Below are 140,465 nucleotides of genomic sequence, written 5' to 3'. Positions count from 1 at the left end.
GTTATCTTTTCAATGCTTTTCCCGACCGATTATAGGCAACGACTATGCAATGACAAATGATGTGTTTAAGTTTGACTCAATGTTCGAGATATTGCTCATGTAAAAAATATCGAAGGTCGAAGTTTGACACTAACATACATTCTTTTAATACTATCCACCAAGTAACCAACAAAATTTATGTAAGCACAGTTGAATTTTCGATTTGAGGAAAATTACATGCTTGAAGTCTATAACATTCTTATTGAAAAGAAAAAGGCATATACGTTTGTGAAAGCGAAAGGAACAAATAATTTTGTTGTTAGACTTTTATTATAAATCAGTATTTAGCTGAAAAGTTCCTGCTGTGTTAAAAAAGTACATACAATTTCGGTTGACATAGTCGTTCGGAGGATGAAAGTAAGACTAATGTGCGTTGATTTGCGATTTAAAATTCTCATACGGGTATTTGATAAATTAGCCGTTTTTTTTAATGTTTCGATATTAAAGACTAATAATCTTCTATATTTCTAAATAGGTTAACTTCGAGAATTTTAACTAGTATATCATAGGAAATATTCGTCTAAAAAATGTCACAAATTTATTAATATGCATGGTCGGAAACTCGAAGAAATTCATTGATAGCTATGCCGGAAACTTTTTTATATATATTCCGAACAACATATTTGAGAAAAAGTGTTGGCTCTTTTCTTATCTATTGATAAGTGAGTTGCCAAGAAATTCTTGTATTGTTTGTTAGTTTTGTAAGTTTACTGTCCGGTCGAGTATATCAACTGAAAGACATAGTCAAAGTCAAGCACCTATATAAAGGGTTTTGTTATGAATATAGAGTTTAGGGATAAAGCTCTTGTTATTCTTATTGGTTAATCCCGAGGTTACATGCATATCTATAGTAGAATACAAGGCTAAAGTTTAAACCGACATAAGGAAGTAATGGCCGAGTAAGGCTTCAGCTCATGGGCCGAAGGTGTGCGGACTGAGTATGGCCGATGGACCGAGACTCCATGGATAATATACGGGCCGATCTATAGAGTCCACTAAGTGTTTCACAACACTCTCCCTTGGACGAGATGACCGTGCCTATGTTGGAATGAGATCGATGCAATGTGCTTGGGGGTGCTGCCTCATTAAAACCTTACCAGGAAAACCCATTGGGACAAAACCTTGGTGAAGGAAAAAGAGTACAGCACACATTGCTCCCCCTGTTCCAAACATCACTCTAAGTTCCTAAGTCTCCGCATCCCAATCTGGTGCGCGAGCTTCTTGAAAGTTGTTGTCGGTAGCGATTTGGTGAAGAGATCGGCTGAGTTGTCGCATGACTGAACTTGCACCACTTGAACTTCTCCGGCCTTTTGTAGTTCATGTGTAAAGAAGAATTTTGGTAATATGTGCTTCGTCCGATCTCCCTTGATGTAACCTTCCTTCTGTGCGATGCAGGCTGTGTTATCTTCATAAATTACGGTTGCTTCTTTGCTGTCTTCCAATCCACTGTCTGTCCGAATATGCTGAGTCATGGACCGCAACCAAACACACTCACGGCTGGCCTCATGTATTGCTAGTATCTCTGCGTGATTTGATGATGTGGCTACAAGGGTTTGCTTCATAGAACGCCAAGAGATTGCTGTACCACCGTGTTTGAACACATAGCCTGTCTGTGACTTACCATTGTGTGGATCGGATAGATAACCTGCATCAGCAAAACCAACTAAACCATCTTTGTTATAGTTAGTGTAATATAGACCAAAGTCTGTCGTACCCTGTAGGTATCACAGAACGTGTTTAATACCATTCCAGTGCCTTATGGTCGGACAAGAACTATATCTTGCTAGGAGGTTCACGACAAAGCATATGTCTGGTTTAGTGTGGCTAGCCAAGAACATTAACGCTCCTATAGCACTAGGTAAGGCATTTCAGGTCCGAGAACTTCTTCATTGGCCTTCGCAAATGGATCTTTATCAACATTTGTGCTTCTCACAACCATGGGGCTATTCAATGGGTGAGCTTGCTCCATATTAAACCTCTTGAGTACCTTTTCTGTATATGCCTTTTGATGCACAAGGATACCATTGTTTCTATACTCAAGCTGCAATTCCAAACAGAATTTTGTCTTGCCTAGGTCTTTTATCTCAAATTCTTTCTTGAGGTATTCTACAGTTTGGGCGATTTCTCCAGAGATTCCAAGGATGTTCAAATCATCCACATAGACTGCTATTATCACAAATCTTTTGTTTGCAAACTTCTTTATAAATATACATGGACTGATGGGGTCATTCCTATAGCCTTTCTTTGCCAAAAAATCGCTAAGTCTATTATACCACTCTGTTTCAGTCCATAAAGCGATTTGTCTAGCCTTATGTAGTATTGTTCTCGAGAACCACTCTTATCTTTGAGTTCTATTCCCTCTGGTAATCTCATATAGATTTCATTATCCATTGGACCATATAATTAAGCAATTACAACATCCATTAACCGCAAATCCAGTTTTTCTCTTACAGCCAGACTTATTAGATATCTAAAAGTCGTTGCATCCATCACAGGGGAGTATGTCTCCTCATAGTCTATTCCTGGTCTTTGAGAGTATCCTTGTGCTACAAGCCGTGCTTTATATCTCACGATTTCATTCTTCTCATTTCTCTTTCTTACAAAGACCCACTTATGTCCAACTGGTTTAATTTCAGGTGTTATCCTTAAGATCGGACCAAACACACTTCTCTTCTTCAAAGAGTTTAACTCCACATCAATAGCTTATTGCCATTTAGGCCATTCTTTGCTTTGAGTACACTCTAATATAGATGTGCAGTGGCGGACCCAGGATTAAAATTTAGGGAGGTCAATTAAAAGAAAAAAAATATTAATATGACATATTAGGGGTTCGAACTCAGGTTTGGGGAGGTCAGCAGTACAAAAATTACCATCTGTGCTACTGAAATTTTACAATAATATGTGTAAAAACCAACTATTTTATTACTTACCCAGGTCAGGTGACCTACCATCCTCCTGAGTGGGTCCGCCGTTGTAGATGTGGGTTCTAGATCCTCAATTATCTCAAGTGCTACCTTGTATGCGAATATATCATCAATATTGACATCTTTTCTTTTCCATTTAATTCCAGACATGATATAATTTATTGAAATCTCATTATTATCAATATTCTCAGGACCTAGAGGTTCAGCGTCCTGAACCCCATCCGGCTCCTTATCATTTGCCGCGGCCATGTCTGTACTTTCAGTAATTCCCTGAACCTCGGTCTGTTTTGCACCCTTAGACTTTCGAGGATTTTTATCTTTGGAACCTAATGGTCTACCTCGTTTCAAACGGGTTTTAGACTCTGTAGCAACTTGAATACTGTGTTCCTTCTGAACATCAATTCGTACTGGTGCATTGCAAGCTGGTATGTACGATTTTGTTACTCTCTTTGGGTCAGCAAAGGAATCTGGCAATTGATTAGCTAGCTGCTGTAAATGTATAATCTTTTGAACCTCTGCATCACATGCTAGAGTTCGAGGATCTTGCCAATTTAAGGATGTTTGATTCCATGTTAATTCCTTGACCAGCTTGCTAGTCTCACCACCTAACATAGGGAATTCGGACTCAATGAATTGACAGTCCGCGTATCTGGCCTTGAATAAATCTCCTGTTAATGGCTCAAGATACTTTATAATGGTGGGAGACTTATATCCAATATAGATTCCCATCCTCCTCTGAGGTTCCATCTTAGTTCTCTGTGGTGGAGCAATCGATACATAAACGGCACAACCGAATGTTTTGAGATGGGATATGTCTGGCTCATGACCCGTTAATAGTTGGGATGGTGAATATTTGTGTTCACTAGATGGCCTGATGCGTATGAGTTATACCGCATGTAATACTGCGTGTCCCCAAGCCGACACAGGGAGCTTCGATCTCATTAACAATGGTCGAGCTATCATTTGTATTCGTTTAATGAAGGACTCAGCTAGTCCTTTTTGTGTATGGACATGTGCCATATGATGATCCACACTCACCCCCATGGACATACAGTAATCATTAAACGCTTGGGATGTGAATTCACCAGCATTATCTAGACGTATAGTCTTAAGTGCAAAGTCTGGAAAGTGTGCTCTTAGCCTTATAATCTGAGCCAACATCTTTGCAAATGCTAGATTTCTTGTGGATAACAAGCAAACGTGCGACCATCTGGTTGATGCATCTATCATCACCATAAAATATCTAAATGTCCCACTAAATGGGTGTATTGGTCCACATATATTACCTTGTATCCTTTCCAGAAAGTTTAAAGTCTATCTTGTGACTTTTACTGGTGAAGGCCTTATAACAAGTTTCCCTTGTGCACATGCTACACACGTGAGATGTTTAGGGATAACTTTCCTTTCACTTAGGTTGTGCCCATTCGAACTCTTAATCAGTTTACGCATCATGTTCAAACCCGGGTGGCCTAGCCGGTCATGCCATAGAGTGAACTGTTCATTGAACATTCTGTGCTTAGCCAAGTTAGCCTCTATCATGTTAATCTTAGCATGGTATAAACCAGTGGCTAGTGCAGGTATAGTCTCTAGGACCTTCTTTTGTCCTTTTACAATTTCTGTAATATATAGGAACTCTCTAGTTCCTTCACCCTTGGTTTCCACATGATAACCATTTAATCTTATATCTTTAAAGCTCAATAAGTTTCTCTTAGAGCTGGGTGAATATAAGGCATCAATTAATTCAATGTGTGTGCCATTAGGCAACAAAATGTGAGCCTGGCCGTAGCCCTCTATCAAATTAGCTATACCCGCAATTGTACTAACATTGGCATTTTTCATGGTGAGGTTTATAAAATATCTTTTATCTCTTAAAATAGTGTGGCTTGATCCACTGTCCACCACTAGTTCACTCATATCCTCAGCCATTTTCTATATAAAACAACATTTGTGTTTTAATTTAATAAGGCAAATAATTTATAAAATAAATCCTTGAATTTAAACCAAATCAATTATCCAATACATCAAAGCATGAAAGCATAGTTTTAAACCAAAATAAAACCGAAAATTCATTCATCCTCTTTAAGGAGATCGGAAGTCTCTAGGGAGTCATCATTCTCATGATCGAAGTCTCCTTCATCATCGAGATGCACCAAGTTGGCTTCTGGGTTTTTCTTCAAGATTTCTTGCTCGTACAAGCAAGAGAAGAGACTTGCAAATGTCTGAAAATTCCTTTCACGAATTCGCTGCTGGAGCAGTTTGTCATTAGTGTGAAAGGTTGAGAGTGTCTTCTCTATCAAGTCCTCATCAGTAACCTTGAGACCACATAACTTCAACTTTGATGCTATCGTGAATAGCTCTAAGTGGTACTCGTCCAAGGATTTGAAATCCTGGATCCTTAGGGTTCTCCAATCCTCTTGAGCCTTTGGTAGGAGTACAATCTGTTTGTACCCATATCTGTCTTTCAACTCTGTCCAAAGTTCAAGAGGATCTTCAATAGTAAGGTACTGCTCTTTTAGGCTTATATCCATATGATGACGTATATAAAAACACGCCTTACACTTGTCCTCTTCGGAACACTTATTGTCACTCTCAATGCATTCGTATAGACCTTTTGCTCTCAGGCTGATCTTGGTGTCCAATGCCCAAGTCAAGTAGTTTTCACCAAAAGCACTTAGGCTAGCATAGTCTAGGCTCTTAAGGCTTGCCATCTGCGCACAACAGAAATAGACATCCGAATATTAGCATGCGATATTTGAGATCGAACCATGCATTCAATCAATAGGACATGCGGTATTTGAGACCGAACCATGCCTTAGGCCATGCGATATTTAAGATCGAACCATGCCTTCAATCAATAGGACATGCGGTATTTGAGACCGAACCATGCCTTAGGCCATGCGATATTTAAGATCGAACCATGCCTTGCCAAATTTGGTTTATGGTTTAAATTCATGCATGCAACAAAAGCAAATAGTTTAGGCATGCAACAATTTTAGATAGGATTTCCTTTTTCTTAAGTTTTCTATTTAGTCTAGGATTTAATCTTTTAAGACTTTGGATAATTGCTAAATTAATTTAGGAACTTATCCTAATATTTTTAATTCCGAAAATATATGTTTTCATGATTATGGAAAATTAACAAAATTTTCTTTTGATCGGATTCAATCCTAGATCACAAAACTAGTTCATGCAGCCAATTAATTCAACCTTTAAGCAATTTCGATTTCAATATTATGCATGAATCAATCCAAGTTTATCATCCTAGAACAGCTTGATCAAATTCTATCTTATGATCCTAACAATATAGTTCTAGGTTCTTATGCAACATAACAATTCAAGCAACTTTAAACAATCAATTCCGATTTTAAGCTTGACAAAGTTTGGTGCAATTATCAATCAATCTAACAACCTAACAATCCGATTTTAAGTCTTAGGATTTAGGGAATTTAAACTTTGTTAGATTGTGTACTTGGATGTTTTAGGGTCCGATAGTTTTAAGGTTCAATTCGGTCATAGGGTTTTGAGAGGGTTCGATATTGTTTACCTTAACACCACAAGGATTCTGACCGGATATGATCTGGGAGCTAAAGACCTCAGATATATCACAAACCTCAAACCTCGAACAGCTTCCACGAACGAACTGCTTCCCGCGAACTCGAACTGCTTCCCGCGAACAAGAACTGCTTCCCGCGAACAGCTCCTTGCGCGCGAACTCACCCCCGAACCAAGTAACCACAAACCTCGATAAGGTTTTGAGAAGATCTCGATCACGAGCTAAGGATGCTCGTGTATCAACAGAAAGAACTTCGAGACCAAGAGAAGATCTCGAAGGAGATGAAGAACAAGAGGCAGTTTAGGGTTTTAGGGAAGAAGAAGAGATCGGCGGCTGCCTTAGGGTTTTTAGGGTTTGAGCCTATCGTGCTGATAACGTGTTATGAATATAGAGTTTAGGGATAAAGCTCTTGTTATTCTTATTGATTAATCCCGAGGTTACATGCATATATATAGTAGAATACAAGGCTAAAGCTTAAACCGACATAAAGAAGTAATGGCCGAGTAAGGCTTCGGCTCATGGACCGAAGGTGTGCGGACTGAGTATGGCCGATGGACCGAGACTCCATGGATAATATACGGGCCGGTCTATAGAGTCCACTAAGTGTTTCACAACAGGTTTCCAATTATCCGAACATATTTTAAATTGTAGTTAGCGTGACATCTAGTTTTCCCTGATCATATATATATCATTAAATTTGACTACTGAGGTTAATAAAATGTTATGCGCAAGAAAAATGAAGTTACGCGTACCTTACCTAACTAGAGATCATAATAGATTTGTAAAAGTCAATTTTAAAATGTAAGAAAAATCAACCTTACCTTAATGGTTTGAATACTGACGCCAGATCGTGCAACTTTCATTCTATCTAAAATTGATTAGAAATATGTAACAATTGAATATTCAACATTACAATTTAGGATAAATAACGAGTGAGGGCCGAGACCGTTTCTATTTTGCTACCGAAAACACAAGAGTATAGAATGAACCAAGATAAGGCATTGGCCGTGAAGGGCACAGCTCCACCGCAGCATCAAGTGTTCGTAAGTTTCCGAGGCAGCGACGTTCACCATAACTTCTTCAGCTTTCTCAAAGATGCATTGATAAAGAATGGTATCAACGTGGTAACGGACGAGGACGCACCTAGGGGAAAACCCATCGACGAGAATCTTTTGAAGCTTATAAGAAACTCTAGGATCGCTGTTGTGATCTTCTCGGAGAACTATCCGGAATGGACATGGTGCTTGGACGAGTTGGTGGAGATCGAGAAACAAATGGATCTTAAGATGCTTGATTGTTGTCCTATCTTTTTCGAGGTTGAGACTTCTCACGTCAAACCTCAGGCACAACGAAGTATTTTCGACTACAATCTACTACGGTTGGAGCACAAAGAACGGAAAAAGGCTAGGCAGATTAGTAAGAAGGCATAGGAGGATGCAGAGGAAAGATTCAATGGATGGAGGAGAGCTTTGATTTCGGTCGCTTCCCGCTTGGGCTTGACATATAAAAAGGAGAGGTTTGATTAATTTAAGTAGACAATGTGTTTTAAACTTATTATATAGCCTTTAGGTATTGGAATCTATTTATAAAGTATATATATATATATATATTTAACAGCTTACACTAAATAAATTATATAAAATTACATATAAAATATCTTCCGGGGTCTGCATTACGGGTTAAATCTTGTACCTCTTAGAAAAATGGTCATGCAGACTCTTGTTTATCCACGGACCTCATTGCACATATATATACGCAAACGCAATGCAAATCAGTTTGACATTTTTTGTTGAATAGAGTTTCATACCATATAAACACACAAAAATCTGGTTTTACTAATTAAATTTAAGAGTTTTCATTTTCCTAGTTATATTTTTAACACACTCAAAATGCGAAAGCTTGATTAATGTTCTAAATAGTTAAAAATGAACGAGAACCGTACTGATCACCCCAATCACCATATTTCTTTCTCAAAGACTCAAACCTAATTAAATATGGATGTAGTGATTTATGTTTTTTTTCGATAATTAAGATTACATCTTTTAATTTTTTAATGCGAGATTCCTAATATGTGGAAATTTAAAGTCGTATAGCTGTCTTACACACGCAAAAATGACGTTATTTAGCAATAGTTTCTTCCATTGCAATTTGCAACATCGTTATTATACTTAATGACTTTATTCTTGTTTGCTTTGGAAGCAACCAAGCAACCTTCGTTAATGAAATCGTCGAGAAGGTTAACGCAATGCTGGAAAACGTTTCCTCATCACTTGTACGTAATCCTTTCAAATCAAACTTTCTTTTTCTTTTTCAAAAAAAAAAAAGTGTATAAAAAGAAAACATGTATGTTATTTGATTCTATTTCTTCAATCTCTTAGGTCTTCAGCACTTGATTAGGTTAAGATTTACAAAAGCTAAAATGTTCCATTCGCTTATTTATTTAATTGAGTATATAAATTTAGTGCGTGGCTAATGGTTGTAATTAACGCTCTAGATTGTGCCGCAACATCAAGTGAACATAAGTTTCATGAGTCCAGAGCTCCGCAACAAGTTCTCCAGCTTTCTTAGAGCCGCTTTACGAAGGAGTGGGATCAACGTCTTTCTAGATGATGAAAACATTACTAGAATAGAATCAGGAGACGAAGTTGATAGACTTTTTTGTCAAGGCTCGAGAGTTAATGATCGCACTTGTGATTACTGATTATGAACATAAAGTGCAAGAGCTTAGTGATGGGATTTGACGCAGACAGTTTCTTTTACTCTACCCTTGACTTTTATATGATTTATACAAAGAGATACCATACAAGATATATACTAACGGTATCGCTAAATTTTTGTATGCGTCATCTAATACTAAGATCCAGGAATCTAATACTAATATCACGTCTATCTATCAATTACTACAAATCACATCTATCTACTTTTGTTTTCATTTCGTATGAATTTCGATGTTTGTTCAAAAAAAAAAAAATACTAAGGTATGTAGTTCGATACTTCGATATACATTTTCTTTCTCGCAAAATTTATCAAAAACCATATAAACATATCTAGATTAAAATGTGATGTTTAAATCTACAAAATAAGAACTTTTTCAAATTTATCGTAGAATAATATTAAAATTAGTTTGAATGATTGATATAAGTTTGTTGTTCTGTAGGTGCATGATTGAGATATAGTACACTATTACAACAATTGTAACTTGTCGGGTAGAAACAAATAAATAAGATCAATAATTGGTTGGAAGTCTTGGAACATAGTATAAAGTAAGGCGCCTGAGGGTGTAGACAAATTAAATAAAAAACAGAAATAATATGAGATCCATCCAAAAGTCTCTCCACTAAGGACTGTCAATAAATCAACAAACAAATCAGAAATTAAGAGAGATGGAATCTGCAATAAATGGGAGACCTCCACCAAAGCTTAAAGTGTTCATCAGTTTCCGTGGCAGCGACGTTCGCGACAGCTTCTTAGGTATTCTCAAAGAGAGGTTAATCAAGAACGAAGTCAATGTGGAAACGGACGATAACGCAGAGAGAGGGAAACCAATTAGTGAGAATCTGTTGAAGCTAATAAGAGAATCGAGTATCGCAATGGTGTTTGGACGAGTTGGTGGAGATCAAGAAACAAATGGATCTGAGGAAGCTTGATCCTCTTCCCATCTTCTTTGCTGTAAATGCCTCCCACGTCAAACTTTATGGAGCAAGTCGTTTCAAGGAGAATCTCAAGTGGTTGGAAGATGAAGAACGCCAAAAGGCAAGAAAGGTTAGTACACAAGCCTTGGAGGATGCGGAGAGGAGGTTCCTTAGCTGGAGGGAAGCTTTGGAATCTGTCACGAAGTGCATGGGATTGACCTATAAACCGGAGCCGTTCTACTCCTTGAAGGGAGTTTTGGTATCTTTTGCCATTTGCCTCGGCTTGCCCATTAACAGCTGGTTTGCTTCTTATAACTTAACACACTAAATCCTATATTTAAGTAAGATGGTAGCTTGAATTAAGGAAAAATATCAAATCTTGAGGATTCCAAATCCGTTTTAAAGTTCTTTCTCATTGTTTTCTAGTCGATTTTCGCAGTCTAACACAGAAGGGGCCTAAAAGTATATATGACATGGACCACATAAATTAGACTAGTAGGACTTACACATATTAAAACTTGATTATAGATGTTTGTTTTTTATAACTCTAAACCAATAATTTTTACTTATTTTTCTTGAAATCTACAATGAGTCATCAAAACCTATTAAAAAAGTGCATTGATAACTTAAAAATAGCATCTTTTTGAAACAATTTTTTTCTTCTAGAAATATGATTAATGAGGAACGGATGGAGTAATAATTACACTAGGACAACACCACCATATTGGTGGACTGTAGAACTTTGGCACTAGACCAAACCATACTATTAGGTTTGCAATGTTAAACTATTTGAGACAATACAACTGATATCATTCATTTGTTTTTTTTTTCTTTGAAGCGGCCAAAGAGCCCAAGACGTCCTTGTTGATAAAATCGTTGAGAGTGTGAAAGAAATGCTATACAAGGTACGTAATGTTAAATTTGGGCTTATCTTGGGTTTCTAACTAAAAACCAATTGGCAATTAGTAGATTGACCCTAACCCTTTATATATTAATGATATTCTCTCTAAACTTCAGATGTGGGACTTAGTTTGTATCCCAACAATCTCCCCTTCAAACCAAGGACCACATGTGGGATATTAACACGCCTCCTCGAGATGATAACTCCATCTCGAACCGATCCCACTTGGACCGATAATAAACCCCTTCTTGGGCTCCCATAACTTGGGTTAACAAGAGGCATGTCCGTATCCACTTTTCTAGGCCCACCAGAATTTTAACATTGGACTCTGATACCATGTTAAATTTGGGCTTATCTTGGGTTTCTAACTAAAAACCAATTGGCAATTAGTAGATTGACCCTAACCCTAACCCTTTATATATTAATGATATTCTCTCTAAACTTCAGATGTGGGACTTGGTTTGTATCCCAACACGTAAAACCCTATCACTACAACTACAATGAGACTTTTGTGTGTATATTATAGAGTTTTGGTATTTTCAAGCATTTTGAATGTAGTGATTGATCCATCTAACTAAATTATCTCTAGATTATGCCGCAATATCCAGTGTTCCTTAGTTTCCGAGGTCTAGATATCTACTACAAATTCGCTAGCTCTCTCAAAGCTGCCATGAAAGAGAGTCACACCAACGTCTTGGTTGAAAAAGAACACAGTGGAAAAGAATCCTTAGTTGGTAAGTTTAAGGAGATTGAACAGTCTAGGATTTTTTTTTTGTATGAATGTTAAATTATATTCACCAAAAAACCGTTCTACAGAATTCTTTAAAACTGTAATTGAAAAGAAACTGAGAAAATCAAAAAATCAAAAAGATGAACTATTTAGACAGGATGGGTATGAAACCAGTACTGCAGACCACTCTCGTAACCGGGGGAGACTGTTAACGTGAGTAGTCGATTCCGGACCGTCTTAACGATGAAGCGGCACAAGTTGGAGGTTGAGGTGGGGGCTTCGCCATGACGTTGAGCATTGCGTTCCCTCCAGATACTATGAATCGTAGCCTGAAACACGTATCGCAGAACGAACAAATGGGGCCGAGGTGTGGACGAGTCAAGGAGCAGAGTAGCCAACGAGTCCCAGGTCGTGGTAAACCGGACACCAAGCAAGCCACTAGCCAAGGTCGACCAAACATGTGAGGAATAGGAGCAAGAGAAAAATAGATGGTTTCTAGTTTCCACATGTCCTTGGCAGAGAACACAAGCACCGTTTGCTCCTGGATTCCATTGAAGTAGTTTGTCTCCTGTTGAGAGCCTGTTATAAAAAGCAAGCCAGGTGACAAATGAGAACTTAGGGGTGGAGTGAGTGAACCAAACACCTTTAGACCAATCCCAAGGAGGGTGATGTTGCCTAATCAGATGCCAGGTATCCAGAGAGGAGAACTTGCTCTTGAAAGAGCCATTACGCTGTTTCCAAAGAGGACGATCATCACCTTGTTGTTGCACTGAACCACAAATAGAATGAAGCTCCGTTTCAAGATTGTTTAAAAGAACAGTCTAGGATTGCAGTTGTGATCTTCACTAAGACTTACACGAGGTCGCGATGTTGCTTGGATGAGCTAACGGAGATTAGAAAATGCGTGGACAAGAACGTGATGCGACTCATTCCTATCTTCTACGAGGTGGACCCAATGGACATGATTCTCGATGACCAGCTAGTAGAGAACTGGACTAGATATGAAGACAAAATCAACCAATGGAAGAGCTCTTTAGAGTTTGTTGCTACCACTAAAGATAAAATTTTATATCCACGAACTAAGTAATTACTTTTCCTATTTTAATTTGCACATAAGTTTCATTTAGTGTGTACATATACATAATACATACCATATTGACCAAAGCGTCTCATAGAGTTTATCCTTTCACTCTTTTGACAGACTAGAGGTTGATTTTATTGAAGAAATCGTCCAAGAAGTTAAGAATGTGTTAGTCAACACTTTAATCAAGGAGTCAGTTTCTTCTTCTGCAATGTCTTCCAAATCTTTCTGATCTTCTTTTTGAATGTTTATTTTCAGCTGTAATGTATACTTCTTAGTTATTACAAAATTAAAGTTAAAGTTGTAAAGTAGTCCAAGTCTACATCAAACTTAAGCTTAATGGGATCAAGAACTTTGGCATCAAACTCTGTATCCAAGATTTTTAAGCTGCAAATGAGTAAAAATATGTTGCAAGGATTCTTATACAACAATGTCGTGCATTGCAAGATAGCTTTTCTAACTAATGGAAAAGCTTTAAACAACGAAAAACATGAGATGTAGCAGAAACAGAGTTTAAACGGTGTCTAAGGTAACCTCATAAAAGAATGGACATAACTAGTAAATTTTGCTCAATTTCAGAGTATGATATTTGCATGCCTTCTTGAATTCTATTTTAAATGGTAGGATGAACTTCACAGATTCGAGCCATACTAGCTCTTTTATCTATTCTTCAGTGGAAGCCGGGTCTTCAAAATCGAAACTGAAATGCTTGGAACAAACAGGCTCATCGTTAAGGTCGTGAAGAGCTGACAAGTAAGGATGACACAATGCTTCCTCAACTGCAAGATTTAGAGTATAATCCATGGTTAAAAAAATAAGAACTCATCACTCATATATCAATCTCGGTATGTAACAGTTTCCAAAATCGTACCCGTGATATGTTTATCTGGACCAAACACAAGCATTTTCTCTAGTAGATCAATAGCTGTAGAATTCATACTAGGAAACCTAGTAGAAAAGTTCTGCCTTGGGAACTTTGGTAGTTCCTTAACTTATTTTCTCGCTTTCTCGCTTCTTAAAAACTCTAGGCTCGCTCCATCAGGTGATCCTATCAACTATTTAAACCACATGAAACAACTCATAAACACATTGCAAACATAGCTAGAAGTTTCAAGCAATAACAGAACATACCTCAGTTATAAGTTTAAGCTGATGAACGTAATCTTTCCCCGGGAATAGAGGCTCCCTTGTCATAATCTCAACAAATATACAACCAACAGACCGGACATCAATAGCAGAAGCGTACTCAGAACTATTAAGAAGCAGCTCTGGTGCACGGTACCATCGAGTAACAACATACTCTGTCATTAACTGGCATTTAAAAAAATTGAGAAAAAGAAAACTGTTTTTTTTCTTACTATTTGTCGATAAGTGAGTTACCAAGAAATTCTAGTATTGCTTGTTTTATGAATTTACTGTGTTTATTTATATCCGATCAAGTATATATCATAGAAAGACATAGTCAAAGTCAAGCACCTACAAGGGTTTCCAATTAACCGAACATGTATTATACCAAATTTTTAAATTGTTGTTAGCGTAACTAATATATCTTATATAATACGAGAAGGTTTTCTCCTAACTTTGCATAACACAACGACATTTGGCAGCGTATATTTTTGACATCTGTCTTCACTTCTTAGTTATTAAATTCTTTTAATTTATTTTTTTCAAAATTACATACATTATTCATATTAACTAAATTTAAATAATATTTTTGTACTAAAAAATATATTGACATTTATATATGCAATGTCCTTTAAGTAATTATATATAGATATCACTTACAATATTTTATATAATTACCATAACATTATAATTTCACATAGGTATCATTTATCAATATTTTATATAGTTATCATAACATTATAATTTTGAAAATAAAATAATTAAAAGAATTTCATAATTAAGAAGTGAAGACAGGTGTCGAAAATATACGCTGTCAAATGTCATCGTATTAAATATTATAATTTTGGAAATAAGAAAGACTTAAATGTTAATATTAAAATTTTGGAAAAAATAAATTTCCAACAATCAAAGATTTAAATATTAATATCATAATTTTGGAAAAAATATAATGTGATGGTTATTAAATTCTTTACTAATTTTAAGCTACAAAAATATAATAATATTATAATAATTATTTGTTGACAAAAAATCATAATATTTGTTTCACAGTTTTTGTGCAAAAAGATCAAATCAATTTATTATAAAATAATTTAAAAATATAAAACAATATGATAATTTATTTTCCTTTAATAGTAATCATTAACGCAATTTATTGCATATTAGTTCTTTAAAATGTAACTCCCATGATGTTTGAAAAAAAAATAAAAACAAATCTTTCATCATATGAATACACTTTAATGTATTACCTGCAATACAATTTGTGTTTTACAAAAAAAAAAAAAAAAAAGCAATGACAAAATCTATGGTATATATATTCTTTGAAATGTAACCATAACTCCCATGATCGTTGACCAAAAAAAAACTGAAAACCATTTCATACTACTACAAATTTATCTACAAATTGATGAAGACTTTGGAGCATATATAGAAGTGGACATGTGAAATGTGATTATTCTTTAGAAAGAATTAGATGAAGAAGGTCTTAGGCACATAACACATTCTTACTTGTAAAATGTTGGTAAATGTTATTTCAAATGCCTATTTTGTATATTAATATTGTAATTTGTTTTCCTTTTGATCCATTTGATAAATTTTTAATATAAAAATTTTAGTTTTAGATCATAATTCACAAACCCTAATAGATTTTATATCTTAGTCACAGTATTTATGGTATTTATTGTCCATGCTATATTTTATACAAGTGTTTGTATGTATTACCCATTAAAATGAGTTTAAACAAATATTAACTGTTTCGAATACTATTAATTTAAATTTGTTCCTTAACGTTACAACTGTATTTGTTAACTTTCTTTTCGATAACCATTTTCATGGTCCTTTATTTTATTTATAGGTTATGACTTCTGATGAGAAAAGTTTTGCGATGGTTTAGGATTTAGGGTCGAGGAAGATTTGGATTTTAAGTGATATATATCTCATGATATGGGTTTCCAAAGCCATGTGATTCTTCCAAATTCAGTTTTTATTTTCTTACACAATTTAGTCTTAATTATTTTCTTAAAATATTATTAACATCTAATTTCTTTTCGCAAAATTATTGTTTGGGTTATACTATGTATGCACTTATTTTCTCTTCTCATATTTTCCATTATTTTTCCTAGCCATGATCGATTGTTGATGATATTTCTTACCCGCAAGCAGAGCAAAGCAATGGGATTTCAGCATGTGTATCCAAAGATCACTTTAAGCTAATCCCACTTGCATTTTAGAGAGAGAGAGACAATGTCTTGGAGAAGTAGGAAGATTTTAGTTTAGAAATAAAAACATAGAAGAAAAAAAAAGATTATCTGGTGAACAATTATTTTATGTTCTCTTAGGTTATGCAGTTAACACTAAAAAAAGTAATTCGATAATACGATGGTATGTTTTTAGTCTTTTTCGTTGGTCTTTTTGAGTATGATACAACATATATATATATATATATATTTTTAAACAGAAAGTAATACAAAAAATAATTTTTATTTGATATAATAATATATCGATATATATTAATAATATTTTTTTACTCAATTCTAAAATAAAATTCAGTTTACATTTAGTATGTCTGATAGATATAAAGTACGTGATAAAAATATAGAAATATCTAACAGAGAACTTTCTTTTCCAAATGCAATTAATCAAGAAACACAAAAAATTCTACTACTAGAACACAAATGCATTTGAAGTCATTTGTATAATTCATTAAGATTCAAATATTTTATTGCTAAAACATTCATATTATAATAATAAAACTTTTAAGCATGTGTGAAGCATGTTGGTAATATATAAATATCACAATTATTTATGTTACCTTTAATTATCTAATTAATGAAATTAATTACATAGAGAATGAAAGAAGAGCATGAGTTTCGGCTCATAAAGAGATTATTCGAGAAATTCAAGCTACTGTCTCGTCCTTCTTGGAGTATCTGGTTTTAAAAGATATTGATGTTTTATAGATTATGTTAAAAGCGGACAAACTAACACATAATGTCCATGCTCAGCCGCATTTTATTTTATATGTAATCAGTGTTGTTTTTCTCAACGTAAAAAATGTTTGTACGTCTTGATTGTGCATCAAAACATGAAGAGCTCTATATATTATGGGATATTGACTATATATTTTAAAATAACCTTTCATATTAACAAAAAATTCAGTTTAATGTTTAACTAATCAATAGTCATCCATTTTGAATGACTAAGAATACTTATTTTTTTTTTAAATAACAATCTAAAATAATTTATCGAAACACAAAATATAAAATTTTAATTGTTTTATTAAATTTAAAATATGTTAAATTATTATAAAGTTATTTCGCGCATAGCGCGAGTGTACTTCTAGTATATATATAAGTTTCCCTGATCACATCATTAATATTTGACTATTAAGGTTAATCAAATGTAATGTTATGCGTAAGAAAATCCAATTACGCGTACCTTACCTAACTAGAGATCATAATAGCTTTGTAAATTTTATTTTTAAAATGTAAGAAAAACCGACCTTTCCTTATTGGTTTACTGATGTAAGATCGTTCAAGAAACATGATTGGTGATAGTTTTTTCGTGCAACTTTCATTCTAGCCAATATTAAAAATTGATGAATAATTGTGGCATTTGAATCTTCAACATAACTAATTATAAATAAGGGTCAAGACCATTTCTATTGTGATGAAAACACAAGGGTAAAGAATGAATAAAGAGAAGTTATTGGCCGTGAACGGCACAGCTCCACCGCAGCATCAAGTGTTCGTAAGTTTCCGAGGCAGCGACGTTCGCCATAACTTCTTCAGCTTTCTTAAAGATGCATTGATAAAGAATGGTATCAACGTGGTAACAGATGAGGACGCACCTAGGGGAAAGCCCATCGATGAGAATCTTTTGAAGCTTATAAGAAAGTCTAGGATCGCTGTTGTGATCTTCTCCGAGAACTATCCGGAGTCGACTTGGTGCTTGGACGAGTTGGTGGAGATCGAGAAACAAATAGATCTAAAGAAGCTTGATTCTTTTCCTATCTTCTTTGATATTGAGACTTGCCATGTTAAACTTCAGGAAGCGAAAAGTAGTTTCGACTACAATCTACTGCGGTTGGAGCACCGAGAACGGAAAAAAGCTAGGCAGATAAATAAGAAAGCTTGGGAGGATGCAGAGGAGAGATTCGATGGATGGAGGAGAGCTTTGGTTTCAGTCGCGTCTCGCTTGGGCTTGACATATAAAAAAAATAGGTTTGATTTATATAGCTAAACACCATATATGTTCTTAGCTTAAAGGTACTGGATTAATATATTGCCTATGATGTGACAATATATATAGGCATATAAACATAATATTAGCCAGCTTATAATGGTCTAGTATGCTGAGAGTTTGAGTTCCTCCGTTACGAGTTAGTCATAGTTGTTTAATTTAACCTAAGTAGTCTAAACCAACGAAATGACCGAAGATGGTGAATACACACACACACAAAACTAGGACAATAAAAAATCTTATATAATAAGAGAAGTTTTTTCCTAACTTCTTCTTAAAACATGACATCTGGCTTATTATATAACTGACACATGTCTTTTTTTATTCTTAAATGCCATTGTTTTTATATTTTCAAATTAGGCCTAACAAAATAAAACTAAGTACAGACCCAATAAATATAATCAACAGCACTTACACCTATCAGGAGGATATGAACCAAACGATGTCAAATTCACCTGTACTCACCTTCTCACAACCATCGTTCCCAGCAGCTACCACCTCTGATGTACCTTCACAAAAATCTCCTAATCCTTGGGTTTCTTTGGTTTAATTTTCCTACTCCGCCACCAAATTCTAAATCATTTCCGGTTTAATGTCTATGTCAAGATCCCAAACAGCTATTTGAAGTTCCGAATTGTATGTAATATTAATCCTGTCCAAAATCGTTTTCAAATTGCTTGGTATCAAATTTAGAAATATTAAGAAAGGGGTTTAGATCTTCACTACCAATTAGAATCATATAAACCATTATTATGACGTTATTTGTATTATTTATTACAATCTTTAAGGTAATTAAAGAATTCCATTGAAGTATATCCTTCATTTTCATCTTTACGTTTACCACCCAATTATAACGTAATGAAAATAATACTAAACACCTCTGATTTCATGGTCATTAACATTTCATTCCAATCCCTGATTACTCTCTCTCAACCATTGCATTAAGTTTGTTTTTTAAATAACAACCTTTGACGACACTCACCTTCTCTCTCACACACCATGGGTAAAACTAAAACAATAGCACCCTATTCTACCCTTGATTCAACTTCCAACGAAACACACAACACTGGTATCAATAGGATTGTTGTTTGGGTCATCCATATTTGGGAAGTTTGAGATTTTCGAAAAAAACAATATGTTACTTATTGATCCTGATGAAAATGTCTCCTTCCTGATGAAAATGTATATTATCTCTATTATTGTTCCTCTTGACCCCTGATTTACTTCCAATTTAACACATTCATTTCGCCTTTGTTTCAGGATTGTGCTATACAAGCTTCAGTTGTTCCTAATCGTGTGTCTAAGTTTCAAGATCAATTGGTTAAAAGCCAGTTGTACAGCATCAATGATTTTGATGTTGTTGCATCCTCCAACCGTTATCGTCGCACCAACCACAAGTGGAGAATTGTTTTCACGGAGAAAACGTCTTTGGAGACTGTTAAAAAACGACAATGCTCTATTGGTTTTGATTATTTTAGGTTCACTACTTTTTCAGACTTGCTTGATCTGGTAAACAAGGGTGAGGAGCTTCCAAGTAACAACCTTTTTTGCACTGTTCGTATTTCTGGTCTCTTAGCTTCCACTTTGTTCTTCAGTATATGATTTATATCTACATTTACCCACTCACCAGATGTTGTTGGCCAAATATCCTCGTCTCGAACATTTGAAAACAAAGATCAGAACCACCCTTCAAAGACAACTTTCAATTTAATACTGACTTGCATTTTAGAAAGGTATTGGTTTTTTTTTTTTTTTCAGATTCGTTCTACTCTTTGTAAGTTTGTAACTGTGCAACATTTATGGTGTTTGTTGTAGTGGTGACAACATATACATATCTCTTTGGAGAGAACTTGCGGTCGATGCCCATGCCAAACTTTTAACCCTAAAAGATGAAATAGTCGTTGTCATTGCAACCCATGTAAACCCACAAAAAGTTAGGCGCAAGTGTTTTGTTTTTAACGCCCTACTTTCTATTAAATATTAATTGGTTCAACTTTTTAGTGTTCTAAAACTTAAGACCAATGTATGTGGACCTATGAATGAATATAATTCTAACAATGGGCCATATGTATTCTTGGCAATTTCAAAATTAGAGCATGGCTTGACAATTTCAAAATTAGAGCATGGCTTGACAATTTCAAAATTAGAGCATGGTTAATTATGTTTAAGATTTGATGTTCTTCATCGTCAATTCAATAAACCGTGGAAAGCTAAATATTGTTTTAGTAACGTCCCATTATCACCTTTAAATCCCAATAAATTAGCTTACATTTATATCAAAAAAATCAGTTTCAATGTTTAGTCCTAAATTTATATTCCAATCTCTTATTTCTCTTCATCTAAAATTCTATATTTTCTCATTAATTTTAAATGGCCAAATTCTGCTACTATAATAGCTGCTGGCTGGTCCCTTAAAATGTATATTTCATGTGATTGTATTCTATTTCGTACTCAAATTATTGTTATGATTCGAGGAATATTCTAATGTCTCTGAAGCATTTCTCCTTTAGATCACGTAAATGACTTGCTCATTGCATAGTTCATTTTTAAATCCCATTATCGCCTTTAAAATCCCAATAAATTAGCTTACATTTATATAAAAAAATCAATTTCAATGTTAAGTCATAAATTTATATTCCAATCTCTTATTTCTCTTTATCTAAAGTTATATATTGTCCCATTAATTTTAAACGGCCAAATTCTGCTACTATAATGGCTGACTGGCTGGTTCCTTAATATGTATACTAGGTAACAACCCGCACATAGTGCGGTATAAAATAATTACTTAATGTTTTTACTGTAATTTTCATTTACAAAATCTATTATATTTATGGGTAATAAAAATATTTAAAATTCGATTGTGTAGTATATATCTATAAAAAAATTGTATAATAATTAAAATTTAACCCGTTAGAGTTATTATAATATCAATCTTATATTATTATATCATATGAACAAAGAGTTTTTAAAATTTATTTTAAAGACTTTATGAAAATATAATTAAAGGATATAATTAAGTTAGAAAGATAATATAAAAAATTAATTTTGAGTGTTAATTGTATTTTTGGAAAAATACAATGGTAAATAAGTGTAAATATTTTTAAATGATGATGACAAAGAAAGGAAAGAGTGTTCTGAGCTCTGTAATGCTGACACCTCAGCTTTTTTGCCAAAATGTTCCTCTATTAATATATAGATGATTTCATGTGATTGTATTCTATTTTGTACTCAAATTATTGTTATGATTCGAGGAAAGTTCTAATGTCTTTGAAGCATTTTTTCTTTAGATCACGTAAATGATTTTCTCATTGCACAGTTAATTTTTAAATCCCATTATCACCTTTAAAATCTCAATAAATTAGCTTACATTTATATCAAAAAATCAAATTCAATGCTTAGTCATAAATTTATACATTCCAATCTCTTATTTCTCTTCGACTAAAATTATATATTGTCCTAATATTAAACGGCCAAATTCTGCTACTATAATGGTTGATTGGCTGGTTTCTTAATATGTATATTTCATGTGATTGTATTCTATTTCACACTCAAATTATTGTTATGATTCGAGGAAAGTTCTAATGTCTCTGAAGCATTTTTCCTTTAGATCATGTAAATGATTTGCTCATTGCACAATTCATTTTTAAAGGAAAATGAAGGATTTAAGATCTCAGAAAAGAACTAAAGTTTATGCAAGCATGTAAAGTAGTAGTGGACTGGTGGTTAGGTGGAGGAGAAAACTTTTACGGAATGACCAAACAATCAAATAAAAAATTTAGTTACTTTTATTTTCTCCTTTAAGCTTTTTCTATTGCCATATTTAGTAAGGTTTTCTATTAAGTTATGGAGACACCATGAGCCTACGTGCACGTACACTACGACATATTCATAAAGTTAAAACAATGCAGCTTAGCCTAAGATATATATCACACAACGGTATAATTGTGTTATAAAATGATTTTTTGAGTTTAAAATTTAATTATACATTCTTTTATTTATATATTATTCTAACTTGGATATTTGTTAAGATTACTATGGATAGGGAGACCTAAAGCTTAAAATAGATGATCAGATCTCTATTATATATATATCGCAGGAATACATTAGAAGAAACAACGTTGGACGAGGTGATTTGTAATTGATTTCAGTTAACTTGTGATATGGGACTTCAATTTCAACTTTCGCTTATGTCTTTACGTAACAACAAAATAAAGATGATGAGGATTTGCCTTAATCAATGTCGAAGTGAATAAAATCACCAAAAGGTGATCTTTATTTTATTTTATTTTTGGTTTAAAGCCACTGAATAGGCTTTGAAGTTTGAAGGATTTGTATCATTTTCCATCTTGTGTTGACAGGACAAAAAATGTGCTTTTGATGTTAGGGGTTACCAACAGTTAAAAGAGAAATAAATTACACATTATCTGAATTTGAGGATGAAAAATGTGGAATATTAAGAAATATAATTATTTAATATCTCTAAACTTTACCATATTTAATAAAAGATTACTCATGGGATATATTCAAAACTCAACAATGATGGTAGATCTCGGCTATTTCTGTATGGCCACAGCGGAAACAACATCCAAACAAGTTATTGTCGTAGTTTGAAAGTGACATGTATTAATATGACTATATGAGTCTATAATCTTTAGTTGATAAATTACGTCTTGACCCAACAAAAAATACAAAGACGATGATCATTTGCCCATACAGCTTACATCAAGCATGTTAGTATTCTCGAAGTTGTTTAAATATTGATTGACCATTTTAATGTTAAATATCATTTCAATGTTTACAAATACATTACATAAATCATCTATATTGTGATCACAAAATTCGCCTTAAGTGTACTGCAAAATGATTATATCGCAAAACAACATCTCCTAAAAGAGAATCAGTCTAAGCTTTTAAATATTTTGTTATTCAAAATAGTAAACATGATTAATAAAATCCATTATACATGAGAGTGTAGTTTAATTACTTAAGATACATACTCTTCCCCCAAAAATTTATATCATTTTTATCAATTAAAAAAAATTCAATTAAAAAAGCAAAATACAGAAAGATGAAAATCTAACAGTTAAAAAAATTACCAATGAAAATCAAAAATCTAATTAACAATGAAAGTTTAGTGATTTATGCTCTTTTATGACGAAATTACTTAATATGTGGAATTTAAAATCTTATCGGTTACAAAAATCTTAATTAGATCCACACAGCAAATGATGTTATTAAATTAGCATATATAATTTTTACCGTTGCAACATTGTTATCATTCTAAATGATCTTTTTGTCTTGTGTTGGAAGCAATCAAGCAAATTTTGTTAATGAAATCGTCGAGAAGGTTAAAGCAATGCTGGACAACGTTTCCTCATCAGATGTACGTAATCCTGAATTAAAATCTGAATTTCAAAGTTGGTAGATCTAGAGAAAGCTAGTGAAATATATATAAAAAGAACATGTCTACTAGATCTGATTTCTTCTCTCTCTTAGAACTTCACTACTTCCCTAGCTAGACATTAACAAATTACAATTGCTTAAAAGAGTCCTCATATAGTCATATTTATATTTGAGTTCATAGATGCAGCTTATACCCTGCGACTAATTTCTCTCTATCTACTATTCTACTGTAATTAACATAAATAGATTGTGCCACAACATCAAGTATATATATGTTACCGGGGTCAAGAGATGCGGAGCAAGTTTTCCAGCTTTCTTAGAGCCGCTTTGCAAAAGAGTGGGATCAATGTCTTAGCAGATGATGAGGAGGATATTACTAGAATAGAGTCAAAGGACGAACTCGATAATTTCTTTGTCAAGATTCGAGAATCGAGGATCGTACTTATGATTATTACCAAGAATCATACAAGCTCGGCGTGGTTCTTGGAGGAGATGCTGCTGGAAATGAATAAACGCGCGGAAATGAAAATGCTTCGAGTCATACACCTATCTTCTACGAGATGAATCCAAATGACATGATACCACATGACAAGCTGATGGAGCTATTCGGTAGTACTGAGGATGGTATCAAGGGATATGAGGAATACAAGGACGCTGTGGTTGCTTTAACTAGCTTTATATCTACACAACACAAGTAATGCATCATCCATTGTTTCAGATTACAGCTTTTATGTTTACATCTACATAAGATATTATTTTTTTGGTTTTCCTTGTTTTTTATTTATTTAAATGGGTTTTCTTTTTGGGCAGATCAGATGCAGAATTCGTTGAGCATATTCTAGAGTGGACTAAAAAAAATGTTAGCTTGGTTTTTCCTCTGCCCACCCTCTGTGATCATTATTCCTTAGTTAACGCTCCTTCTTGTGTAAAAGTACTAGTCATTATAGTGTTAACTATTTTTGTTGATTCAAAATATTACGTACATTCATCGATCTATATAAATCCACCCTATCCATTGTAAACATGTTTTTTTTTTCCCGTTCGAACATGTTTTATTTTTGTGATCTCATTCAAAGAAAAATACAACATTAAATGTGTGTTTAACTTTAACCCTTTTCAAAAAAAAAAAAAAAAAAAAAAAAAAGGATAAAATTGTGTGGTTGCATCCATTTTGATACATGTATTTGTGACCTCATTTTACGAACCTCTAATAGAAAGATGTATTAAGCAGTCAAAATCGACCGGACGCCAAATTGGAGCAAGGAAATTTCGGTCAACGTCGTGTAGTTTTTGGCTGAGGCAAATAAACAAAACTCGATAAAATATAGAATTTACCACTCCTAGAAAAATATGAGCACAGACCACAAATCATGAAATCAATAACGGTTTCCGCGTTAGGATCAGAGTGGATCAAATGAGTAAGAAAAAGTGAAAAATAAACATATCTTGGGTTACAAGGACAATCCTCATACAACATTTTCTTGTGTTTCAAGATAGCTTATTAAACAATGAAAGAAAAAGGCTAAAACATCAGAGCTTAAACGCTATATGAGGCAACCGTACAAATAAGAATGGACATAACTAAGCAATTTTGTTCAACCTCTGACTAGAATATTTTAAATAATGGTTTAGATGGTCGGATGAGGGTTGAACTTCACAGATTCGAGCCATACTAGCTCCTTAATCTCTTCTTCAGTGGAAGCCGGGTCCTCAAAATCGAAACTGAAATGCTTGGAACAAACAGGCTCATCGTTAAGATCGTGAAGAGCTGACAAGTAAGGATGACACAGTGCTTCCTCAACTGCAAGATAAAGAGCATGATCCATGATTAAACATAATAAGAAATCATCACTCATATGCCAATCTCGGTATGTAACAGTTTTCAAACCATACCCGTGATACGTTTCTCTGGATCAAACACAAGCATTTTCTCTAGCAGATCAATAGCTGTAGAATTCATACTAGGAAACCTAGTAGAAAAGTTCTGCCTCGGGAACTTTGGTAGTTCCTTAACATATTTTCTCGCGTTCTCGCTTCTTAGAAACTCTAGGCTCGCTCCATCAGGTGATCCTATCAACTATTCAAACAACACGAAACAACTCATTATAAACATGGCAACTTGTACAGATCTTTCCTGAAACAGAACATACCTCAGTTATAAGTTTAAGCTGATGAACGTAGTCTTTCCCCGGGAATAGAGGCTCCCTTGTCATAATCTCAGCAAATATACAACCAACAGACCAAACATCAATCGCATATGTGTACTCAGAACTATTAAGAAGCAGCTCTGGTGCTCGATACCATCGAGTAACAACATACTCTGTCATTAACTCTGTTTCAGATGTCGTCCTTGCTAAACCAAAATCCGTAATCTTAAGATCACAATTCGAATTCAGAAGCAAATTACTCGGTTTAAGGTCACGATGCAAGACATTAGCTGAATGAATATATTTGAGTCCACGAAGAATCTGATACAAGAAGTACTGCACAAGAAGAAAAGAGTATATTGAAACCATATAGCCGAGTTAAAAAAAAAACCGTAAAAGATAAGGAGTTACGAACCTGACAATGATCATCATTTAAAGATTGGTCTGATCGAATAATCTGATGAAGATCAGTATCCATTAACTCAAAAACTATATAAACATCTACGAAATCTTCCTTCTTTGCTGGTCTGATGATATCTTTTATAACAACAACCTGTAGAAGTAAAGACCAAACCACCTTTAGCTAATCGTTTGAAGAGCTTCTGCGAAAGATAAGACTAGGAAACTTTACGTTCTCATGTTCCAAATGACGAAGCAGCTTAATCTCTCTCAATGTCCGCTTAGCATCTACTTTGTTGTCAAAGGCTTTCCCTATCTTCTTGATTGCAATTTCTTCGTGTGTTTCTGAATCTACTGCAGCACTAAAGACAATACCAAATAATCTCATGAATCAGTTTGCCAAAAATGAACCAAAGCAAATCAAGATTGCTCGCTTATACACCTAATTGTATCTTCCTCATTCAAAGACTCATAGCATTGCACAATCAAAGTAGCAAGAGCATGTTTCACTTTATACAAACACATAAAATACCAAATAAGATAACTCCACAAGCACAAGCATAGAATACAAACAGATCAATAGGGACATGATCACTAATCATCAATTAACAAAAAAAAAAAAAAAAAAAAAATCGAATTTTTCAAACAGCCCTGATTCAAAAACCTATGAAATCAATTAGAAAAAAATAGGATTCATCGTACCAGACAAAACCGTAAGCTCCTCGACCAATAGGTCGAATAGGAGGAACATACTTGTTAGAGACTTCGAACAAGTTTCCATAGACATTGTACTGAAAATATCTTCCTCCATGAACAAGAACTCCTTTGATGTTAGTATCACCTGGATCTGTCGCTGATTCAATTTCATTCGCCATTTTTTTTTCTCAAATCGAGAGAAAAAAAAAACCCCAAGAATCAAGGTTTTTGAAGATGAGATCGATGATCGTCTCTGCAAACAGTAAAATAATAATTTTGTTGAAAGTTCGAAGCTTTGAAAATCTCAGGAGAGAGAGAGAGAAAGAGAAGTCACAAAGGGACAACGACTCTTTTCATTAGTTTTTTCGAAGTTTGAAATTTTTTGAATTGGTCAAAGAGATTCATTTACTTGTCCATCCGCCACGTGTTCTTCGTAATAAATCCTGCCACCTGAATTGGCCAAAAAATGGATGAGAAGTATTTGGGCCTGGCCCAATAATTTTCTTTTTCCTTATATGCTTTGGTTTGTATTATGATTTATGAGCCTACAAACAGATATTGTATATTATACTATTATAGGACTTAGGAGTAAATTAAGAGTGTAACCAAGGCAGTAACTAATCATAGTTCGAAATTAGTCATATCATTTTTTTTTTTTTTTGCAAGTTAGGTTTGACAGTTAAGCAAATCTTATACTCCTTACCAAAAAAAATATAGTATCTTTCCTAATGTCGCATATCCGATGAATTGCTTAGTCAAAATTCTAATCTTGAGCAAACATTCCCTAAACTATTAGTCGTCGTTTTAAACCTCATTAGCTGCGTCAGTTCTAACTGTCAACCACTTGAGTCAACTTTTTTACTACCAGTTTTTTATCGTTATGTTTTCCTTGTAATATACGATCATATATAACCACCATCAAACATAACATATCGGCACATTAAAACATCAAATATGAGTATATGATTAAACCAATACCATATAATATATATCTCCAATAGTTGAGTGTTATTTAACTGGTACGACATTCTCCGACAACGATACCAACTACATTATCACCTGATGACTTTCTTCTCTTTTAGTCCATTCATGCTAAAAAGTGATAGTAGCAGATCCGATACACTTTTATTTTTTTGATCTTCTCCACTGCTTCGCTTTATTCGATGTGGCAATCAGTCCTCTTGTCGGTAGTGGCTCGTCGGTAGCATTCAGGCACGGGTCAATGCTTGAGACTACGAGCTCGAGTCATCGAGCACACTTACCAAACCAAAAAAGAAAGAAAAAAAAAAAAAAAAAAAAAAAAAAAAAAAAGACAAACTGTGAATACATTATCTATCGGGAAGGACGATTCGATCTCTCCGGTCAAGTGTTATATATGTAAAGGTTGGAGTTGGAGATGTGGTAAACTCTCCTCTCTAGGCAGTCTAGCTAGGGGTTTAAATCTAATAAAGGATGTTCAATAATAATGTTTTATGTACGTCAACCATGTATAACATATCCTTCACATTGAGAAATTAACATTAGAAAATCTTTTGTGTGTATATATATTTGCTTTAAATCGTTTTTGAGTATCGGATTTTAGAATTTAAATCCTAACAATAAGAGAGTACATATATGTGGGATCAATAATCGTTTTTTCTGCGACGACATTATAGTACACAATTACGTTTTTTCGTCATGTCGTCTCTTCTCCATCATTGTTTTTATTTCTTCCTCATCTCCATAATTGTTTTGCCTTAGTTAAACTAAATATCCCGCCTAAAAGCTATATAAGAATTCACTTTTCAATTTCTTATAATTTATCCACTAAGTTAACTATAATCTAAACTTTTTACTATTCACTTTTATACGCATTAGGAAATCAATCTAAACTATCGGATTCTCAATTTTGATTTAATAATTTACTCAAAGTTGATATGTGGTGATTGGTGAACTCTTCAGTGTGAAACTTTTTCGCTCTATTATTGGTACGCTCTATTATTAGTCTGCGTTATTATTATGTGTGAAAGTATGACACAAGGGAACATCCAATAAATATCTTGTACATTTTCTAAATGGATTTTGCGGGAAACAAAAATCTAAGAGATGAGGTATGAGTGGTTTTAAAGGTATATATGGATGTATCATCTTTGTCCGGTTGAAAAAGATGGTAAATTTTCTGTTCATAATAACATGGTTAAGGAATTAAAAGTGGAAATTAGTACGTTAAACATTTTTTTCTTTTGCTTTTGGTTGCAACATTGACGTAATACCATCTCTAATGTATATTTCTATTTTTATTCTAAAATAGAGTATTGTTTTTCTCTAATGTATTACTCTATTTTTAACTCTAAAATAGAGTTCGTGTAAAAAATTACTCTAAATATATAACAATCTTATCATTTACTCTATTTTAGAATAAAATATAAAGGTTGGAGCAAATTTTATTCTAAAATAGAGTTTTGACTTTAAAATAGAATGGGGTTAGAGATGTCCTAAAAGACTTCCGCAAACATAGACATAAGAAATTACTCAAAAAATTTAAAGACATGTAAATCGTGGTAAACGCGCAGTCGTAGTGGTTGAGAAGGCCACGGTCACAACCACTAGAGACTAGTGACGATCATCACTAGCTGTCTCTCAAATTCTACATAATTATTAGTCATAATTCTCATAATATGTTTTATGTGTATGCCTCTTTCCCATCCAACTTCGAAAACTATACTATGACCCAAAAGATCATTATTTCTACTTCGTTACATTTACATTTTATTGCACAAACAATAAGTAAAATTAAAAGAAAGGTTGTTTCTTGTTTTCATCTTCATTTTTGTTGGTGTTAAAAGTTTTAGCGGCTGTGTATTAATGGTTATGACGATCAATAAAATAAAAATACAATGCGTTTCTCTCCAGGTGATGACACTTCAACTTTTGTATTGAAGCAAAAACTAACACATCAGTAAAAATAGGTAACCAATCAAATTATAACAATAATACAGATCAGCTTTTTTTTAGGTGGACAAATAATTATCTTCTATTCAATGCTCGATTGTCAAATATAATATTCTGAAACCCAAAAAGAAAATCATGATATCTTCTTCTTTTTTTTCCCATCTTTTCTAAAATTAAAAAACAAAGACCAAGATCGATTTTGCTTTTCCCATATGTTGATTCGACTGCTTTACCTCCAATGCAGGTTTGGGAATCTAATTGAAATCTTTTTTTTTTTTTGAGATTTCCATAATCGATTACTCTATGTGAGTTTTTTGCAGGTAAAGATGACAACTCGAGCAGTGAAAACCGGTTTGTTCGCTGGATTGACAAAGGACATGTCGTCACCAGACATGAGCTAGCTCCTCGTCCCAATTCTCGGAAAGGGGTATTAATCTAACTCCCTTTGAATTACAAAGTTGATTACTCTTTCGATATTGCTTTTGTGGGTTTATGTTTTGAGCTGGGATGTGTGGTAGTTACAGAGATAAGCTTAGAGATGGGTCACATACCTTGAATTGAAAAGACTTTCTTTTTTCCTCTTACGAAAAAATCAATGTCTTGAGAAGACTATATACGTTCGTTCGGTTTTGTGAATATTAATATATTCGCTTTTGGACAGTGAAGGAGATGAATTTGGTAAGAGAACTGGAAAAAGATTTGAAGATTGCAAATGTTATCTGCAAGGTGTCGGTTTCATATTCTTAACCTAAATTTACATAAACGATAGAGTGGATTAGTTTTCTATCTTATTTGTTACTGGTTTGAACTTAGTTTTGCCCCTTTTTGTCCTTGTGTGTTTCTTGCTGGAATGGAAGATGAAATTTGGCTTCTTTTATGAATGAGGCTTCAAGAGATTTTATTGTACACACTCATTCCAAAAAAAAACAAGCTCTTCTGGTAGAATTCTCTATGATATATTTTAGACACTTAAATTCTGCTGGTCTGGTCTTTAGTTTAATCGATTTTCTTGAAAAAAATTCATGTGTTATATAGTTTCCTTATGAACTCCCATCAATATATTCAGAGGCTTGTGTAGAATATTACTCTGTAGTCTGTATTATCACCTAATAGAAAGTGGCCAAGTATCTGGTTTGTTCTAATCTCTAAAGAACTCTTCATAAGTTGGATTCACTATTGTTGGGCGTTTGCTATTAGTTCAAAGAAGACAGTTATGTAATGGTTAGTATCTCTATAGATTTCATGAAAGTTCAACAAGTGCGGTGTTTTAAGAGATGACATCACTTATTGTTAGAATGTAAAGATAGTTACAGTTTGTTTTACACGTTTTGGTTTATCTTGTAATCATTCAGATGCAATTTTTGTCATATGCGATAATGCTTTTTTACTTATGATAATTACTGACTACAGATTTTTGATCCATTCTCTGTATATGTTTGTTTTTGTAGGATAAGAGTGATGCCACCCATGGTTTTTATTTCTCTTATATTTATGTTGTTCCTTAAAAAATATAAAAAAAATCTTCGATACCCCCGGCAAGTTATACAAAAAAAACAAAATGTTGTTTGTCTATGGTTTGATGATTAGAGTAATTTAAAAAATTGATGCAACAAATCATAACGAAAATAAAAAAAATACCATTGAACACATCAAAACTTTATTAATTATGATAGATCTTTAAAATATCACAATTCAAGTTATTTTTTCTAAAAACACAATTATTAATTTATTTTTCAAAAAATATCACAAAAATTTATTTTTTCTAAAAATACTATAAACACAAAAATTGATTTTTAAGGTGTAAAAAGGTTTGGGTAGATCGTAGATTTTGTGTATAGTTTTTAAGGTATAGGATTTAATAGTATTTAGGATTTAAGGTTTAGTTTTGAATATTAAAACGTTAATTTTAATTTTGTGGTATTTTGAAAAATACATTTTAATTTTATTTTTAGAAAATAAAACTAAGAATTGTATTTTTAGAAAAATATATATTTTAATAGTATTTATGAGAAATTGACCATATTTTATTCTAAACAATATTTAAAATAACTATTTCAAAAAGTATAAAACATAAAAAGTTTTAAAAAATAATAAAAAATGATTTGGTTATGGCTTGACGAGTCGAGATGATTTGGTTAGAGAAGAGAGAGGTATGTTTTGTGCTTTCAGAATGATGCATCAGCTCAAATACGTTACTTAAATTATAAGTAGTATTTTTTCCTATACAAAATGGATATTATATATCATAGGAGATGACAAGCTCTGGACAAATGCCCATTGTGTGGAACATTAAGTTTACTTTTCTTCTTGGACTGTTAAAACATAAGCCATTTTCAAGATTTTAAGTGACAAAATCATTTAGTAGTTTATTATTAGAGTTGAAAACTTTGAAGGTTCAAAGTCCAAGTGCCACTTTAATTTTTTTTAAAGGAGATTTTCTCTAAAAAGAAATGGATAAGCAGAATTAAGAATAAAAAAGCTTTTTTTTTTCTTAATCTTCTCACTTCTTCCTGGCTGACATTGTAAAGCAAAGACATTTGGGTCAAAAAATTAGAATTGAGTGATTAATGTATGATATATGATTATACACTAATCTTGTAGACTTTTTTTTTTAAAGAGAAGCATGTTTAATGGAGCATGACTTTAGAGTTCAGATTATATATGATCAACTTTTTTAAAATGAAATTCTTTTAATTTAAATTGGAATTCAAACACAATTATATTTTTCAGTAATTCAATATATTTTAAAATAGTTATAAAATGTATCCCGCGGCGTAGCGCGGGTCTAACCTAATATTTCTAACATTCTGAAATCGGCGGCTAATGTTATGCACCTGTTTCCGCCATGATTATATCTAAATTACCAGTAAAAGATCCCAAATTGTTCAATTTAGAGTTTTTGATTGTTATACATATATATTAACGATTCATAAAGTGTTATTCCCGACCGCTTGAACCAATGACAACAGTCACAGGCTGGGTTTCATACACAACACTCATAAATTATTGGTATTTTCCTACAAAACAAATTTAAGATTTTTTCTTTTCAAGAACTGCTTCCTTTTTTTTATTTTTATTTTTGCGTTCGAGCATGACAAATGATCTCTATGATTGTAACTACCAATCTTGAGGGGCCGTTTCAGGCTCCGTAACAGCCTTATATGTATAGTCCTTGTCGACACCAAGACCATTATTTTTACCTATGAACTCATAAGCAGTTCGATTTTGCCTCCTCCAAAACCATAACTTAATTTTCTTTATGAAAATTGATCACATATTTATCAGACAAAGTGACTAATTCTCATGTCACAAGCATTTTTAATCCTTCCACTTCCCAACCAGCGTCGATAACGCCCAAAAACTCCCTCCACAAACAAGAAAAAAACATGAATGAGTTTATAGATCTCCACCATATCCTTTCTAAGAACACAAAAAATTAATGAATATGTTATTTCATTTTAGGTTATCTAGATAGTCACACGCCATTTTCTTTAGGCATATAATATGGTTAATACTCACCCAACAAATACCATCATTATCTTGAAATATCATCAGAATTATAATAGATGAGGCCCGCATGTAGGAAAAAATAAAAAAAAAATCTTCTTCTCTACAAAAACTTTTAAATTATCATAGGTCAATAACTCGACTGGACAGATATAATGGAGTAAGAAACCCATGGAGTAATCCAAAAGATCACATGACCGAGTGGCAGGTGCGGATAAGACTATACCGACTACCGAGTATATATAAGGGGATGTACGCAGAGCCTCTTAGATAAAAAAAAAAAAAAAAGGACAAAAAATTCAAATTTGGATTAACCATCTTCGATACTTAATGGAAGCCATCAATATATTTTCCAAAGTATCATATGCATGCAAAGGTTAGGAGAAATTAACTTCTCTCGTACAAAAAGGTCAAAACTGCACGTTTTAATAATGTATACATTGCTCGCTAAACGGTAAAAGAACAAAATGCCAAAACATACCTATCTTTAAATATTTTGACAGTAAAATTTCAAACATTGCCAAACGGTACTGTACTCTGTTTTGAGCTAAAAAATCGTTAGTAGCAAAAGGATAATTCCATTTAAACCTAAAAAAATCCATGTAACCTATTTCACTCTCTAATCGCTTTGATAACGATCGTTTTTCTTATTCTCCAAATTCAGAATCGCTCATCACTATCGTCTATGACAAGAATTTTTTGGCAAAACGGAAATCATTCATCAGTGGACTCAAAGAAATGTCCATACATATTATACAAACTCCAAACATTGACCCCAATACAAATGCAAGATATATAACAAAACCAAACCAAACCAGTCGACTACATTATTTTTTCCATCAAAGTCGAATAAAGTTGTTGGCTCACTCGATCCGATCCCTTGCATACCATACACTTAGTTTATATTATTAAGCGATGGAGCTTTTTTCGGTAGATAACGAGCTCTTGAGAGGGTATGAAGCGCGCATCGCAATGCCACATAAGCCTCTTGGATTGACAATGTTGCGAGCCATCTTCATGTAGCCAGCTTCCCCCCACGTGTTCCCCCTCGAGTTTTTCACGAGCCAGTAGTCACGACCGTTCTCAGTTCCATACCCGATCACAACAACACCATGGTTTAGATTTGTTCCGCATGTTCCGTCGAATACTCCCTTTAAAGGTTAAAAAAATATATATAATGAAAATGTGTTTTTCAACTAAAGAACAAAAATCTAAAGAAAATTTATTTTTTACCGATTCATAAAGCTGAAACTCTCGGCTGCTGGAATCGACAACGGCAGTCACAGGTTGGTGAGCAACCGCTTTCATGAGAGCAGATTCATCGTTTGCAGGCAAATTCTCATATCCATCAATCATGACATTATTGTTGTTTCCCTACACAAATATTTTTAAAACATTATTCTTTCTTTTTACTGTGTTGTTATAGACATTAGAAACTATATATATATATACTAACTATACACATACCTTGAGGCGGCCATCACATACTCCGTTAACAGCTTTGTAAGGATACTCGTTGTCGGTACCAAGACCGCCGTTGTTCATAATGAACTCATAGGCAGCCTCGACTTTGCCTCCTCCGCAACCATTGTTTTCTTTGTTACAATTGATCAAATCTTGCTCAGACAAAGTGACCAACTCGTCCGTCACAATCTTGTTTAAGCCTTCCACGGCTCCCACAGTGGAGAAAGCCCAACAACTCCCTTCACACCAGAACAAAACATGCATGAATTGTATATTATTTATCAATACGTACAAAACGATATTGCTACTAACTTTAGTTAGTGCCCATTCTTGGTTTTAACGAACAATTTACTAATACATAAGTTGTATACTATGAAACATACATCTAAGCTAACCTTTTTTTATTTTAATAAGAAGGTTGTTTTAAGGTTTACATTAAAATGATTGCCAAATTTTAATAGTCATATTATTTTACTCTAAATAATATATATAAAAATAGTTAGACCAGATGGACCGGAATTAAAATCAGTATACTTACTGCAATGGCCTTGATCTTTGACTTCAGTCACTGCACCTTCGTTTCTCCAGTCAACGGACTTAGGAAGCACATCACCAGCACTAGTCTTGTATCGGTTGCTAGTAGTCATGAAGACATGGTTCCTAGTAGGTCTTGCATCAGCCCCGTGGCAAATCTGCCCGTACTCATGGAGAGATAAATCCGCAAACCGGTTCAAACCTAGCCGGTAACTGAGATTCTCAGCGTTCCGGTTAGTGATAAAACGGAGGTTGTCCTCAAAAATTGTTAAACGCCGTTCCTTCTCTGCAACAGACTCGTACACTTTCCCATGTTTGATCATCCATGACTCGAACATCAAGGTGGCCTCAGCGTCGAAGGCACCCTGGCGATGGCCTGGACCGGCTGTCAGGTGGTGGTTATCGTCATAGGAAACGACGGACATGTCAATGTCCATGGACGTGGCACAAGAGGCGATAGCCGTTGCTAGTAGGAGGATCAGCATGGCTGCTTGAGCACAACCCATTTTTTTGCTGGGCTTAAAAAATTAACTAAACTTTTATTTGTGTTTCTAAAAATTATTAAAGAAGAGAAGATTTGTGCTGTGTACCATTGGCTAAGACATGACAATATTTATAGTACTCAGCGCTTAGATATATGACAATATTCTATTGGAAAACTAAATCTTATAACGTGCCCAATGGACTGAACAAGTGGGCAAACCTACTGTTGCAATTTTGGGTGCAAGTGTGCTAATAATGTTTTTACCAAATATTATTATATGAGAATCTTTTCAAAAATATTTATTGTATAATATTTACACCCAAAATGAAAAACAAAATGTTTTATCTTAAAATTCTTTTTCTCTGGTCATTCCATAGAAATGTTAATTAGGGTTTGGTAATCTATTCGAACACGACGAAGGCGGTTACAATAGTAACAAAACTGTTATTATGCACATTAACCATTCGGAGCTTAGATATAAAAACATGCCCAAGTTTGCTTGCCTACCTTGAATGCGAGTAAAAAGAAGGTATGGAAATTTTTTCGGGTTCACCTCTATTTTATTAGCCAATCAAAATTTGCTAGATAATATTATATTTAAAGATAAATCAAATTTAAAATTAGAAAATAGAAGTAGTTTTAAAAGTAATTTAAAACTATACAGTAATTTTAATTATATAAATAATCAAATCAACTATCTTAATTTTTATATATGCTAATATGCACCACTATCTTAAAAAATCTGTCTGTTACAAATACGCTTGATCACTTTCGTCTTGTTTCTAATTAGAATCGCTCAATATCTTGTTTCTCAGAAGTGTTAATGTTTTTGGCATTTATCCGTTATCCCTAAACGAAAAGCATTCATCATTAGAACGAAAAATCCATAAATATTATACAAACTCTCCAAACATTGACCCCCATACAAGTCGAATATATATTACAAAACCAAACCCATCGATTACATTATTTTTCTTTCAAAATCGCATAGGTTGTTCGCTCAGTGGATCCCTTGCATAATATTACATATAGTTCATTTTATTAGGCGATATAGCTTTTATAGGCAGAAAACGAGTTCTTGAGAGGGTATGAAGCTCGCATAGCAATGCCGCATAAGCCTCTTGGATTGGCAATGTTGCGAGCCATCTTCATGTAGCCAGCTTCTCCCCATGTATTTCCCCTTGAATTTTTGACGAGCCAGTAGTCACGACCGTTCTCGGTTCCGTACCCGACCACAACAACTCCATGGTTTAGGTTTGTTCCGCACGTGCCATCAAACACTCCCTATGACATAAAAACAAAAATATTCATGAAATATTTTTCTAAATTAAAGAAGGTTTTCTAAACGAAAATCTTAAAATGTCTTTTTCTTCACCGATTCATAAAGCTGAAACTCTCGGCTGCTGGAATCGATAACGGCAGTCACAGGCTGGTGAGCAACCACTTTCATTAGAGCAAATTCGTCGTTGGCAGGCAAATTCTCATACCCATCAATCATAACATTCTTGTTGTTTTCCTACACAAATATTTTAAAAGAATAAGTTCAAAATGGAATCTTTCATCTACATTATTTACATATATGATCCTAATTATACTGACCTTGAGCCGGCCATCGCAGACTCCGTTAACAGCTTTGTAAGGATAATCTTTGTCGGTACCAAGACCACCGTTGTTCATGATGAACTCATAGGCCGTCTCCACTTTGCCTCCTCCGCAACCATTATTTTCTTTGTTACAATTGATCAAATCTTGCTCAGACAAAGTGACTAACTCTCCCGTCACAATCTTGTTTAAGCCTTCCACTGCTCCCACCGTCGAGAAAGCCCAGCAACTCCCTTCACACAAGAACAAAACAAACATATATTGTTTGTAGAGTTTTGGATAAAACTAGAATGATAGTGGTAATTACTAGTTAGTGTCATTTTTAATTTTTAATTTTAGAATTGACCCTTATTAGTGACCACTATCATTTTCTGATATTTTGGTTTGAACTTTGAACTAACAATAATGTTTGACATACTATGGTCCACAAATATTTTGTGGCTAGTGTTAATTTGTATAAAATAAGAAAGAAAATATATTTGCAAACGATTAGAAATTATGATGAATTAAAAATATACTTACTAGCATTAATAAGTGATTTCTAATTAAAGCGAATTTAAATGTAACTTTGTATAATTATACCTTTACTATATAACTTGTTTTTCTTTTACTACGATTACTATTAGGTTTTATTTTACCCTAAATATATAAAAACTCGGATTTACAATCTGTACACTTACTGCAATGGCCTTGATCTTTCACTTCAGTAACTGCGCCTTCGTTTCTCCAGTCAACAGACTTAGGAAGCACATCACCAGCACTAGTCTTGTATCTATCGCTGCTAGTCATGAAGACGTGGTTCCTACGAGGTCTTGGATCAGCCCCGTGGCAAACTTCTTCATACTCATGAAGAGATAAATCCGCAAACCGGGTTAAACCCAGCCGATAACTAAGATTCTCAGCGTTCCGGTTATTGATAAAACGGATGTTGTCCTCGAAAATGGTCCGACGCCGTTTCTTTTTCAGCTACGGACTCGTACACTTTCCCATGTTTGACCATCCATGACTCAAATATTAACGATGCTTCAGTGTCAAAAACACGACCAGAACTGGCGGTCATGTGGTTGTTTTCATCGTAGGAAACGACGGACATGTCCATGGCCGTGGCACAAGATGCGATGACCGTTGCTACTAAGAGGATCAGCATGGCTGTTTTAGCACTACCCATTTTTTGGCGTAAAAGGAATTAAACTTTGAATTGTGTTTGTTTCTGATAGTTATAAAAGAAGAACAATGGATTGTGTGTTGTGTTATTATGGCTAACATATGATAGCTTTTATAGTACTCAGAGCACAGATAGGTAGCATATGTCCATTGCAGTGAACAAGTGCATGCAGTGATGCAGATCTACCGTTGCAAGTGTTGGTGCGATTGTCCTTGTCAATCTTTTACCAAAGATTTTCAAATGAGACGATAAGTTTTAAAATTTTGTGGGTTCTATTGAAACTTTTTTTAGTCTATTTAGATTTCACGATTTGGGGATTAGGTGTAGGAAAAAGTGACTATTCAAATGAGAAGATTTCTATACGGCGAACCAGTGGCGGACCCAAGATTAAAAATTAGGTGGTCAATATGTTATAGGGGAGAATCGAACACGGGTTAGGGAGGTCAATTTAGGGGAACAAACCAACTTAGATACTGAGACTTCAATAATTTACATGCAAAAACAACTATTTATCTATTTTAGGCAGGTCAGTTGACCCACCTTCCTTCTACATAGGTCCACCATTGTGGCGAACACGTTACAATTCGTGTAGGTCTAAGTTATGAAAAAATGTGAACTTATTGTAGGTTTTTTTATGTTAATGAAAACATTTCCTATTAATTGAACGTACGAAAATAATGTACAGTATGTTATGGAAAGAATGATCTAAAGGTTTTAGAAATTTGTAATTCTCTGAGATGTTTTACATTAATTGAAGAACTTGTAAAAGTTTCCAAGAAAATAGATCGACTCTCACAAGTTTTGGTTATTAAAAATGTTTTCAGTAATTAGTAATATATATCACTGTGTCACTGTTAATATATATATATTTTCTTTTTTAGTAATATATATCACTGTGTCACTATTAATATATGTTCCTCAGCTAATGTAAAAAAAAAGTTTGTATATAATCCCTAAATCGTAAAATGTATATCATAATCATAAAAAATCATAAAACCTAAATATATTGTACGATTCTAAGTCTGAATCGTTCCACGAATCATCTCACCGATTTTTCACGATTCTCCTGTGTAAGAACTTAGAAAAAAGAACACCAAGATTTTACGACTTTAGGCCCAAATCGAAACCCTACGTCTCGCCAGAGGAATCTCTCCGGAATCCACTAAACACAAGTTTGTTACTCTCTCTCTACAAGATCTCTCTCTTCTCAGCACTGGAGTCGGTTTCTCTCTTTTATTAGCTTTGTTTTTTTCTTTATCGGCTCATCCATCTCTTTTTCTTCCAGCGGCATCAGATCTAGTTTTTCAGATCTAGTTTTTTAAAGCTTAACACTATAAGAAAACAGCTTAGATCTGACAGGCATATCTGTCAGATAGCCGTCGGAAACACGCATTACCGACCAAAAACCGACAGAAACGTCCATTGGATCTAGATTGTCGGAAAATTATTCTGTCAGAAATCCGTCAGAAATTACTGACGGATTTCCGACAGACGTTTAACCGACGGATTTCTGACAGAAATTCTACCAACGGATTTCTGATAGTCGTTTACTGACGAATTTCTGACGGCTAACGATTCGTAAATTTCTCATTATACCGACGGAATTACCAACAGATTATATATATAATATTAAAAAAAATTAAAATTTTAGAAAAATAAAATTAGCATAATTATACAATTTTAATTAAATACTAAAAATAATTATTATCTAAATGCTTAAATATTTAAATTCAGAAGTTTAAAACTTTTAGAAAATATATTCTAAAAACCCAAAACAAGAAATTGTTAAAAAACACTAAAAATTGTTCCAAAAAATAACAATATATACTTAACAATATTAAAAATTCATAATATACAATATACTTAACTGAAAATAAATAAAAGCAAAATTAATAAAATGTATAAAATAAATACTAACAATATTAGAAACCATTGTAAAAAAACAAACAAAATATATCAAAAATTATAAAATGTATAAAAATCTTATACCCATCCCTAAAAAAACTAAACAAATTCATCAAATCCAATTAATCAAAACCAAATCATCAAATCCAATAAAACCCAATTCTAACAAATCTAACACACATCTCTTACAAACCAATTCATCAAATCAATAACACCCAAATAGAACAAACTATCAAACCTAACAAATCTATCTTCTTCCTAAGAAATCTAAGAGAACTAAGCAAAAATTTTAAACAGATAAAAAGAGAACTTATCTTATAAGAAGTTGGAGAGAGTGGTAGGAGAGACTAGCCATATTGGAAGGAAGTAATCTATGGAGGTCAGCCATGGAGAGAGGATTTGAGAAAGATTTTCGGAAAAATAAAAACAATATGGGGAGAAGAAGATGAAGTGCTTTGGTAATATCGACGGTACTGACGGAATAACTGACGGAAGTCTTAATTTTTTCATTTCCCGCGTCTCGAAAATTTGACTTTATTTAGTTCGCGGGCAAAAAATTTGATATCCGTCGGTTTTCCGTCAATTATTCCAACAGATTACCGACAGATACCAAAATTTTGTCAATATTATATTTGTCGGATTACTGACGGATTACTGACGGATTTAAGATTAAAACTCTTAATTTCATAATTTTTATTGACAAATATGTATATAATATGTATTATATACGAACCATGAAATCATTTGTGAAAATAAACATCTATATGATTAAATTAGAGAGAAAAAATAATTTCAAAGACAAATGGCAAATACTTACCCATAATCCCCATAATATGTAATACCACACCATAAGTCTTTTAAGTAAACAACTTATTTTTCTATAAAAACACAAATTTTGATGAATGTTGTTTAAAACAAGATTAGTTAGGCATTGAAAACTCATCTTTTATACATTGCTTATAACATAATGCATTATCGAGCTAAGTTAGAAAGATTTTACACTATCCACATATAAACCGTCACTTATCCGTCGGTTATTACTGACGGATTACCGACGGATCAAAAAAAAACAGACCAAATTTTGACACACCCGACGAAAAGTTAATATCCGTCAGTTTTTCGTCGGTTATTTCTGACAGATTACCGACAGATCAAAAATCACCGACCCAAATTTGACACACGCGAAGAAAATTATATATCCGTCAGTAATCCGTCAGAAAAACTAACGGATTACCGACGGATTTTGTCCGTAAGTAAATTTCTGACGAAGAACCGACAAACTAATCTCCTGTCAGATATTCGTCGGTAAACCGTCGGTAATTACCGACAGATTAATGCTGTCAGTAATTTCCATCAGTAATCGTCTTGTTTTCTTGTAGTGTAAATCTTCTCATCCTCAGCTTTATTGTTTGGTTCTTGTCTTTTAGTCAAGCACATATACAGATATGGTCGTTCCTTCCATAACAGAGACAGTTTTCAACCGATTTTTTTCACTGTCTCAGATGAAGAAATCTCACCATTGTAGATCTAGATCTCCTTCCTTTCTTCTTGAAGAGTCTTTAGGATTTAAGGTGTCTCACCACCTCCGTAGTTCCACGCCGGTGAAACAAAAAGAGGGTCGCACAACACTTCAATCTGGGTCAAGTATTGTTGTAAAGGAGGTTATGGTATTTTAATCTGTTTGTGTGATTTTTCTTGTCTTAGATCTGTTCTAATTTTCAAAGAAGGTTTAAGTTTTAATTGTCTTTTTTGGATCTCTAGATCTTGATCCGGATTGTAATCTAATGGATATAATAATATTTTAAGTTTGTTTGAGTTTTTTCCCCTTGCCTCCGAAAGTGTTTTGTGCTTGCCGAGTTCTGCCTCTTGAAGGATTGATATCCTTGCCAGCTCTTGTACTTCACATTGTAACCTACCTTATGATTTTTATTTACGAAGAAAAAGATAAAAACAACTTAGTAAATTCAAATTAGTATAATTTATTATTGTTTAATTCTGGTTGTTAAATTACATATTGTAAAGATAAAAAACTATATATCATTTAAAATTAATATAATTTATTATAATATTTACAATATTTTCTCTAAAATTAAATTACATATTAATATATATTGTTTTTTTGTTTTTTTTTTTAACCTTTTAAACCGTTTTTCAAGTTTTTTTTTTTTTCTAACATATATATATAAACCGTTTGATCTGCATGCATGTTTTCAGTATGATCTACTACATAAGTTTGAATGATATGCATATTATTCACATAATACGCTTATCCGTTTCACCGTTTGATACGTTCTTTTCATTCGAAGCTAAATTAATAGTGGTTCGTAAGCACTTTATATATACACAATCGTTGGTCGTCGTCACTACCTGGCTGAGGTCTAGGTTTTGAACGTTTTTCATGCTTATAGCATCTGTGTCTCTCTCCAGTCTCCATGTATATTATATATATATATATTATATTCACAATTACATAAGTAATGATGTCAGACTCAGACAGTGTACGATAAATTATTAGAGCAGTTTAGGTTTTCAACGTTTTTCATGCTTATGATGCTTATAACATTATGTTTATGGAGTGGCCTTGTCAGACATGTAACGTCACTCTAATTTCTTTTCAGATTTTGTTGTTGTATGATTTGGCTTTAATTATTATATCAAACAAATGTGATTCTACCACCAACTCTTAATAATTTTTATTTTTCTCCTACGTACTCATAATTTATTATTTTTTATATCTATGAGAATGAAATCATATATTATATACATAGCAAAATAATACTATGAGATTACTTCAAGAAACTGGTATTCTTATTTCACTAAAACTTAATATGATAACTAAAAATTATATAGCAAATCTATGCGCAATTATAAAAAAAACAATTCACTTTTTAAGTAAAAGTTTTTAAGGCTTTGATTGGTAAACTATTATTTTTGGCTGTAAAGACTTTGACTTTAAAATTTTACCTGTAGAGAATTTGGTAGTATATGTTTTGGTTGTAAAAATTTAAACTATTAAAATCTGACTGGTAACGAACAATTTTTAAAGCTGTAATGTTTATTTTCATTATTATTTTATATTAATAGTAAATATAGTTATGTCAGAAATGAATATGGTGACAAAAATAAATTCTATTAATGATAAAATAAAATTTTAAAATTTTATTTTCATCATCATCATTAATGATTGAAATTACTGACTTACATTTTTATTATGAAATTTCATAAACTCGTTTATACCATCATTGATGATGATGATGAAAAGAAAGATAATATAATTATATAATTATTGAAATAGATCTAAAAAGGGGGGAAATGAGAATAATTAATGAGAATTTGTTATAAATACCCTTTTTGAGATATCCTTTTTCAAAAATACCTTTTTGAATATTTTCATTTTTACCCTATTTTACACAATTACAATATGTTAAATTAATTTTTAGAAAAATAAAATATGTAAAAGATATATATAAACTTGTGGAGAACTTTTAAATATAATGGATAGAGAAAAATTAATGCTTTATAATTATTTTAATTTTAAAGTATGGTTTTTGATACGTAAAAAAAATGAGGAAGCAAAGAAGAGAAAAAAATGGTTTTTAAAGCTTTAACAAAAAAAAGAATGTGATTGACAAATAAATGACTGTTATGGCTTTAAACATTTTTAAAATCTTTAAAGCCAGTTACTAATCAGGGCTAAAACACGATCAAATCTATGAGTAGAGGGATTGATCGAAACAGAGTGATTATTGTGGGGTTGATACAAGTGGTATGGATTAGTGTAACATCCCCCCTACAATCAGGGATGGGGTGTTATATTAGTAGTCAAAATTTGGTTTTGATGAAGTTGTATAATCAAATGCGTCTCGGTCTTAAAACTTATCTTCATAAAAGTCATCAAGAATACGACGTGAAGCCAAAACAAGAGTTGCAAATGAATATTACAAAACCAACGTTTTAAAACCTTTAGATAAAACTTGAAAGATATTTATTCCCGGAAATAAATTAAATCCCAAGCCTTGACTCGTACTCCACTAAACCTTAACCTTTTTTATCAGTGTATCTAATGGAATCAATATTCAGACGGATCACTATCAAACCACGTACAAATGACAATAAACGTACGTATATCTCCGCAACTAAATGAAATAATAAGGAGAAAACAATGTATATAATCTCGTTCGCACTCTTACATCTCCCACCCCATTACATCTACGTACACATCACATATATATATATATATATATATATATATATTATAAATAAACACATTCCATTACCACTTCACGTATAATTAATTACGACTTCACATATAATTATTAATTACGATACCACATCAAACATTATTTGCTTAATGTTTTCTTAATTTCTATTTGCTCATTCTCATCAACAGTTCATCACCATCAACATGCATAATATACTCGAATCAACCACAAATACAATACACACAGAGAAACCACGCAACAATCATCATGGAAAAGTTCAAATCAATTACGACCACTCGACAAAATAGACCCAAACAAACCCCACACATTCCTATAAATAAAGCAGAGATCAACCTCTCAAAAAAATCTTTGGCCACTTGAGAATTTTAAAAACGATTTTCAAAATTTGAAGTGTTTATAGATTTGGCCATTTGGCCAATAGATGATAAAAGTATATGTATGGTCCACTACTCTATTATTTTTTGTCACTGCCTGGTTGAGGTCGATGGTACAAAACAATCACGAGAGCTTGAGATTTCTCTGCATGTATACAAATGATAAATCTGAGGTGGGACATGTAACGTTCGTCGGCATGACCAACTCTTATTTGTATTCATTTTATTTGGACCAATTAAGAAACTAAGTATATAAGATATTCTAAATCTAATTCACGATGAATTGGTCTTACGAAATCGCTCAATTGAAGAACTGACGCAAACTACAATTTTCGTTCAAAAAGTTTGTAATTAAAATTACCTACAATATATATTTCTGGAATATTAATTGACATTTTGAAATAATAATCGTAAACGTAGCAATGAAAATATCTGTCAATCGTTTTTTTTTTTTGTCGTCTATAAACTATACTAGATAATAACCCGTGCTGTTGCACGGGTGAAATTTTTGTTTGAGATATTACATTTGTAAATATATTTATTTAGTATAACATTTATAATACAAACTTATATTGGTTTGAATTCATCAAGTTTATGAAAGTTTAAAATATTAATCGTTTCACCATAAATTTTAGATTGACAAGAGGGCAGATCTGGATCGAATGTAAACCGAATTAGTGATCGGTTAGATTTTTTATCAAAATCTTGAACTATCAAATCAGATAAAAACCACAAAAAACTAAAATTTCATGAACTAAATGATTTAAATAAAATGGTTAAACCGGTCAAACCTGTCCGCTAAGTCATCGCGTAACAGGTTTAAATAGAGCCGCAAAATGTCTTTGTAACTGTCCCGCTTGAATTCGTGAGATCCGTGGGTAATCCATATGCATTTCAATAAATTATTTTGTCTACTATATAAAATATATTTAAAATTTAAACTTAATTTATAGTAATAAAGTTATGTGATAAAGTTTTTAAGAATAACACATTTGTTTTTTTTTGTTAAAAACACAATGTCATTTAGCTGTAAATAATAAATCAAAATGAGGCTAAATAACTAAATTTGTCTCAGCTATTGGTATAATATTATTATTTTTTCATTTTTATTGGACTGAATTTTCTAAATTTTAAGATTTCTGTAAAAATACTATACATATTAATATATAATATTTAACTACATAGTTATCCAAATTAAAATATATATATTCATGTCATTTCAATTGGTGATCATACGTTTTTTTCCGGCAAATATAGATATTGTTTTTAGCAAAAAAAAAAAACGTTGAGCCAGTTTCAAATGATTTTCGATTCTTTCACCATTAGAGATTTATAAAATTATTAGAAAGGTAACATTATTTATATTTCTGAAGATATGATTTTAAATATATATTTTTTACATCTCATAATATAGTTATATTATTATAGTACAATAATTAGTGAAATTAATTTAATTTTGAAAATATGTAGGAGATAATATTTATCATTTTTTGAATAATATTTACCAATTTTAAAATTTATAGAAGCAAAATATTGTCTATATAAATAAATTGAATAACAGTGGCAGTTTTATGTAATTTTTTTTTGGCAATTTAAAATATATTGATTTCAGAAAGTGTTTACAAGATATATCATCAATTCATAACAATCGTTTATGCAAATATAGGAAATTATTACAATTTCAATGAAAGAGTGGAGAGTAATCATGCTATTTTTAGACTTATAGGCTAACTGATAGAATATATTATGTCCCTCTTTCACACACTTTTTATTGGCTAAAATCATATAGCTGAGACTCCTGCAGTTTTATGCGCCAGATTTAAATCAACAACAATGTTTTTCGTTAAGCTAATTTTATCCGCCAGAGAAGTGTATGGATACCTTTCTCTAGTTGATTAATATGAGACTGAGTGAAGGAAATCATATATATCTAAGTTCTATATATATCCTAATTAATAAATCACAAACAAGCAAACAGAAAGTTTTCTATAAGTTTTAGTAATTACGGTAAGCATGTAAAAGCAATCTTTACACTTCGATTCTCAAACTCGCTTTATTTTCCAATGCAAAATGTTATATCGAACTGATCCAAGATCAGGAACGTAGACTAGAGGCTACATGCGTCAAGTGCACTCGGTTACTCATGCTTATGACAGTTTTCATAAAATGTACTCATGCTTAGGAGTTAGGAATCAAAATTGTTGTTATTCTCTTCTCGTTCTCTACGATGGGCCAGACAGCGAAGAGTTTTATGTATAGGCTACAAAGACCCGACGCGTAGTTAGTTATGTGGCTAATGTTATCGAGTCATGGATCTATATACAATATTCATCATAGTCCAGTACTAAGAAACAGCCCATTAACTTAGAAGATTCTAAATATATGAACGTATTTAACAATGGTGCATAATTTCACTATTCAGTCAACTTAAGTGTGCGTGAGAGAGAGTGTGGTTGAGGTCCCAATCAAAAACTTAGTAGAAAATAACCTTTTTCAAAATTTTCTCTCTATCTTTTTCATTACATATAGGGGAAAACAACAGAACATAGGGGAATATGTTCCTAGTAATTTAGAGGAGAAGACTATTTCTTTCCTCAGTTTAGAATATTAACAAGAAAAGTAAAACCCAAATAAAATATAGTTAACTTTGTAACTATCAACAAGTATCTTTCAAAGAGTTTACATTTTATACAAAGAGGTGGGTTGGTAATCGGATTGAATTACATGTAAACCGAAAACGTAAGTATTTCTTATGGAGAATAATATATCAAAAACAGATTTTATTTCTAAAAAATGTATGGATCTAAGTCTTTCAGATTTACAAAAACAAATAAAAACTTACCAATAGTAGAAAACTAGAAATGGTAAATCCATCACCATGCTTTGTCGTTATTGTATTTTAGAAGAAAAAAAAATCATACTGAAACAATAAATTCCAACGAGACGCGTTTAAATCTCTCTCTCTCTCAGATTCATATTTGTGGCTGTCAAATGATGGCAAATCAGAAAAATAGATAAAGGTATTTTTAAAAAAATTATTAAATTCTTTCGTTCGCTTTTGTTAGTTAAATTGCTTTTCCAACAATGATACTTCGCTGATGATAAATAAAGAAACTATTCGTACTTCTCAACTTTTAAGATATGATATTAATTCATACGCGTTAATTTGGGAAATTATAAGAATACGGTTAAAGCTCAATCATGAGTTTTTTTTCTTTCTTTCTATTTATAATAAGAGAGAAGCTATAGATTCCATGTGGCTTTCTCATAATACATACACTCACTTTATAAAAAAATAACTAAAAATAAAGACATGGACCGACCATATGATATGGATATAATGTTATAACCGTTTTTGGTATTCTTTTCTAACAGTCATCAACTGTAAACTTTAACTGACCATTTTAGAATAAACTACCATAACTAATGATCCTTATTTCACGCAAGAGTAGATGGAGAAAACGTTCCATACTAATCAGTAATAAAATAACCAAAAAAAAGAGAAAGTTATGAATTATTGTTTCATATTTCTTTAAATCTATAAATAAATAATTATATATTGCATGCTTATTTTTGTTACAACGTTTTAGAGCATTCTCATGTCACATACTGTAGGATGAGTATCAGAAAATAATAATAATAAAAAATAAAAAGAAGGAGAGAAAAGATTAAACCTTCACATAAAATATTTCGGCAGAGACACTCAGAGATCCAGGTGTGAGAAAAACTTTCCAACTATCTTATTTTTATTGGTCATAGACAATAAATTTAATTAAATAATAAAATAATATATATATATTAAAAAAAAAACTTTGAGACCTCAAATTGAGGATAACCGATAATTGTGGTCTTAGGGGGTGTTATTGGAAGAAGTATTTTAATGGATTTCACTTATTAGTGGATTTTAGAATTCTATAGCTTTTTAATGCATTTAACGTGGATTTGTTGTCATTACTTGTGGATTTGAATGACATTACTAATGGATTTGAAAGTCATTACTAGTAGATTTTATTATTTTTGAAGTTAAAAAAAAAGATTTGAAGAGGTCGTGTTTATAAAAACACTCATGTACCTTAATTACTTTTCTGATAAGCACTTGCAGCCTGGGGAACCAAAATTCTCATCCGTCACAAATGGAAAAGTAATATTTAAGTTTCGACACCACAGAGTTCTCAAACTAAAATGAGCAAATAAAATAAACCTGCAAATTAGTAGCTGCGTTGGAAGCTTGTTTGATAAGGGTATTTTCCTCTACAGTAATATGGTTGTATACACTTTTTTTTTTTTTGAAAACCGTTAATTATATTAAGATAAACTCAAACTCCAATGAAGGAGGAGACGTAACAAGAAACAACAGTAGACTGCAGTACAAGATGAAAGGAAAATGTGAGAAACTTGGTCTTTTGAAACCCGATAACCACAATGATACCGTCGACTTCATTGCTTGGCCATCGACATTGAGAAGAAGGATGAATTCTTTGCAATCCGAATAACAGGCCAACCTTAATACACCCGACGCTAAAGCCACGCTGATCGCCGCCTTCAAAGCAGTGCCTCTGCTACTAGAACAGAGGAAACAAAGGGTCTTGAAAATGATTCTTTCTTGATTGTTGCCTTAAGTGGATCCTTTATGATCCACCCAGAATTGCAACCAATACTTGTAGCCATGTCCACTCGATGAGCTTCTATCTTCTGTGGTGGTAGCTGGATTGATTGGGTCTTTTTGACACAGAAGTTATCTTCCGTCAAGCCTACACCTCCACCCAACCTGTTTACAACACAAGAAGCACCAACGCTAATACTCAGGACTAAGCCCTTAGCCGCAGAAACAGTTAAAACAAAGCTAACAATAACCTCAACACAAGGCAAAACGGACTCACCATTAAGGTGATCCGAGATATAAGCTGAGCCGTTCAAATCCACACCAAAGCCAGGAACATTAGAATCCACAGACTGTCTAACAGGAGACAATACACCCATTTTAATAAAGCTTTGATCAAACTTGATAAAACGAACATCCTCATAATGAGGTAAACAAACTTTGCGAGCCCTCATAATGAGGTAATAGGGAACTAACAGAAGGCAGTATCTAGACCATTGCATCACAAGCAAGTGGGTCACAAAGAACATACCTTCCGACGTCATATTAGGGGAGAAGGGAGACCGTGAAAACCGAAGCTGCCATTTGATAAGAGAGTAGATCTGGGACCTTGTACAAGCTGAAGTCTTGACGAAACCGGACCATAATCTGCGTACAGCATGAGAGGAGGCCCATGGGAAGGCTACAAACGTATCACTGTTGGACCCGATAGGCTGAACCAAACCCAACCATCCCAACGAGTTCACGACGAGAGCAAGCAGGCCGAAGTCTTCTAAGGAGTCACTCACCCTTACGCCTAGATGAAGATACGCGGCGGAGGCAGAAGCGGAGAAAACCTCAGAGAGGGCTAGAGATGGTGGCTTGGCCGGTAGAGGTGCAGTGTAAGTAGCTTGTTTGATAAGAGTATTTCCCTCTGCAGTAATATGGTTGTATACACATTCAACATAAGTAATAAAACTAAAAAGATTTGTGAAATCCTCTAATTCCTAAGTATGATGCAGTGCAAGAACCTATAACACATATACGAAATATAAAAGAGCAATAGCTAGAAGAGAAAAATTGAAAAATCTCATATGTATCACAACCTTTTTCTTGGTTGAACATCAAATCATGTAAGTCAGAGGGACATAGTTTATATTTAAAACAGAGCATAGACAGAGCATGGCATATGTCAAGGCCGAGACTGAAACCAGACGAGGAGGGCGTCATCCAGTTTCGTTGATCCAGCTTGGCTTAGGGATAAAATACGATGTCTGACCGTACGGTCAATCTGAGTTATAAGCTGAGTATGAGATAGAGGGAGCTCACCTTGACGCGTCTATTTCTTTCCTTCCAAATAAAGCAGACAGAGGCCTGGAGAGTATAACGGAGGAGGAAAAGTGTAGAGCCCTGGTAAGTGAAACTGGAGGCCAGCGAAATAATCTCCGTGAAGCAAGTCGAAAAATGTGGATGGATGAGCTTCTGAGTCAGCCCTTCCCAAACTTGTGTGGAGAAACTGCAGTCAAAGAACAAATGCGATAGATTATTTCTTCAAGTACAGGAAACATAGCTTCTTCTGCATCTAAAGACATGCACTTTGTTTCATCCATATTCCATATGTTCCAATCAAATTCAGCAGCTCTTTTAGAGTCCTCTGTCTCGCGTAATCACAGTCCATTGGTAATTTTAAAAAAAAAAACATGAAGAAACAAACTGATGAAACAGGAAAGAGATAAACCTGAAGAAAGTCTCTTGATCAATATAACGATGATGACGATGACGATGACGAGACGACGACAACGACAATGACAATGACAATGACGAACGACGACGCCGACGCCGACGCCGACGACAATAAAGACGAAGACGACGATGACTATCGATTTTTATCGGGAGAGATACTCATAAGAAGTATGAGAGAGATGAAATACTTCAAAAATTGTTAGGATTGTGTTTGTTCATGTTTTGGATGTAAAATACATTAAAATCTGAAGTGAACAAAATCCATTAAAAATGGAATAACGGCGATTTTACAAATGCTTTAAAATCATCTAACAAATGTTTAATCCAATAACAGCAGATTTTATTGTATTTTCTAAAATACCTAATTGAATAACGCTGGATTTTGAAATCCATCAAACTCCATTAAAATACAAGGTTGAATAACATCCCCTTAGATAGTTCACGGGAAAATTATTTCTACTACTAGTGAATTGTGCATATTAATACTTTTTGTTACATGCATATCAATTCATACTAACTGTTTAAACTATAAAACGGAATTTATGGGAACCATGGAAGAGTTCAAAAGCGCACAGAAGCCAAGAGATGTGCGTGAGACTCAGTCAAAGCGTTCTCTCTTCTCCTTGTCACTATTTTTGGCTTTTGCTTTCTCATAATGTATTTAATATTTTTGTTATTCAAATCATATCTTATCTTTTTGCTTCTGACAACGATGATATATTCAACCTGATGGAGACTTTCCAGAAGAGGTTCAGTTTTTCAGAAGAAACGGTCGGTCTGATTCTTTTCTTTACACATTTTTGTGCAACGTAACTCCTCAATTCGGTGGATAACAAAAGAAAAAATATCTCCCGTAAAAAGTATCTGAACATATTGATAAGGCCTCTTCTGATATTTAATACAGCGGTCAAACTAAATCCCTATTTTGTCATAAGAGGAATTATAGTTGGAAAACAAAAGTTAGAAGATTTCTACATGAAAAGGATTGTATTTAGCTTATTTTAATGTAATTAAGCTACTTTCCAAGTAAAAAAATAGTGTAGGTTCCATTTTCTCAAACAATTTGAAGTAGGGGACTTGCTCTATATTCATTTCGTAGAGAAAATATTAATTTTCGAAAAAGATAGACATTTACTTAAGCTATAAATAACTGTGTGTAAGTATTAGGATATATGATATTTTTATAATATTTTACACAGAGATATTTATACTTTCTCCAGTTTTATGCTTATGTGTCCATGTCCTTTTTACATTTTTGTCCTCAGAGAAATAGAAGGTTAGTGGACAAAGGAAAGAGAAAGGAATGTATATTGCTATATTCTTTTTTTGAATTAGTAGGTTATAATTATATTTTTTCTACATCCAAGTGTATTCACCAAACTATGACCACATGGATATATATGATCAAGATGTTCAAGTTAAAAGGAAATTATTGGACTATGCATTTAAACCCTAAATCCTAAACATTTAAACCCTAAATCCTAAACTATGACCGTATGGATTGCTTATCATGGATTTGGTAATATGATTTTACTATTGTTTGCATCAAAAAAAAAATATATATATATATATATATATATATATATATGTATATATATTTTATAAACATCCAAGTATATCCACAAAACTATGACCACATGGATATATATGATCAAGGTGTTCAAGTTAAAAGGAAATTATTGGGCTATGCATTTAAACCCTAAATCCTAAACTAAGACCGCATGGATTGCTTATCATGGATTCGGTAATATGATTTTACTATTGTTTGCATCAAAAAAAAATATATATGATTTTACTATTGTTTGCATCAAAAAAAAAAGTATATATATATATATATATATATATATATATATATATATATTATGAACATCCAAGTGTATCCACAAAACTATGACCACATGGATACATATGATCAAGGTGTTCAAGTTAAAAGGAAATTATTAGGCTATTCATTTAAACTCTAAATCCTAAACATTTAAACTCTAAATGTTAAACTATGACCACATGGATTGCTTATCATGGATTCGGTAATATAGTTTTACTATTGTTTGCATCAAAATATTTTTGTTTTTATTTTTTTTATGAACATCTAAGCATATCCACCAAACTATGACCACATAGATATATATATATGATCAAGGTGTTCAAATTAAAAGGAAATTATTGGGTTTATGCATTTAAACCCTAAATCCTAAACTATATTGTTCAAATCAAACATCAATTTAATTATAGTTTGAAGATGAGAGATAAAGAGAGGATGGATAAGAAGATTGAAAAATGAAAGTGTATGAGATAAAAGAGAGACAAGAGGATGGAGAAGAAATGGTTGAGTTTGGTAATGAGAGAAAGAAAGAGATAGAGACAATTAGAGAAGCCAGGGAAGGAGAAGAAGTTATATGTCAGAAAGAGGAAAGAGTGAATCTGGCTATTGGTGTTTTGATAGAGTGGACGAAGGAGAGAGAAAATATTAGAGAGATGGAGATAATAGAGGAAGAGAGATGAATTGTAAAATAGTAGTTAGATGTATTGTTGTCCCTGTTTTAAAAATCCCCGCCTAACACCGATTACGCCCCGCAAAATCGCTAGGCCCACCTTTTCCGCCTCGATTAATGACTAATCCCCGCCTAGCATTGATTATCCGATTATGCATGTCTAGTCCGATTATTTTCCACTTAGTTCCGCTTAATTTTGTGTATACCAATTTTTTTTTAGAACCAAAGAAAAATCAAACATAAATATTTTTGTTATTTAGGCATTTAAATTAAGAGATTATGATGTTTTACAATAACTAATGTATAACTTTTAACAAAAATCATAAAATTTTCTTTTAAAATGATGTTTTTATGTGTTTATCATAATTTTAAAGACAATACTATAGTTTTATATTTTATTTGATATTTTCCTTTAAACATAAATAGAATTATACATATATTTAGTACAATATATTTTTATTTTATTGTTAATTTAATAAAATAACCCTAAAACTAGTCTCCGATTAATTCCTGTTAAATCTCCGATTTTCTTGCTAGGCGCTAGGCCCACCTCGACCGCCCGACTAGCGCCTAGCAATTTCTAAAACAGGGATTGTTGTTAATAAAGTTTAAGTTAGAGGATAGTAAACATATAAAAAGTATAGCAATAGCTAGAAGTGGGTGTAGATGATATTACTTTGTAGAAAAGTGGGTGTAGATGGAAAATTCCTTCTTCTTAAACTAGGTTAGATGGTCCCAAGCCTTCATGGAACTCCCTTGACCACTCAATTAGGAGTGTTAGCCCAGTGCCACCGGTACGTTGATGATCAACATCCCCTAACGGTACTGTTTATATTTTTACGATTAAGTACAGTGGACTGGATAACTGATGGAGACTAGCTAACATATAAGAAGATATAATAGTGTAAAGTACTATATGTGGTTAAATATAATATATTACATATATATATATATATATATATATTGGTGAACAGCAGATTGTGGTTTAATTTTACAAACAACAGATTAAATTCTATAAATATAAGATTTAAAAAAAAAAAAAAAATTCTATAGATATGAGATTTAATAACACTATATTTTGAAGCATGATTTAAAATGATTAATTATTTGAATAATAGTGAATTATAGTTTATTAAAATCTGTAGTTGCATAAATGTGTTACGAATTTTAAATAATAACTTATCTAAGTATTTTATACGTAGCAAGATTTTTGAATAATGATTATTTTTCTATGCAAAAAATATTATTAAAATTTTTGTTTTAGTGGATAAAAAGTAGAAAAATACTTTTGTATGTATTAAAAATTATAAATAGTAGAATTTTTTTTTTTAAAGTTGAAAAATACTTTTGTATATATTTACTATTTAGACAAGTTACAGTTTTGCATTTAAATCAAGTTTTCTTGATACATCAAATCGAAAGATATAATAGCACTTAACAGTGTAGTAAAAAAAAAACAATTACTTGACCAAAAAGAAAAAGAAAAAAAAAAGAGAGAGAGAGAAGAACAAGTCTCTGCTCTTTGGTCTAGCTACCAGACAAAAACTCTTCTCCCATATAATAACTCTCTGTTCTCTGGTCAATCAATAATAATCTCAAAATACAATAAAACACCCTTTTCTTGCTTTATCAAGATTCTCTCCTTCTTCCCCCACAAATCTTGTTTGTAATCTCGCCGGTTTTAATGGCACCGGTGACAGAGCATCAGAGTTCTTTCCTAGGTCGACTCAGCCGTCGCAATCAAGTCGTTTCCATGGACGTTAACCACGAACAAGAGCTCGAAGAACTCGAAGATTTCCAAAAACACGTAGCTGAGCGTTTCGCCGAGTTACTACCACAACCATCACCATCACCACCTTCTGACTCGCCAGAAACTCACCCGGTTCTATCGATCCAGTGGCTAAAGAAGCTTCTTGATGTTTTCATGTCCTGTGAATCAGAGTTCCACTCTGTTTTGACATCGAACCCGTCTCAGATCTCTAAACCACCGTTGGATAAGCTTGTACCGGAGATGCTTGACCGGATTGTTAAGGCTCTTGATATCTGTACCGCCGTGGTCAACGGCGTTGACTCAGTCAGACAAATCCAGCGTCTTGCGGAGATCGCTGTTACGGCGTTGAAACAAACGCCGTTGAGTGACGGAAGCGTTAGGAGAGCTAAACGAGCTCTAGGAAGCCTCCTCGCCGCTTTGAACGCTGATAAAAACAGCGGCGGAGGAAGTGGTAGGAGGTCAACGTCGGAACAGTGGTCTTCCTTTGGTAGGCGTAGCGGCGGAAGCGGAGGAGGAGGAGGGTGTGTGAGCAAGAACTGGTCGGCGGCGAAACAGATTCAAGCAATGACGGCGAACCTCGTAGCGCCACGTGGTGGAGAGGCGTCGCCGATTTACATAATGAGTAGTGTGATGGTAATGGTGATGTGGACGTTAGTTGCGGCGGTTCCTTGTCAGACAAGTAACGGCTTATTAGTTCATTTGCCGTTGCCTAAGCATCAGATTTGGGCTAGCGCCGCCGTGAGCATCTCGGAGAGAATCGGTGAAGAGATGAAAAAGAAGGAGACGCGTTGCGGTGGATTGATGGAGGAGATGCAGAGGATGGAGAGGTTAGGGTTGAAGCTGATGGAGTTTAGTGAAGGGTTTAGGTTTAATGGGGAGGAGGATGTGAAGGCGGAAGTGGTGGAGATGGAGGAGATATGCCGGAAAATGGAAGAGGGGCTTGAAGGGTTACAAAGACGAGTTAGGGAAGTGTTTCATAGGTTGGTTAAAAGCAGAAGTGAGATTCTTGAAGTGACTGATCACTGATTAGTAATCTTTAACTTTGTTGTGAAAAAGAGAAAAAATAAAATTTATAGGTCTTGATTGTTTTATTTTATTTATGAATGATAATGTTTGATGTATATAAATTACAGTTTGTAATTTAAAGATATGTATACACCATGTTTCTTCTCAAATTTATAAATTTTGGTCTTTGTTTTTTCACATTGAGGTTTTATGTGGTACTCTAAGAGATTGTTGCTTGGACTATGTATCTTCTAAAGACTGGTAAGTTAAATGTAGTCTTCACATCTTTAAGTTCTTACAAATACAGTTTACACTTGTCTGTAGCTTATCAATGGTAAATTTGAGAAAAGAAACAAAAACACTGATGAACCCATCCAAATTACAGGTAATTTGGTTACAAGTGGGACAATGGGCTTTTTATAAGCCCAATTTAGTTATTAGTCCACCGTTGAGGTTGCCATTTTAAATCATGGCCTACTTACAATAGTTAAAAGAAAAACTGAGATTGTTTATTTTTATTGTTTGACATAAATATTAAGATATTTGAAAATAAACTAGTTATCAAATATAAATAAAAAGTTTGTAACCTTTTTCAATTTTCATCCTTTCCATTCATATTTTCAAACCATTTTATATATAACCAATAAGAAAAAATTTGGTCATAACTTGTTTCTTTCTTGATTTAATACTTCGTCTAGTTGATCTTAAATTAAATATTTTTTCTTCAAATATTTTATCTCAAGATTACTTATAAGCACCATATATCAAAATTGGCTTTTCTTTTACAGGTAGCTTTATTCGTCAAATCTAGTCACTTCATAAAACGGGTTAATCAATTTATATTTTCTAAAGATTGTGATCAACAAACAGAAAACAAGATTAAAGAAGGAAAAATGATCGTCAGCTATTTGAAGTATACACTAACACATAGCCACACATACAAACAATATAAATGTCTTGTTAACTATGTGAACTATTGTCATCACATAAGGACATCCATAAACAAGCATATGTTATGTCAACAACACCATAAACATTCGAGGTTAGTCGGAATCCGGCGTTGACCGGTATTGACCGACGTTGACCAATATTTAGCGGCGTTGACCGGTGTTGACCGCTGTTGACCAGAAAAAAATATTCAAAAAAAATATTTTTTTTCCTAATAATAATAATTTTTGTTTTTATGTATTTTTGAAAATACAAAATTAAAAATGATATTTAAATAGAAAGAGTATAAATTTGTAATTGTTTATGAAAAAATATACTATACATCAAATTTTGGTGGTATAGTTTTATTATATTATTTTTGGTATATTTTATGTATTAAGAAACAGACAATTCGTGGGTTCACCCTTACGGGCGAACCTCTCTTATTCATCACCTTTAAATTAAGGAAACAAATCTTAATTAAAGAAACAAAATATGTTGATCAATCAATTTTAAAATTGTTAATTTTAATATTATATTACAGTTTTTAATTATCACATATAAAACCCTAACCATTTATTATAAACTCAAACCGACATATAATTTTGTTTAATTGTAAAATCTAAACCCTAAACACTCTTTTATAAATTCAAACAGGCATATAATTTTATTTAATAGGAAAATCTAAAACCTAACCACTCTTTTGTAAACCCAAACCGACATATTATTTCGTTTAACTGTAAAATATATACCCTAACCACTCTTTTGTAAACCCAAACTGACATAATTTTATTAATAAAATATATTTTTTTAAAAATATGATATGACATGCCATATTATTATATTCTGATTTGTTAATTAAGAGAGATGAATGAGAGTTGTTCACCCCTAGGCTTAACAAAATTAGTTACTCTATATACCACAAATTTTGTTTTTCATATTATTTTTATTTTTATTTTGTTAAATAATTTTCTTGTATTTTCTTGTTGTTATATGTTGTTTTTGTAAATTATACAAATCATTTATCTTTTTAATTTATTTATCAAAAATACATAAAAACAAAATCATTATTATTTTTAGAAAAAAAAATATTTTTTTGAATATTTTTTTTTGGTCAACGCCGGTCAATACTGGTCAACGCCGGTCAACTCTGGTCAACGCTGGGTTCCAGCAGACCTCGAATGTTTATGGTGTTGTACACATAACCTATGTTTGTTTATGGATGTCCTTATGTGATAACAATAGTTCACGTAGTTAGCAAGACATTTATATTGTTTGTATGTGTGGCTATGTGTTGGCGTATACTTCAAGTAGCTGGCAATCATTTTTCCATTAAAGAAAGCTAATTATCACCATTTTCTGTTATATTATTATACACTAAAATTTTCTAAAGTTTATCTATTTTAAAAGAAAGCTAATGCATCTGAAAAAACATATATTATTCAGAAAGGCAAAAGCAAGTTTTTATTGAAAAATAAATGGATAGAAGATTAAAGATTGAGTACAATTATTTCACAAACGTGAATATTATTCGAGAAATCACATTTCCACCACATACATACATGCCACGAAGTTGTAAACACCCAAAAAGTCGACAAAAAACACGAAAATTAACGATATTAGAAAAAAAAAAAATCAAAAAACAAAAAGTAATAACATTTTTAATTAACAAATGCACATGTTCTTCGGATCTCTCCAGCTGACCCGGTTTTGACACCAATCCTTCCCATTTTCTCCATAGACTTCGAGAACTCACTAAAGAAATCTTGCTCCGATCCTCCGGCAAAACGTCTGACCTGAGCCAGTGCCGCGGGATTCATAGTTAATGCAGCGTCAGACTCGAAAAGTCCACGACGTTTCAGGACAAGCTTGAAGTAGCTAAGATCGAAGGTGTTTCTACTACCGGGATCCATTTCGACCTTTGTTGTATTGTCAGCAAGAGATAAACATCTCCGTGACTTGAGATTGTCGGCGTATTCGCTGTCGAGTGATGGGTCTTGGTCCCCAACACCGGTGAAATTGAAGAGACGGTTTGAGAAGGATGAGCAATGAGACACTCCAATCGTGTGCGCACCTAAAACGTTTAATTTGACACTGTTTTTAAATACCATACACTAAAACGAAGACATTTTAAATAAACCATTTAAGTCAACACGTAACGTTTTTATTTTATTTTATGACGTTAGCTCTCAAGCCTCAACCAAACCCAAGAAAATAGACAATTTGGAGTTGAATTTTACCGGATAACAAGACGAGGTCTTTAACATCAAGGCCTTGGTTTGCAAAGAGGGTTATAAGAGTCGTGAAGTTTCCGAAAGGAGGAGGAATATTGTCTCTAGCCTCGGCAAAGTTAGAGATACGTCCGTCTCTACGTCCAGTTGGAACATTCCATGTTGGTCCACCCTAAGCCAAAATTAATCAAAACCAGTTAGCTCTTGTATCGGGTGTAGAGTTTAGATCAAACGAGGTAACTAGGTAATTTAGCATATATATACTCACAATAGCAACAATAGAGTCTCTAGTTGCGAGGGTGATGATATCGGCGCATGAGACGATTCCAGGGCATTTTGATTCTAGAGCAGACTTTACTTTATCGATGAAGTCAAAACCTCTAACAGTTAGATTCGGAGGAGCAAGCTTCTCGACTTGTTGGTTGCTCGATGTCGCGTTGATCAAGATGGAACCATCACAACCCTGTCAACACCAATACGTACGTATTTATATATCATACCTATATGAAATAACGTTTTTGCATATATTATATGGTAAACGCATGCCTTATAAAAATTTCCAAAGTAATTCTTATGATACCAACACACAATTATACATATATATATATATGTATACTGCGATAAAATTATAGTACTTAATAAAATTTATGAATTAATTAAGAATACCAGAACGAAGCAATCGTGGAAATGCATCCTAATAAGGCCAGCAGCCAAAGATGGTGCATTGTTGATATGTTGGTTGACAACATCTTGAACAATCTTCTCTGCGTTAGGGCAAGTTTTGTCGTAGAATCCCATCTTCAATTGAGCTTCTGAAAAGCTCACAGATCCTAGAATCGCAAGAATCATTACAAGAGCCAACCCGAATCTTGCCATTTTATTTTATGTGACACTTGAAAATTTTGATTTGACAATGTTTAATGGAGAATAAGAATTCCCAAGTTAGGATTATATATGGTGTTGGTCGTGAGAGGATAAAGCAACGAGGAGAAGCGAACAAGAAGAAAGAAGCTAACTAGCATGTTCTATTTATTCCTGTTTGATTTGAATTATCATCACTAAAATAAGATTGCCTTGTCTTTTCTTATTGTTATTACTTATTAATGTTTTTTAAATTTTTTTATATATAATTTAAAGATTAGTGTATATATACAGTTTTATCGATAAATGAATTTTTTTGTCAAACCAGAAATTTCATTGAAATCAATTGATACAGACCGGGTTGGACAATAAAACCGATTTAGCTAACGAATCGGCTTTTTGATTGTTCTCGCGTTTGATAAAGTTAAAGCAACAAGAGTCAAAACCTAGAGAAAGACGAAGAATGTCATGGTGAATCCCGTAGAGTTCCTTGGAGAGGGGCTCTGAATGGAGTGCTTTGATTAGCTGTTGCGAATCTGAAGCAAAGATGATGTTTTTGATGCCTTGATCGAGGGCCTGATGAATGGCAAGAGGAAGAGCCGAAGCTTCAGCCAGAAGGGGGGTGCTCACGTTCTGGAGAAAACCTGTGCCTTGGGTCTCCGACATCAGAGGGTAGTCAGAGAAGATCCATCCCAAGCCGGCTTCACGCGAATCAGCTCTCCACGCGGCATCAGAGAAACACCGGATCGAGTCTGATCGAGATAATAGATCCGAGGGATTTTGGTGAGATTTAGGGCTCTGTGGTGGCAGATCTTGGGCTGTAATCCACTCTCTCGCTTGATGTATGGCTGTAGAGACAATATCCGGGCCATTTGGAGATTTCTTCTCAAAGATCTTCTTGTTCCTGGTGGTCCAAAGCGCCCAGAGGATCCACGGCGACAAGGTTCCTTGGCAAATACCAGTTGGGGGTAAGCAGGATAATTTGTTGGTTACTTCAATCCCCTGTCGAACACTGGTGATCATCTCCAGATTTGGTTTTTGTTTGAAAGGAGCTAGGTTCCATACTTGCTTGGCCATAGGGCAGTGGAAGAAAAGGTGGAGGCTCGATTCCTGCTCATTACAGTGGGGGCAAACCGCATCCGGGTTGATATTCCTTTCCTGCAAGTGTCTTCCTGTTGGGAGAGCATTGTTTAGTGCTTTCCAAAGGAGGAACTTCACTTTGGGCGAGCACCGGAAGTTCCACACTTCTTTGAGCCAGTTGAAATCTCTCAGCGTCTCATTTTGATGCTTCTGGTGATTACTTTCTTTTGACGCCTCATGGTAGCCAGATTTTGCTGTATAGACTCCTGACTTGGTGGGGAGCCAGAGGTAGCGATCCGGGGCATTCAGCTTACTCGGTCTGAGGAGGAGGATTTCCTCCTCATGATGAGGTAAAATCTCTCGTATCTTCTCTCTATTCTAGGTCTTAGAGTTAGGACAGATTAGATCATTCACACACAGGTGTTGATACTCTTTTGGTGGTGGTCCTACAGGTAATACGGGAAAGGTCAGGGAGATCCAGGGATCATACCAGACAGAAGAATCAGTTCCGGAACCAATAGCCTTTCCCAGTTGAGATTTCAACAAATCTCTCCCAATGCATATTCCCCGCCAGCCATGTGAGGTTGTTGATGAGGCAAAACATGTGAGGAAAGATTCTGTCTTGCAGTATTTGCCTAGGAGAAGTCTTGCTAGCAGTGATTCTGGTCTGTTGAGGATTCGCCAGCTCACTTTCGCAAGGAGGGCGTCATTGAAATTGGTAATATCTCTAAAGCCTAACCCCCCATCCCTCTTAGATTTTGTCATCTTGGTCCAGGCTAACCAAGTCATTTTCTTTTTCTCCTCGGAGGAGTCCCACCAAAACCGCGTGAGAGCGGATTGAATCCTTTTGCATAATGACTTGGGGATCTTAAAACATGACATAGTGTAAGTGGGCATTGCCGAGAGGACTGATTTAAGCATAGTTGTCTTATCCGCGGGAGAGAGGAACCTGGAGGAGTAGCTTCGGGATCGTTGTCTTATTCGGTCTATTATCTAGTTGAAAAGGTCTCTTTTCTTCCTGCCAAACATCTCAGGTAATCCCATATATTTGCCTAGACCTCCCACCTTTTGGATTCCTAGTAGGCGTTGTGCCTCAGTTTTTGTGTCCTCAGATGTTTTGGATGAGAAAGTAACTGCTGATTTAGCTTTATTGATCATTTGTCCTGATGCATTCTCGTATTTCTTCAGGATGGTGAGGAGCGTTGAACAGCTTTGGCCATCAGAGCGACAAAAAAACATTGTGTCGTCTCCAAAGAGAAGATGGTTTACTCGAGGACAGCCTAGAGCAAGTTTTTAATTAAATGTTAATAAAAATGAAATTAATATAATTTAACAAATAAAACAAAATTATTTTGAAAATATTAATTTAAATCACTTTGATATTTTACTGACAATTTGTACATGCATCATTCTAACGATAGACAATTTCATCCCTAACTTTCCATATCAGTATAAACGGCTCTGCATGTAGCACTTTTGAACTTCTGATTAATCTTACACCCTTAATCTAAGAAAATGTATTTTGTAAGGATGGTATTGTTGGGTACAAACCAACGTCTCACATCGGAAGATTAGAAAAGAAGTTTCTAATATGTAAGTCAAGTCCGAACCTACTTAGTATGAGGCCTTTTGGGAAGGAGCCTAATAAGAAATCCGTGCTGGTTTTGCCATCTCGGTACAAAGCGGACAATATCATACTAATAGAGACTTGACTTGAGCTTAGAAAACCTAACAATTGGTATCAGAGCCTAGGTTGAAATAAATAGACCTAAGAAGTGGGTATGGGCTTAATGATTAATGTGGGAGAAGCCCCTCAATGTGACATGATAAGAAGGGTACCTTGCGAATAAGGAAGCACCGAGTTAATGGTGACAAGATTTCGCTGAAGGGGAGACCTAAGGTTCGTAGTCCTTGGTTTGAGGGGGAGTATTGTTGGGTACAAACCAACGTTCCACATCGCAAGATTAGAAAAGAAGTTTCTAATATATAAGTCAAGTCCAAATCTATTTAGTATGAGGTCTTTTGGGAAGGAGTCCAATAAAAAATCCGTGCGGGCTTTGCCATCTTGACTAAAGCAAACAATATCATACTAATAGAAACTTGACTTGGACTTAGAAAATCCAACTGATGGAACCCCAAACTTAATCTAAAAGCTTTTAAATTAAAACCGTAATGATCATCAGACGAAAACACTTTGACATAGATTCTTTTATGCTATAACGATTATATATATATATATATATATATGACTTAATGGTTAGTGGAATAATAAACCCAATAATTTGTGCTAATTATATTTTATTTACCGTGCTCGTAATTTATTCAACTTGCCATGCAAGGACACTAAGTACAAACATTCCAAGCTAGTTTTTGTGTGTGTGTGTGTGTGGCTTGATGATACGTATGATAGCTCTCTTGGAAATAAAGGTTACATTTACATAGATAAGACATTCGATAAATCTTTTTACTTTGTCGAGAAAGTAGGTAAGTTCATTAATTGTATTTGGTAGACAGATCACTGCATTTGTAGAAACCAATTTTTTAAATAACGGTTGTTGATTAACAACCCAATTAACAAACAACAACTAACATATATTGACGAATGTTCTTTACGGGGGAAAAAAATCATATAATATTAACCAGTTTCGTTTGTTTATTATTAACTAAATTTACCTTCTAAAAAAACATTTATAAATAATCTACATTTTTTCTTTGGTTAATATAATAATCTACCATTTTCTTTATTTAATTATTCAACCTGTAAAATTAATTAATATTAACATAATAACACGTATTTCATGCTAAAATAGAGAACTCTATATGGTTTTTACGTCAACGAATGTAAACACTTATGTATGTTGTAATAAAAGGACTAGACTAGATATTAGGGAAAAATAGCATGGCGAATTTCATTTTCATTTATACGAGATTATTTTAATTTTTGTTGGGTCATAATTGCAAATCTAATTCGATTCTTTTTTTTTTTTGGGTATGAAAATCTTACTATTTATTAACTAATTCATAGACTTTTTCGTTGAACTTGTATATGCGAATAGCTAGGTAGAGTCATGTGTGGATTTTGTACTTTATATACACCATGCAATTAAATATAATGCTTACGAAAAACTTTTCAATATTTAATAAACGATCCTTAAACTCAACCTGTCGAATGGTATTATTGTATGTTACCCGGGAACCTGCTCCCACCATTGTTAGCCGCCATGGGCCTGGCCAGGATGGTCCACGTTACTGAGATTTTCAAACCTTATTAATATATATAGTTTACTTGACAAAAAATAATAATTTATCTATATCATATATATATTCTAAACAAATTCAAGAACATAACGACATTAGTATTAGTTATCAATTTATATATATCCAAATGTTAATCCATTATTGTATGTGGATCAGTAACGCAGACACTACTTTCTCTATAATAAAAAATACTTAGCTCCGCTTTTATCACCTCTTCTATTCTCAACTAATCAGAATCTTTTATCTAATATTTTATTTAAAAAATAAACTAAAATTAAATTTAAAACACACAACAAATTAAGGATATAAATTATGTATATTTTTAATTAAGAAAAGTTAAATATTGTCTTGGTCTAGATTTTACAATTAAACAAAGTTATATATCGGTTTGTATTTATAAATGAAAATTGAGAATTAGGATTTAGATTTTACAATTAGAACAAAATTATATGTCGGTTTGGGTTTACAAATGAGGTAACTAGAGTTTAGATTTTACAATTAAAACGGAAATATATGTCTTGAAGTGACATTAGTGCAATAGCCAAAGGTAAGTCCTTAAAGCACAAGACACCATCACACCCGGAATCGAGTCTCGTTCCCTACGAATGTATGGATTAGGCTAATGGGCCGGCCTGTTGTGGCCCAATGGTTGAAAAAAAACGGAATTATATATCGGTTTGTGTTTACAAATAAGGTGGTTAAAGTTTAAATTTTACCATTAGAATGAAATTATATGTCGGTTTGAATTTATAAATGAAGTGGTTAAAATTTAGATTTTACAATTAGAACAAAATTATATGTCGGTTTGAGTTTACAAATAAGGTGGTTAGGGTTTAGATTTTACAATAAGAACAAAATTATATATCGCTTTGATTTATAAAAGAACGGTTTGGGTTTTTTATTTTACAATAATGTATACAAATTTTGTTTCCTTATTTTATAAAGAGGTGAATAAATAATTGTCCCTCTATAATATAGTTTTCAAGAAAATTCCTGTTTCAGTTTTATACGATTTTCAACTTCAAACCAAACTCAAAATTAAACGAGGTAGACAAACACACTGATCACGCAATTATCCACTTCAATGTACTAATTTATACTTATATATCCCATAGAATTCTAGTAGACAAAATTAAAGTAATCAAGTAGACAAAATTAAAGTTGTATTATGTATAACTTTTACCAAAAAAAAAAAAAAAACTAACAGCATATCTATATATTTTCTGTTACGTACTATGTTAGGTTTTTTTCGTACTAATTTATATAAGTATAAAAAAACTATATAAGTATAAAAAAACTAATTTATATTATATACTATGTTAGGTTTTTTTCGTACTAATTTATATAAGTATAAAAAAACTATATAAGTATAAAAAAACTAATTTATATAAGTATCTATATAAGTATAAAAAAACTAACAGCATATCTATGATAGATCGAAATATTTTCTCAACCAAATCCTGACAAAGAAAACGGTACGAGAGTTTTGTGTATTTGTTATATATATATTTGTTGTGCGAAGAGGATTAAATATATGTTTTTTCTTGTATAGATTTTGTGTCTAAGTTTGTACTCCACCATGTCTTGTAATGCATTTTACAAAACCACTAGATTTGGATCTGTGCTAGAGCACGGGTAAATATTTCTTTTATTTATATTATAATTTTAGAATAAAATGTAATTTATATGATTATTTTTAAAAGTTTTTTGGGATAAAAAATTATGCAATAAAATCATATGCTAAATATGATGGTTAACTAACCTATTTTGTAAGTTTTATATTGTTAATTTTGTAATTTTATGTATGAGAAATTGTTATGTTTGTTGTTTATTTTTATTTTAATTTTTGAACATGTTTGGTGAAAGTGTTTTAATATGACACATGCTTAGGTAATATTTTATTTTTAACTGCAGAATGAAATTTCAGAAATCACGATTAAGTGTAATAATTTGCCAAGATTTTATTCTTTTTTATGCCTAACAGTATATATTTTGTAACAATACATGAAATATTAAAGAGATAATTTTAGAAATTGTATAAATCATTGGAATATTCTCTTTTTAAGAGGATTCTTTGGGATATTCTTAAGTGTATTCATATATCCTACAGATTGACCAATTAATCTATAACCTTTTTTTGTTACCAACCTATTTTAAATCTATAACCTATTTTGTAACCAACTTATAAAAATTATATAGTCTACAAAAAAAATTGTGTATTTCTGTTTTATTATATAGGGGATTCCCAAGAGGAAAAGTTATGAGTAGATATTTTGTTTTAAGCATGTCGATATTTAGATTTCCTAACAACAACAAAATGTTCTTTTAATCGCTAGAAGATATTTTGTTTTGGGGGAATTTCAAAAATACGCCTTTTGAAATACAATTGTTCAAAAATACCCCCTCTTTCAATCTTTACCAAAAAAGCCACTTAAAATTTGTGTGTAAGCTTATAAATATATACACAAATTACCTTTATATGTGTGTAAACTTTTTTTTATATCTTATTATATAAAGTATGGCTTCAAAAATTACTTATTCATAAGATCATGACATGTGTCAAAATCTTATTATGTTATAGATTATTAAAATAATAAAATTATTAAAATAAATCTTATTATTATGTTGTAAATTCTACAATTTTATAATTCTAAAGAAAAAGGAACTGTCTAAAAAAAACAATAATTCAAAAACATAAAAGAAATCATACATATAAATTTACAATAAATATACATGTAGTCATCCTAAAGAAAATCTTAAAAATTCTACAATAATTAAATTTATATAAAATCAATCATGCGTTATAATGAATTTTTTGGCCTAATCTTAAAAGAAAAAGAATTTAAATATAAAGATATGTATTCTCTCATATCTTTTTCATATATATAGAGAGAGAGGTAGACGTCATTCCAATGTATCAAACTCAATTAAAATTTTTAAACATGAGCACCACAAATGGAAACCAAAACTGTAAAAATAACAAAAAGTCAGCCAAGAAATGAATAGAACCATCTTATTATATAAAGTTTGATGTCAAAGTTACTCATTAACAAGATCGTGACAGGTGTCAAATATATTGATTAGATGTTGACATATGTCAATTTTTTTTTTATAAACGTAGGAGGACAACTATTTATATTTACAGAATTTTATATGTTTATATTTTTAAAAAATTATTTTTTTCAAATCGAAAAGGAAAACTAACAAAATCAATATATTTTCCATTGTATGCTAATTATATTATATGTGTGTTCTCAATAAAATTTGACATGTGTAAGCAAAAACTTAATTTATTAAGCATGTATATAAATCGATAAATAATAAATAACAAAGTTAAAAAGAATAACATAAGTTATTTAACATAATTTTAGTCGGATATAAATTGTATTTATCGTTGTAATATAAATTTTTATTGTAAGCAAGTACACAAAACCATTAAAGAATAATGAACTTAAAAAGAAAAAAATTCAATACATGATGTGTTTTTTTTGACAAACGAGAGCTTACTTTCATTTAAACAACCAAAGTAACAAAGTTACAGAAGGTTTTCCAAAGCAAAGCTTGGTGATAGACATAAGCAACAAAGTAAAGATAGAAATAACGACAATCATGTCCAAGAGGTGTTGGAGGTTTGAGTAGAGAAACAACAAACCGCAAGCTAGCTCAAGATGAGTCAATGCCACATTCACGGTTACGGCGGAAGTGTGGTAAGTGGTCCTTATCAAATTAACATTGGGACGTTGAGGAGATTTCCAAAGCCGAGAAACAAGATGGTTTGATCTGCTCAAGGGCAAGGAGGAGGGTGAATGGGGGATTAAGTTTGAAAGTGGCTTGTTTGAGGAGTTTTTGGTAACCATAGTCCATGAAGTAATGGTCATAATGCCGACACTCTTCAGCCTTTGCCAAGGGGAACTAACCTTCCTAAACTTGAGGATTTCTACTTGACTAAGATCAGGGTACATGGAAGGTATGAGGAGAAGGGTGGGAAGGTTCGGTAACCTCCTCTCCTTGGAGAGAAGATCATAATGCCGATCTTCCTAGAGCTTCCAGTTTCAGTGCACAAGTTGTAGGTTAACACTTGAGATAGCTCAGTGGACAGCTGAAACATATAGGGTAAGGTTGAGAGGCACCGGTAACCATCGCTCCATAGAGACGAGGTCATAATGCCGGTCCTCATCAAACATTGACAGTCATAAATTGAGACCATAGGCAAAACTAATTGCAGGGTTTGAAAATTAACTTTGCAACAACAGATCACCAATGGTTGATTATGTTTCAACTGCAGTCTTCGGACAATTGAATCCAAGAATCGACACAAGGGAAAGCTGTGGAAAAGCAAAGAAAAAGTCGGAACAGACCTGGGTTTATGAAGAACAAGGATTGGGTCTCGGGGCCTTATCACAATCTTGCACGGCTCCGGCGTAAAATCAGAGCTCCTGTCCAATTGCAGCCAAGCAAACCGCTTGGTGAGGCGATCGAGATCCAAGGAGCAGAGAGATGAAGGAATTGACTTCAATGGGAGCAAGTGGCAGAGAAGAGGGACAAAGTTGCGAAGGCTGTCTGAAGTCTCAGATCTGGCGTTGGACGGCTGGAAGCTCGTGAGAATCACCTCACTAAAGGCTACCACCGGAAGAGACAAAGGGAGAGGGAAGGGTTGAAGCTGAAGCATGACCGGAGTTTATTTACATGTTTTATGATGTTCATATATTTCACCATGTTTTACCATAGTTTATTTACACCTTTTGCATGATTTACTGGCTAGTTTTATCATTATTGAGTAGTTTAAGGTCTGTTTGTGCATTAGATAGGATTGGCATTGCATTTGCATTGTTTCTTGCATAATCAGGTGATTTGGATCCCAAGGAGCATGGATAAGTGCTGAAGAGGAGTAGAGCCAACAAAAGAAGCAGATAGAGGCTGGAATAAAAAAAAACCAAAACTCCTGGAAACTCATAGAAACCCACATCCAACCACAAAGACACAAGAATACAACACAAACAACAACAAAACAAGAAAAACAAAGGATTCTCAGGCTTAGATCAGCCATGGTCATGCACTCACCTATTTGCAGGAAGATTATGACCAACAGCAATAAATCCAACCCTCCTAGCAAGCTTCTAGCACCTTCCTAGCTTCAGATCTCTCAAGAACAGCCAAGAATCTCACCAATCTCTCCCAAAATCTCAAGAACACTTTTTTCTCTCTCTTTTCTCTCAAAACGATGAAACAGCGACCAAAAACTCTTTACAAAACCCTTTCTATCGACAAAACACTTAAATATCTTGGTTCAATGGTTTTTCCTAAAACAAACCGACCCAAATCGATAATTAAAACAATCTGGTCGAACTAGAAAAGCTGGTGTCAATCGACACTACCCTGGTGTCGATCGACACCCATCCCCAAATCCCCAATTTTGGTTCGCGGATGTTACAATTCTCCCCCACCAATATGGATTCGTCCTTGAATCCCGCAGCACTGTCCGTCCGCCAAGGACCTCTGTGCAACCGTCACCACGGCCCGCACATCCTCTGATCGGACTAAACACCGTCAACCAAGGTTCTCTGTACCATTGTCGCAACAGCCCGCACATCTACGTGAACCAATGGTCCACACAACCCTGACCCCACTGGTAAGCACAACACAAAAACACGAGATCTATTCCGACCTCTGAGGTCTACATCCAGTCATTATGCTCATACCCACTAACTAGACATTGTTTTCTCTCTCACTCACACATTCTCAGTTCACAACCTTCAAACTGCACCGTCTGCACTCTTAGACCGTCGCTGTAATGACCCTCATCGAAGCTAGAAATCCCGAAATAAAAAGTTCGAGGAAATGACCCTGAAAAGGCTCTGGAAGAAGAAGAAGAGAAATGAAGAATGAGACCCGGAGGATGCCCGAGGAAAAAATTATCGAGTTGGGAGACAGCCAACCCAGGACGGAGTGTCCAGACGATGGCCGAGAAGTGGCCGAGACGTATCGAGAGATGGTACCGAGTCGTACCGAGGGTACCGAGGCATATCGAGGATTGCCGAGAAATGTCGAAGAATGTCGAAGCGTGTCGACGATTGCCAAGACATGTCGAAGAATGTCGAAGCGTGTCGAAAATTGCCGAGAAATGTCGAAGAACGTCAAAGTGTGTCGACGATTGACGAGAAGTACCGAGGAATATCGAGGCATGTCGAGGATTGCCGAGAGAAGACAAAAACTGCCGAGAAAGACCGAATGTGCCAAGGAGTACTGAAGCGGTTGCGGTCGAGGACAGAGTTTTGTCGGAAGGTAGGACGAACGCCGGCGAAGTCGACAAAAATCCAGATTTTGCGGAGGTTGTTGGCGGTGCAAATGTGAAACGAATTTTTGCATTTGGCCAATGGGAATTCATGAAAACATGAATCTCAATCATTGTGTCTTTGAAACCACAAGAATAGAACATAATTATTATGTTTCTAGGTGTTGGACCAATGGGAGGAAGCAAAGTGGGGAGACAAAGGAGATATTCCTTTGAGTCTACCAAATCATGGGAGATAGGAGAGGAATCTAGAAAAACTTGGAGGCCAAGTGCTCGCCGAAGAGAAGAGGAGAGGAGAATCGAGCATTTGCACGCCATGCATTGGCAAGGTGCACCGCCCAACTGCTCTATATAAAGGAGGCCACCCTTCACATTACCATCACTTAGCTCAAAAGAAGAAGAAAAATAAAAGCTCTTAATTCTTGTTTTCTCTCAAGAGGAGAGAAACATCTTCGAAGCCGGGAAAGTGCTGTCGAGTTGAGAAGGGGTCGAGTCGAAGCGACGCTGTTGGTGAGAAGGAAGAGGCTGTCTGATCCGCGGTGATGTGAAGTCCGGAGAATCAATTTGCCAATCACTGTGAGTTCTGCGATCTTTGTGTGTTAGAATCCTTGGTAGGTTGTGTGGGGTGCTGCACGGGTCCTTCGGACCATGTACGTACCTATTGATTGTTGCATCTATTCTAGGTTCATGGTAGAACTAGATAGATAGATGATTGCATGCGTAAATGGTAGGATTCGCTAGAATTCATGTTATGAACATAGAATTACGCTAGGAATCACCTTGCATGATGAGAAGTGATTAGAATTGAGAAGCATAATTCGTGAGGAATTGATGCATGTTTAGCAATGTAATTTTTGCTTAAAATTTGGACCAAGGATTCGCATGGTGAGCAGAACTAATAGATTTTTGTAGCAAATGTGACTTGCTTAAGAATCGGATAGGTTAGTTTCATGCATGTAGAAAAATCTAGGCTGCTTGAATTGTAGTTCTCACTGCTTGTAGATTTTTGTGGTTGTTTTGCTTGAATTGCTTGCTAGTAGGCTTGAATTCTTGCTTGATGAGTTTATCACCGCTTTGGATGGATCCCGTTGACCTCCATCTAGTAGACGGGTTGATTGGTGTTGAGGTTATGGTTTAACTTGAAATAACTTTGTGGTATTTCTTGTTAACTGCATGTGTTGTGGTAGTGCTAAACTCTTAGTGTTTGCTAACCAATGAGTTGTAGCGTGGTCTTAGCTAGTCTCTTGAATTGAGGAGAGTTCTTGAGTCGTAGCTAGGATAGAGTGTCTGTTGTCTGTTCTATGTGAATGTTGATTGTCTCACGGGAAGTTCCCAGTGCACACTTGCGTGAGACAATGTCATGTCTAGTTGGCCACTAGAATGACCGCTACTAGACGTCGTAGCTTTTTGGGCTCACGCTGGTTACCTGTGTGGTTTCAGCGTGGGAAATTCTCTTTTGCTGGTTACCTGTGTGGTTTCAGCATTGGGTGTGTCAAGAAATGGAACAGAAATCGACAGGGCCCTTAGGTGAAAGAGTCTAGAGTGTACGAGTAACTTTGTAGGACTCTAGGACGTCTTGTTGTGGTTGTAAGTGTAGAGAGTCTAGAGTAGTCAAGTAACCCTTGTCTGACTTTAGGACGCCTTAGTGTTGAGAGAGGAGATTAGGTCGATCAAGTCGAGTGAGGACTGATCTAACCTTGTTGTTGATGTGATGCTTCCGCTAATGCTTTCGTTGCGTAGCTTTGATTAAGTGCGTAGTATGATAGAGTGCACAGCTCGGTTGAGTGCGTAGCTTGTTGTTGTTGTTTGTATGATTGCTTGCTTGTTTCCTTGCTTGTTCGGGTAGATGGGGTGGGATAAAGTAGAATGCATGTTTAGGTTGGGGTACCCAGGCTCACTAAGTAATCTTAGATTACTCATGATAATATTTATGTGTGCAAGGAGCTTAGTTGAGAGTAGAGCTGGAGCAAACGTAGGGTACCGGATAGGGTCGTTTGTTGTGTGTTGTTTGTAAAACACTATATATTTTCCTAAATGTATTCTATAAGTTTTTCCGACTCTATATGTATATTGCTTGATAACTTATTTTCAATGTAATAACTTATTAAGTAATATAAATTCGGTTTTTGGGGAAACATGGCAAGTTGCATCCGATACATTGGCCTTGTCCGGGCCAACATAACGCGCCAGGGCCGCGAGGGTTGCAAAGCCTAAGCGAACCTCGGCCCGGGCGGAGTCGCGTCCAAGAGGACTGGTCGGGAAGCTGCAGCTTCCGTCCCTCGGCCAGACTACCAGGATGCAATCTCTCGACACTGTGGCGACCCAGGGCGTTTCGTGTCCTTTTCCGGGGCATAGAGCAGTCCGGGGGTGCTACAGTCGTCCTCGAGCCATACCGTCTCACTCTCAGATTGTCACCCTCGAGATCTCGGTACCACGGGAACTACTCATCCCCTCCGGGGAACAAATCATCCCCTAGGAGAACTAATCATCTCCTCTACCGCTCTCAGGGTCGCAACTTGTCAAGCCCGCGGGGCACCAGGGGAACTAATCATCCCCTCGGGAGAACTAATCATCTCCCCAGCAGAACTAATCATCTCCTCCGGAGAACTAATTATCTCCTCCGGAGAACTAATCATCTCCCCAGGAGAACTGATCATCTCCCCATGAGCAAACAAGTCCTAACGTCTATAAGCATCTCCCGACCGGAACTACCTCTCGTGGTTCGCGTAAAACATCACAATGTCTTACCCACCACCATATTCCCTCACCGGAATATCACCACCATCATGACCACTCTTCAGGCCAACTCTAAAACATCTCAACCATTTGGGTGTCCTCACACTCCCTTTCCAAAAATAGGTAAGTTCTAACTATTCCTAGAACTTCCTGTTTGCAACTGCACTTTCCATAAATTGGCAAGATTTAACTATTCATAAAACTTCCCATTCTAGAACCCACATATCCTCTTAGCACCGTGACATCATCAATCAAAAAATCCTTGAGAACTGATCATCTCATCTGTGACCACTCTTTAGGTCATCCACTCAATATTCCCGCCACTCCGGCATTTCACATCCTTTTCCCCAAAAATAGACAAGTCCTAACTATTTATAGAATATTCTATTTATGGAAACTTTCCTTTTCTGGAACTTTCTATTTAAGGAAATTTCTCTTTTTTGGAACTTTCTATTTTCCTTTTGCAACGACCCTTTCCATAAATAGCAAAGCTCTTATTCCCTAGACACTTTGCATATTTAGTAACTTTCTATTTATGAAAACTTTCCATTTCTAGAACTCACGAGCGATTTCCTTTTCCACAAGATCCACAAATCACATAAACCAAAGAACTCCATTTTTATTAAAATACATAACTGAAATAAAAAAGAACAGAAGCTAAACTAAACTATGGGATTGGTGCCTCGCCCTTCCTTCGGCTGCACCCCTCCCACTGTCAACTGCTGCAATCTCGGACACTGAGGCCTGATATGTCCCATCTCCTTGTAGTAAAAGCACACTCGAATGTGTCCTCTTGGGACAGCTTGCCAACCTATGATCCGTGTTCCCGCACCCATAGCATCCCTGACCGCCTTGGTTTGTCACCGATGTGTCCTCCCGCTTCCTATTATGCCTTTGCTCTGACTTGTTACCCTTGCTCGGAATGCTCAGCTCCAATGTCTTCTCTTTCTGAACCGCTGGACTGACCACCACTACCTGTGACCTCAAGTCATCCTCTATCTCAGCTGCAATCTCCACTAGCTCCGCCCTCGTAGCGTAACTCCTCCCTCTGCAGTGGACCCTCAAGTCCTCATGAACTGCCCTCATGAACCTCCTAACCTGAGCCTCTTCAGACTCCATCGCTCGACCATAAGACAGAAGTCGATTGAACTCTAAGTCCAGCTCCCGTATCGACCGAGTCCCCTGAGATAACTGAAGGAACTGCACCTCCAACCGGTGTAACGCCTCCCCAGGAAAATATTTGCGGTTGAACTCCTCCACGAAGTCAGCCCAAGTCATCTCCCTTTGCACTCTCCTAGCAGCCACTGATCTCCACCACAACTGAGCGTCACCTATCAAGTTGTGGACCCCTATGTCTACCCAAAACTCCACAGGACATCACAGAGTCTGGAAGTTACGTTCCACACTCGTCCTCTACGCATATGCAGCAGTAGGATCCGTACCACCCAAAAACTGCGCAGTATCAATGTTATGATCTCCCTCAGCATAGACACATAACGAGCACGAGCTCTCACATCCGCAGCCACTGGTTGCTGCTCCTCCGCCACCACTGGTGGCACTACCTGAGCTTGAGCCGTACCCATTCCCGGTATCCGCTCCAACAGCTGTGTCAACAAGCCCGCCATATTAACACCTCCTACAGGGGCTCGATCTGCTAGGATTCCCACACCCAAAACCCTAGCACCATCGGCCACCCGAGCACTGACACCGCCCACACCGACCCCCTCGGCGCCTACGGACCTATCAGTACCACCACCAGCCACACTCATGGACCCCTCTTGGAAGTCCTACGACTAGCCGACACCCTCAGCTGTCACACTCTGCTCAACAGACTCACCAATTGCTGGGACTCTGCCCCCTACCATGACCACGACCGCGTCCCCGACCACGTCCGTGTCCACGACAAGTAACAGCTCCACCCTTAACCATCTACACTACCCAGAACAGAAAGCTAAGCACATAATTCAAAACCGCACACAAAGCACACATCTTACCGTGGAATATCATTGAAGGCTCGAAGAGGATGATACTAGGACTCCATACCACATGCAAATTGACTAACTACTCATAATCAAATTCATCACACAACATCATGCATCCAACAATAGGAAAATAATTCAACCAATTAAATTCTTAAACCGCTCTAAACCAAACCCCTTAACCGCCCTAGAACCGTAAGGGCTCTGAAACAACCCGACCCATTTTTTTTATTTTTTAATAATATAATTAAGCATTCCATACTATTTAATTAAACCAACCCAAACCACAACTCAACATTAAACCAGCAATAACCATAATACACAGCGGAAACATACCAATATTACAAAACCAATACATCATCAATCCAATAACATTCCTAACCAATCTATCCCACAACCTAGCATAACTCTATCCAAGGTTCCAATATAAACAATATAACAAGTCCAACAACACACAACCGAGACCCTAGATCATCCTCCTCCTCATCGCCATGATTCCACGTCACAAACCTGCACACCACAAGCAACAATTGAGATGCGTAAGTATTATCACAAATACTTAATGAGGCAATCCTCCCATCTACTGGGCTATACACACAAGCAACTGAGATACCAATGTTTAATTTAACAAATAACAACCAACCACAAACAAACCAAGAAAAATAGACGTCAGCCGCTGCTGACAGGAAATGGTGTCACCGACACCACCTAAGTGTCGATCGACACTCCACACTTGGTGTCGATCGACACCGGCTCTGCAACTTGTTTCTGCACGAAGCCAAAAATCGAAGATCCGCTTCCCAACTCCTCCAAATCGTCTGAAACTCATCCAAAACTCCTGGAAACTCATAGAAACCCACATCCAACCACAAAGATCAGTCATGGTCATGCACTCACCTCTTTGCAAGAAGATTTTGACCAACAGCAACAAATCCAACCCTCCTAGCAAGCTTCTAGCACCTTCCTAGCTTCAGATCTCTCAAGAACAACCAATAAGTTCACCAATCTCTCCCAGAATCTCAAGAACTCTCTTTTTCTCTCTTTTCTCTCAAAATGATGAAACGGCGACCAAAAACTCTTTACAAAACCCTTTATGTCGACAAAACACTTAAATATCTCGGTTCAATGATTTTTCCTAAATCAAACCGACCCAAATCGATAATTAAAACAATCTGGTCGAACCAGAAAAGCTGGTGTCGATCGACACTACCCTGGTGTCGATCGACACCCATCCCCAAAATCCCAAATTTTGGTTCGCGGATGTTATAATTAATTTTTATTTTTATTTTCAATTCTTACTAAGATATAGATTTGATATCATGTATTAATTGTGTTTGATATAAAATATTTAATTCTATGCATTAAGATGAAATGTGTAATTAAACTTAAAATATGGTTTATTATGATGTTATAGATATTTAAAAGGTACTCACTGTGCTATAAGAGTTTTTGGGTAAAAGCATAAAGATTAATAAACAATAAATATTATCTCTTTCATAAAACTTTAACCAAAAGAAAATATACTGCATATTTCAAATATTCATAAATTGTTATATTAATAAAAATTGTAAAGAAAAATTTGAGAAAATATTATAAAATAGATCAAAAAAAGTCATAAAACTCTTATATAATGAAACTGAGAGAGTATTAACATAAAATATGAGAAGTCCATATTCAATATTAAAATGTTACAAGATAAAATCTAAAAACATGTATATTACTACTTAATTATTGTCAATAATTTTTTTTAATTTTTAGCCATGTAATAACGCGAGCCTTATCTAATATTTTATAAATACAGTATAAATGCCTTTTAATAAAATTTTAAAAATCTTGTAAACCTTTTAAAAACTTTGTAAAACCTTTTTAAAATGTTTTAAAACTTTATAAATATTTGGATCAAGTTTAGAGGTAGTAGTTATTATCTAGAAGTGAACCATATAAAACTTTATAATTTTTCATATTTAAAAAATAGTATTTTTGAAAATGGATAGATGAAAGTAGTATTTTTGAAACAGAGTACACCAAAAGAAATATTTCTCAAAAATTCTCTTTTGTTTTGAACTATTCAATTATATTTTATTGTTAAACTTTAACTACTGAATTTGATAGGATTCACTTCAAATTTCTTACTTTTGCAGTAATCCCAACAGATGTTTTGAATGACATAGTTCTTAATTTTACTTTTGCACTAGGTTTCAAATCCATGCTAGGCTTGAGTTTTTTTTTTTTATATATACGATTTATGATACTTGTTAAAATGTTATTTATTTATACCTCTGTGTTAGTAATAATAATATGTATCCACGGTACAATCTTTTATATAGTTGTTTAATCTTTTGAATATTTAATTTAGTATAACTATTGAGAAGAATTTTTTTGGTTTAAATACAAAATAAACATTAAGACTAAACCATCATATAATATTTACTTGATCTTCGAAGTCACATCACATAAGGTAAACTATTTTTATTGTTGTATTTTATATTTGTATGCAATATTAAACGTTGATTCTCGATATGATTACATTAGAATTCTTGAAACTCTTATATGCAAAAATTAAAACTAAAAACTTTATATTATTATTACATTACAATATACAGAATCAACATATTCATTATTCTTCCTTATAAAAAAGGTGCACATTTATAATTGACATATAATGGTCTTTCTTTTGTTTGAACAACTTCAAAAACTTAATTGCTCAGCTTTCCCAACGAAAAGAAAAAATTATTTAACTTTTAACTACAACTATTAAGATGTCACTTTCATATCATAGTAAGTTCTTATTGCAACTTTAACATGTTCACTAAATTAACATATTTTCTATTTCTAAGAAATATATATATTTATTACTTTGTTTGGATATGTATTTATTCTCATAGAATACATTATGACAGTTTAAAATGATCCATCTTGTACAGAATTTGCCGACAATTTGGGAAAGTCAAAGCTAAAGCGTGAATTCAAAATTTTCAGGAGAATACCTATGAATATACGAATATAACTGGAAAGCTATTAATTCAACCTTTCTATAGATAATTCACTTATATTCATTTTTTTAGACTTACAATTGTAATTTCCCTCTTTGATTCAGTTTCCATTTGTATTTCCCTCTTAAAATACTCTTTTGGCAATTTTATCATTTTTATTACCAGCCTTTATGAAATTTTGGTCTGAGTTATAATGTAAAGAGATCTATTAGTTGTCGTACAATTTGTTAGTACATTATTTTATTTAAAAGTAATTATAAACAAATTTATTTTCATATATGTGAAAAACTTAACATAATTAGTTAGACTAATAATAATTGATTATTTTTATTAATGGGTTGATGCTCTCAGTTTTTTTATGCCCCTTACTTCTCCACTGATAGCATCCGCAACAATATAAGTTTGGTTTTTTTCCTTTGCCGAGACCAATTTTTGATGAATTCGGCGGCAAAGCAGTGTCCAACCGGTATAATAGATTATCTTATATATAAATAGAAAAATTTTATATTTATGTTATTTTCATAAGTTGTTTTTTTTTAATACAGAAAATATATTTTAAAATTCTTAGTTAATGAGATGCATAATCGTAATTAGACGTTTTAAATCTGATGTGAGTTTGCCAAAAAAAAAAAAAAAAAAATCTGATGTCCGTTTACACTAAATTTTTGGGCCACAAATAATTGCAACAATAGCTCAATATCTTGGGCTGATTTTGAGCTCAAATACTTCAAACAATTGTTTCTCTTCTTGGACAATAGCCCAAATTCTTCAACTTCCTGCACATGTATTTCCCAGTTTAGCGGCCCTTAAGCTTGTTTTAAAACGGAGATTCCACATTGAACCGGTCAATTTACCGGTTTACCATGTCCGGTTCCCGGTTATGCTGGTTAAATCAACGTTTGATTCTAATTATAATTAAAAATTTAGGCGTCAGAACTCAGAACACATGATTGGAAGTTTGGAACTAATTCATTGAGATATGAGTTATCTGTATAGACCGGTTTGACAACGGTTAACAAATTCTGATTTCTCATTTATATTATTCAATTGGTTAACATTACATTACATAGAGAGATACATTATAAAATAATTCAACTTTGATAGTCGTAGCTATACATTAAATTAGACAAATGTCACAATCAATGTTAAAGAAATTGATCTTTCAAATTTACGACTGGTCTCTAGTCAAAATATAAAACGTTCTTTTAAGTCTGTGCACGGACTAGCGGAGAAGGCGGCACAGGTGAATGAGGCGAGAAGAAGCCATCATCGAACCGCCTTTTGTCACTAAAGCTCAACCTGAGGTTACTCTGCCAACACTTCTTCTTCTTCTTAGCCATCATAGGTGCTGCAGCCACCGGTTTAGTCTCTTCCTCGAGTTGACTAGTGAACACTCTGATCCTCTCTAAAGCTGTCTCCATAGTCTTGTGATCCATGTTCGCAAAACACACTCTGAACCATCCCGGTTCGTGGCAATGAAACGAACCTCCTGGAGACACGTTCAGCTTCACCTGGTGCACGATCACGCGCCATAGCTCGGTTTCCGAATCGAATGTAGCTGTCTTCAAGAGATTTCTTAAATCCATCCATAAGAACAAACCGGCTTCGGCTTTTAACCAACCAATTCCTAAACCATCTAAACCGGTGGTTAACTCTTTGTGCCTTGCAGCTAACCGCAATTTGCTCTCGCGGATAAACTCGTCCACAAAGTCTTCATCAGACAACATTTTAGCGATCAAACGCTGCGTTTGCGACGAAACCAAACCGAAACTTGACATTTTCCTCGCGATCTGAACCACCCGGTCATTGTAAGAGTATATTATACCAACTCTAAAACCAGGCAGCCCCATATCTTTGGATAGACTATAGACAATATGAATCAAATCACGGTTACAATCTTCGATCTCCTCGATCACTTCAGCAACACTTATAAACTCAGATTGACCAAACGTAGTAGCGGCGTAGATCTCATCCGCAATAAGATGAATCCTTTTCTCATTGGTGAAGTTAACTAGAGACTTCAAACATTCCCGGTCTAATGTCGTACCAAGCGGATTCGAAGGATTCGTCATAAGCAAACCCTTAACCGGAATATTCGATAACAGCGCCTTTTCATACGCATCTTCCAAAGCTTCCACCGTGATCTTAAACCCATCAGAGCTGTGACAAGTAACAGGTACAAGATTCACTCCGGTTCTCCATCTCAAATCTCTATCAAACCTGAAAACCAAACCAAACCAAATTTAGATAACCAAACCAAACCAAAACTCTACTGTGACTCAGTGAACAATATGATGATGATCTTTTTGAACATACCCTGGATAATAAGGAGTTGGTACTAAGAAACCATCACCAGGATTAGCTAAACAGAAAGCAACGGTCTCGTGTGCTCCTGTTGCGCCGCCGCTCATAACAATCCGGTCAGGATCAAACTTAACTCTGTTGTTTCTTGTCTTCTCCATAAACTTCGCTACAGCCTGAAAAAGGAACAATAAAGTTAGAATATTTTGAAACCAATCAAAACCTAAAAGTGATGAAACTGGCTTTGAGTTCAGAGTACTTACTTGTCTAAATTCAGGTAAGCCATGATAATCTTGGAAGATTGCAATGTCACTGAACTGATTCACACCTTGTTCTGTACAAATCGAAGCTTCTGGATGTTCTATAACCCATTTACGCATCAAATCACCACAGAGCTACACAATTTGAGTAAACAAATCCACCAAAGTTAGGTTACAGTAACAGAGAGAGAAGAAAAAAATAAAGTTTGGATTTTTATTTGTGAATTACCTGATTTTCAGCGAGACCCATTTGGATAACACCATCAGGTCTATCAATTGGGTGAAATGGGTTCTCTTCATACGCTTTCCAACCCTCGAAATAAGAAGAGTTCTCGCCGTGGCCGTCACCGGAGGCGATTCTAGACAGTAGGTTAAGATCTTGCTTCTTCTCTGTTGCTAAAGATACCATTTTTGTTTTGTTTTGCTTCTTAGATGATTCTCTTTTAAAAGGTTTCTTCTTTTTGTTGTTTGTTTTGGGTGGTGTTGAGATTTAGAAGTTATGGGTTTGATGTGTTGGGAAGTGAGATTGTGTTTGTGTATATATACTGTGTAGAGGGTTTAATTTCAGGTGTACACACCGAGTAAGTGTAGCGTTGTAGTAGATTACAATGAAAGTTCCATGAAAGAACGTATAAAATTTCAATATGGTCCTTAATGTTTGTTATAGTTTTGTTTGACTTCCCTGAAGTTTGAATTGTTTTGTTTTTGTGTTTTTGGATGGTGGGTTTGAACCAAAATTTGTGAAAAAGAGGGGTCATTGTGGGGAAGATTGGAACGAAATTGAGTGGTGGGGGGACCTGCGAACATGAACATTAAAGTCCAATTCTATATTTGGAAATGAGTCATCAACTTGAATTTTACAAGATCAGAAATTGTATATTTTGATGGTGGAAAAATGGACCGGGGAAAACAAGTATACAGTATATTGTTGACTAATGGAACAGCATATTTCTTCTTCCATAAATAATAAAAATAAAATCCAGGTGCAACATATTCCAATATAGTGATATACTGACTCTTTAATAAACGAAATAAGTGTTTTATTTCAAGGGGGACCAAATGTATAAATTTTCATATATAATTTCGTCGAAAAAGAGAATCCCTTAAATATTTTCATTTTTTAATATCAAAGAAAATAAAAAAAATTATGAAAATAATTATTTTTAGTCAATACTTTTAGATATATGTAAAAAAAAGCAATTATTATATCATTGTTTATGTAGGTTTTGGCAAGGCAATTAGGTCATTTTTTATATCGTCATGGTCATGGTGACAAGTGACAACAAATCTCTTGTAAGAATTAATTGGCATTTTGCCCTATATTACCATTTGCGTGATTAGCGATAACAATACTAGTATTAGAGAACTACACTTAAACATCACGTCGGCATAAACAAGAATTAAATGAAGGTTGGAACAGTTGAACTGTGCCCGTTATAATAGACATTAATATTAGGACTGTTCTTGCTTTTGATTAGAAGAGTCTTTTATGTAAAATAAAATTCAAAAAAACTATATGCAAATTAGTCATTGGAGAAGGTTGGGATCTCCACCTTCTCTCCTTAATAATGCACTCATCAAACACGTATTGATGATTGATGATATTTCAACCCCATTTACTTGTTTTTCTCCTCTGGACACCATTCTTTAATGTTGTTTTCATTAACTAATGATGTTTCACTTGACAGCTTAGAAAAAGCTAATACGAAAAAGTGTAAGCAAACATATAGAAATCACAAAATTCGATTTGTTTCTACATTTTTAGAATGCCTTTATTAAGTAGTGCGAATATTATATGGCTCAAATCCTTATTAGTATTGCATAAAAGCTAGGGATCAGTGATTATGACGATAGTGGCAGACATTGGACCACAGATTATCGTGAATGAAATAAATGGCAGCCTTAAAGACCAGTAACATTCCACGAAGATTTTTCCAGTCAAAATCCAAAAAACAGTAAAGGAAAGATTTTTTTGAAGCCTTCACTTTGACCACCAAAATCTCAACGACTTTTTTTTTGTTTTGTTTCATATCTTTATTCAGGTATTTATTTAAATTTTAAAGCTTTTTGTTTCTTCATTTTTTCAGATAAATTGAATTCAAGGAAATGTTTCTTTAATTTTACTTTAATCAGACCCATTTTTTAAAATTTAATTTTACTTTAATCATACCAATTTTTTTGGTCAATACACTAATCATAAATGAAAATAATTAAGTCTAGTTTCCACTTAATTGCTTAATTTGACAGCAAAGCTAACCATATACTACTTTTTTGATAGTGTCAACTGTCAACGGTTTTAGTTGACGACATAGTAAAGACTAACGAATCAACTTTTTTTTTAGTTAACATGTGTGGGTCGATAGAAAAACAACGACCTTTGTATCTAGTTTTACTTTTATTGATAAACTCTCATCTCATTTGTTTTTTTCTTTCATTTGACCTTATATTCTTTAATGTATTGGTTTGCACTGTCATAACATCGTGGTTTCTAGTCTACAAGTCAAACAATAATATCAGTATTGTCTTTTCGGTATTGAAAACTAGAATTTGGCTTCTGTCAAGGCGTTGCATTTTTTCTGAAGACTTGGTGTGTTTAACCCCTAAACATATATGGTTAGTCTACCTTTCGATAAATCGAAATTTAATTGAATTGTTCGAACTTAAAAGTAAAATGACTGCGTTTTGACAATGGCCTAACAAATAAAATTCTGCATGTGCCAATGACCGAATTCAAAATCCAACAATCCAACTATTATCTTTGAAAAGTGAAAACCTCTACTATTAAATTCATTTGTTTAAGTTGGTGGAACATGTTGTATTGGCAAAAGAATAACGTATTCAAAGATCAATTTTTTCTGTGTCTCCACGTGAATAAGAAGCTCATGTTAAGGACCCGGAATTTTGAAAAGTATACTATGTTTTAAGCACATCATAATATACGGGACCTTTAGGTCCCGGACCTATAATATACTATCAGTATTAAGTTATTAAATAGCTTGAGGTTAATATTACTTAAGTCTTGGTAGTTTTTTGAGAGTAGTGATCAAGATTATGTGCAACTACTACGTAAAGAATGTATCATGAGCCGATCTTAGAAATTCTTTTGTTTCCTATATATAGAAAAGTTGGAAAAAAACAACGATGAAATATCATCAAAATTAATTTCCAACATTTTTTTTCTTCATTGTAATCTGTCTAAAGCTACAAAACATTTAATTGACTATGTAGAGAGACTGACATTTTTTATAGTGGAAAATTTAAAACTTCTTTCAAAAGGAGAACAAGAACATGCAGAAAAATTGCCTGATTCGTCCTGTCGACCAAACACGCCAATTTTGACATAAGTTTTTATCACATTTATCATATGTTTTGATGAGAAATTAAAATCATAAAACTTAAGTAAACACACATATTTAAATGCGTCAAATTGGGAAACTTCAAGTGTTTTCAAGCGTTTACAGATCTTCAAAGTCGTTCATAATTCACATCACTCAACTTATTTTCTTATAACAATCTAAAAATGCCACGTTGATACTCATGCAAATATTGATGGATAAGAGCAATTATTAATATACAAACTAACTAAAAGCTTCAAACACTTGAAGATGTTTGAATAGAAATTTTTATTGCAAAGTCAAAATTTATTAGTGTTCGTATAGAAAAGGAATGCAAGAGTAATTTGAGATTTTCAGACTAGCTACGTACGTGTAAAACACATTCGATAACAATGTAGACTTAAATTTTTTTTTTTAGTTTTGTTAAAATGTCGATAGACCTTAGGGTGTATTGAATCAATGATTTTGGAGGATTTTATGGGATTTAGTAAATTTGGAATTTTGATAGATTTTAGGGAAGTTGATTTGATTTATGGTAAAATACTTTCAAATCCCACCTAAAACTATGAGATTTAGATTTCTGTATTTTAAACTCAACAAATACTCTCAAATTCTCCAGAATCCCTAAAACTTATTAAAATCCAAATCCACAAACTATTTTGAATAACAGTGGATTTTAAAGTAGATTTTTAAATCATCATTTCAATAATAGTGGATTTGTAACATAAGACGTACGAATATAGAAATTTTTAAAAAAAAATGTCGATACAGAAAATTCATTTCAAAAAACCATTTTACAACACAATTGATTTTTTTTTTTTTTTTTTTTTGGTACACTTTCGTAAAAAGAAATATGCATATCTGATTTAATAATGATCTCGTATATATTTAAGTATATTGTTTCATATACAAATAGGAAAATGTCTTTCTTGTTCTCAGACACACAGAGGAACGTTCTCGTTCTTACTTCTTAGGATAGCCTCCTGAGAACATAGATATGGACTCAACATGAGTCTCTAAAACTAAAACCCGAGCAAAATGAGGAACATGTATTAAGACTGTCCTGGCATTGGCTGTTACAATAAGCAAGTGCCCAACTCAACACTGTGTCTTGTTAGAACTACTTTGCGTTCACTGGCCCATTCTAGGCGATAAGAGAGGTCAAGATGGTGAACAAGCTGCTTTAGCAGCTCTGCGTGGCTTATGTTCTTTGAGTTTTCCTGTTTGGGGTGTCACACCGAGAATATTAAGTATTGGTTTAACGCCACATATAAAAGGGCTTTGTTGAGTTTTAAAAATGAGATAATGATAAACAGTATAAGTACCTGAAGAGCAAGTTCTTGTTCGTCGCTTGTGATACTTGAGATCACACTTGTCCGAGAAGAGTTCGATGAAAATCCCTCCCATGGATGGATAAATATCAGTTTTGTGCATTGAACTGGTGTGAGACTTCGGCTTAGTTTTTCCCACCAAACTGATCCTAGTGACCACCATCTGATCATCAAACCATTTTCTGAGAACGCAACCAATCCCTACAATTCAAAGAGATTTTATTTTTCAGGAACTTGTTGACTTTGAAAGGTAAGTGCAGGAGCTACAATTTCTTTATATAAATTTCACCTCTCCATCTCGTGAAAAGCTGAGAGCTGATATAGCTGTTGTTACAGCAGATTCTGAAGCTCCTCTCAGAAAATTTGGAAGACCCGGAGGTCCACTTGCATCCAAAACCCTTATTTTTGTCATACTGAAATGCAAATTACAGAAACGACTAAGAAACTGAGATAAAAGTGGGACGAAAATACAAAGCATGTAAGATTTTGTACCTTTGCATGTCATATATGCGGATACAGGTATTGTTGATCTCTGTGATAGCATCGCCAATTGCTAACCTTGTTGATGAATCGTTTAAGATTACCATTGGAAATACACGCACAATTTCTCTCAGCGTAACCATTGAGGTTTGCAGGCAAGTTTTACGCATGACAGTGTTGCTTGGGTCCATCGTTTGAAGAACAAAATTAACTACCTGCAATATTTTCCGAACTGTATTACAAATCTCATTACGGACAAAATGTCTTATTTATTCAAATCTCAACTCTCCTCACTGAAATGTAAATAGATGCGACAAACCTTCTCAAGATGCAGGACCAAATTTCTCGGAGCAGCACGGACTACTCTGATGAGAGTTCTGAGAGATACTACATGAACAGGAGAATCAGAAGCGGTAGACCATATTTGGCTCTCTATAATGCTAAGAAAGCCAAGGACATCCGCCATGGCTAAACTTGGAAGAAGAACTTCGACCAGAGTCTCCTTTATAGACGATGGTACCGCTTGATGTGCTCCGGCTGAGGAACTGACACACTCTATCTGGAAAAATATGTCTGAAACTATCCGAGGAATGTCAGGTCCGATCCATGTTTTCCATGTAGTCTCCATTCCTTCTGAGAGAAGCTCCGCCGCAGTCGAACTGTATTTCTCACTCATGGCCATAACCAGGTTCAACAATTTGTGGACGACTAGCATGGCTAGACCAGGTTTTACTAAGCTTGGGTACCAGATTGATAAGGCAGCCGCAACAATGATGTGAGCTGCCATTGCGTCCTGACTTGTTCCCCCAACGCAAGAAATCCAGTCTTGCATTTCAAAAGATTCAAGCCAGGAGAGTAGTTCTGCTTCCTCAGCCTGAGAAAGTCGTTGAGCTTGATTGATATGCTCAGAGTCCAGACTGTTTGCGGGGTTTTCTTCCCCTTTGCTAAAAATTTTAGGTTCGTTCAGACTGATTCCAGACAGGGATCTCACCAATTCGGCGTGTTCAGATGCGTGATCATTGCATAATGGAAGAGGTATTGCTAAAGAAGCAGTGTGGTGGAATATAGATCGAGCAGCCATACGGACTTGTTCGCTGTTATCTTGCCAGAAAGTTACCAAAAGCTACAATAAAAACAAAAAAAAATAGAGGAAAAATTTAGCTGTTTTGCAACTATTTAGATATTATACAATATCATCTCAAGCCACATAATATCTGGTGCAGATAGCCGAAGAACTCACCTGGAGTAATGGTGGATATTTCTCTGCCAGATTTCGTGTGTAGAATGCTGCCAAGTTACTGTAAGGAAAAAAGAACGAAAATAGTTTTGACATGTGGGAATAAAACATGAAGATATAAACCTTTGCAAGAAGAAAGATGGTTATAAGGATAACATGATGTACCTGCTATATGTGGCTGTGGAATGTGACAGACTTATCATGCACTGAGCAAGCGACACCATCATCACTGACCTCAACGCAGAAAACTCCGAAGATGATTTCCAGAGCTGGAATTTTTTATGAAACCTCAGTGAAAGAACGATATTGTTGAAATATGTGAAGTTGTGACATCAATAGAGGTCATCAAGAATACCTCAAGTGTTGCATTCAAACCCGGGAATGCTAATGTCAATGACCCTTTGTCCCCCTGCAAACAGGGGGTTACAGTAAAACTCTCTGGCCTTTTTAGCTTTAGATGTTCTACTAGCATTTGATCAAGTTCAGAATCAATACCCCACAAATGCAGAAAGGATAAACTAAATCGAATTAGATATTCCCCAATTGCCTTGTCCATGTGAACAACTTCTGCAGGGTTATCTAGAGTCTTCTGCACTGGGGACTTGTCATTTGAAGTCATCTGCTGGACAGTTGGCTTATCGTTCTTCTCTTCTAGCATCTTATGCATATCAGAGTTTTCATGTGTTTGACAAGCAACAGCTAAAGACGAAAGATCGAAAATCAGAGTAGATATTCCAGGGAATGGGCAAGTGCATTTGATGGGAGGGTATCTAATGCTTTGGAGAAGAGACGAAGCATCAGAACTCTCTTCTTTAGCCTTTTCCTGTGAAGCACTTGGCTTAGATGATGATAAAGAAGCTGCTCGCTCGTAGTTCTTCAAATAAAACGGTTTCCTCTCTTCGTCTACTGGAAAAAGCAAAGAGGAAACTGATGTATTTCCATTTAGCACAGCGCCAGAATGAGATTTCTCACTGATGCCTGCACAGAAATGATCAAACATGGAATGTGAAGCTGCCCCATGGAGGACACGTTCTCGAGCACCTGTCTTCACATCCCAAATGTACAAGACATCAATTGGATCTGATTTTCTCGAAAGGGAGCGGAAAAGACATGCAATGTAGCCTCTTGTACCATCCCAAACGACTTTTGTAGGGTAGTTTGGGTGCCCAGGAAACATCCTTTCAACCCGCAAAGTCTCAAGAGAAGAAAGAGCAACACATGAATCATCCCCAACAGATAGAAAGCAATTGCTCCACGGTCGTTCTGTTCGAGCTGGTGCTAAAATGATCTGGCGCACCGGAGCAACATGATGGTGCATGATCATGACTACATTCCCGCTTTCGAGATCCCAAATGCGGATGGTACAGTCCATACTTCCGGAGATCAAAACATGAGAAGAATTACATCCATTTGCATCCCTAAACATTCGGTGCGCTGCTAAGCATAGAACAGATCCTGTATGCCCCAATAGACGCTGTCTATAGACGAAAGGATCAGTGTCTGATCTCGGGCTTGAAGCAGGTGAATCAAGTCCATGAAGAAAATCAAACTTTGCAATTTCTATCTCACCACTAAAGAAACCATAGACAACAGCATATGGAACATACATGTTCTCAGAAATAACCATGGAAGATGACACGCACTGTCCGTTGTCACTAACAGAGGTTTGTACATCACTTTCAGTACTGCATTGACTTCCTGAATGAGAAACACCATTTTCTGCACTAACCGAGCCTTCAGGATCTAAACAAGAGCTTGAAATCCAATCAGCAAAATAGGAGCCTTCTCCAAGCAATTTACGCTGAAATTCTCTTTCACTACCATTTCCTAAGCAAAGTGACCAGACGGTTATATGGGGCCTCCACTGAGAAGGTTGTTCAATATCACAACAGGTAGACTCAACGCGAAGAAGACACTGCCTCAACTGTACAAAACAAAATGTTGATTTCACGGAATGCTTATCAGGGGCAGTAACAATCTCACCCAGGTTTTTATATGTAAAAGCTCCATCTATATATGACATAACAAACAGCACAGCAGAACCACTTTCATCCCACAGCACAAAAGTTTCAGAAATTCTATTATCTCCATCACCTTCGATAGTTGACGTACTAGAGTAAAGCATCATTGCTTCTTTAAAACGAAAATTTGAAGAACAGTTTTCAGAACACAGAGAATTGTCAACGAAAGATATCTCTCCTATTGCCTCCTGGCGATTCAACAACCAAAAGACACACCTATTCTTCGAAAAAAAAGCAACAAGATTCCCTCGGGTTATTACTGATATAGCTATCTCCCCTTCATTTAACCAGTTTCTAGACAGGGTTGAGCCTTTGCTCGGTTCAGATACATCTTCACCCTTCTCAGAGTTCTCTGACACTGGAACCAACTGCAGCCTACCAGATGAATCTGCCATGAGCAATAATTCCTGCTCCTCCAACTGAACCACACCCATGAAATTCAAATAACCAATAGATAAATTCCCATGGAAAACTGTATGAACAATCGTAAGAGTATAAGTATCAACCACCACCACAGTGCATCTCGACGGTTTTCTATTCTGAACATCAGTATCTGCTAAAGTCTCAGCCCCATCAACAGTATCAACAGAATGAGTATCGATATAAGAACATCCAACACACACGTATCTAGGCTCTGATGGCAAAGTGCACAGAATCGATGGACTTCCCACCCAAGGAGGTAACTTTCTTCGTCTTCTACAGTGCCCGCTACTTCTACTCCATACACACAGCACACCATCAGTACAAGCACTAATCAACGCAGAACAGTTAACAAAGGGATCCACATTACTACTATCTGAAGAATCTGATGTAACTCTGTTCCCTGAAACCGTAGTAGTAGGATCACAAACAGCAAGATCCACTATTGGTGAAGTATGGCCACACAACATAGCAATCGCCTTAACCTCCTGATGGATCAAAATGACATTTCCAAGTTAAGTTAAGAGAATTTGAACTTGATGAATCTGAATTTGAACTAATCATTATATCAGCAGTGGTTCCAAGCACAACAACAATGTATAACAATGAGGCATGACCTAAGAGATCTGTATCAGAGAGAGACCTAATCGAAGAGGCTATATATATCTTTCATTGTAAATCAAATTTTAACTAAAACCATAGATATTACGAAGAAGAAGAGAATCATTTGGAGGACGAATGAGAGAGACGAGTTACCGAATTGGACTCGGAGGACCTCCACCAGATGATTGACCCATCGGATCCACCGGTATAGAGAGTCGGTGGATTGGTCAGAGCGGCTGTGGCGGTGACTCGATGAGATGGCGGTGCTCGAGACCATAGACAAGCCACGGATCGGCACTTCATCGCCTCCAATCAAGCCGTTTCAAAGCTTCAACGAACGAGTCAGCTGCCAAAAAAAAAAATTTCTTTTCGATATAAATTTTTTCAATATAATTTTTTTTTTTTTTTTTCTTTCTAGTCCCCATCAATATAAAATATGATCGTGATTATTGTGAAATAAATAAGGGAAACAAGAAACAGATGAGATTATAAATACATTCCCAGTAACAGAATTCAGATTTTACGTTTTCCGAAATGTCTACGCTAATCTTTTCTCTCTGCTTCTTCATCATCCTCTCTCTGATAACGTTTGTATTAGCATACTACCGAGGGACCGTCTTCAACGTCTTGGCTCACGTACTCGATCGAATCGTTGAAACAAAACGTTATCTTCTTCCTCGTCGAGCTACGCCGTTCTTCAGAGTTGGTCTGCAAGAAACCTTATCAAAGAATCAATATGCGTTAGTCAAAACCATCACTTCTCTAGCTTTCTTCAACCTCTTTAAACTCTTGAATGAGTTCCTGAAACTGCAAGAAGATTGGCTTCTTTGGCTCGTCGTTGTCACGGTCTACGTCTTCTCGCTAATTGCCATTGACGTTTTGGTGATAGAGGACGATCTTGGTTTTTCCGATGGTATACTCAAATCTCTATACGGCGTATTGCTTTCTCGGCTAAAAGTTTCAAACTGGATCGTTCACATCTTATTCTCGCTGATGATTCTCTTCAAGAATCTCAAACCGCCGCATATGGAGATAATCACAACCGTTCCAGTTCCACTCAACCAAGGCCCCGCCACCTCCGAATCTAGCACCGGTCGATCAACCAGCTGGCTCCAAAGCACCTTTCCAGCACCGCGAACTCACTCCCAAGATATCATTGTGGCGTCTATGACAATAAAGTTCGACGAACCACCAACAGAATCTAAAGATGCTTCAGCCAAATTCGCCGGCGAATGTTCAGAATCCACCGCCTCCAAATCCTCCGCAGAGGTTTCAAAATCCGAAGGAGCATCCAAATCCGCCGCAACTGCCGCCGCCGAGCTTGCAACTCCGCCCGATATCGACGGAGTGAACGGCGAGTCGAAATGGGCCTACATCGCTTGTGTTGTCCTCTTCATGGGCTTGTTTCTAGCCAGAAAATAGAAAATAGGAGTCTAATGGGCTTATGTTTTTTGGCCCGTAAAAAAAATTGATAGTATATTTTTCATAGTATAGTCTAAATAGGAGTCTAAAAATGATACTATATGAAAACTCATCAAATTTCTTTTTTGGGTGTGTAAAAATGATACTATATGAAAACTCATCAAATTTTTTTGTATTTTTCCTTCTTTTTTGGAAATTTTTTATTCAGTGAACATTAATCAAAACGGATTTACATAATACACTACTAATCTCACCCATACTTATCCCAAAACACCATAACTGACTCAGTGCATTGTAACAAAACTTACACGTTCACAAAACTTAAAATTCAATCATCCATTTTAACATCTAGCTAGAATCGGCCGAGCAAACAACTATATAAGTTTCAAACTTTAAAAAACTTTTATCTTTTTTTTTTTAAAAAAAGCTTGTGTCTATATATCTCGCTTATTTGCTTCTCTTCGTATCTAGGAATTAATATTTCCCCAAATCGGTTTCGGTAAGGAAGGAGAAGAGAACTAGAGTACATTACTTGTCTCGGTATAGGGTTAATTTTATGGGTTTTTTTCCTTGGTATAAGTTAGTATACCGGTCTATTATATGGTTTCCGGTTTAATTCATATAATTCATTGGTGGTCTTAGATGCCTCGTCAGTTTCGTTAACAGGATTCCATTGTGGAACCAAAAATTTGTTTTCGAAGTCCAGTGGAAGAAAGTGTCTCCCACATAAATTTTAAAATCATGGACAAAAAGCTCTTCAAAGATGATTGTGTTTTTTTCTTATGGGTGAAACCGTGTGTGTGTGTGTTTGCTTCAAAAACTGATTTTGCGTGGTTTAGCATTAAGCAATATTTTACATATAAATAATAAATAGCATCCACATGTCATATGTGAATAACTCTTCTTGGTATATATAACTCATCTTGGAGGGATATGTATATAATAACCATAGGCCGTGAATATACATGGAATTTAAACTAGCTAGCTTAGCTATCCCCATAAAATATCGTCCTTGGCGAAGATACTTTTAACGGTGAACCAAAAACTCGCAATGGTAAAATAACTCAGTTACTATCCTCTTAGGACGTGCGAACATCATGAGATTCGTTAGTGTCTTAAGTTTTAATCAAAAAAATTATCCAGATTTTCTTAGTCATTATATCAAGAAAACAGGTAATACCGACGACCAAAACAAGTATTTGACGATAGCAAAATTTCCCAAGAATTTGATTTATTTATGTGTATAGGGTAAAATAAACATGTAATATGTAATCGACAAAACTAACCAGCGCGTAACCGGGATAATAAATTTGATCCTTACGAATTTTAAAAAAAAAAAAAAACCAAAATTAGATATAGAAATAGAAGCCATTAACCCTAGCTAGAGCCCTGCCGTGTAAATAAATCCAAGTAAAAGAAGGCATCAATGGACAAGATTGTGTGCTACAAAATTCACCTAACTTGAATCCGGAGAAACTGAGACACAGACCGAAGATCAAGGTCCAGCGTGCATGTTCAAATTGCATAGGAGAGTTAATGTTGAAACTGGCGTATCCAAACGCAAACATGGAGCAGACGTAGACCAAGACATCCACAGTTGGGTAATTGTAGGAGAAAAAATAAACGGATGTCATAAGAATGAGGGAATATATCATACGTGCGTAAGGTAAAGGAAGCTCATCTTCATTGTAGACACTAATAGTTGCGGGGAGCTGTAACACAAGGAACATCGACGTGTACAAGATTGAGAAACCGACAATGGTTGTGTAATGCAACCAACACATTGAAGAACACACGCTATGGAGTGATATCGGGATGGCGAATATCGTCACTGCCGCTATTAACTTCCAGCAAAGCCCTCTCATGTCTATGTATTAATTTGTAATGTTTTCTCTTTCCTGTGAAGAACGAACGATCGAGGGGACATATACGTTTTATATATGGCTTGCACTAGTTAGGGTTTTACAGATTTTTTTACCTTTTCTTTTTTAATTAGTATTTGAAGATTTAGTGTTATCAAATATCTTTTGTATTCATCCGGTTGGCAAATCGTTTTGTTTTCATCTATTATTTTCTTTAATTTGACATTATATTTTGTGTTAAATTATTATCTTACTATATTATTTAAGCAACCCTTTAAATCTTTAACCCTATATTGTGTAAAATATTACACAATATGCCACTGTATATTAATACCAAAATATAATATCTACAAAATGGTTACCCAAATTAATAGCTATTTCAAATTACCTTTTATATATAAAATCGTAAAATAAAATTGTTACAAATAACTAATTACTAACAGTAAATTAAAATTACAAAAAATAATAATATAATATATATTATAGTAAGAAATTTTATAACCCAAGCCCATACAACAAAAGTATTATATATTTTGGAGACAAAATCAAAATGCTATTCAACACCCCAAGTGATATATAGCATAAGAACTAACATGATTTAACAACACAGAGGTATTTTCTTTGTTGTATACATGATCATAATGTTAATGAACACCACAAGTGATATATAACATACAGATTTATATAAGTGTATGATTAAATAGAGACTGCATCTATTTAACCGAATAGTCGTACAACAATAACATAGTACATTTGTTTCCTATCTATACATTACAAAAATACATTACAAAAATACAAAAATAAGATCATCTATCACACTATGAGATCATAGCAGATTTCCGAAATCCCACCAAAATAGAATTCTTCAAACCTAAACAACAACCTGAACAAAAAAATCAGAATACAATCCCGCAACTACACAACTAAGATTCTCATTTCAACATTAACATGATCTGAATTTTGATATCTAGAAAATCTACACAACTAACATATCTTAGTTTAATAGAATATACCAGTGGTACATCTGATTAAACGAATAATCTCATCTTGATGATAAGATCAAACTGTAATCTCGGTCACTAAAACCTAACGCTGCTACAATTACTATATAAACAGCCCATTAGCAGCTTTATACAAACCATCAACGCAAACAGCCTTCTTAGCATTTTCAGCAAACTATTTACTCAAAATGAATGGTCTAATGGCAATGACTTACCTCGCTGATGTCAAGCCGTACAAAAGCACTTGGCGTGTTCAGGTTAAGGTCCTTCATTCGTGGAAGCAGTACACTGCGCAGTCTGGAGAAACAATGGAGGTGGTGTTAGCTGACCAAAGGGTTTGTTATTATAAACATAGTATCTTTACGAGTATTTATTCAATAAATAGAAAACAGCTTATATTCAATGTTTTAACTGCTTCTTTTTCGTTTTACAACCATCATAATCAGGGTTCCAAGATTCATGCTTCCATCAAGAAACAACTTGTGGGTAAGTTCGAGAGGCAGATTACAAAAGGTGAGTGGAGGGTCATTGAAAATTTCGGATTAACCCAGGTGAGAGGCCAGTACAGGGTTACCAACCATCCATTCAAGATGGGCTTCGTGAACAACACTCATGTAACCCCGTGTGTGAACATATATGATGATATGTACCTCACATTGCCCGACTTTCAAAACATCATTGTTGGGGATCTTAATCCCTTCTACTTGATTGGTTAGTTTTTGGAAGCATGAATTATTTCTTATTTAAAGTTTAAGCTGCGGTATTTCTTAATAAATAACAACTAACGTGTGTTTACATGTCATGTATTTTTCAGATGTTCTTGGTCAAGTGGTGAATGTTGGCCCAATGGATACCATTGAGGTAAACAACAAACCAACCAAAAAGCTGGAGTTTGAAATCAGAAACATAAGGTAAAAGAAATGACCTAACCACTTATTTTATTGTCAATAAAACCATCCCTAATTTTTTTACTATGTTATCATTGATGTAGCAATGACCGTCTACCATGCACAATGTGGGGCAAATTTGCTGATCAAGTTTACCATGCATGCCAAGACGCGGCTGGTCAGTTGGTGGTTTGTTTGATCAGATTTGCAAAGATTCATACTTTCAGAGGTAAGTCATATTCAACCTACCTAAAACATAGTTTTATGAATCATTAAAAAAAAATTAAACTGTTTAATTGTTATGTCTATAGGTGAAAATCAAATCACCAATGCTTTTGATGTATCTAACATCATCATCAACCCGGATTATGCTGAGGTGATTGAATTCACGGCAAGGTAAATTAGCAACGTGACCTACTACTTAACTATTGTAGATCTTGAAGTCATATGGTGAATTTAATATTTTGTGTTTTTGTTTTAAATCCAGTCTGCCCAACGATGGTCTTAGTCTGACCATCAGTCAAACTAAGCCACGGTTGGAGCTAATGGCTCATAATGGTGACTTCTTTGATCAGTATCCTAGGAAGACAATCGACCAACTGCTGGGTCAAATGGAGGTAACTAAATCAAGAATTTAGATATAGTTTGTTGTGTAAATTTATAAATATGCAGTTTTTATATAACGCTTTTTCAATTCACCAGGTTTCGAAATGTAAAGTCATGTGCACAATCGCATCAATTGATACAGATATGGGTTGGTTTTATCTCGGCTGTAAGAAATGTAGCAAAAAGTGGAAGGAAACAAAAAGAAGGAGACTTCTTTCCTGACAAAACCAAGAAAGCCAACTTTCTGGTGTCCTAAGTGCAATCTGAACATCACACAAGTCGTACCAAGGTAGTTTTTTATACTTCACATAAACAAACAAATACTACAGAACTGCACAGAATCACAGACTAACTTTCTCATTCATAGGTTCAAGTTACATGTGAGTGTCATAGATCAGACAGGAGAAATGAAGTGTATGCTGTTTGATGGTTCAGCTTCTGAGATCGTTGGACAAACTGCTCATGACCTACTTGATGGTGTTTATGATGATGATGTAAGTACCATTTGTTAGTTAAAGTTTAGATGTAAGTAGTCATAAAATGCTAATATTCCGTATCTCTGGCCAATAAATGTAGCTACAGGATCCATCCAATCTACCCCTTGCTCTGAAGAATTTGGTTGGGAAGACATTTCAGCTTCTGGTGTTAGTTGAAATTGACAACCTTTATGGTGGCAATGAGACATACCGAGTAGATGACCTTGATGATTCAGAGGGACAAGGCAACCCATCTCAAATCATTTCCGATGATCAGGTAGATATTTTATCGTCTTTAAAACATATATATTGTTAATTCTTTAATTTAGTAGAAAGTGAAAAGTTTAATAAAAAAATGTGTATTTTAAATTACAGGATATTTTGTTGCTTACCAATAGCAGTGAAACATCTTCTTCTGATTTCTCTACTCCATCATCAAAGAGGGTTAGAGAAAACGATGAAGGAAACTCAACTAATAAGAAGATCATGGGTAAGTCAATCATGTTTGAAAAACAAGATGAGAAGGTGATGAAACTGAAGGCAGTCAAACTGGAGAAAATTGAGGAACAGAAGGGAGTGAAGATTGTGAAAATGGAAGGTGGAAAACCAAATGAGAATCTCTCTCATGAGGTGGACAATGGAGATACCAAAGAATCAGAATATGCAGCGAACTGAGTCGCTAGAAATCAAGTGATCAAGTGGAGGATGTTGGCCTAATAAAACTGTGGGCAGATTTTAGACTTAAGTTAGGGTTGGCTTTTAGTATTTTTTTTTTCTTTCCAAAAAATACATTTACTATGGATAACATTAGTAGAATTCTCTTCTACTATAATATACGTAGTAATTTGTAGAACGCATTTGTATTTTGTTTAAAAAGGCAACATCATATCAATAAAAATCCACTTTTCCCGCCATATATTTAATCTTTAGACTATACACTGACCTGTTAATCTCTGCTGATTCAACAGAATCTCCAACCAATGTTCTCCTATTGCTGTCATATTAAATAAAAACATAATGTTAATTACAAGGGAAAATAAAAAAATATGACTAACTACATCATAACTTTATATACAATGATAATACCCGTAAAAACACTATACTTCTGATTACATGAAGATATAGCTAAGCTACACGAATGAATTCTAAAGAAAAATCTAAATCTTATAACTTTATTTGTTACAATTAATCAATTTATTCCTAATTTTAAGGTAGCAACAAGCATGTGTTTAGAAAATTACGATTAGGTTGTTAAGATAGTAACCACATTAACCTATATTATCTAACCCGTACTAAGGATACTAAATGGAGATCATATGAACTAGATAGTCAAGCAACCCTTTCAGATTTTTTTATTTTGCTCGAAAACAAAAAGCATCATAACAAAGGTAGAGTATTTGAGATATCTGGGAAACACTATAGGTCTATATAGTAACTTCGTCCCTCTTTTTTACAGTATGAAGAAGAGGAAAGCACTGTCGAGTGAACAATGCAAACAGAATGCGGAAGAGATGATGGACAATGATACGTCAGAAACTAACCCAGAGAATACCAACCCCCAACTCCAGTCTACCCATACATCTACTACAATACCTAATAGAAACGTTTTTGGAAGAATATTGCAGGATTTAACTAACCTGCCGATTGGTTCAAAAGGGTCTGCTCCAGCTTCTTTACGTAGCACTGTATCTACCAAAACTACCTGCAGTCCACTGATACCAGGTACTAATCAGATTTACACACGAATATCAAATGGTATATATTATTGTTATGTGCTACTTTATACAATATTTTAACTACATTGATCATCTATTACTTTTAGGTCATTCTGGGAAAAAACAACGTTCGTCAATGACTTATTCAAAATTTACAGACTTATTAGAAACGAGTACACCAATAGATAAGTCCACACAGAAAAGCAATTGCTTACCTCAGTATATAAGTCATTCACAACCAGCTAATGACCCGTGCAATGCTTCCCATAGAACAGACTATGCCACCGTTAAGTCTCCTACAGAAACACAGCAGTCGCATTACCATGACTTATCCGAGGGTAAAAATATTATCAAACTACATCTTATACTATTTGTAAGACATAAGAAATTGTACTAATAACAAAATTTGTTTGTATAAATTACAGAAGAACAAGATGAACAAGTTTATGATTGTTCAAGTGCCGAGGAAGATTACGCTGAAGACTCTGATGAAGAAGTAGATGACTCTGACGTAGAAGTAGATGATGCAGAAGATTTGGCTGAAGTTAAGAAAAAGCTGTACTACTTAAATATAATCAAGAATGATTTCGAGAAATTTTTTGGAGATGTCGTCTCACGTAAGGTAGAACCTGCAAAGAAGAAAACTGGTAAGTAGAAAATACACTTATAACAAATTTTAGGCATTTTGATGTTGTAATAAGAATAATATGTATAAAGTAATTGTTCATTCTCTAGCAGGTACAAAAAAAGACTCAGAATATCTAGACCATGGTGACCCAACATACGAATGTGATTATTGTGGAGCAATAATGTGGTATGATGAGCGAATTAACAAACAAAAGAATGCAAGAAAGCCTGTTTTCACTTTGTGTTGTGGCGAAGGACAAGTCAAACTTCCATTTTTACAGAAAACACCAGAGTTGTTGGTCGCCTTACTCACCAACAATGATGAGCTAAGCAGACATTTTAGAGAAAATATTAGAGCTTATAACATGATTTTTTTATTTACTTCACTTGGTGGGAAAACAGAGAAGTGTTGTGCACCAGGACGTGGACCTAATATGTTTCAACTACAAGGGGAGAACTATCACTTGATGGGTAGTATGCAACCTGAGGATGGTGAACTCCCTAAGTTTCAACAATTGTACATTGTTGATACTGAAAATGAAGTTGATAATAGAGCAACTATTATGAAGTATGGTTAATTTCATTATCAGTAATTGCGTATTGCGTTTTATAATTTACAGACTTTTGTGTCTAAATTAACTAATGTGTGTTTAACTAAGTTCACTTAATTTTGCAGCAAAGGAAAAAACTCTGCAAAGTACAAGAAGAAACATAAACTCAGAAGGGAACTAATCGAAAAGATTATGAAAATGTTGGATGATGTGAATCCATACGTCAACACTCTATAGATCAGCAAGAGACAGGTTCAATACAAATCCGGATGAAACTTTTCATATGAGGATAGTTAGTAGTCGTGAAAAGGATGGGAGGACGTACAACACACCAACAGCATCTGAAGTAGCTGCTTTGATTCCTGGAGATTTCAATTTGGAAATGGATCATCGTGATATTGTTGTTCAAGCAAAATCTGGTGAACTACAAAGGATAAGTGAATTGCATATCTCTTATCTAGCATTACAATATCCCTTATTATTTCCTTATGGAGAGGATGGTTACAGACTTGGAATTGAAAAAGGGCATTCAAAAGTGGGAAGGGTTAAGAGTAAAAAAGAAAGAAAACAGATTAGCATGAGACAGTTCTTTGCATTTCGAATTAAGGAGAGGAAAAACGAGTCAAAGACCCTTCTACATTCTAGACGCCTATTCCAGCAGTTCTTGGTTGATTCGTATACTGCCATCGAGAGCAACCAGCTTGGTTACATCAAATACAATCAAGCGAGTTTAAGGGCAGAGAATTATAACACTATAAAGAAGGTGGCAGAAGCTGGAAATGTAGATATGAATGAGCAAGGGAGACAGTTTTTTTTACCAAAGTCATTCACTGGTGGTCCTAGATATATGCGAGAAAACTATTTAGATGCAATGGCTATATCTAAACACTTTGGATTTCCTGATCTTTTTATAACTTTCACATGTAATCCAAAGTGGCCAGAGCTAACTAGATTTTTTCAGGAGCGGAAATTGAATCCCGATGATAGACCAGACATCCTTTGTAGGGTTTTTAAGATGAAGCTCGATTCCCTTATGCATGATTTAACCAAACGACATATATTAGGGAAGACTGTATCTGGTAATTACTAAATTTTTGTAAATGTTTAAATTGTTTTACATCGTGAGATATGAAGGTCGACATCTAATCTCTTTATATTTTATCCTATCTACAGCTATGTATACCATTGAGTTCCAGAAAAGAGGTTTGCCACATGCACATATACTGCTATTCATGGACCAAAAGCACAAATTTCCTAAGACAGAAGATATAGATAAAATCATATCTGCAGAAATTCCATACAAGAATGAAGAACCAGAGCTTTATGAGTTAGTGAAGGACATGATGATCCATGGACCATGTGGTGCTGTTAATCCGAATTCACCATGTATGGAGAATAGGAAATGTACTAAATTTTTTCCTAAGAAGTATGCTGACGAGACTACTGTCGATAAGGAAGGCTTTCCAGTGTACAGAAGAAGGGAGACAAATGATTATGTAGAAAAAAACAGATTCAAATGTGATAACAGTTATGTTATCCCATACAATAAGAAGCTGTTGTTACGCTATAGAGCACACATTAATGTCGAGTGGTGCAACCAAGCTGGATCTGTAAAGTATTTGTTTAAATACATTACAAAAGGTCAGGACCGTGTAACTGTTGCTGTTTTGCCAAATATGCCAGAGGAAGATGAAGATGAGTACCAGACTGGAGAGGTTCTAGGGAAAGAGAATAAGAAACCAGACAATGAAATTAAAGATTATTTTGATTGCAGGTACTTTTTATAATTCAGCGTGTATTTTGTTTTCTCTTTAATATTATAGTTTTAACAATTCTTATTGATTATCACATTTGCTTTTCTTTTATCTATCAGGTATGTGTCTGCATGTGAAGCAGCATGGAGGATTTTTAAATTTAATATTCATTACCGGTCTACACCAGTTGTGAAACTAAGTTTCCATCTAGAGGGTGAGCATCTGGTTTATTTCAAGGGTGATGATGAGGCTGAAGCAATTATGAATCGAGATACGGTCGATAATTCCATGTTTCTAGCATGGATGAATCTTAACAAGGTTAGCTCTATTGCTAGGTCACTAACTTATCCAGAAATACCTAACATGTTCACATATGATTCAAAAGAGAAACAGTTTAATCTAAGACAAAAAGGTTTTGCAATCGGAAGATTAAATTATGTTCCTATGGTTATGGAGGATGGATATTATTTGCGAGTTCTGTTGAATGAACAGAGGGGACCCAGAAATTTTGATGAGATCAAGACTGTTAATGGAGTGGTTTATACAGAATATAAAGATGCATGTTTTGCTTTGGGTTTGCTAGATGATGACAAAGAATACATCGAGGATTTAGTTAGAACAGGCTATTGGGGTAGTGGAAGCTTGGTTAGGCAAGTTTTGTTGTCATGCTTTCTTCAGCTATATTACTTAGGCCTGAATTAGTTTGGGCAAAGACATGGGAGTTGCAGTGTGAAGACATTCAATTCATTAGAAGGAAAGCACTAGACAGACCAGGTATTGTATTGAGGCTTTGAAATAATCATTACACAAAATTATTTAGTAAGCGTAAATTTTAAATTTTGCCTAATATTAAACATATTTTTGCAGAGTTAGTTTTATCTGATGAAGAGAAAAAGATATTTGCGCTACAAGATATAGACATTAGACTTAAAAGAAATGGGAGTTGTCTTGCTAACTTCAAGTCAATGCCACAGCCACCTAGACGGAGTATTAGTGACTCTAACGTGTTGATAGTTGACGAGAAAAACTATAACCGTGCTGAACAGGCAGAGAAACATGCTGGCTGGATAGAGATGATGACTCTAGAACAGAAAAAGTATACTCGGAGATAATGGATGCTGTATTAACTAAAAGGGGAGGAGCATTCTTTGTATACGGATTTGGTGGTACTGGTAAAACGTTTTTATGGAAAACACTATCTGCTGCATTAAGGAAAGACGGTGAGATTGTCCTAAATGTTGCATCCAGTGGTATAGCATCGCTTTTATTAGCAGGAGGTAGGACTGCTCATTCTAGATTTGGGATTCCATTAATTTTGGATGAGCTTTCAACATGTAGAATGAAACCAAGTTCAGATTTAGGGAAATTGGTTAGAGAAGCTTCTCTAATAATCTGGGACGAAGCACCTATGATGAGTAAGTACTGTTTTGAGTCATTGGATAGAAGCTTGAAGGATGTTGTTGAAAATGGTCATAGCAAACCTTTTGGAGGAAAAGTTGTAGTATTTGGAGGAGATTTCAGACAAGTTCTTCCAGTCATAACTGGTGGTTCTAGGACAGAAATAGTTATGGCTACATTAAATTCATCATATCTTTGGGATCATTGCAAAGTACTAAAACTTACAAAGAATATGCGTCTGCTGGCAAAGGATATCAGTGTTGAAAAGGCGACCAAAATTAAAGAATTTTCAGAATGGATATTGGATGTCGGAGATGGAAAAATTGCAGAGCCAAATGATGGGGTAGCAGAAATAGATATTCCTGAAGGTATGCTTATTACAGAAGCCACTAATCCTATAGAAGCTATAAGCAAAGAGGTATATGGTGATCCACAATTTTTGAAAGAAAAGAATGATCCTAAGTTTTTTCAAGCCAGAGCTATACTCGCTCCAACAAATGAGGATGTCTATCAGATAAATGAGTATATGCTAGATCAAATGGAAGGTATTGTATTATGTGTCAGGCTCAATACTACGCTGTTTATTAGAAAAAATGATTAACATATTGTAAATTTTCTTTGTAGGTGATGAGAGAATCTATCTTAGTGCAGATAGTTTGGACCCGTCTGACAAAGTGTCCAAGAATAACCCCATCTTCACTCCAGATTTCCTCAACAATATCAAACTTTCAGGCTTGCCCCACCATAGGTTAAGATTGAAGATTGGTTGTCCAGTAATGTTGCTAAGGAACATAGATCCTACCGGAGGTCTAATGAATGAAACAAGACTACAAATAACTCAAATGGCTGAATTTGTGATCGAGGCTAGAGTTATAACTGGTGATCGTGTAGGGGATAAAGTAGTCATTCCTAGGTTGTTGATAACACCATCGGATACAAGATTGCCTTTCAAGATGAGGAGAAGACAGTTGCCAATTTCAGTTGCATTTGCGATGACAATCAACAAAAGTCAGGGGCAGTCTTTGGAGAATGTAGGATTGTTTTTACCTAGACCAGTATTTTCACATGGCCAGCTCTATGTTGCTATATCTAGGGTTACATCAAGAAAAGGATTGAAAGTATTGATACTTGATGAAGATGGAAAGCCACAGAAGAAAACTATGAATGTAGTGTTCAAAGAAGTTTTCCAGAATATTTGTTAATCAGACAGAAATCAGCTTCAGCCATTTTCGACTTATAAGTTAAGGTGCTCATGCGTGATTTCACTCTTATTTTGATTCTTTTAAATTTCAGACTTTAATAATACATTTTCACATTTGAAACAGGATTTGGATCTTCCTCAAGCTTATGAGAAGTTTTTAAAGAATTGGATGTTAGCAGTTTTCGTTACATCTATTTGTTATTTAATAATAGTATAGGTTTCTTCTATACAATAAATAAGGGGTTCTTAAAAACATTTTGATAATTAGGATGTTCTGGCAATTTGAAAAACTGTTTTTCGTATTCTATGGAAATTTTTTTATATTTCACAGAACAGTTTTCAAACTGATTATTATGACTTGGGTTATACTAACTGAAAACACGGTAGCAAACCTTCATGTACGTACCTTTTTTACAGTCAACTGAGTCCATTTCCATAGATTTGTTTCACGAATTAGCACATCCTGCATTATGACAAAATTGTTAAAAGTTATTATATAATGATAGATGAAATTAATTTAAATCTATAAATATATCTATCAAATAGTGGCAAACTATAATGAAAGAGACAAATACATAAGTTTAATATAGAACTGCAGAAACTGAACCTATGCATGCCATCTTATAAAACTGTTTGAAGAGATATTTGCTTATATTTGAAGTTATTTCTGGATATATGATTTGTTCTCTTTAAGGTTAATTCTGTTTAACAACTCTGATCTAAACACAAATATTTATGAATTCAAACAAGAACATAACCGAATTAACACTAAACAATAAGGAAATTTGATCAGATATAGATTACTACTTACGTTTCTTATAAGAGGAGGTTGCATACTTCCACGCTATCATTCAAAGTACCAAACAAACTTAGTATGTCCTGCAAATTAATACATGTCAAGAAGAAACATATAATTTGTAAACCAAAGAGACAGAGTTGTGAAGCAAAATTTGTGTATAAGCTGTAATAATACAATAAGAGATTTACAAATTCAACAAATTGTCGTCATTGTATTATTAATTTCACTACGGTTCATAATCCTTTAAATTAGGGAAATGAAAAATTTTGAATTGAAAATTTTAAACAATAATTATTAGATTGTATCCACGATTTCTACTGAACAACTTTAGACAATTTCTAATTCTATTACATGGATAAGAATCTTTCTAAAGCTAATTACAGATACTTTGTTCAGAAAAAAAAAAAACCTTATTACAGATAATGTAAATCGGATAAGACTGACCTTATCTTAAATCCAACAGATTTCTCTCCTGATCCAGCATCAACGGATTGTTTCGCTTGATTCGATTAAATTTGTGTATAAGCTGTAATAATACAATAAGTGAAAAACAAATTAATCAAACTGTCGTGATTGAATTATTATAATTTCACTACGGTTCTTAATTCTTCAAATTAGGGAACTGAAAAAATTTGTAAATCGGATAAAACTGACCTTTATCTTAAATCCAACTGATTTCTCTCCTGATCCAGCATCAACGGATTGCTTCACTTGATTCGATTAGATATTATCGGTTGGAAAACAAATCAAAGTTTTTGAAATTGAAAAAGTATCGATTGATTCGATTAGGTTTCGCAGGGAGCAGACGAAGAGATAGACTTTCTTCGTTTTCTGATTATGCGGTTGACGGAAAAAACAAGAGTATACGAATGTGGGCTGTGTACTGGGCTTAGCTAAAATTCAATATACTGTATTAATATAATCTGTTAATTTCCCTTATGGATAGTATATGGGCCATTCAAAGTGATTTGAGATCACAGTAAAACATATAATTTATTCACTTTAAAATTATATTGACAACTAAATTAAGAGAATTTGCTAAAAATACCCCTTTTGATATACCCCTTTTCAAAAATACCCTCTTTTCTGGCCATTTTTATTTTTGCCCTCTTTTAATTTTTAATGACCATTTTACCCTTAGATGAAAATTATTTTATTCAATAAAAAGAAAAACAAATTTTCCCGCCAAAAAATTTCCGACATATTTTCCCGCCAAAAAATTTTCGAAAAAATTTTCCCGCCAAAAATTTTTTTGTCAAACAAATTTTGATAAAAAATTTCGACCAAAAAATTTTCCGGCCAAAATTTTTCCCGCCAAAAAAAATTTACAAGGTTTTTAAAAGGTTTTATAAGGTTTCTACCTTATAAAAGCCTTATAAACACCTTGTAAAGGCTTTTACAAGATATTTTAAAGAGTTTTAAAAGGTTTTTTAAACAACTTGTAAACGCTTTTACAAGATTTTTAAAAGGTTTTTAAAAGGTTTTAAAAGGTTTTTAAAATGTTTTAAAAAGTTTTTAAAAGGTTCTCAAATAGTTTTTAAAAAGATTTTTAAAAGGTTTTTAAACATCTTGTAAACGCTTTTACAATGTTTTTAAAAACCTTGTAAAAGTTTTTATAAGATTTTTAAAAGCATTTACAAGCTTTTTAAAAGCATTTACAAGCTTTTTAAAAGCATTTACAAGCTTTTTAAAAGCATTTACAAGCTTTTTAAAAGCATTTACAAGCTTTTTAAAAGCATTTACAAGGTTTTTAAAAGCGTTTACAATGTGTTTAAAAACCTTGTAAACGCTTTTAAAAACTTTTAAAAACTTTTAAAAGCGTTTACAAGGTTTTTAAAAGGTATAAATTTTAATATTTTTGGCGGGAAATATTTTTGATTTTGGCGGGAAATTTTTTTTTTGGCGGGAAAAAATATTTTTTTTCAGGAAAAATTTTCGATTTTTGGCGGGAAAAACAAATTTTGGCGGGAAACTTTTTTGGCGGGAAAATATTTTCGATTTTGATGACTATACATTCTTGCTGTCACTCAAAGAGGGTAATTTGGTCATTTTGTATATAAAGAGGGGTAGTTTTAAAAATGGTCAACATGAAGGGGTATTTTTAAAAAGGGGTATGGAAAAAGGGGTATTTTTGAGAATGCCCCCTAAATTAATCTACATATTATACTTTGGGTTAAAACTTTATTTATGATGACAATAAAACTAATTAACCACTTACACTTAATTACACTACATGTTAATTCTAATTCATATATAGTCCAACATATGTACTTTCTATATATATCTTTTTTTTTTAAAACAATTAGTTCTATAAAATGATTCAAAATGTCACTATACAACAATATATTATATAAGAACCCAAATAATTATAATCGTATACTTCCCAAAAAAAAAAGAATTATTCTCCCGCGCTACCAGCGCGGGTTATTATCTAGTTATTATTATAAATATCAAAGTTACTCATTAACGAGATCATGACAAATATCAATTGTATCGATAAGATGTTGACATGTGTCCAGATTACTATATAACATAATCGCGTGTCAAATTAACAATCTTAGATTTTGACACATGTCCAAGTTAATCGCTAGGAAAAAAAGTTCAAAAAATATTTACCAAACAACAAAAATAATCCAAAAGCAAAAAGAAAATATTTTATTATCACTGTCAGGAAATAGAGCATATGTCTTATTATATAAAGATGTATATTAAGTGGTATTTCATATCAAATCAAAACCTTAAGTAAGCTAGAAAATTATGAATAACAAAAAGACAAATACAAACCATGTGAGATCAGAAAACCTTGCTAATAAAAGAAAACGAGGTATCATGAGTGGTGATTAGATTATATACTGCTACAAATATATTTTCGACTACTTCCACCTATCTTACTATTTTCACATCTACGAATAATATAGACATCATATTATTTTAATTTTTTTATTGATTTTCATTGTCTAACATAGTTTACCAAAATACAGGGTTCCCAAATTACATTTTCACAAAAAAAAAAAAAAAATTACATCTTCACAACTTAGACGATGGTAAAGACTTTTATTCTATTTGTCTTATACAATTTCTGATGACGAATCTACATACTATCAATATTTGTTTATTCGTTCTTTTTAATATTTTAATTTAATCATGTTGTAGTATTATTAGATTTTAGTTATATTATTTAGTTAAATTTGATTTTCTTATTAGAAATTCGTGATATTTTAAAATAATGTTTTCTATATTATTTTGAGTTTCTTTTTTATTTTTCAGTTAACGATATGTAAGATATTTATTTATTTATTCTTTTTAAAATAAATATTAAAACATTTTTATGTTGTAAAATTTTTAGATTTTTTTATTTTAGTTCATATTTTATATCTATTAATTATCTAAGACTCCTATATCATTGTGGTTATAATTTTTGGTTTTTTAATCATGAGTGTAGTTCTTTCACTTTTCAAAGTTTATTATTATTTTCTTTTAATTGTCTAGAATTTTTAGAAAAACCAAAAACCAAATATTGAAAAATCAAAAACTAAAATCTAGAAACCCAAAGGAAAAAACCAATTTAAAAAAAGGCATGCCAACATAAACTCAAGAAAAGGCATGTCCATTTTTCTTTTGGGGTGAGGGCCGTAGTAAAAAAAAATTTCTTTTTTTTTTTCTTGAACAAGTGAAGAGCTTTTGTATATATATATAAGTCAACATCGAATATTGTATTACCATTAATTACTCGATTATGCATTGTATGTGAGATGTCTAGAAGCTTTTTTGTATAAAATACTTTTTTTTGTAGTGCTTTTTGTATAAAATACTAATAGAAGGGCGATGATGACAACATCGGGAAACAGAGGACGCGTGATAAACACGCGCTCCTCTTTTCTCTCTAATCGAAGATACTCAAGATAGAGACTATATGAATCTGAAGCGAACAAGTGTTCTAAAGTTATTTTTGCAAGATTATAGGAATTTAATTCAATCTTAGTTACTAGTTAATTTCGTTTCTTTCAATTATTTGTATTTCTTTTTTTGTGTAGTTTTTTTTAATTATATAATTACTGTAGTTCCTAGGGTAAGCTTTATCACTCATTACGTCTTTTCTTTCCAAACTAAACTATTCAAACAAGAAAAAAACATATTCAAACAACAACAAAACCTTTAATTTGAAGATACACATTATTATAAATTTAAAAAACTTTGAATTTCAATTTTGATTAGGAAGGTTAACATCATCTTTAGTCATTAATATTAGTAGTAAAACTAGATTAAGATCCGTGCTATAGCACGGCTCGAAATTCATTTTATTTATATTGTAATTTTTATATAAAATATAATTTATGTGATTGTTTTAAAAGTTTATTTGGATAAAACATTATGCAATAAAATTATATGCTAAATATGATGGCTTGAAAAAAACACCTATTTTGTAAGTTTTATATTGTTAATGATTCTAGATAAGTATCCGTGCTATAACAATAATTAAATATTATTTTATACAAAATTTTGTATATTTTATATTTTAAAATAAAATTTTAATATGTTGTATTAGTTTATGTATGTGAAGTTATTTCAATAATGTATATTCTACATCATGACTTGAATGTAATTATAAGACATAATTTTGTAAATTTGGTTTTTAAAAAGCGAGTTATTATATACAATAGAACCTCTATAAATTAATACTCTTTAAATTAATATCGCTATAAATTAATAAATTCTTTCGGTCCCGAATTGGGCCGGTGTAAAAAATGGCATATTTCGATAAATTAATAAGATAATATTTTTTTTGGAAATCCTATATAAAAATATGGTCCCATCAATATCATAAATTAATAATCAAATAACATTAATATATATATATACTAGCAGTTGACCTGCGCTAAGCGCGGAAGTTTCATGATTTTGTTTTTATTTTTGTGGTTTTTTCAGTTTGATATTTTGTCACTTTTTTCTCCCGCATTTCCATCTCGTTATGGTGGTCGTATATATTTTTTTTTGTTATTTTTGCGTAAGTTTATTCAACTTCACTCTGCCTTGATTAAAACCCTCTTATTGACAATCGTCCAATTGAATTTGGTTGTCGTAGAATGTCAAGTTCTCATCAGTTTCTGAATGTCAAGTTCTCATCATTTTCTGCATTTGTTTTAAATGATAGCATAAATAGATTAGCACTTCTGGTTGTTTCAAAAGTAGAGTTGGAAATTAATTTTACAACGGAAAGTTGGAAAAGAATCTCATAATAACAACCATATAGTAATGCAAGGAAATTCTATTCAGAAGCAGAAGGGAGAAAGTAGTGAAATGAAGGCAAGTTCTTTAGAAGAAGCAATTGGAAAATTTTAATAAAAAAAAGTAGGCTAATTCCATTTCTGTTTCTTATGTTTTTTGTTCATTGCTGCTGAAGATGAGCTTTCAACTGGTAAATCTCCAGAACCAAGGGTTTTTTCCTCTGTTGATATATCTATTGCAGATGACATGCTTGTCTGGTGTTGCCGAGTTGGAGATGTTATAGGCCCTTTATCACCTAAATCCACCATTTTCCCACCTTCTGCTTGTGTCTGTATGTATGAAATAATGAAGCAAGCAATGAGTAAAATCCTAGAAAGCAATGAGTAAACTTTTGGATGTGATGTAAAGTTTACCTCAACGAAGGTCGGACCAGGGAGCAGCTCAGTAGTTTGATAAATACGTGACACCATAAATGACTGATGGTGAGGAGTGAAATTGAAGTTAGTTAGCTTAAGTTGGAATGTGAATTTCTTCCCAACAATGTCAGAGACTATTTTGGGAATTGGAGCACTACAGTCTGAGTTCAGTACACCTTCAGCCTAGAGGTTGCGAGAAGATATTAGAGAGAGTTAAGTAGCAACATTAATGCGTCGATTAAAAGCAAAACCAATTAAAAGTAGTTAATGCGTCGATGGTTTGATGGAAAGGAAAATGAAAGGAAATTAGTTTGAGGTAACATTAATTTAGTAAACTGACCTGCGGATTACCAGTAGCAACAAACTGGTTAAGAGCATCAATGGATACATGTTCAATCTTGGATACTCCATGGAATGGTGCAATAGAGTTTGTGTCTTGTTTTTGTTTGCCCTTTAGCCTGCTTGGTCATGTACGAAAATATGGTTAAGGGACATTAGGAAATTTGTGTGAATGAGTATAAAAAAACAATTTGGAGAAACCGTATCACTACCTCTCAGAAAACTGTGCAGTTGTTGTGACGTCTCCGTCTGTAAAAAATTTGGTCCTAGACGTGGCATTTAGGTAAAGTTCACCTGGAGGGTAACTTTTGGTTAGTTGTCATGCTAGTTTAAGAAGGCATAAAGGAAGGAGTCTGAATGAATGGGGGGAGAAAATAATGACATACCTCCAAATAACTTTGGGTTTATATTAGTAGCCAACAATATGTAAGGCCCAACATCTTTTTGGCTAAAAACCTTCTCCAGTGAAGTTGCATGATCAAAAGCACTTAGTCGCACTTTCTCCCCGCTTTCAAAACAGAGAACATGTGTTCAAGCAAGAAAGACGGTTAATGTAAAAACCATATGGAGCACTGCAGCAGAAAAGAGTTGTAAGTCGGTGAGGGTCAAACCTTTCAAGAGATAGGAGTACTAACATCCTCTCCAAGGTTTGTGTCATTCCATTTCTATATGCCTTGGTTGAACATACTTGGCCCATGACATCTAAAGAATAGAAATGAAGCCGAAACCATGAGGGTAGAATTTTAAATTTGATTCAAACATTGAAACATTGAAGACACACGCCCTTAATATTATCTACAACATATGTTCTTTTTTTTTAAACTGTAAAAAGGAGGAAATTCATGACCCATCGATAATGGGACTAAACTTCAAACGATCAACTTAATATTGGAAACGGGTAATTATGAAAGAAACTGTAAAAGGAGAAAACTCATGACCAAACAATTATGAATCTAAACTTCTAGCGAGCAACTTAATATTGGAGACGGGAAATAATTAAAGAGTTTACACTTGGACACACCTGGAAGATCTGTATTGGTGTTGGCAAGAGAAACCAACTCCTCATGTGTACGGAACCTGAAAAACTCTTTTGGAAAATTACCGAAAGACTCGTCGAGCTGATCAAAAATAGTGGTCGATGTGAAACTTATTGAGAAGGGGGAATCGGTAAGCTTGAAACGGGAGTTGCTTCTTATGACTTCAAAGTCTGAAAAAATATATATTGCCCCATCACGCATCGAGTTCTCAAATTTTGAAAGATGGGTCACATTGATAGACCCTTAGATGACAAAGGTCTACAGAAAGACGAAAAATTAGATTACAATGTCTACGTCGAGTGTTTGAGAAATCTAGTTGGGATGGGAAAAACCTTTTCGTCGATGAGTAAGAAGTCCACTCCCATTAGTTGGCCTGCTTTTTTAACGTTGCCGGCAGGCCAGTGACGAAGCATCCTCCCAACGATCTGTTGGTGTAGGCGACCGGCTTTCAAATTTGCGAATGAAACAACAGTATAATCCATATTAGTAAGAAGCAATTTTAGAGAGAAAAGTAATTGTAAGGGGAATGAAATTGGAGAAGATGGCATTATATAGGCTTTCAAGTCAAACCAATTGAAGGGAAAATAATGAGACTTCAATTGAGAGGAGAAGCATTGAAGGACTGAAATTACGGTTTTAGAGGAAAACGAACAGATAGAGATGGAAGTGAGGAACGCTGAAGAGGCATGGCGATTGAGGTCACACAACGGCGGACGGTGGAGTCGACATCCCGGGAAAGGGTTTTCTTTCGCAAACATAATAAAGAGGGAGTAATAATAGATTGGGCCCTGACTGAGAATTTTAAAATGGGCTGCCAAAGACAGAAGAAAATAATACATACGAAAATGGGCTGTCTCAAGATATATGGAATTATTAAACAGATAGATATGCTGAGGTGGCAGCACCAGGAATGAGTAAAGTGTACTTTATATATATAGATATCTAAGAAAATCTAGTGAAATATGACTCTACTGTTGTTTGCATATTCTTGAATTTGCATGCTTATTGGAAGAGTTCTAAATGCGATAATTGGTTCTTTATATGTAATTTGTTCTAAAATTACCGCAGTATCTTATTCGACTTTATCGTTACCATGAATGATACTATTATCAATTTCTTCTAAACTCTAAACTTCTAATATCTATCATTTACTTAAACTCTAAACTTAGCAATTACTATAGACAAGATTATAAATTAAGAAAATCTTAAAAAATATGAATGATAACAAAAGTATCTTATTTTGTAATACAAAATTTTCAAAATTATGAAAATTAAAAATCTCTTCATAAATTAATAAAATATTAATTTATCGATAAATTAATAATTATTAATTTATCGATAAATTAAAATCTCTATAAATTAATAAAATTTCATGGTCCCGATCTTATTAATTTATAGAGGTTTTACTGTATTGTTATTTTGTAATTTTGTAATTTGGTTTTTGTCACAATTGTTAGTCAAAGCTCTTAATCAGAAGATCCTTCCAAAAGAACTTCACTGGATTCTATATGATACCCAAATCCTAGCTTAACTTGATTCTTGCTCTTTTTTTTATGTATCGCGTGATCACAATCGACAGGAGGATTCACTTGCGAAAGAGATCTTTTTGCCTCTTTGTGTTGAACCCTAATTGTAATGAAGTATCGTTTGTTCAAAAAAAAAATCAACTGTGTTTACACCAAGTGAAAAGTAAATATTATCAACTACAGACAATATATAAATATTGGTGAAATAATGCTTATAATAGATTAAAGGGAGATTCTCAAAAATAGCACCAAAAAAAGTTTTTTTTTTTAACTTAGCACAACATCTCTAAAATTCCAAAAATAGCACTAATTAATCTTTCAAAATTAAATCTTAAATTCAAAATACTAAAACCTACCCCTCAAAACTATACCCTAAATGTGAAATTGAGAACCCAAACATAAAAAAACAAATTTTAAATATTTTAATGTGTTAAATAGTGCTATTTTGGAAATTTATGGAATGTGTGTTATAGTTGTCCATAAAACTTATTTTAGTATTATTTTAGGGTATTTCTCTAGATTAAAGAGGGGGGAAATGGTTCCATAGTTTTTTTTTCTACAAATCAATTATATTGATATCAAAAAGTGTTTACGAAATTCAGAAACATTCCAATACAACCATTATATACAAATACTAGCAATTGACCCGCGCTACGCGCGGTTGTTAGCTGAATTTGTATTTTGTGTTTTGTTTTGATTTTTGTTTCTTTGTTTTTTTGTGGGAGATTTTAAGTAACAATGTTAACTTCTCATGATTATTATTTAAAAAAACATTTAGAAAACATAGAAGATCATCTCAAATTTTGAAAAGTAAAAAACACACTAAATTATACTTACTGCAAAAAAAAAAAAGGTTACAAACAACATAAGCACCCGAATCATAAACAAAAACAGACATAAAGATGAATTTACATAACTAAAATATAATAGTATATACAAAAACTCGAAATACACTTTCATCTAACTCCTGCGCGTTGTGCGGGGTTGTATGCTAATTAGGCCTGACTAAAATTTTATACAGATCCATTGGTATATTATTAATGAAAAAACCTATATATATCATGAAAACATCCTCTCTTATGCACTCCCAGAACTCGAGTTAGAGCCTTGGTAACGTAGTTTTTTTTCTAAAAACTAAGAATTTCAAAAAGACGTCGTATGATTTAACCCCAACAGTGAACGTGTTGTTAATGACGTTAAATTTTATGTTAACTTTTATAAACGGAGTGTTGATTTGGCAAGTCAATAAAAAGTTTGTTATTATACTTAAAAATCAACAAAAGTTGAATGTTTTTTTTGGTTAGACAAAAAATTTGTGTTTTTTCTTGGCAAATTTTGGAAAGTTTGAGTTTTTTTGGCCGAATTCTCATAGTATTTTGTCTGATTTACCATTTGTTTAAAATGGTTCATGTTTTAATAGGCAATTATCGAAAGCTTTTTATTTCACTTGATGGCCTATTTGTCTTTTAGTATTGGGTCTAACTTATTCTGGTTTTTAAATTTTTTTGGTTATGTTCTCAATTCAAAGTGTTATGTAATTATTTTCTTCTTCATTTTTTCATCCTCCGATTCCAGCTTTCTCTTTGTCCTATAAGTTCGATTGTACGGACTTGGCTTGCAATATTTTCATCCTCCGATTGCAGTTTATGGTTTTGATTGTCGAGTATTCTTTATGGTTTTGAGACAGTTGACGGAGTCCAATTCAGTTCGTAGTGTGGACGTAAACTAATTGAGTTTCTGATTTCTTGGGTGGCGAAATTGTCTTATTATTTTATTTTGTTATTTTATTTTGTTGATAAGGAATCACGACAGAATTTACAAACTTAACGTTGAATGTGGGTCGTTCTATGGTAGTAGCAGACTGAAAGGAAAAGTAGTTCAACATATTGTTGTACATAGAACAGATTGTGGCACTATCCGAGGGATTTATGTGATCTTCAAATCGTTCATTTGAAAAAATTGAAACCTTTTTATTGGATGATCATAATACTTCTCAAAGATGTGTTTGATTAAAATAAAACTAATTTATAAGGAAAATAATTAGCTTCGTAACATAAATTTACATGTCCAACATCTGGTGTAAAAAAAAAGAACCTTCAAATTGCGTCTCTAAAGGAAGTGATGGGAAGCTTTGACCGCAGCTTCGCGATCTGTAACATAAATCAACAAAAACAATTTCCTTTCACTTGCTGCTACTTGGCATGATTTATAACTTCTCAGTCTGTATTCTGGATAAGGAATCAATATTACAGTCCTTTCAAACCAAAGAAATACATCTCAACAACTGGGTGTTCCTAACCTCCTTAAGAGCTTTGTCCTTCTTAAGTCTAGAACTCAAAGACGCCACCTTTTTTAGAATCTCTTCACTGCTAATCTTTGGTTTCCCGAAAAAATCATCTTTCCATTGTCCTTGTTTACCCGAGTGCTCGGAGTACTTGTTAAATGATGTGGCAGCAGTGTCTCTGTCACAAGGTGGATAGTGAGTAAATAAGTCATGTAGAATAGCATCTGCCCCTGGCGGAAATGACACACATTTGAACTTTTCTTTGTTCGATTTCTCATTGGCATCTTTCTTCTTCCCATTTTTGTGCCTGCTTGTGAATATTGAAAGACGCCTTTGTTCTCCGCGCCTATAAAAGCATCCCAAAAAATTAGAAACAGGAGACTCTCAAGTCATAGCAATCGAACTTACACCATAGAAAAATGAATACTTTCTCAAACACAAAACACTAAAGAGTACAATAAAGGCAGTAACTCACCCCCTGAACTCTTAAAGCATAGAAAAATGAATACTTTCTCAAACACAATACACTTATATAGTACAATAAAGGCAGTAACTCACCCCAAACTCTAAAGTCCTAGCCATTGACCATTTCGTCATAGAAAAATGAATATTTTCGCAAACCCCACAACACTATAAAAGTACAGTAAAGACAGTAACTCACCCCTGAACTCTCAAGTCCTAGGAATCTAACTTTCTCCATAGGAAAAAAAAATGAATATTTCTCAAACCCTAGAACACTATTATAAAGTACAAAGAATTTAAAGCAGCGAGACTCACCCTGAACTTTTCGATTGAATACCCATTTTTCGGCACATCTGATGAATCATGCCACGTTTTTTATTTGATAGATTATACTCAAACGTGTAAACTACACAACACAAATGCAATGACAAAGGTTACCTTAAAAAAGATCCTTGTTGCGGATGCTTTGTCTAAGACAGGGCATCCATTCTTCTTCCCTCTCTCGACTTCTTTACCTCTCAAACAGACCAAGCTTCAGAATCACATCAGCCAGATAAGAAGTAGACCTTCCAACGAACTGGAACAGCTTTTTCCTAGTCATTGTAAATGTTCCTGTTTTCTCCAACCGACGGTTTATGTCAGTAAATTCTGCTACTATACAATCAACCTAACATAAACAGATTGCTCACCACGGTTTTTTTTCTTTTTAACAAATTCATTCTTCACATTCCAATATATATATGTATGGATTAACATAGTTACCTGCCCGCCATAGTAATCGAGAGCAATGCTCAGCCCCATAACACTGCCTATGGTTCTGATCCCATCAATATTCAAGAACTGCAACATGATAACATCCAGTCCTCCCTCCATCCATTTGTTTAGATTTGGATCCTCTCTTACTTCATACTCTGCAGTTTTACATAACCAAACATATGAAACTAAGCACCACTGCAGGAGTTTCGAACAACACACAGAAGAAAAAAGTGCAACTGACCATCTTTTTTAATTTCAGGAAGCAAACCAGAAGCATGCCTCTCCACCACTTTAAGATACTCATCAACCTCGGGTTCCCGTACATTAAATAAAACGATCAATAAATGGTTGCACCATCGACTGTTGTTATCTCCTCATACATATCATCTGAAAAAACAACAATAACACCCAAAAAAGATCAAATCTTTATGAACTTTTTAACTCCAAATAACCAATGGGAGACAAAATGAAGGAAAAAAACTAACCTCCAGAGACGTACTTCTCCACAAGAAACTACTTAAACCCATCTTCGTACCTTCGATACTTGTCAGCAAACTCTTTGCTTTCGAGATATCTTAAAAATATGAAATTTAGGTTCTTTACAGTCCAGAAGAACACAATGCACCAAAAAAAGACAAAAAAGTTTGGAATTTTTAGAAATTACTTGTGAAAAGATGGTTCTTCATCAACCAATTGATCTGTTAGGGGGGTGTATTCAATAAGAGATTTTAGAGGATTTGGATTTTTATTAAAATCTCATGTTATTCAACTTGATATTTTTAAATGTTTTCTCAAATCCTATGTTATTGAATTTGATATTTGGTAAAATTATTCAAAATCATTTACAATTCCATGTTATTCAATTGATAATTTTTAAAAGTCCTATCAAATTCACTGTTATTCAAAAATTAACAATTCTTTTAAAAATCCTTTTGATACTGATTTTGGGTGATTTTGGGTGATTTTCAATTCATTTTCTAGTTGAAAATACCGATAAAACAATCCCACTATTATAGATGTGATTTTGATGGATTAAAAACAAAGAGGATAAAACATTGGAGCATACTCCTTCATCATCGGTCTTCTCCTGTTCATCAATCTCGAAACACAAAACATTCAACAGATTTTGGATTAGAACACATATTCGATTGTGAGAAAGATAACGGTTCTGATACAAGATTCTATCGTCTTTTGTTCTTATCCATTTCGTTTCTGCTCGTCTCCATGTTTCTTTGTTGGAGTTGTCTTCGATGTTTGGTCGGATGCTCGGAAATTTCACGCCATGCGCAACACTGGAATGAATTGGAGGAAGCTTCCGAACTACCGAGTCGGGTTTTTGGCGAGGGGAAGAAATATGAGGAGGAGAGAGATAGACCAAAACAAAAAGAATTAGGAAGTAGAGCTTATTTTATTCATGATCTTAAGATTCATGTTCGTTTAATTTCTTATCATCGTAGGATTTCTTTTTACAATAAAAGTTTGGAGTAGCATAAGCTCTCTTGTTGTTGATTATCCATTCTGTTTGTGTTGTTTTGTTGCAGTTGTCTTCGACGTTTATGTTTCTTTTAAGATTCCATAGAATTATGACATTGCTCAGGCCTGAGAGTGAGAGGAGAACACTTGTTGGTTGCCATATAGTTTTTTCAAAGGCAAAGGAATCCAACAAAATAAAAAGAAAACAACAACAACATCATCATCGTTTAAGTCATAGGTGTTTTTTTTCTTTCTTCTTCGTTTATTTATTCAAATTTCATCAAGTCAAAGATCAATAAAGGATGATGACAAGTGTTGCCTTGAGCTTCACAACATTCTTGACATCTCCACTAGCTGATCTTCACTTCTGGGTAAAGAAGAGAGTTAGACCTGTGTGTTGAACTCTCTATTGTTTCGTCGGAGAAAGTGTTAGAACAGTCAAACCCAATTTTTCAATTTTTTGTCTAACAATCTTCTAAAATCACCCAATTTTTTTTTAAATCTCATCAAATCACAAATTATTTATATAAACTTTTTCAAATTCTACCAAATATTCTAAAAACTCACTCAAATCTCTCAAAATCTAAAATTTCCTAAATCCCACAAAATCATCCAAAATGTTATATCCAATACACCCCCCTTAGTATTCCGTTGCTGTTCACCATATCCTCCGTCTGCAACACAATCTGAGTTATTATACTACCATGTAAATACACTCACTCCCACTTACACATCCAGCAGTAGCTGGATACTTAATTATCCACAAAATTTTAAAGTAGAAAAATAACATGATATTAGAAACCGTAATAAACAAACTCTTAGGGGGTGTTATTGGATTGTGGTTTTTAAAGGAGTTTGATGTATTTAAGAATCAGGTGTTATTCAATTGGGTATTTTTAAAAATCCATTAAAATCTAGTGTTATTCAATATCTACTGGATTTTGTGTGATTTTGGATTTCAACGTACTTTGCTTCTAAAATATGAACAAACACAATACCACACTTTTCTCAATCATTTCATTTTCTTTTCCTCTCTTTAGATGGATCTCTAGACTTTGACATATTATTGTTTGATTTTTTTTCTCAATCCTTTTATACAATCACACTTATTCATCAGATATGTATTATTTTTGAGAATTTTTTTTTTGTGTTCTTTAACTTCTTTTTCTGGGTTCATGATCTATAACTTTTTTTTTTGGTTTATGATATAATCACACTTTTTTTTTCTGGGTTCAATCTCTGTTTCTTCCTCCTCAAACCCTTTGTATATAATCACACTTATTCATCAGATCTGTGTTTTTTTTGTATTCTTTAATTTTTTTTTTCTGGGTTCATGACATCTGGGTTTTTTAATTACACCAAAAATCTGGATTGAAAACAAATACAGTTTAATTCAAGTTTTCTATGACATGTGTAAAAGTCTGGGTGTTATTAATTTAATATAACTTTGGTGTATAACACAGTTTATGGATATATATATATATATTTTTCTAACAATAACTTTTTAAAAAATCCATAACAATCACCAAAAATACATTATCAATGACTTTCAAATCCACCTTATATGCATTATAAAGTCCACACAAATGCATTAGACTTTTAAATCCACTAATGTCCTGAGTTAATTAAAATCTATTAAAATCCTCAATCCAATAACACCCCCTTAATAACTCCTTTTGTGTTTGATAACCAATCTGATATTTAGGTGTATATATATATACAACTGAAAAGTTCGTCTTTTCACCTAAACTTTGAATTTTAAAGAAGTAAAAGAAAAAAAAATGGAATGAAGAAAAGAAAACGAAAGGAGAATGAAAGAGGGGAGACAAAGTGGGAACCTACAAGAGAGAAAAAAAAATTGAATAAGAGTTAAGATTCAACTTACATTGTGATCAGAATGATTACCAATCTCAAGAACAACATAGTTAGTCATATGCGAGGTGGGTGGGATGAAGTTCTGCTCAATTAAGCTTCTCAAATCAACACTGCAAAAAATTACATCCACAAGTATTTGATTATCATATTCCTAATCCGATCCTGATTCCCAACATGACATAAACAACATCTACTAATTGAAAAAAAAAACAGCATCTTCTAGGGAGGAACGTAATACCTAGTGGAGAAGAAATAAGCTCGTACGTGAATAGAAAGTTTCTCCTATAAGCCTCCACGATTCTCATCATCAACCACCGTTAGATTCTCAGTCTGATGCTGCTACGGCTGAACCAAAGCGACGGACGTAGTCATCGGTGAAACCAAAGTGATCGCCCTCGAGAAGTAAACCGGAGAATTGGAGATCGGTAGGACATTGGAGAAACTTCGAGAGGGAGTATCAGAAAACGACCGCAAAGAAAAGTGCAACAGAAGCGAAAGCGACAGCGATTTCTGCTTAGAGGTAAAGATCGAGAATATAATTGAACGGACGGGAGGAGTTTATATCAATTGGACTTAAAATTTTATGATTTGGGCTTATATAAGCTCAACGAATTTGTAGATTTTTGCTGTTGACATGGATGCTAAAACCCTGCAGAAAGGATTCGATTTGGAGAACAGAGCCAAAGGATAATTAGATTAGGGGCCCTGAGATTTTAATTAAACTGGGCTTGGAAAAACAGAAGAGGGATATAGTTATGAAACTGGGCTATCTCAGAAACTGTAGGATACGAAAATGGGCTTAATAGATTCGTTAAAGCCTTATTAAATGTGATGCTGACGTGGCTGCACCAGAAAAGAGAAAAAGGTAACTTTATATATATAAATATGAAATTGATATAATTTCAGTGAAGGAGTGGAAGTGACCCTACTGTCAATTAGTGTTACACGCAACAGATAAAATCTGTTAAGTCCCTCATTCACACACTTTTTAATGGCTAAAAGCTTGATGCTGAAACTCCAAACTGTCATTGACATTACTTTAACTAGGAAATATAGATCTAATGTTGTTGGAAATGTTTCTAAATCTTGTCGTCATCTTGAGATCCACATACTTGATAATTTTGGCAAAGATTTTCTATGATCGTTTACAAAGATCTAATGTCTTCTCATCAATGGTTGTTTCCATAACGTATTATGTTTCTAGTGTCTCCAAAGACTACTTGGAAGTCTAGCCAACCAAATTAAATCCCATTGGAACAGTGGGTTTGGCCAATACTGAAAAGCATTGACAGTTGAAAAGAACAACAAGACAAATCCTTCATCTTCTTCTCCACCAATCCCACCAAGAGGGTTCTTGACATATTCATGTCTTGACTTGTTTAAACACATGACTATCTTTTTACGTTTTTCATCTGCTTTGAAGCCCTTGGTTATTTCATGAATGATTTCATGAGTATGACCGTCAAACAATACTTTTGCAGAAACATCGTTAATACGAAAAGCAACATCCATCAACACCATCTCTAGAAAGAAGAGGGCATGGTCTTCGACAAATATTGTTAACCGCTTATGGATAGGGAAATAGAAGCCCATGACCATCGAGTAGAGAATTAAACAACGTTGTAAATAAACTCATGCCATTGTTTCACTCCACCATCTCCAGTCTCGAGATTAGATAATCTTGGATCCAAGATCTGGGTTTGAGAAACCTGTTTCAATTTGGAGACATTGACTTTAGAGATAGTCACATGATGATGGTGCAATCGATCAGTTTCAAACTTGAAACTATTGAAGCCGCTTGGATAATTCTTCAGTGGAATGACGTTGACACTGTTCTGATACCTTCGTCGGATTGTGGTCGGTAAATAACTCACTCGATAAGAGAGGAGGACGATGAACCATTGAAAACTCCATATCGATCCATGAAATTTGAGAATCATCTTGCTAGATTATTGATTATCGATTTAGAGAACAAAGAATAAAATACGAAATAATGAGAAAAAGGGGCCGACCGACGCTAAAAAAACCAGCGCGGTCAGAATAGAAGAGATGAAGGAGAGGTTACTTGAAAGAGAAATCGCCTGTTGAATCGCCTATGACGAGAGAAAACCGCCTCTAGCCGTGTCTAAGTTTGATGTCGGCTTTTTAATGGTTCCATAGTTGTTAAAAAGAATTTCTTGTAAAACAAATCATTCACCGATCAACACCTTTCTTTCCAAATTTCTAATTGATATATTTATTACATAACACATATTAAAATAAAATATGTAATTTCGACACAAAATTGTATATAACACATATATAGTAATATATATCTTAATCTTTTTTTGATATATTATTAAAATAAACATAGTATATATATATATATATATATATTGACACACGTTTTGATTTGTTATAAAAAAATTGTTACTTTTTAGGTCTCCTTTATAGTTAAACTAGATGAGGACCCGCCCGATGTGCAGGTCGGTTTAAAATTTTATAAATTATATTAAAATTTGTTGTACATTATTTATAAATTTTATTTTTGTGTGAAGTGATCTTAGTGCAGTGGCCAAAGGTAAGTCCTTAATGCACAAGGCACCATCACACCCGGGATCGAGTCCCGCTCCCTACGAATGTAGGGATTAGGCTAATGGGCCGGCCTGTTGTGGCCTAATGGTTGACCAAAAAAAAAAAATTATTTTTGTTATAATACACTGATTTATATCTATTTATAAATCTTTTATGTATGTGACCATTAAAAATATATATTTTTTACACCTAAATATACTCTATGTTACAAATATATTCACCCACATAGAAAATGTATGTATCAACACATTAAGCCAACTATTTTATTTTCACTTCTGCATAGTTTTTTAATTACTAAAATTGTTGGCTCAAAAAACATTTCGAATAAAAAATATATTAGATAATATATTAATCAATGATGTATCATCATAATGGTGTATGACCACCATGGAGAAAACTTCGGCTCCGCCCTCATTTCTTATGGAGAGAACCTTGCGTCCAACCTCCTCCACCATGGAGAGAACCTTGGCTCCGCCTTCCTCACATGGGGAGATAACCTTGAGTCAATCCTCCACCTTCCTCCCTTGGGGAGATAACCTTGTGTCCAACCTTCTATGCCATAGAGAGAATCTCGGTTCTGCCCTCCTCCTGTGTGGAGAGAACATGTTCACGTTTTTTGCTATCTCAATCCAATGAAAGTAAAAACTTTTTTTTTCACAAATTTTTTTTGATAGTAACTAATGTTAAATTTCCTAATCTATTTGTGAAAGTGTCTTTGACACACCATGATGTAGCCTATGTCTCTGTAACGCCTCAACCGCCACCTTTCTTAGTGAGCCCATGTCCACTCTCAGTCCATGGGCTCACCTTCCTAAGTAGGCCCTACATCTATTCCCGGCTCGTGGACCCACCATATTTGATGGCCTGTTTGTTACGTCTGGAAGGCTTTAAAAACTTGTTTACCGATCCTACAAATCAACAAATGATATTTTTCTGTGTTTTGTCCTTACTCGCACAGTTCCGATAATCACTTCCAAGAAGGTCACCCATCATGAAATTCTCTCAGGACCCTTGACCGAAAAAATAAGTGCATTTTGGTGACATATATAGCCAAAATCAATTCTTTTAAACCTTTCCGAAAATCCGGGCGTCACAGTCTTTGAGCTTCTATGGATCTATCAACAACGATTTATGTTTTTCCAATCTATCTATCTATATTTGTTGTAAGCTTGTGTTTGATTAGCCTATTTTATCCATCCATTAAGTTGATGAGCTTTTACTTGTTATCTCCCTTTGGAATTGAATGAATAATGGTAACAATTATGTTTGCAAAATAAAAAAGAGTTTATGACAAACCAATGAAGGTTGAGAAATTGGAAGAAAATTAATTTGACATAATTAAAGAAACAATAGAAAATTATAAACACGGTAATATATGAATCCCAAATAATTTAAAGAGGAAAAAACAAATTAATTAATATAATCTAAAAATACTACAATGTATTTTAAAATACAGTATTAAGAAAAGAAGACGCATATATTAATTTTTTTTGGGTCAACATATTAATCTTATATGTTCCCAACTGAAAAGAAGAAAGTAGGAGAAAATTTTGGTTTAAAAAAAAAAAAAAAATTTACCTTCCCGTTAAAAAAAAAATCCAATTAAACAAAGTTGAAAGCAGTGTTTTTAAATAACTTAAACTTAAAAGTAATTAAATAATAGTATAATTTCAAATTTTATGAAATATATATATATATATAATCTTTATATAGAAGTAAGTATTTACATAATTTAGAATTAATAATTAACTGTATATTTTCCTTAATATATATAATCTTTATATAGAAGTAAGTATTTACATAATTTAGAATTAATAATTAACTGTATATTTTCCTTAATCTTTTTTATTTTATTTTTTGTAGAATTAATAACTTAAAACTAAAAATAAGTATTAAAATTAAAAATAAGTAAATAATATTATAATTTCAAATTTTATGAAAATATATATATATATATATATATATATATAATCTCCTTATAATTATTTTTAAAAAATTTGTATTTTTTATAAATTTTGTAGTTTTTGATAATTATATTTTCACATTATTAATATTTTTAAAAAAATATTTTTATTTTTATTGTAATCAAATTTCTCCTATTAAATATTAACTTTTACACATGTCAAAATCTGAGATTGATAAACTTGACATATGTCAAAATCTTATTAATGACTAACTTTCAAAATCCAACTTTATATAATAAGATTTTACTATTTCTTCTTTTAATCTGTATTATTATCTTTTGTCTTTGGTTTAATTCTTTTTTCTGAATTTATCAAGATTCAATTTTAATGTATAAAAAAAGAACAAAAAAAAAGTGTAGTTTCCCAATTTTTGTTCTTTTCTATATGACCTAATTGTGGTATATATTAAAAACATTCTAACTCAAAGAGAAAACAAAAAAGATCAAACACAAAACAAAAAGGTCTACGAATCTCTTCTTCTATAAATCTCTCTCTTTAGTCTTGTGCGTATCCTCTCAAATCCTCTGATCAGATTCAATGGCGAAGGAATTGGCTGATAAAGCTACAGAAGCTTTTCTAGATGATGACTTCGATGTTGCTGTTGACTTATACTCCAAAGCCATTGACTTGGATCCCAATTGCGCCGCCTTCTTCGCCGATCGTGCTCAAGCCTACATCAAACTCGATAGCTTCACTGGTAATAATATTACCACTCTCTCTTCCTTCTCATCGTAATATTGGACGATTCGTCTTCCTCTTGCCTCGTTGACGCTTTTGGGGTTTTGGGTTTTTCGTGTTTGGTTCTCGTTGTTGCTTGATTTGATCTGTTCATAGTGGAATCAATTTTGATTTTGATTTAGTTTAGTTTTAGGGTTTGTTTTTTTGTGAGATGTGTTGATTCGGATAAGAAAACTTGTTTGAGGGTTTGGACTCAGTTGAGCTTGTTGTGTGCTTAAGTTGTTCAAGGTTCTTGCTTGAGTGATCTGATTATAATTTTTTAATATATTTTGTGAATTATACAATGAGCAGAAGCTGTTGGAGATGCGAACAAAGCCATTGCGTTGGAACCTACTTTGGCAAAAGCCTACCTCAGGAAGGGGTATGATATTATTGTCATGAGCTCTCTGTATTTAAGTTTAATGATGAGTTGATGTTTGTAGTTAAGTTTAATTGGAATCATGATCTTATCTTCTGATTGTTGCAGTACTGCTTGTATGAAGCTTGAGGAGTATAGTACTGCTAAAGCAGCCCTGGAAAAGGGTGCTTCTGTTGCACCTAATGACTCAAAGTTTAAGAAGATGATTGATGAATGTGATCTTCGCATTGCAGGTATGTTCCACAGCTTAAGAATTTAAGTACTAAACGATTTTTGTGTGTGCCTGAGTTTAGGTTTATAATAATAGTATTTTTATCCGTGTTCAGAAGAAGAGAAGGAATTGGTTCAACCAGTGCCACCTAGTTTGCCTTCAAGCTCTTCAACACCACTAGCTACAGAAGCTGATGCTCCTCCTGTTCCAACTCCTGCAGCACCTGCCAAACCCATGTTCAGGTAGTCTAGTTATTGAACACGTGAACCCTTAATTTAATTTTTGAGAATCACTATGTACTCATAACTTTATGTCTTTACAGACATGAGTTTTACCAGAAGCCAGAAGAAGCGGTGGTGACAATTTTTGCTAAAGGTATACCAAAGGAGAAAGTAACTGTCGAGTTTGGTGAGCAGATTGTAAGTATCCCGCAATTAGATGAATTCATTACTTTAAAGTTTTAACTGAACCTATCTCTTGTAATCTCACTCTCTGTATTGACTTGAGATCTTTATCTGAACCTTTTTTTTGTGCAGCTGAGTGTTGTAATTGATGTTGCTGGAGAGGAAGCTTATCATCTTCAGCCGAGATTGTTTGGGAAGGTATATGAATTTGACAAATGAAGTTTTGTGGTGTTTTCATATGCACTTTACTAAATTTTTCTTCTTTTAATTATTCAGATCATACCAGAGAAGTGCAGATACGAAGTATTGTCAACCAAAGTTGAGATCCGTCTTGCGAAAGCAGAGATAATCACGTGGGCTTCCCTTGAATATGGCAAAGGGCAAGGTGTTCTGCCCAAACCCAATGTCTCATCAGGTTCATCTCAGAACATACCATTATTCCTAGCGTTTACTTTATTTATTCTTAACCACAATTGTAAAACCTTAAACAAAACTGAAAACAGTCTCTCATCTCGTTTAATTTTATGTGTAAAATATGCAGCAGTGGCGCAGAGACCAGTGTACCCATCTTCTAAGCCAGCAAAAGACTGGGACAAGCTGGAAGCTGAAGTGAAGAAACAGGTCCGTCTCTTAACTCTAGAGGCTTTGCTTTACTTTATTCTTTCTCAGTAGTGTTCTTTCTGCTTATCACTTTTGAATTTCGCAGGAGAAGGATGAGAAGCTTGATGGAGATGCAGCTATGAACAAATTTTTCAGCGACATATACTCAAGTGCGGATGAGGACATGAGGCGAGCCATGAACAAATCATTTGTGAGCAAATCTAATCTTTGGTCCTTACTTTTTGGTTTAATAACTTTCTCCTTTGCTTTTGACTGATGATATGCCTGCCTGCCCGGGTGGTTTTTGTGTTTGACAGGCTGAGTCGAACGGGACGGTACTGTCGACAAACTGGAAAGAAGTTGGGACTAAGAAAGTGGAAAGCACTCCACCAGATGGCATGGAGCTCAAGAAGTGGGAGTATTGATCTTCTTTTCTGGTTTTTGTCAAAAAAATATGTGACAAATCTTTCGAACTTTTAAGATTTCTTTTGTCTTTTGCTTGAATTTGTCTCTCCATTCTTGCCTGTGGTCTCAAAGAACGTTCCGATACTTTGAATTTGTATTAGAAAAACTAATCTCGCAAGTTTATCAAAACGTTTCTCGACATTCTTGCATTGTGGTCTAAAAGGTTAGATGTATAAACCCAACTTTCTTCAATTGAAAATGCTGTGTACATTTCCCACAATATTACAAAACAATCTAAACAAAACATAATGTTGCCTCAACCAAACAAAAAACAATCTAACAAAACAAACTGTTGCAATCTTCGAACCCATTGGCTTCACTCTTTAATTGATTCCCACGTTGGTAACAAGGACTTAACCACCTTTTCCACCCTGAAGAAAAAGTTAACATTCTATCTAAATTGAACAAAATCGATGGATCTATATACGAGGGAGATGGTATATAGATTACCTTATGAGGTGGGGTTCCAGGTCTAGGAACATTATTGTTGAATCCAAATCTTCCTTTCTTCTCAGATGCCTTAAGGATTTGGAATGAACATGTTAAGCTATCATCAACACTCATCATTGCGCCAGCATTGTCAAACTCGCCACAGTAATTGGGTGCAGAGAATATTGTCACCAGTTGTCTCTTTGCAAAGAACTCATATCCATCTTCTACAACCTGCACAATCAGTATGTGAAAAATATGATTTGCTGAACAAATTACAGACCGTTGCGCTAACGAGACTGTCCATGAATCTAAAGGTCTCCTAATATCAGCAGTTATATCATATATTTGATTTGGTTTGACAACTGATATATGCTTTCTTAACTCTCTGAAATCAGAGAATGGTTACAGATAAGAACAAACCAATACAGAGAACCAAAGAGAGAACCCTAGGAATGAATTCTAGAGAACACGCCCTAAAATACTCAATATCACCTAAATACCACGAGCATTTATTCTATTCGCTAATGACTAACTTGTTAGTGTAGTTTAGCTTTACCTGATGAGCTCGGCATACAAGATCAAGGTCATGAGTTTGAAGGAACTCAGCAACTTTGTCAGCCCCAAATGTATATGAGACACCTCTGTCATTATCCCCCCAGCCTTGAATCTCTCTGTCAGGATCAGCCCATAACAGATCACAAAGAATTCCCTGATCAGGAACATCAATGGGACGAGGAATTCTCCTGATGTCATCTAAGCTCTTAATATCAGGCGATAGTCCACCATGCATGCAGAGGATCTTATCATCAATGAGAGCAGAAACAGGCAGACAGTTGAAGCACTCAGTGAAAGTTTTCCAAAGGCGAACATTGTATCTTCTTTTGCATTCATCATAAAATCCATAAACACGGTTGATCGAAGCACATTCATGATTGCCTCTGAGAAGAAAGAAGTTGAACTTGTATTTGACCTTATAGGCAAGAAGAAGGCAAATCGTCTCTATGCTCTGCTTACCACGATCAACATAATCCCCGAGGAACAAGTAGTTTGCAGCTGGCGGATAGCCACCATACTCAAACAACCGCAAGAGGTCAGGAAACTGCCCATGAACATCTCCTGCTCATCAACATATAAACTTAAAATCGTCAAAAATCATAAACCATAGAGTTAGTTCATAGCAGCAGAGAGTGTTTAATGTAAGCACTAAGCACAGTGGAAGATATAGTGATAGTTAAGTATCATACACCAAATTCAGAGACTAGTAAACAAAACAAAATCATAAACCACATAGTCACATGTCAGGAGGAGGGATTCTAATTTCAGGATATACATTACATCATAGCAAAGCCAACATGGTTTCTCATAGACTCACAAAAAGTTACAGGTCCTTCCACAGCAAGAGCAATGAACTAACTTACAACATACAGTACACATATTCAAATCATCATTTCAATGTAAGCCTAAAGCTCAGAAAGCTTCCCCAACAACAATACTTACAAAGCCAAACCTCACATTCCAAAAAAATCACATTTTTTCAAAAACCCACAACCCAAAAACGAATTCATGATAAATGTAAACAGAGAAAAACATTTACCGCAAATCTTAATAGGAGCCTCAAGCTCAAGGAGATTAGGCTGGCTGAGGAAAACCTCTTTGGAAGCCAAACATAGCTGCCGTATCTCCGCCTCAGTTATCACTGCTTGCTTCACTGTTCTTCCATTATTCGTCGCCAAAAGCCGCCGTATTATATCGTCAAGTAATGTCTCGTCCATCGAAGCAAATAACCCCAAAAACCCTAATTACTCTCTCTTACTCACACAAAACACACAAACTTTACGCCGGAAACTTGTCGGCTGAAGAATCCACAGAGATCCGACGATTTATATAACCGCCGGCGTCTCTGGGTATTGTATCGTTGACGGAGAAGAAGAAACAGAGAGATTTAAGTAGGAGGGAGAGAGCTCGAGAGAGACCCAATTTTGTAAACCCTAGAATTTTTTTAATAAAGGCGGTAATTTTCATTTTTAATCATCCACAAAACTCAAAAGCCAAAGGAGCGTGAGGGGTGAGGATGAGACCTACTTAGTTTCCGCACGTGACAAGTTCTCATCTGCACGTGTGATTGTTGTTAGTCATGCTTTAGGAATTAGGGACTCTCCCGCATTCAGGTATCAATCAGGTTAAATCTAAACCGCATTCAGGTATCAATCAGGTTCGGTTCGGTCCGGTCCGGTTCACATATTTCCCCATATTTCGAGTTTTGGAACTTCGGGTATTAAAACGGTTTAGGAACAATTTTGTTCTGATAGAAATTCGGTTTAGATTTAGATCGGGTCGGTTTGAATAATCGATCGGAGAACTGGTTAAGAACTAGTTATTTATCGAGTATGGTTCGGGTTGTTAACTTTTACGGTTTTACCCAAAGCTCTTTGAATTGACCGGTAATTTCTGACCTGTCCGAAAAAACTAAAGGGATGTATTTGTTGAATTAAATATTTTAAATGATTTATTTAAAATTTAAAATTAGATGTTATTCAATTATAAAATTTTTAAAAGTTTAATAGTAAAATTCAGTGTTGTTGAATTAATGATTTGAAAATCTAATTTAAAATCTATGATTATTGAAAATATTTATGAAATTTTGTTTTTAATGATTTTGAAGGATTTGAAAGGATTTCTATTGTGTGTGTGTTTGTGTTTTTTATTAAAGTAAATAATTCTTTGGTTAAAATTATAAAAATTTAAATCTTATCGTTTTAGGTGGGATTTGAAAAGTTTACTAAATCATATCAAACTAGTACATATTAAACACATATACTAATTACTAGGCATGATTGTTATCTAGTAATTTTATGTTTGAATAAAACTCGTACACATTAAACACACATACTAGGCATGATGAGAAGATTATTTTCTTTAGTTCAAGTTCGTTTTAAAAACCTTAACTACAATAGAAAATCAGTAGTATTATATATGAATTATTTTTTTTAAATGACTTTAATAGTTAAAAATATATCATTATGAAATTCAAATTTTCAATATATAGATAAAAATATATTGATTTTTTCGTAACAAACAGACATTATAGATCGTTTAGTAACTTTTAACATTTGTTTTGTTCCTATTTTAGCCTAAAAATATTCGTTTAGAGAGAGAATATGAGATTTTGTATTTAATTTTACATATGTTCAATAGGTAAAAAATCTATGAAAATATACTTATGCTTGTTGTGCTTAGTATCAAAGTTGATGAGTATTTTTTTGGGGTGCCCAAATAGTTTGAAGTCAAAAATTTTAGATCTGTATATATGTAGTATTTAGATTTTACATAAGTTTTAACCAATCTCAAAGTTATTTTATACGGAATAAGAATAATCAATGATACTAACCATTCTTGGACTGATTATGTTCTTTTTTCTTATACAATTTTTTGGCATGTGATTATTTGCAAATTGTATGTTAGATTATTCACTTTGTATTAAAATTTTAATTTAAAATTAAATTTAATTTTAACTTATAAGAAAATATAATATTTATACGCTTCTTCAATAAAAAATAACCAATAAAAATATTTCATATAACCTAAACTTATCATGTAAAAAACTTATTAATAGTAGAAAAAATCTTTGAATTGTTATATTTATCGACTATTCTTATATATTGATTATGTTATAATTTGTTAAGAATTGAATCCACGTGTGCCTTAATACTTTTATACTGTAAAGAAATAATTATATACACTTGTATTAATACATTTATGTGCTGGTATATCTAGTATGGAGAAAACATCTAAAAATGATTTTTTTTTTTGTTAAATTTTTTTTTTTTAAATGTTGAAATCTAGAAAGATAATTTTTTTAAAAAAGGATCCCAGTTTATAAAAACTTGTTTTTATATTTTTCGTTCATGGTTCAACTCTGCTTTGGTTAAGCCCAATTCGGTAGACAAATTTTATATACAAAAAAAAAAAAATTGTATAATTTACTCACTCATCCCTCCTTTGAGGTCTCTTCTTCCCCACCAAATTCAGAAAGAAAGAAAAAAAAGATATAAAGGCACTAAATCATTTATTGTTAATCTTTGAGTGAAATATAAAAATACAAGTTTGTTTTATATTTTTTTGTCTACACTTAAACATGCAAGTGTATATATATTTAACAACACCATATATAATAAAATAAAAGTCCTATTTTTAGAAACCAAACTTGTGTTTTTTTTTTTTAATATTTCGTTTCATGGTTCAACTCTGCTTTGGTAATTCAAAAACTCTATTTATTCGCTCCTCTCTCTCTCTCTCTCTCTCTCTCTCCCTCAACAAATTCGAAAATGTCAATGTCATTCTCCGGCGGGACTCACGACGACGATCGTTGGGGCTCCGATTTAGCTTCCGCCGGAGAATTCACACAAAGCTCTCAATCCTTGCCGCCACCATACTCACCCTTCTCCTCCTCCTCCGCCGGTGAAGAGCTCGTGGAAGTAACAATCGAATTCCCAAGCGGCGTATTACTAAACATCGACTCCGTCACAACCACCGATCAAGAGATAATCACCTCTTGCTCTGCTTCTAACTCAGGATGGAGTGCGTCGTTTAGTCATGGGAACTCAGAGCTTCACACGGTTGAAAGAGCGAAGAAGTTCTCGAGAGATCTTAAACAGAAGCTTCAAAGGATCTCATTAGGCTATTCGTCTCGGTCTGCACCTGAGCCGGTGGTTCCTAATGTAGTCAAAGTCACAGATCATGCTCTTCTATGCCGAACCTTAACACAACGATTCACCAATCGTATTGGAACGTCAACGCAGAGAGCGATTCATGGTTTGAAATTCATAAGCAGTAAAGATAACGGAATCGCGGATTGGAGACAAGTTCAAAACAATTTCCTCAATCTTTCCAAAGATGGTCATATTAGCCGAAGTGATTTCGCTAATTGCATAGGTTTGACATATATGATTTTCACATTTCTGTCACATAAATCAATCATATGCATTAGATTGTGACACATTTTGACAACGATTTTGTTGTGTGTTTGTGTTGCAACAAAAAAAAAGGGATGGAGAATGAGAATGAGGATTCAAAAGAGTTTGCAGAAGAGTTGTTTGACGCGTTGTGTAGAAGAAGAAGATTAATGGTTGACAAGATCAATATTCAAGAACTATATGAGTTTTGGTATCAAATTACAGACGATAGCTTCGACTCTCGCCTACAAATCTTCTTTAACATGTATATATTGATTACTTACTTATTCAACATGAGTTTAAGGTTCTTAATTTTTTTTTTTTTTTTTTTTGTATGACATTTGTATTATACGTGCAGGGTGAAAAATGGAGATGGTAGAATCACAGAGAAAGAAGTAAAAGAGGTGACTAATGTTTCCATCGATCTTCCTAGTTTTAGTATTCTCTAATCAGCATTGAATCGTTGACTACGTAATAATGAATCTTTAATCTTACATGAGTCCCATTATCTTATGTATTTTTAGTATTGTATTATCCCTCTTGCTGATATAATTAGTTCTTATGTCTCCTCTTCTAAACCAATGCAAGAATATAAAAACTTTTGAGTTGCTATTTGTTTTCTGTGATTTGACCTTGTAGAAGTAGTGTTTCTAAGTTGTAACTACCAATCAAAGATATGATATTTCTATATAACCACTAAGTTTGTACGTTGAATCTTTCTAAGTAGAAGCTTCTTTCTTGGCATTAACTAATTTTATTGTGTATGATTTTGACAACGTATAGATAATTATACTAAGTGCATCAGCAAATAATCTATCAAGGTTGAGACAACGAGCAGAAGAGTATGCAGCATTGATCATGGAAGAACTAGCCCCGGATGGGCTTGACTCTCAGTATATAGAGGTGCATATATGGTTCCATCACTTTTTTATTTGTCATCTTGTGAAAAGCTCATAGCACAAAAAACATGCTTAAGTACTAAATTATTATAGTATGCAGATCAGTCCCTTTCTATTTTTCTATAGAAGGGTTCTTTGTTAAGTTTGACCTTAGTTATTGATGACGACGTTGAAGCTCTCTCCTACCTATAAAGTTCTATGATAGGGGCAGTTGACTTAGTCAAGAACCAATGATATTAAAGCGTGATTTTGTATAGGAAGACTTTAATAGAATAAAACCTTGACGAAGCAAACAAGTAGAGGTCCACACATAAACCTTAACCTTGAGAGTAATAGTAACAAATATTTTCTGAGAGACATACACAAGATGGGTAGTAGAATACTATTTAACACTTAAGTATCAAAACAGAGGAACTCTGTTCAACACTTCTAATTTGATGTATATGTTATGGATTTGAAACGGTGCAGTTAAAAGACCTAGAGATGCTACTTCTAGAGAAAGACATATCTCATAGTTACAGCCAACCATACAGCCAGACAAGCCGAGCCTTAAGCCAAAATCTAAAGGATACAAGATGGGGAATAATCAGGAGCTTGCTTTACTCTTTGCAAGACAATTGGAAGAGGATTTGGGTTTTGACATTGTGGTTAGTGATCATGGCTTGGTTGTTTATGTGGAAATGTGTTCAGTACAAAAACAAAGACGCATTCCATGTAATGGGTTACTGCCTTGTTGTGGCAAAAGGTGCAGCTGAGACTTTGAAGTTCAACATGGCTCTTATCCTTTTGCCTGTCTGTAGAAACACCATCACTTATCTTAGATCCACTGGTTTGTCCTACGCAGTGCCGTTCGATGACAGTATCAACTTCCACAAGGTTCATTTAAAAAACCATTTTTGTCTTGCCCTTTCATATGAGAGAGACTATAAATGCTTGAGCTGAATCCTACACTTTTTCGTTTTTGCAAGACGATCTCTCTAGCAATCATTGTTGCAATGGTTATACATTCATCAAGCCACCTTGCCTGTGATTTCCCAAGGATACTAACATCTACAGAAGCTGATTACAAAAGATACTTGGTTCATTACTTTGGTGTGATCAGACCTACATACTTTGACTTGGTGAACACTCCAGTGGGAATCACTGGGTTTATAATGGTTGCTTTTATGGTCATTGCATTCACATTAGCCAGCCGAAGATGCAGACGGAACCTTACTAAGTTGCCGAAACCATTTGATAAACTAACCGGATATAATGCCTTTTGGTATTCACATCACTTGCTTCTAATGGTTTATGTTCTTTTACTCATCCACGGTGTTTCCCTCTATCTTGAGCATAAATGGTACCGCAAAACGGTAAATTCCATATAACACTTTTACTTTTCATTCTCAAATAATCAGTGAAAATAATAAAAGATGCTACCTCTTGTAGATATGGATGTATCTTTCTGTGCCAGTTTTACTCTATGTTGGCGAAAGGATACTTAGATTCTTTCGTTCGAGGCTTTACACCGTTGAAATCTGCAAGGTATGTCTTACATATTGGATAGAGTCATATAGAAAAGGATATTGGAAACTGACATGCTAATTAATTATCTTTGGCATCAGGTTGTAATTTATCCCGGAAACGTTATTGTGTTACGCATGTCTAAGCCTACATCATTTGATTACAAGAGTGGACAATATATATATGTTCAGTGTCCTGCAGTATCAAAATTTGAGTGGTCAGCCCAAACACAACCTAACAGCTTTTCATACAATCTAAGATATGTAAAAACTATGTTCTTTGACAACACAAAGACTAAACTCAAAGCTTCCATGTACAGGCATCCATTTTCTATTACTTCATCCCCTGGAGATGATTATCTCAGCATCCACATTCGTCAGCTTGGTGATTGGACAGAAGGGATTAAGAAGGCATTCTCAGTGGTATGTCAAGCTCCTGAACCTGGAAAAAGTGGACTTCTCAGAGCAGACGGACCAAACCAAAGAAGGTACATTTATAATGTCTTTGAATTTTTTCCATATATATTATTACATTTTCAGAATGTGAAATTTTTAATATTCTCTCTTGAAATTTTAGTTTGCCAGAGCTGTTGATAGATGGACCTTATGGTGCTCCAGCGCAAGACCATTGGAAGTATGATGTTGTATTACTAGTTGGCCTTGGAATCGGCGCAACACCTTTCATTAGCATTTTGAGAGATCTACTCAACAACATTATTAAGCAGAATGAACAAGCTGTGATCAGTATGTCAGGTAGTCGTAGTAACAGCAACATCTCGTCGGATCACAGTTCCAGTTGCTTAAACTCGGAAGCTCGATTTAGAAGTCCACAAAATCAAACGAGAACATTGATGACCAAGAATGCTTATTTTTACTGGGTAACACGAGAACAAGGTTCCTTCGATTGGTTTAAAGAAATCATGAACGAAATTGCTGATTTGGATATAAAGGTAACATACACACCTACCCATGTTAGAAATTATGTTAGATACATTTTCAAGTTAATTTACTAACATATTTGTCCTTGGAAACAAATAAAAGGGTGTTATTGAGATGCACAACTACTTGACTAGTGTGTACGAAGAAGGAGATACTCGATCAACTCTTCTCACCATGATCCAAACGCTAAACCATGCTAAAAATGGCGTAGACATATTTTCTGGAACCAAGGCAATTAATAATCTAGCTTTAACGATTACATTTATCATTTACAACAACACTCGATTTTTTTTCTGATCGTTTGTATACAAATTTTGATTATTTTTAGGTAAGGACGCATTTTGGGAGGCCGAAATGGAAGAAGGTTTTATCAAAGATTAGCACCAAACATAGGAACGCAAGAATAGGTAAAACAAAATAATCAGTTGAAACCTTGTCCGTTTTTGCCTTTTGTCTTAAGGAGTTTAATTTGAAAAAGATGAAAAATACAGGAGTGTTCTATTGTGGAGTACCGAGCTTGGGAAAGGAACTTGCAACACTCTGCCATGAATTTAACCAGACGGGTTGCTCCAGGTTCGAGTTCCACAAAGAACAGTTCTAAAGGAAAAAACAATAGTCCCTCACGTTTATTGTTTTTGGATGAAATCGAATCAAGGAAGAATATATGTAAATTGTTCATGCAATGTTCTTTTCTCATATCCTTGTTGTTTTTTTCTTTTCCTTTGGTGTATGTATCACACATTTTAACCATTTTATCTTAGAGTAGGATGGTCAAAAATGTTAAAAAATCACGGTTAAAGCTTGTGAAAAAAAAAGACAAATAGAAAAAGAAAAAGTTCGCACAAGTTGCAGATGATTTACGAATGAGATTATTTATTTTTTGTTGTTGTTGTTGTCTTTTTTTTTTGCTGATCCTATTTACTTAATTATGAATTCGTTTGGTTCATCTTTTTGTATTGTGAAAAAAAATTACAATGAGTAAGAATGAAAAGAAGAAGAAGATTGAGTGAAAGGGCGTAATCCGTTTCAACTCTGCTGCAGAGGTAACTTCTCTGAACCACCTGAGCTGTTCAAGACATTCTGGTGACTTTTATGAGAAGTAATTAAGCAGTGTTTTGACTTTTGATCACTCACTTGAAGCCAATGAACTCGTATAGATCTCTGCTTGAAATAGGCTTCCTCAATCTCTCTCCCTAAGCGAGTCTAGTTCCTTTCTTTTGCTTGATGGATTTTGCACTTTTGATCATACTGTTAGCCTCACATACTTTTTTTAAAAAATCAACCAATGTCATATCACATTTTCTTTGTTAAAAATTCCAGTAAACAGAGTTATTTGATATATATTAAAGGCATGCAATGCAATGCATAATAGGATATGAAATAACATGTATTGTTTTACAAGTTCCACTTATTAAAAAATCATAATTTTTTTATTTATACTCAAAAATTTTGTGACTAACAGTGATGATGATGCTGACAGGTAAACTATAGGGACAATCAGTATAAAGGAAAGACAGAGAAGTATATGCAAGAAATACCAAATAGAGGTTACTTGTATCAATCTTCTTCTAACTTCACCGTCTCTTTTCTTTCTCATGTGTGATTTATTTTATTGTAATGCAAAAAAAAAGATAAAATGAGCTTAACAGTCAAAACGTGTGCTTATACTTGTTGACTGTTAGTCTTACTCAAAAAAGGGTTAGTCTTAAACAATAAGTCTGATGCATGTAAACATATTTTCATGCCCTATATCAAGTAATTTTGTTTTTGTTTTTAAGTACTTTAACAAACTGCATTGCTGAATGCTGACTAGAGTTGTCAATGGCAAAGCAAACTGGGGTGGGAGGTTTCTTAAGCATTTTCAAAAAGACTACAAAACCTTATTTGCGTTGCTTCAGTCCTTTGTAGAAACTATCATCCTGTGGTCTATTACTCTATTGAAAGATAAGATTCCCAACAAGAAAGAATCTGATCTCTTCTTGTATTGGATGTTGGTGACATGTGTCATTTTTGCGTATTTCCATCTTGTTGCTTTCTTAAACCTTGTCTACATAAAAAATGACTTTGGTCTGGTGAATGGGATTGCTTCTGTGGCCATGATGGTATTAGTATCTTCGAAGGTACCTATATGGGCTATTGCAATTCAGTCCTTGGCTGTTACATTGAAGAAGCTTTTATGTGACGGTTTTGATGCTAACAGCAAGAAGGCTGCTGCAAGAGAAAAGAACGCCACAAAATAGTAAAAAAATTGCAAGGCCACATATTTTTTAGTTAGGCTATGTATTTAGTTTGAAAATGTGTTTATGCTTTTTTTATTTAAAAAATCTATGATATATTGTTTGTTATTAATTCTGCTTATTTAATATTTCTTAATCTTTTATTTGTATTAATAGAGTATTATATAATGTATTAAATATTTGAAAGTAAAATGAATAACCACACATGGAAGTTGAGAACTTATATTAAAATTTTATACAAAAAAATATTTTTAATGAACTAACAAAATGCTAATGTAACAAGAAAAATAGATAATATGATATCTAAGAGAGTCTATTTTATGTGTTATAAAAACACATGCGTACAAATATTTTACTTATGTTTTGTTCATATTTTACATATGTTTTGCTTATTTTTTTGTTAATATATATTCAACATTACAAAGAACCAAATAATGACTAATTTACTATCATATATAAACAATTACATATATATATTATTTTATGATAGTCATAAAATAATATAAATACTAGATTATGACCCGTGCTAGAGCACATTTTAAAATTCTTTTTGTTTATTTTGTAATTTTTCTTCAAAATATCGTATATGTGATTATTTTATTTTTAAAAAAGTTTTTGTGAATATATTTTACAAAATATATGTTATTTTTATAAGTCATATTCAGCATATGATTTCATGGTATAAACTAATCCAAAAAATAAATCTTTAAAAACAAATAAAAAAATCACATATATGATGTTTTGAATAAAAATTACAATATAAACAAAAGAAATTTCAACCCATGCTCTAGCACGGGTCATATTCTAGCACAGTTGTCATTTTTTTTTTTGGTATGAATATGAACGATATATTTCAGTAAATGGAGATCTGAATGATTTATATTAAAAACTTGGAAGAGTGTTAGGTAAGATTTTATTTTGAATTTCACAATAAGATTTCGGAAATCAAGATTAAGTATGATTAATTGCCAAAATTTTATTACTTTCTACTCATAATAGTATATTTTTATGTGTAACAATATATATGGTATAATAATACATGAAATAATAAAGATTTTATCTTTGTAAGTTGTATTAAACATGAGATCTTCTCTTTAAGAAGATTTTTTGGGATATTTTTAAGTGTCTTCATATAGCCTACATACCAATTAATCTATAACCTTTTTTATAACTAACATATATATTTAATCTATAACATATTTTGTAACCAACCCATAAATATTATATAGTTTACAAAAAAAGTTGTGTACTTAATATAATATAGGTGATATAAACAAATACATATCATCTACATATTGCATGGTAACCATCTAATATATATTTAACTTTCTTTTTGTATATAATAAAGACTATTTTCTTTTTTTTTTCGCTCTAAGTCTATATGAAGCTTCGCAAGATACTCTGGATAGCCCTTGATATACAATTTCGAACTCCCACAATCTGAGTGTATTTCCATCACTAAACCATCATACTCAAAGACTTAAGAACACGAAGCTCTTTA

At 33.9% G+C, this 140,465-nt stretch overlaps 14 protein-coding genes, 2 long non-coding RNA genes, 1 other non-coding gene and 4 pseudogenes across 38 annotated transcripts; 9 read left to right on the top strand and 12 right to left on the bottom strand.

Moving 5' to 3' along the window:
- The window catches only part of LOC147948576 (TIR domain-containing protein-like), a 9,735-nt pseudogene extending 518 nt beyond the window's left edge, over positions 1-9,217 (top strand).
- Positions 9,218-9,798: 581 nt separating this feature from the next.
- Positions 9,799-13,283, top strand: LOC104718904 (uncharacterized). 3 transcript variants are annotated; one of them, XR_015579160.1, is made up of 4 exons: positions 9,828-10,448; positions 10,987-11,053; positions 11,166-12,862; positions 12,981-13,283. XR_015579160.1 is itself a non-coding variant. In XM_010436738.3 (3 exons), exons 1-3 carry the CDS (start codon positions 10,144-10,146, stop codon positions 12,990-12,992), a joined length of 384 nt encoding a protein of 127 aa, XP_010435040.1. In that variant the 5' UTR covers positions 9,808-10,143; the 3' UTR covers positions 12,993-13,283. The 3 variants fall into 3 exon arrangements, 1 of the variants encoding a protein (XP_010435040.1); XR_015579176.1 differs by having other exon boundaries at positions 9,799-10,448; positions 10,987-12,862; XM_010436738.3 differs by lacking the exon at positions 11,166-12,862 and having other exon boundaries at positions 9,808-10,448.
- Positions 13,284-13,415: 132 nt separating this feature from the next.
- LOC147948575 (mitogen-activated protein kinase 5 pseudogene) lies at positions 13,416-14,168 on the bottom strand (annotated as a pseudogene).
- A 3,504-nt stretch (positions 14,169-17,672) lies between these two features.
- On the top strand, positions 17,673-19,826 carry LOC109126453 (vesicle-associated protein 1-4-like). Its single transcript, XM_087467651.1, has 2 exons — positions 17,673-18,161; positions 19,485-19,826. Exons 1-2 carry the CDS (start codon positions 17,673-17,675, stop codon positions 19,824-19,826), a joined length of 831 nt encoding a protein of 276 aa, XP_087323777.1.
- Positions 19,827-25,042: 5,216 nt separating this feature from the next.
- On the bottom strand, positions 25,043-27,243 carry LOC147948574 (mitogen-activated protein kinase 5). Its single transcript, XM_087482939.1, has 6 exons — positions 26,876-27,243; positions 26,406-26,535; positions 26,190-26,327; positions 25,778-26,110; positions 25,521-25,704; positions 25,043-25,428 (listed from the first exon to the last, which is right to left on the bottom strand). The coding sequence occupies exons 1-6, from the start codon at positions 27,046-27,048 to the stop codon at positions 25,256-25,258; spliced, it is 1,131 nt and encodes a 376-aa protein (XP_087339065.1). The 5' UTR covers positions 27,049-27,243; the 3' UTR covers positions 25,043-25,255.
- Positions 27,244-29,862: 2,619 nt separating this feature from the next.
- Positions 29,863-31,372, top strand: LOC104718936 (uncharacterized). Of its 2 annotated transcripts, XR_015579149.1 has the most exons (4): positions 29,863-30,044; positions 30,121-30,227; positions 30,462-30,526; positions 31,249-31,372. It is a non-coding gene; the product is annotated as an uncharacterized LOC104718936 (long non-coding RNA). The 2 variants fall into 2 exon arrangements; XR_015579148.1 differs by lacking the exon at positions 31,249-31,372 and having other exon boundaries at positions 30,462-30,706.
- Positions 31,373-33,865: 2,493 nt separating this feature from the next.
- Positions 33,866-35,966, bottom strand: LOC104718951 (putative cysteine protease RDL5). The gene is made up of 4 exons (XM_087482935.1): positions 35,310-35,966; positions 34,775-35,010; positions 34,541-34,681; positions 33,866-34,458 (listed from the first exon to the last, which is right to left on the bottom strand). Exons 1-4 carry the CDS (start codon positions 35,809-35,811, stop codon positions 34,216-34,218), a joined length of 1,122 nt encoding a protein of 373 aa, XP_087339061.1. The 5' UTR covers positions 35,812-35,966; the 3' UTR covers positions 33,866-34,215.
- A 693-nt stretch (positions 35,967-36,659) lies between these two features.
- On the bottom strand, positions 36,660-38,645 carry LOC147948573 (putative cysteine protease RDL4; annotated as a pseudogene). The gene is made up of 4 exons (XR_015579154.1): positions 38,072-38,645; positions 37,389-37,624; positions 37,165-37,305; positions 36,660-37,073 (listed from the first exon to the last, which is right to left on the bottom strand). The product of XR_015579154.1 is annotated as a putative cysteine protease RDL4 (transcript).
- A 10,729-nt stretch (positions 38,646-49,374) lies between these two features.
- On the bottom strand, positions 49,375-51,247 carry LOC147948572 (uncharacterized; annotated as a pseudogene).
- Positions 51,248-55,269: 4,022 nt separating this feature from the next.
- On the top strand, positions 55,270-56,846 carry LOC104718960 (protein ROH1A). Its single transcript, XR_015579152.1, has one exon. It is a non-coding gene; the product is annotated as a protein ROH1A (transcript).
- A 2,190-nt stretch (positions 56,847-59,036) lies between these two features.
- Positions 59,037-60,863, bottom strand: LOC104718971 (peroxidase 39). The gene is made up of 4 exons (XM_010436803.3): positions 60,473-60,863; positions 60,075-60,269; positions 59,816-59,978; positions 59,037-59,649 (listed from the first exon to the last, which is right to left on the bottom strand). The coding sequence occupies exons 1-4, from the start codon at positions 60,680-60,682 to the stop codon at positions 59,237-59,239; spliced, it is 981 nt and encodes a 326-aa protein (XP_010435105.2). The 5' UTR covers positions 60,683-60,863; the 3' UTR covers positions 59,037-59,236.
- Positions 60,864-80,017: 19,154 nt separating this feature from the next.
- Positions 80,018-82,281, bottom strand: LOC104718982 (1-aminocyclopropane-1-carboxylate synthase 6). Its single transcript, XM_010436814.3, has 4 exons — positions 81,796-82,281; positions 81,570-81,701; positions 81,322-81,482; positions 80,018-81,225 (listed from the first exon to the last, which is right to left on the bottom strand). Exons 1-4 carry the CDS (start codon positions 81,973-81,975, stop codon positions 80,211-80,213), a joined length of 1,488 nt encoding a protein of 495 aa, XP_010435116.1. The 5' UTR covers positions 81,976-82,281; the 3' UTR covers positions 80,018-80,210.
- Positions 82,282-85,763: 3,482 nt separating this feature from the next.
- On the bottom strand, positions 85,764-92,349 carry LOC104718993 (uncharacterized). Of its 2 annotated transcripts, XR_015579141.1 has the most exons (11): positions 91,518-92,337; positions 91,147-91,339; positions 88,445-90,878; positions 88,305-88,358; positions 88,115-88,218; positions 87,953-88,010; positions 87,032-87,835; positions 86,725-86,927; positions 86,522-86,645; positions 86,227-86,433; positions 85,764-86,121 (listed from the first exon to the last, which is right to left on the bottom strand). XR_015579141.1 is itself a non-coding variant. In XM_087482909.1 (10 exons), exons 2-10 carry the CDS (start codon positions 91,294-91,296, stop codon positions 85,978-85,980), a joined length of 4,368 nt encoding a protein of 1,455 aa, XP_087339035.1. In that variant the 5' UTR covers positions 91,297-91,339; positions 91,518-92,349; the 3' UTR covers positions 85,764-85,977. The 2 variants fall into 2 exon arrangements, 1 of the variants encoding a protein (XP_087339035.1); XM_087482909.1 differs by having other exon boundaries at positions 88,305-90,878; positions 91,518-92,349.
- A 2,621-nt stretch (positions 92,350-94,970) lies between these two features.
- Positions 94,971-106,149, bottom strand: LOC104719003 (uncharacterized). 10 transcript variants are annotated; one of them, XR_015579139.1, is made up of 10 exons: positions 105,947-106,149; positions 105,702-105,818; positions 105,305-105,372; positions 104,900-104,956; positions 99,438-99,591; positions 99,178-99,258; positions 98,885-98,959; positions 98,191-98,241; positions 95,494-95,575; positions 94,971-95,148 (listed from the first exon to the last, which is right to left on the bottom strand). It is a non-coding gene; the product is annotated as an uncharacterized LOC104719003 (long non-coding RNA). The 10 variants fall into 10 exon arrangements; XR_015579097.1 differs by having other exon boundaries at positions 94,971-95,160; positions 99,386-99,501; positions 105,947-106,135; XR_015579138.1 differs by having other exon boundaries at positions 94,971-95,160; positions 99,438-99,501; positions 105,947-106,130.
- Positions 95,869-97,922, top strand: LOC109131209 (uncharacterized). The gene is made up of 7 exons (XM_087487226.1): positions 95,869-95,989; positions 96,477-96,531; positions 96,653-96,713; positions 96,868-96,956; positions 97,139-97,265; positions 97,348-97,524; positions 97,623-97,922. The coding sequence occupies exons 1-7, from the start codon at positions 95,869-95,871 to the stop codon at positions 97,920-97,922; spliced, it is 930 nt and encodes a 309-aa protein (XP_087343352.1).
- LOC109131208 (uncharacterized) lies at positions 100,318-104,494 on the top strand. Its single transcript, XM_087487209.1, has 6 exons — positions 100,318-101,219; positions 101,314-101,914; positions 102,014-102,184; positions 102,218-102,668; positions 102,744-103,837; positions 103,917-104,494. The coding sequence occupies exons 5-6, from the start codon at positions 103,006-103,008 to the stop codon at positions 104,492-104,494; spliced, it is 1,410 nt and encodes a 469-aa protein (XP_087343335.1). The 5' UTR covers positions 100,318-101,219; positions 101,314-101,914; positions 102,014-102,184; positions 102,218-102,668; positions 102,744-103,005.
- A 4,318-nt stretch (positions 106,150-110,467) lies between the features above and the next one.
- On the bottom strand, positions 110,468-112,961 carry LOC104719009 (uncharacterized). Its single transcript, XM_087482910.1, has 9 exons — positions 112,943-112,961; positions 112,643-112,755; positions 112,295-112,568; positions 111,885-111,975; positions 111,660-111,781; positions 111,486-111,567; positions 111,275-111,392; positions 110,932-111,117; positions 110,468-110,847 (listed from the first exon to the last, which is right to left on the bottom strand). The coding sequence occupies exons 3-9, from the start codon at positions 112,509-112,511 to the stop codon at positions 110,647-110,649; spliced, it is 1,017 nt and encodes a 338-aa protein (XP_087339036.1). The 5' UTR covers positions 112,512-112,568; positions 112,643-112,755; positions 112,943-112,961; the 3' UTR covers positions 110,468-110,646.
- Positions 112,962-115,840: 2,879 nt separating this feature from the next.
- Positions 115,841-121,255, bottom strand: LOC104719024 (DExH-box ATP-dependent RNA helicase DExH6-like). Of its 7 annotated transcripts, none has more exons than XM_087482914.1 (10): positions 120,925-121,215; positions 120,697-120,796; positions 119,447-119,485; positions 118,003-118,036; positions 117,824-117,912; positions 117,580-117,725; positions 117,345-117,493; positions 117,021-117,194; positions 116,136-116,466; positions 115,841-115,986 (listed from the first exon to the last, which is right to left on the bottom strand). In XM_087482914.1, exons 2-6 carry the CDS (start codon positions 120,742-120,744, stop codon positions 117,705-117,707), a joined length of 231 nt encoding a protein of 76 aa, XP_087339040.1. In that variant the 5' UTR covers positions 120,745-120,796; positions 120,925-121,215; the 3' UTR covers positions 115,841-115,986; positions 116,136-116,466; positions 117,021-117,194; positions 117,345-117,493; positions 117,580-117,704. The 7 variants fall into 7 exon arrangements, 5 of the variants coding, with proteins under 5 accessions (XP_087339040.1, XP_087339037.1, XP_087339041.1 ...); XM_087482915.1 differs by lacking the exon at positions 115,841-115,986 and adding an exon at positions 116,898-116,935 and having other exon boundaries at positions 115,997-116,466; XM_087482913.1 differs by lacking the exon at positions 115,841-115,986 and having other exon boundaries at positions 115,997-116,466; positions 120,925-121,255.
- Positions 121,256-125,484: 4,229 nt separating this feature from the next.
- LOC104719065 (protein SGT1 homolog B) lies at positions 125,485-128,141 on the top strand. Its single transcript, XM_010436912.3, has 10 exons — positions 125,485-125,921; positions 126,254-126,323; positions 126,429-126,553; positions 126,647-126,773; positions 126,854-126,950; positions 127,068-127,133; positions 127,212-127,350; positions 127,477-127,556; positions 127,642-127,746; positions 127,853-128,141. Exons 1-10 carry the CDS (start codon positions 125,762-125,764, stop codon positions 127,958-127,960), a joined length of 1,077 nt encoding a protein of 358 aa, XP_010435214.1. The 5' UTR covers positions 125,485-125,761; the 3' UTR covers positions 127,961-128,141.
- A 28-nt stretch (positions 128,142-128,169) lies between these two features.
- On the bottom strand, positions 128,170-130,532 carry LOC109124756 (serine/threonine-protein phosphatase PP1 isozyme 6). 2 transcript variants are annotated; one of them, XM_010436929.3, is made up of 4 exons: positions 130,027-130,532; positions 128,989-129,548; positions 128,451-128,663; positions 128,170-128,371 (listed from the first exon to the last, which is right to left on the bottom strand). In XM_010436929.3, the coding sequence occupies exons 1-4, from the start codon at positions 130,202-130,204 to the stop codon at positions 128,354-128,356; spliced, it is 969 nt and encodes a 322-aa protein (XP_010435231.1). In that variant the 5' UTR covers positions 130,205-130,532; the 3' UTR covers positions 128,170-128,353. The 2 variants fall into 2 exon arrangements, with proteins under 2 accessions (XP_010435231.1, XP_087339034.1); XM_087482908.1 differs by having other exon boundaries at positions 128,170-128,361.
- Positions 130,533-132,733: 2,201 nt separating this feature from the next.
- LOC104719092 (putative respiratory burst oxidase homolog protein I) lies at positions 132,734-137,611 on the top strand. Its single transcript, XM_010436939.2, has 13 exons — positions 132,734-133,364; positions 133,478-133,649; positions 133,743-133,788; positions 134,168-134,287; positions 134,752-135,159; positions 135,252-135,638; positions 135,715-135,810; positions 135,891-136,006; positions 136,109-136,276; positions 136,366-136,738; positions 136,830-136,958; positions 137,056-137,134; positions 137,219-137,611. The coding sequence occupies exons 1-13, from the start codon at positions 132,758-132,760 to the stop codon at positions 137,326-137,328; spliced, it is 2,811 nt and encodes a 936-aa protein (XP_010435241.1). The 5' UTR covers positions 132,734-132,757; the 3' UTR covers positions 137,329-137,611.
- The last annotated feature ends 2,854 nt before the right edge of the window (positions 137,612-140,465 follow it).

Source organism: Camelina sativa, chromosome 2 (assembly GCF_030686135.1).
Source record: "Camelina sativa cultivar CO46 ecotype springtype chromosome 2, ASM3068613v1".
Taxonomy (NCBI): domain Eukaryota; kingdom Viridiplantae; phylum Streptophyta; class Magnoliopsida; order Brassicales; family Brassicaceae; genus Camelina; species Camelina sativa.
Note: the sequence above shows the minus strand (reverse complement) of the source record. Positions and strands in the feature narration are given on the sequence as shown.

What these genes read in the sequence shown, in the direction of transcription:
- LOC104719092 (XM_010436939.2), top strand. Translation starts at nt 132,758, where the DNA reads ATGTCAATGTCATTCTCCGGCGGGACTCACGACGACGATCGTTGGGGC. An exon ending in TTGACTCTCAGTATATAGAG is followed by an intron (nt 134,288 to 134,751) that starts GTGCATATATGG and finishes GAAACGGTGCAG; the next exon opens with TTAAAAGACCTAGAGATGCT. An exon ending in ACACCGTTGAAATCTGCAAG is followed by an intron (nt 135,811 to 135,890) that starts GTATGTCTTACA and finishes CTTTGGCATCAG; the next exon opens with GTTGTAATTTATCCCGGAAA.
- LOC104719065 (XM_010436912.3), top strand. Translation starts at nt 125,762, where the DNA reads ATGGCGAAGGAATTGGCTGATAAAGCTACAGAAGCTTTTCTAGATGAT. An exon ending in ATGTGATCTTCGCATTGCAG is followed by an intron (nt 126,554 to 126,646) that starts GTATGTTCCACA and finishes ATCCGTGTTCAG; the next exon opens with AAGAAGAGAAGGAATTGGTT. An exon ending in AAGCTGAAGTGAAGAAACAG is followed by an intron (nt 127,557 to 127,641) that starts GTCCGTCTCTTA and finishes TGAATTTCGCAG; the next exon opens with GAGAAGGATGAGAAGCTTGA.
- LOC104718971 (XM_010436803.3), bottom strand. Translation starts at nt 60,682, where the DNA reads ATGGCAAGATTCGGGTTGGCTCTTGTAATGATTCTTGCGATTCTAGGA. An exon ending in TCCACGATTGCTTCGTTCTG is followed by an intron (nt 60,270 to 60,472) that starts GTATTCTTAATT and finishes TGGTGTTGACAG; the next exon opens with GGTTGTGATGGTTCCATCTT. An exon ending in GAGACTCTATTGTTGCTATT is followed by an intron (nt 59,979 to 60,074) that starts GTGAGTATATAT and finishes ATTTTGGCTTAG; the next exon opens with GGTGGACCAACATGGAATGT.
- LOC104719009 (XM_087482910.1), bottom strand. Translation starts at nt 112,511, where the DNA reads ATGCGTGATGGGGCAATATATATTTTTTCAGACTTTGAAGTCATAAGA. An exon ending in CACCAATACAGATCTTCCAG is followed by an intron (nt 111,976 to 112,294) that starts GTGTGTCCAAGT and finishes TCTATTCTTTAG; the next exon opens with ATGTCATGGGCCAAGTATGT. An exon ending in GTACTCCTATCTCTTGAAAG is followed by an intron (nt 111,782 to 111,884) that starts GTTTGACCCTCA and finishes CTGTTTTGAAAG; the next exon opens with CGGGGAGAAAGTGCGACTAA.
- LOC147948574 (XM_087482939.1), bottom strand. Translation starts at nt 27,048, where the DNA reads ATGGCGAATGAAATTGAATCAGCGACAGATCCAGGTGATACTAACATC. An exon ending in GTCATTTGGAACATGAGAAC is followed by an intron (nt 26,328 to 26,405) that starts GTAAAGTTTCCT and finishes TTACTTCTACAG; the next exon opens with GTTGTTGTTATAAAAGATAT. An exon ending in AGCTTAAACTTATAACTGAG is followed by an intron (nt 25,705 to 25,777) that starts GTATGTTCTGTT and finishes TTGTTTGAATAG; the next exon opens with TTGATAGGATCACCTGATGG.
- LOC109131208 (XM_087487209.1), top strand. Translation starts at nt 103,006, where the DNA reads ATGGATGCTGTATTAACTAAAAGGGGAGGAGCATTCTTTGTATACGGA. An exon ending in TATGCTAGATCAAATGGAAG is followed by an intron (nt 103,838 to 103,916) that starts GTATTGTATTAT and finishes TTTTCTTTGTAG; the next exon opens with GTGATGAGAGAATCTATCTT.
- LOC109124756 (XM_087482908.1), bottom strand. Translation starts at nt 130,204, where the DNA reads ATGGACGAGACATTACTTGACGATATAATACGGCGGCTTTTGGCGACG. An exon ending in GGCTCCTATTAAGATTTGCG is followed by an intron (nt 129,549 to 130,026) that starts GTAAATGTTTTT and finishes GTTGATGAGCAG; the next exon opens with GAGATGTTCATGGGCAGTTT. An exon ending in CTGGAACCCCACCTCATAAG is followed by an intron (nt 128,362 to 128,450) that starts GTAATCTATATA and finishes AGGGTGGAAAAG; the next exon opens with GTGGTTAAGTCCTTGTTACC.
- LOC109131209 (XM_087487226.1), top strand. Translation starts at nt 95,869, where the DNA reads ATGGGCTTCGTGAACAACACTCATGTAACCCCGTGTGTGAACATATAT. An exon ending in AACATCATCATCAACCCGGA is followed by an intron (nt 96,532 to 96,652) that starts TTATGCTGAGGT and finishes TTTTAAATCCAG; the next exon opens with TCTGCCCAACGATGGTCTTA. An exon ending in AAATCATTTCCGATGATCAG is followed by an intron (nt 97,525 to 97,622) that starts GTAGATATTTTA and finishes TTTAAATTACAG; the next exon opens with GATATTTTGTTGCTTACCAA.
- LOC104718951 (XM_087482935.1), bottom strand. Translation starts at nt 35,811, where the DNA reads ATGGGTTGTGCTCAAGCAGCCATGCTGATCCTCCTACTAGCAACGGCT. An exon ending in TATGTGATGGCCGCCTCAAG is followed by an intron (nt 34,682 to 34,774) that starts GTATGTGTATAG and finishes ATATTTGTGTAG; the next exon opens with GGAAACAACAATAATGTCAT. An exon ending in AGTTTCAGCTTTATGAATCG is followed by an intron (nt 34,459 to 34,540) that starts GTAAAAAATAAA and finishes TAACCTTTAAAG; the next exon opens with GGAGTATTCGACGGAACATG.
- LOC104718982 (XM_010436814.3), bottom strand. Translation starts at nt 81,975, where the DNA reads ATGGTATCTTTAGCAACAGAGAAGAAGCAAGATCTTAACCTACTGTCT. An exon ending in GCTTACCTGAATTTAGACAA is followed by an intron (nt 81,483 to 81,569) that starts GTAAGTACTCTG and finishes TTCCTTTTTCAG; the next exon opens with GCTGTAGCGAAGTTTATGGA. An exon ending in CCAACTCCTTATTATCCAGG is followed by an intron (nt 81,226 to 81,321) that starts GTATGTTCAAAA and finishes TTTGGTTTTCAG; the next exon opens with GTTTGATAGAGATTTGAGAT.
- LOC104719024 (XM_087482911.1), bottom strand. Translation starts at nt 116,935, where the DNA reads ATGTGCCGAAAAATGGGTATTCAATCGAAAAGTTCAGG. An exon ending in ATTCAATCGAAAAGTTCAGG is followed by an intron (nt 116,467 to 116,897) that starts GTGAGTCTCGCT and finishes ATGCTTTTATAG; the next exon opens with GCGCGGAGAACAAAGGCGTC. An exon ending in AGGACAAAGCTCTTAAGGAG is followed by an intron (nt 115,987 to 116,135) that starts GTTAGGAACACC and finishes TTTATGTTACAG; the next exon opens with ATCGCGAAGCTGCGGTCAAA.
- LOC104718904 (XM_010436738.3), top strand. Translation starts at nt 10,144, where the DNA reads ATGGATCTGAGGAAGCTTGATCCTCTTCCCATCTTCTTTGCTGTAAAT. An exon ending in GGCTTGCCCATTAACAGCTG is followed by an intron (nt 10,449 to 10,986) that starts GTTTGCTTCTTA and finishes TTTTCTTTGAAG; the next exon opens with CGGCCAAAGAGCCCAAGACG.
- LOC109126453 (XM_087467651.1), top strand. Translation starts at nt 17,673, where the DNA reads ATGAATAAAGAGAAGTTATTGGCCGTGAACGGCACAGCTCCACCGCAG. An exon ending in ATGGATGGAGGAGAGCTTTG is followed by an intron (nt 18,162 to 19,484) that starts GTTTCAGTCGCG and finishes CCTTTGTTTCAG; the next exon opens with GATTGTGCTATACAAGCTTC.
- LOC104718993 (XM_087482909.1), bottom strand. Translation starts at nt 91,296, where the DNA reads ATGAAGTGCCGATCCGTGGCTTGTCTATGGTCTCGAGCACCGCCATCT. An exon ending in TGGTCCTGCATCTTGAGAAG is followed by an intron (nt 86,928 to 87,031) that starts GTTTGTCGCATC and finishes AAAATATTGCAG; the next exon opens with GTAGTTAATTTTGTTCTTCA. An exon ending in CGCATATATGACATGCAAAG is followed by an intron (nt 86,646 to 86,724) that starts GTACAAAATCTT and finishes TTTGCATTTCAG; the next exon opens with TATGACAAAAATAAGGGTTT.